We start from the raw sequence: 144,179 nt of genomic DNA on the forward strand, positions 1-144,179 counted from the left end.
ATCTTCCACAAAGTCAACAAAAATACACACTAGGGAAAGAACACCATATTCAGTCAATGGTGATGGGAATATTGGATAGCTATATGTAGAAGAATGAAACTGGACTCCAATCTTTCACCATATACAAAAACTAACTCAAGATGGATTAAAGACTTAAATGTAAGACTGGAAGCTATAAAGCTCCTTGAAGAAAACCTAGGAAAAACTCTTTGGGACATTGGCTTAGGCAAAGAATTTATGACTAAGACCTCAAAAGCACAAGGAACAAAATAAAAAATGGACCAATGGGACTTAATTAAACTAAAAAGTTTCTGCACAGCAAAAGAAATAATCAACAGAGTAAGCACACAACCTATAGAATGGGAGAAAATATTTATAAACTATGCATCCAACAAAGAACTAATATCCAGAATATATAAGGAATACAAAAACTCAACAAGAAAAAAAAAACTAACCCCATCAAAAAGTGGGCAAAAGACATGAAAATTTTTCAAAAGAAGACATATAAGCAGCCAAAAAACATATGAAAAATGTTCAACATCACTAATCATCACAGAAATGCAAATTAAAACCATGAGACACCATCTTACACCAGTCAGAATAGCTATTAATAAAAAGTCAAAGCCGGGCGTGGTGGCTCATGCCTGTAATCCTAGCCCTCTGGGAGGCCAAGGCGGGTGGATCGCTCGAGGTCAGGAGTTCAAGACCAGCCTGAGCGAGACCCCGTCTCTACTAAAAATAGAAATAAAAAAATTAACTGGCCAAATAAAAATATATATAGAAAAAATTAGCCGGGCATGGTGGTGCATGCCTGTAGTCCCAGCTACTCAGGAAGCTGAGGCAGTAGGATTGCTTAAGCCCAGGAGTTTGAGGCTGCTGTGAGCTAGGCTGATGCCACGTCACTCACTCTAGCCGGGGCAACAAAGTGAGATTCTGCCTCAAAAAAAAAAAAAAAGGTCAAAAAACAACAGATGCTGTCAAGGATACGGAGAAAAGGAATGATTATATACTGTTGGTGGGCGTGTAAATTAGTACAATCTCTAAAGAAAATAGTATGGAGATTTCTCAAAGAACTAAAAGTAGATATACCCTTTGATCCAGCAATCCCACTATTGGGTATCTACCCAAAGGAAAACACATCAGTACATTAAAAAGACACCTGCACTTATATGTTTATCACAACACTATTCACAATAGATAAGTCATGGAATCAACCTCTGTGTCCATCAACAGATGACTGGATAAAGAAAATGTGGTGTATATATGTACCATGGAGTACTACTCAGTGATAAGAAAGAATGTAATCATGTCTTTTATAGCAAGACGCATGAATTGGAGGCCATTATCCTAAGCAAAACAACTGAGAAAATCAAATACCACATGTTCTCATTATAAGTGGGAGCTAAACAACGGGTACATATGGATATACAGAGTGGAATAATAAACATTGGAGACTTCAAAAGGTGGGAGGGTGGGAAGGGAGTGAGAGATGAAAAATTACCTATTGAGTACAATGTACATTATTCAGGTAATGAGTATATTAAAATCCCAGACTTCACCACTATGAAATATATCCATGTAATAAATCTGCACTTGTATCCTCTAAATCTATTTTTAAAAAAAAAAAGAAAAGAAAAAAAGAAAGAAAGTAATAATAAAGAGAGATCCCATGTGCTCTTTACTCAGGTTCCCCTAGTGGTAACATCTTGTAAATTATCCTACAATATTACAACCAAGACATTAACATTGATACAGTTAAGGCACAGAGGATCACCACAAGGTTCCCTCCTGTTGCTCTCTCTTACCGTACCCACTTCTCTCACACAGTGCCTTGTTAACATGCTACCTTCTTCATTTCTCTAACATTGTCATTTTAAGAATAGAGAATTTTGATGATCAGTAGCTGCAACACTAGAAAGATGGTGGGGCAAGAGGAAAGAAAACAAAAAAATCCATTTGGTTCCAGAAAATCTCCTGAAAAAGAGGAAGGCTTATTAAGCCCTTAAAACCACCCAGGCAAAGCAGGCACTTTTGGCAAAGAAGGAGCAGAGGAAAGGAAAAGGGCACAGGTTTAAGCAACTAGAATCATTTCTACATAATTGTTGGTGGCAGCAACACAACAGGGTGTACCTCAGACCACTACAAGTAAAACCTCATGCCTTGGAATTGCCAGATAAACATTTCTTGGCCTTTGTTGTATGCATACAAAGGGTTAATGAAGTGAGTTTACTGTTGCAAAAGACCATCTCAAGACTTCTCCTAAAGAAAATTTTCAGTGGTGTCTTTGTCAGAGTCACACCCCAGAGCCTAAAATTGCTGCATGCAGTGGAACCTTATGTGACCTGGGGATTTCCAAATCTGACGTCTGTCCGGGAACTCATCTTGAAATGTGGACGAGCCAAGGTCAAGAATAAGACCATCCCTCTGACAGACAACACAGTTTGGTGTCATTTGCTTGGAAGATCTCATTCATGAAATTGCCTTTCTGGGAAAATATTTCCAGGAGCTCTCATAGTTCTTGTGTCCTTTCCACCTCTCAGTAGCCTGTCACACAATCAAGAATAAAGTGGGCTTCCTCAAGGAGATGGGTTCACCTAGCTATTGGGGCGAACACATCAATCAGCTCATTCTCCAGCTGAACTAGACCCAGAATGCCTGAAAGCACAGTGCACTGGGAGCATGTGTTTTTGGTTTGGAAATTGTTATCAAGTATCTTCAAGAGAAGATTATTTTCTGCTCTATCTTCAAAAACTGGAAGGTAAGGGTCAGGGAAAAGACAGTAGGTTATGCTCATGGCAGGAACCTCTCATCACAGTCCAGTTCCAAGGAATAATTCCAGTGCTTTCCACTTTGGTTGCTGCCACCTCTGAAATCAGCACGTGTCATGGAGAAAGGAGTCCTGCTTTGTCAGATCTTCTATCCTGAGGTTAAACATTAGTGAATGAATGACTCAAGCATGTGTACAGGGATCTCTAAGACTCCTGCAATGTGGTCCAAGCCCAAGTGCATACTTGAATCTTTGTTTTGAAAAGACTTGAAATACAATTAGGAAGGAGAATGCAAAAACAAGTGCTCAGTTGTCTCTTTGAATCCACGTTCCAAGTTTTCAGTGATGGCTTTGAGAGCTCTCAGACTTGGCTAGCTCTAAGTGTATCTGGTGGCTTTTGAATCCTACCCTGCAATTGGTTTAGTCTCTTTCTCAAGTTCAGGATTTGAGAATGAATAACCACTTTGCCAGGTGCATGCATATACTCAAAATTTTGCTTACAATTTTAGGGTGTTCATGTGAGCAAGTCCTGCTTTTCCCAGGATTGATCACCCAAGCCCTGATCCTGCTAGTCTCTGGTTCCATTGTCTTGTGGAAGATCAAAGCTGACCAAGATAGCTTTTCCCCTTCACAGTGGCAGATTGTGTTGCCCCTTGCACCATCAAGTCTGGGAAATGCCCACCCCCCACCCCTGGGGTTCAGGATGGAATTTCCTGGTTTCTCTGATGATCATCTTTCTCCTTAAAACCAAGATCAGGAAGGAATGAACCATTTTCTTGGTTTGGCATGGATGAACTTAGCACTATTTGGCTTTTTAGGCACCTGGTAGGCAGCTTAATTGACCTTTTTCTTGCATACTCTGGACTCCAGAGTTATTGCCCCTTGTCCTGCTGGTAATGTAGTAGACCAGCAATAGGCTTTTTGAGGATGTTAACCTTAAAGAAGTCAGTCTGATACTGCTTGTGTTTTTTCATCAGTGTCCACTTCTAAGTGGGCCTTCACTTGGTTGCCTCAGCTTGCCATCTGAGCAATTGGTGAGGATGTGCCAGGCCTAGGTTAAATTTGGAAGTATGCTTGACCATTGTGTCCCTGGTCCTCTCAGGTCAGCTTTGCTGCAATTTGGGATCATGGGGCCCTCAAATATAGCTGTGAAATTGAGTTAGAGGTATAATAGTACCTTAAAATGTGCCAGGTTATAAGGTAATTAATTAGGTTGGTTGGCTCCAGAGTTTACCTGCCAGCAATAGATGTTACAGATGTTACTCTTATATTTTAAAGCATTGTGAAATCAGATTACTTTAAAATGATGTATCCTAAAGTCATGGGAAAAAAGCAATTGGGGTATGGAAGCCCAGGGCTTAAATCCCAGCTGTCTTATACTAAATGTGGGAACAGTGTTTCCATTGTTGCCTGTGAAATGGAGCTAATACCCTCTAGCATGTCTGCCTCACGTGGTGGTTACAAGTATTGAGCAAAATGATAGTTTGTAATTTATAATTCTATATAAATAAAACAGGTTATTTTTTAAAAGCACAGAGAATTTCAACAAATAGAGAAAAATATTATAGTGGTTTAAAAGAACACAAATTTATTACCTTATAGCTCTAGAGGTCAGATGAAAAGTCCAAAATGTGCTAAAATTGAATTAAAAGTCAAGGTGTCAGAAGGGTGTCTGCATCTCTTCTAGAGGCTCTAGAAGAGAATCTGTTTCCTTGACTTTCCCAGTTTGTAGAGGCCACCTGCGTTCCTTGGCTCATGGCCTCTTCCTCCTTCAAAGTCAGCCACATACCATCTCTAAATCTGATTCTGGACCCTCTTCCATCTTTTAAGGACTCTTATGATTATATTGGGCCCATTTGGATAATATAGCACCCTCTCCCTCTCTTAAAATTCTTAACATAATCACATCCCATGTAATGTAACATATTCATAGATTCCACAGATTAGAACATGGACAACTTTAGGATGCCATTATCCAGCTTACCACATCCATCTTCCTGGAAGAAGTCCCCATTCCCCCCACCCCGACTTTTGTTTTTAGAGACAGGGTCTGACTCTGTTGCCCAGGCTGGAGTGTAGTGACATGATCATAATTCACTGTGGCCTCGAACTCCTGGGCTCAAGAGATCCTCTCATCTCAGCCTCCCTAGTACCTAGGACTACAGGTGTGTGCCACCATGCCCAGCTAATTTTTTTTTAATTTTCTGTAGAGATGGGGTCTTGCTATGTTACCCAGGCTGGTCTCAAACTCCCGATCTCAAGCAATCCCCCTCAACCTCCGAAAGTGTTGAGATTACAGGTGTGATCCACCATGCCCAGCTATTTTCCCCTTTTAAAAAAATATTATTTACACATATACAGCCTAACATACAAAAGTGGACATCCTCTGGTTGAGTTTGGAGTACCCTTTCACTCTCCAAGGCAACAACCACAGTTGGGATAATCATTAGCAGATAATCATAAGGCCCCCTCCTACACTGATGTTCTAGAAACCTAGAATTTTCTCTGCTACCTTAGAATTGAAGCTGTGCAACTGTATGCTCTTCCTATACATGTCTGTCATCCCTCAGGACACACTAGAATCATCAAGTATACTTGTGCCTTTATCCCACTACTAGAGATTATAATTTGATCTGAGAATATGGTCTGGGCTTTGGAATCTTTAAAGATTCTAATGTGCAGACACGTTTGGTAGCCACTGCCTCAAAGAGTTGTTGTGAGGATTTGCTTAACACTCACAAAATATGTGATAACTTACTTTTTTTCCTTGTAAGAGTTGGCTCACCAGGAAGGGAGCTGGTAAGTGAGAGTACGAGGTCCAGGACTACCCAGATTGAAGTTTTATCTGGGCATTAGCTTCCTCATCTGCAAAATGAGGATAACCATATCTAGGCTATAAAATGTTTTATACATGTTTTATAGACTATAAAATACAACCCAATAGCTTTTGTACATACATTCACCCTCCATCTTCACTTCACACACATTCCATTCCCCACTGCCTTCTGCAACAGGGCCCAAGGTTGTTTCCATGAGCTTTACCATCACTGCAATAAGTGAGAGTAGTAGGAGGTGGCACAAGCCTAGAGGACTTCTCGACAAAGAAGGAAGACAGGGCCTGACCACCCCAGGAGAAGTCCAAAGATACAAAGAAGTAGCTCCTAGGTCCCAATGCCAAGCAAGTCCAGGGGTATCACATGGTCAATGTGGGTCCCATATCCACACCAGAAAAGTTGGCCTGGACCTACAGACAGTCCCGTGACCTTAGGCTGTTATTCTACTCTTCTGAGCCCATTCTCTCCTGTATATAATGGGGATAGTCATATCCCGCCTCCACATAGAACTAAAATGAGAACAAGGATGGGAAGGTGGTCCATAGAGTAGAAATTACAGAAAAATATCTTACAGCCACCTATCCATATCACAAAGAAAGACTGAGTCACAGTGAAGTCTTCCTAAATTTTATTGGCACGGAAATAGAACATGGGTTGAGCATAAACCCCTCCAAAAACAATTTTTAAAAAAACCCAAAAAATACACACAAAAAAAAAAAACACCTGAATACAAAATCTAACCTTTCTCCCCAGCCTCCCTGGGGGTGGGTTACTGCCCTTAAGGCAGCTTGATTGCCCCATAATTTCAGGTTTGAATTTAGCCAACATAGGGTATATGACCAAGTGAGTGTCAATATAATTCACAGCAATGCACGCAAGACTACCCAAGGTCAGGCATAGAGGGGTAGGATGGGAAAGGGGATCTAGGGAGGCTCTGGGTGAGGGGCACTGCATGGAGGGACAGGATGGCCCCTTGGGGACTGAACCCTGGGGAGAAGGCAAACAGGAACAATAAAACCAAATACCAAGTACTTTAAGAATGGATTGTATGACCTATAGTGACAAATGACATCACTAATACTGAAAGCCCCCTACATTAATATTTTTGGCAAAATATCCTTTTGTAATATAGTATATGCATCCCAGGTGTGGGGGTAGTAAAAGAATGAGGCCAAAATGATCCTGCCCCAAGACTAATATCTTCTAATGGTGCATTAGCAAGAAAGGCAGAAATCAATATTGAGTTAGATATTACTAGAATATATAATACTGGTAGAAAGAAAAAGAGCACACATGAGTCAGAGAGGAGGAGAGGGCTGCTTCTGGGTTGAGAGTAAGGCATGAGGGTGTGGAAAGGACCAGGCCAGAATCCCTAGCAGCTCTCTGGTTACAGCTCCAAGGGACAGCACAGCTGGCAGCAAGACCTGGGTTAGAGGGTTGTCAAACAGAGGCAGGGCTCAGTCACCTCCTTGGAAGGAGGTGACAGGAAGGGTGTATTGGGCACCTGAGAGGGTTGAGTAAACTGTGGGATTAGGGGAATAGGCTTCTTTCAGCTTCTTTCCCCAACTCCCCAGTTGAGCCTACTGGCATCAAGTTCTAGGGCTCACCATACCAAGGCCCAGATGGCTGTGAAGCAGGAACTGTGGCCCAAGTAGCTCTGATGGAGGAAGTGACCTAAAACCCCTGGCAGGGAAAATACTGAAGCCAGGTGTGAACATTTACTCTTTTTTGGCAAGAGTCCTGATAGGGCTGGTTGGGCTTTTGGGTACTCGTTCCTACTATTCTAGCTGGAGGGGATTTGGAGACTGGAAGGGGAGGGGCAGATCCCAAGAAGGGACCAGGGATCTGGAACAATAAGGAAGGGGTACCTCTGGCCATAGAGCTCACTTGAAACAGGCCTAGGCTCCCATAAGGCATTGGGGCAGGATCTTCTACTCAGCCTTGCTGAAATTAGAAAAGAGCCAATGGCCTTCTAGGATGTTGGTGAAGCCTCTTAAAGGCATTATCTCCCCCTATCCCACCCTGGGGAGAAACTGCATCCCTAAACTCAGGGATAAGGCTTATTGGGACTGAATTTATAACAGGCCCAATCTAGGAGGTAGAAACAAGAATGACTAAACATCTCTTTATCCTCCAATCATTACAAAGCCTAAATAACTCTAAAAGGGATGGGCATTGGGAGGCCAAATCCCAGGTCAGTTGGCATCCTAAAGCAGATTGCCAGGGCCTTGCCTCTTTCTCTAAACCCTGTGATACTCCAACCCTGCAAATCACAGGACCCTGAAGAGGAAGGCAGTGGTGGGGCAGGGGTGGGGGCTAGCTTTCAACCTATTCCACACTTGACTCCCATAGAACAACAGTAAGTGTTGGGGTATTTGCCAAATCAAGTAGGAAGTGCCTCTAAGCTGGGGAAGTGGTATATTCTAGCAAGATAGATTAAATGGGAAAGACAGGGGAAAGGAGGTTCCATTGGCACCATAGTGGGCCACTTATTTGCTCAGGAAAGTAAGAGCAAGGTTTGGTCTCCTAGCTGCACTGAACGCTTGGCATAACTCCAGGGCTGCTCTAGTTAGTGGCTCCAGCACAGTGTGAGTTAGGCGAGGGTGTAGGAGTATGGGGACAAGGAAGAAGGGAACAGGGGTCCCTAGAGGCTGAGCGCTGATTACATGGACTCAAACTCATCAATGCGCTGCTTGGTATTTCCCTGCCGGATTTGGCGCAGGGTCTTGTATTTATCTCGGCCCAGTCGCATGTTCTCAGCATGGATCATGTCATTGGCGGTCTTCTTGGACTCATCTCGAGCATTGGCCAGCTCTGAAGTGAGGGCCTGTGAGGGTGCAAGGGGAAGCAGGAGTCAGTGGTTTCCTCTCATCTTATCTGTCGTCATTTGACCAGATTTCTCCTCTCTTCTGTTTCTCCTCTTTCTCTCTCTTTCTCTCTCTCTCTCTCTCTCTCTCTCTCTCTCTAATGCCCTCCCCCAATATATACGGAAAGAGAGGGAGCCATTTCCAGGCCTTTTAGGACTGTAGTGGGGCGACAATTTTTTAAAAAATCCACAAACTTAGGGGACAAATTGATAATGGGTATCTTCTGAGAGTAGAACAATGTGCCAAAGATTAAGGTAGGAATTTTATCAGCTAGATATTTTCTCAATGTTAAGAGGTGAATAGAGTTGAGGTGGGAGGTGGGGCATAAAGTAAATCAAAAAGGGAATAGGGGCTGGGCGCGGTGGCTCATGCCTGTAATCCTAGCACTCTGGGACACCAAGGCAGGAGGATTGCTCGAGGTCAGGAGTTTGAGACCAGCTTGGGCAAGAGCGAGACCCTGTCTCTACCAAAACTAGAAAGAAATTAGCTGGACAAATAAAAATATATAGAAAATATTAGCCAGGCACGGTGGCGTATGTCTGTAGTCCCAGCTACTCGGGAGGCTGAGGCAGTAGGATCGCTTAAGCCCAGGAGTTTGAGGTTGCTGTGAGCTAGGCTGATGCCACGGCACTCACTCTAGCCCGGGCAACAAAGCGAGACTCTGTCTCAAAAAAAAAAAAAAAAAAAAAAGGAATAGGTGGCCCAGGGTCTGATTAATAAGCGAGAGGTACCTACCCTTAAAGCTGTCACTTGAGAAAGGCTCAGGCTCCCGTATAGCACTGGGACAGGCTCTTATATCTATCTCCCATAATTGTCTAGGGAAGGCCATGGGCAATTAAGTCAACACCCTGCCTGGATACCTTCAGGTGCTTCTGCACACGCTCGTTCTTCTCCGCCTCAGTGGTCCGTTCCTCCTCACTGCGGTCCTTGGCCATAGCATCAGCCCTCAGGTCAGCACTGGCCTCTGCCCCATTCTCATCCTGCTCATCCTGTTCATTCTCAGCAGGCTCTGCCACATGAGGTGTACTCATGGCAGTCTTTAGCTCAGCACGGGTCTTCTCCAAGTCTTCTTGTACCATCTGGGCCTATCCAATGACAGAAGGAGAGAAGGTCCTTCAATCAGACCAGGTAACCTGTGGCATCCAATGCATGCCTAGGATGGTCTGGCATGAGGCAGGTACCAGGTGGGACAACTCACTTCATCTGCCTGATCCTTAGTTTCCTCAGATGTAAAACAGGAGAATTATATCTACTTCCTAGGAGTATTGGGGAATTCTGGGAAGTATCTGAGGAAGCCTTGAATGTCTTCTCCCAAATGCATGCTGTCAAGGAAGGATGGAAAGGGGAGGGAGCCCAAACCTAAAGAATCTAAGGAGCTGGTCCCTACACATATGGCACCCATTCCCTCAGTGCTTTGCTCTGGGCATTGTGGCTTACCTTCTGCTGCCACTCCACAGCCTCACTCTCCTTCTTCTGTCGGGCCATCTCCAGCTGGGAGATCCGAGCTGTCAGCTCTGCCATTTCCAAGGCCTATGGATAAATTGGAAGCCTGTGAGAGTTGAGTTTCTAGTCCTGAGGGCCCAGGTGTCTTCAATCACAGTTCCTCCAAGGAACCATGGAGAACTTGCTGCTCCACATGCTTGCTGCCTTGGAGACTCTTTTTATAGGCCACTCCACTCCAGTCCTATCTTCCCCATCCACTACTTCCTTACAAGTCAGAGCTCCCCACCTAGACTGTAGGGCTCCTGACAACAAGCAACCGTCATCTCTCTCCCTTCCTCCTATCTCCCCCCAACCTCCTCTCAGTATTACCAAGTATGCAGTAGGGGCCTCAGTAAAGTTTTGGAGATTACTGGGTCACTTCCTGAAGTGGTAGATCCTTTCCTACTATCTTAGAACACTTAGGGCTCCACTAAGACACTTCCCAGGACAAATATAGGAAAGACACTTAAGAGCCACAAGGTGATCTCAACAAGGGAAAAAAGCTTATGCACACCTGCACACCTTAGGCAAATCTCCAATGACAGGCTTCCCCTGAGAGATAGGCCTTAGTTCCCTCTACTCCTATCTCAAACAGTATAGGGTAAGAGCATATGCAAAGGAATTTCTTATCTTCTGAGTCACAAAAACCTTGGAAATTGTGATCAGAGTATGGATACCCACCCCACCCCCACCCAAAGGCACACACAGTTTTACATGTGATTTCAGGGAACAAACCCTTCAAATGGAGGCAGAAATGGGTTCTAATCCTTAGTCAGCTACTACTGTGTGACGTTTGGCAAGTCCCTTAACCTCCCTGAGCCCTAATTTCTTTTCTGGGAATATTATCCCATATGAGGTTAATCCCTAGGGTTACTAGGAAGAGGAAATAAAGAAGTAAGGAAAAGGGAGACATTGCTAACATAGCTACAGTAGGAACTCAATTAAGTGTGAATCCCTTCTTTCCCCCTTCCCTTTCCTTTGCCAGGTCATTAGCTCAGATCTCCAAGGGTTAAGAAAGTAAATAAAAACTAAGAGTTAGGGGAGACTGCAAAACTTTCTGGGATACATCAGTGACTTCTCAGCTTGTTTCTGAATGAGCTATCTGCTAAAGGCCTGTGGAGTAGTAGCCTGCTGGAAAGAGCCAGCCCTGTAGGCAGAGGTAGCTATAAATAGGAAGGCAGACAAAGGAGAGAACTTAGGTCCCACAATCCCAGCCCATCCTCAGCTTTACCAGCTGTTCCTGGGTCTTCTTCTGGTCCCGGGAGGCCTGCAGCAGGGCCTCCTTGGCCTCTTCGGCTTCTTGACGCTCCTTGGCCAGCTTTTCAGCCTCGCTCTGGGCACGCTTCCGTTCTTGCTCAAGTTCCAGGGCCCTGCGGGTCTGTTCTTCCAGTTCTGAGCAGAAAAAGAGAGGAAAACGTAGTGAAGAACACAGAGATGAAGATGATACACTAGCCTCTGTCCTGGAAATGCTCCACCCCAGGGCACAGCTGGCAGAAGGATTTGAGCACTCTTCTTGCCCCATCCTTCATCTATTCTGTGGCACACCTCAACTACATTGTCTTAGTCTGCAGCTCAGACAAAAGGGTCTCCAGCTCACAGAGTCAGGCTCTGGGAAAAACCCAATCTCCAAGGTAACTCTAAGCCTCACCTTGTTGAGCCTTCTTAGTCTGTTCCTCGATCTGCTTCAGCCTCTCCATCAGTTCTTCCTTCTCCCGTTCAATCTTCTCCTTCTCCTTTTCTGCCATCTCACGCTTCTTCTTCTCATTTTCCAGCAGAGCACTAGAAAAGGAGAAAAAACATATGGAACAGGATTGTAAGACTGCATGAAAACCTGGGGATTCCCAAGGCTCCCTGGCCCTGGGTCCCTCAGCCCCCATCCTGCCAACACACCCAGGTCTTGTAAGCTTGGGCCACTTTCCCTTATTTCCACATCCTTGTCCTCACATCATAGCCCCAATGTGGGCCAGTTTGCTCAGGGCCTAGTCAACTTGCCCCTGAGTCAGGAGACCCAAACTAGAATCCTAGCTCTGCCACTAACCCACTGGGTGACCTTAGCTGTGTCACTGCTTTGCTCTTGTTTTCAGTTCCCCTATCTGTAAAATAATCTAGTAAGTCCTGCCCTGTCTACCTTGTGGAGTTATAGGGAAACAAGTTTTGGTTCTGTGCTGGGATGCTGCGCTACAAGTCTGTTAATCTCTGTGGCTAGGGCATTGGTCCTCAGGTCTAACTCTGTCTGCCCTAAAGCCAATCTCTAGTCTCCTTATTCCCAAATTTTTTTGCAAACCTGGAATAAGTATTTCCTTTTCTTTGCCCTAGCACCTCTTCTAGGAAGGCTTCTTGTCTCCCTTGGCTGGATGTCTTCTCTCCCTCTGAGCCCTCCGAATACTTGGCCTGCCCTTCTCCTGATCCCTCTTCCCTGTTATTTTTCTCCATAGCACTTCTTACCATCCCACTAGAATGCTAGCTTCATGAGAGCAGGGATTTTTGGTCTGTTTTTTTTTTTCACTGCTCAATAAATATTAATTAAGTGAATGAATGACACAGCCTTTGGTATATATTATTTTTCCTCTTTCCCTTATTAGACTATGAGGGCCTAGAGGGCAGGTTCCTGCCAGATCCAGCTCTGTAAACTGCCCCCCTCAATCTTGGTACATTGTTTCTGAATAAATGTGAACTTTAGTGTCTAACCTCTCATACATGGAGTCTTTTCCAGCCTACTTGATTAGAAGCTTCCCAAGGTTCCAAACTCTTTATGACATAGTACCTACTAGAGTAGTGCTCCTGAAACCTTAACATGCATAGGAATCACCTAGGATAATTTATTGAGGTAAAATTCACATAACATAAAATTAACTATTTTAAAGTGAATAATTCAGTGGCATTTAGTATATTCACAATGTTGTGAAACTACCACCTTTTTCTAGTTCCAAACCATTTTCATCACTCCAAAGTAAAACCCTATACCCATTAAGTGGTTTTTCCCCATATTCCCTTCCCTTAGCCCCTGAAAACCAATAATCGACATTCTGGTTTCTATTATTTTTCTATTCTTGACATTTCATATAAATGGAATCATACAATATGTGACCTTTCATATCTGTCTTCTTTCACTGAGCATAATGTTTTAGAGGTCCATCCACCTTGTAGCATGTATCAGTACTTCATTCCTTTATAGGATTGGCTAATACTCCATTGTATGTATATATAATTTGCTTATTGATTTATCCATTCGTAGACATTTAGGCTGTTTTCACTTTTGGCTATTGTGAATAGTACCGCTATGAACATACATGTGCATGTACCTGTTTGAACACCTATTTTCAATTCTTTGGGTATATACCTAGAAGTGGAATTGTGGAAACATATGGTAATTGTATGTTGAACTCTTTGAGGAACTGCCATACTGTTTTCCACAGTGGCCGAACCATTTTGCATTCCCATCAGGAATGCACATGAGTTCTAATTTCTCCAGAGCCTCAACAACACTTGTTATTTTCTGTTGTTATTTATTATAGGCATATTAGTAGGTGTGAAATGGCACCTCATTGTGATTTTGATTTGCAGTTCCCTAATGATTAAGGATGTTTTCAGGTCTTTTGGCAAATCCTTGCAGAAATGATCACCTGAGATCTTAAGATGCAGATTCTGAATCAGTAAGTCTGGGGTAGGGTCTCAAATCTTGCCTTTCTAACAAGTTGCCAAGTTGATGCTGATGCTGCTGAGCCTCAGATTATGGAGCAAGGACTAGGGGCTTTGTAGGAAAAATTTGGTGGCTCTGTCAAACTCTGCTCAAAAAGCCCTGTGAATCCAAGTTTAAATGTGCATGGAGCCCTCCACTACTGCCACTATACTGATCGGTTAGCCTGGAGCAACCCAAAGTCTGCCTAGCCCATCAATAGCATGAAAGTCATAGATAATGGGGAACTGTGAAATGCCTGTCCCTTCTATAAGCCTCTGAAAGCCTAGGCTTCTTATGCTTGCTTCCCAGGAACAGGGATGCCTGAGACTGAATGGGGAGCAGGGGGAGCACATAGCACTCTCTCCCAGTCCTAGGTTGGCTTCATGTCCTGCCTTATCAGGATATGCACTTTTGAGAAGCTTCCTTGCTCCATCCCTGGCCCCCATTCCAGTTTTGCAGTACCTACCGCTCCATCTGTTTCTGGTGCTTCTCCTCCCGGGCCTGTGCCTTCATCTGCTGCACCTCAATGGTGTCAGGCTTGCGGCGGCGCATGTACAGCTCATGGTTCCCCATGCACAGAGCCAAGATCCGCTTGTTAATCCGCAGCCGGGGAGCATAGAAGACGAAGTCCTGGTGGGAAAACAACAATCAGAAAGGGTTTGGAGGGACCTTCTGCCTTCTGAAAAGCTAAGTCCAAAAGCACTGGAAAGATCATTTTAATCCAATTCTTCACATTACAGATGGGAAGACTAATTACTAGAGTGGTGAAGTGACTTACCCAGGGTCAGACGGCATGTCAGTGGCAGACCCAAGAAGAGAAACCCAGGTTTCTTGACACTGAAACCAGTGCTTTTCCCACTAAACCATAATTTCTTTCAACCTTTGTTTATGAAAAGCATCCTAAATTACCCTTAATCAAGTTGAGGGATCTGAACTGTCTTTCTCTGTTAATTAGGAATCCTCCTGGGTCTCAGGGGACCTCTTTAGAAGCCAAATAATCCCTGCATAATACCCTGGTGGGTGCAATATGGGTGGCTGGACTGTTTCTATAATTTCCTAAAAGCATATCCTAGACCTAGCCCCTTAAGTTCTTTTTGGAACAAGGTAGACTGTAAATACATACATAAATACATAAATCTCCTAAGCATTGATGGTCCTGGTTGTTTCTTAAACAAGGCCTTGATCTCAGCTGGCTTTGTTACTTACCTTTCTTGATGAAAGTTGAGCACAGCAGCAATACAAAAACCACACACACACACACACACACACACACACACACATTCACACACAAGAAAATCCATTGAGTTTATGTTTGTTACTACAAATACCACTGGACTAAAAGTCACCAGCTGACAGGCTAACCACCACCTCCTCTGCCACTGACCCCAAACTTCTACCATCTCACATAGATTGAGGTACAGTAGAAGGAGCACAGGCTTTCAAGGTCAAATGACCTAGGTATAAATCCTAGCTCTACCACTTTTAGCTGTGTGATCTTTGGCAAATCACTCCCCATCTCTCTAAACCCTACTTTCATCAGCTATAAAATGAATATGCTACTACCTACCTGACCATATTATTGAGGGTTTAAGGAGATAACATATGTAACGTCCCTAACAGGAAAGTTCAGATACCTCAGGGCTGGGAAGAATGGTTGAGCCCTCACAAAAAGGGTCAGGCTCAACACAGCCATTGGCCTTGTTGGACATGAGGTACACCAGAAGAGGAGACCCTCAGCTCAGTTTCCTATCCTACTCTCAATCACCAGCTGTCCAGTCTTGTCAGCCACAGGCAACTGAGTAAGTGAGAAATGTGGTGAGTATGTTAGAGGAATGAGTGGACCCAAAGCATTTTACTGGTCTTGGGTTGCTCCAGAGAGAAGTCTGAGAGGCAGCAGTAAAGTTATACCAAAAAGCAAGTTTGGAGGATCATCTTTGGATGTGGACTTCTACTGGCTCTGCCCTTTCTCCACAATTAAAGATAAATACGTGAACAGTGTCCACTTTCTTTCTGAGGCCCTTGGAAAGATGAAAACATACTCTCTGTTTCTACCCCAGAGCCTCAGGGCAGCAGATAACAATAACTAAGAAGCAGCACTTAAGACTGCCTGTGGCTCTCCCTCATCTATTGCAAGGGAGACAGGTAGCAGGGTGGCACCAGGTACAGGATGCCTCCTGGCCATTTCTTGGCATTGACATTTCCTTCCATCCCCAATCTCCATTTGTGCCTCCTGTTCATGCATGTGCACACAACATGCATGCACACACACATGCATGCATCAGAAAAGAAAGAGAAAAATACAATGACATCATTGCTCCTAGTGTTATTGAGGCCTTGGCAAGTACCTGTCTTGGCCAGAGAAAGAAGTCACTCACCGGGGCTTTTTTGTCAATGGGCTTGATGACAAATTTCTTATCATTGAAAGAGATGTTCCTGATTTCACTCCAAGGGAAGCCTATCTTGGGAGTCAGTCTGTAGAAATGAAGACCAATAACATCAGGACAAGGCCAAGACAAGAAGGACATAAAGGGCTAGTACCTTGCCCTCTCCCCCAACCCCAAACTTCTCCCTTGAGGAGGTAGACTCAATGCTAGTTCAGCCAGTGTCATCACAAGCCATCAGGTCAGTTGCCAGCATTGAGGGTGCACAAAGGACCTCCTGATACCACAACCAACACATGATTCCTTGTTCCAATCTCTGAGGTTTGTTTTGTCGTATTTTTGGTTGAGACGTGGATCTTGTAACAATTCCTCAGGAAAATCCCCAACCCCCATTTAACTGAGACTCTTCTAACTGAGGTTGTAAAAGTTAAGGAAAAGGTAAATAATGAGCTCCAAGATTCAGGAGTTATATGGAATAATAATCTATCTCCATCCTCACCAAGACTAAGGGAAAAATATAAGCAAGAAAGATAAGGCTATAGTGAAAGGATTATAGACCAAAAGCCACTTAATCAACACAAAATAGTTTCTAGGCCAGCAATGTCCAACAGAAACATAATGAGAGTCACATATATAATTTTTAGTTTTCTATTAGCCACATGAAAATAAGTAAAAAGAAATAATTGGAATTAATAAGTTTAATTAACCTAATATATCTAAAATACTATCATTTCAACATGTAAATCAACATTTTTAAAAATAGTAATGAGATATTTTACATTCTGTTCTTCACACTAAGTCCTCAAATTCCAGTGTATAATTCACACTTACAGCACATTTCGATTCAAGTTAGCCACATTCAACTGTTCGCTAGCCCCATGTAGCTAGCGGCTACCACAGTGAACTGTGCAAGTCTAGTTAATATAGGATTTAGAGGCCTGAGGGAGGTTGTGAAATTATCTGGGCTAGACTAAATTAGGTAGAAAAAGAACTGAGATTGGACCTAAAAGATATAGTCCTGCTACACAGTAAGGGGTAAGACCTAGATGTCAGAGAGGCCCAGTAAACTAAGAGAGGTCTTCGGTATACCTGTCATTCTGCTCATAGATGTTGAGTCCCAGGGCATCTACCCCCAGCCACAGCTCTGAGCCTTTCTTGTTCTTGATGCTGAAGTAGTTCACACCATACATCTCTAGGTCTTGAGCAATTTTCAGATATTCCAGGACAGCATCCTCCCTAAATGACACAGAGTGAGAGACCACATAGGGGAGCCTGTGAATTAGATCCAGGAAGATAGAAAGCCTGCTTGCTCTGTACTTCTGACAAGTATTTTGCTATCAGGAGTATGGAAGGGGACAAAAGGCAAGCAGACGATGGAGAACAGAGCACAGCATGACTTTTGCCAAGCAAAACAAACCTGCTGACAAAAATCTAGGGTCTGATGCTGCCAAAGGGAATATGGGTGGATTGACACTTGCTAGCCTCTAGCATGTTAGCTGCCACAGAAGCAATTTTCTTCCTCCCATTCATTGTGACAGCCTCTTATATAGGCACACTCTTAGCAGAGCTCAGATAGGGTAGTGATAGCAAAATAATGAAATTTTTCCCTCAACTAGACAATCCCCAAATGCTTTGCCGTATTTAGAGAGCTCCTCCATTTCCTTCTTGGGGAGGAGTCCCTGGTGGCCTAGCAGCTCCCTGGGGATCCTGAGTTCCCTCCATTTCTCTATGGTCAAAACGGATTGGGTTACCAGTTGCCACCATTTGCCAAAACAAACAAAGAAACAAACAGCCTTATAATTGTTCCGGTTTGCCTTCTTTCTTTAAGTGCCAGTATCATTCCTGTCCCTCTTTCTCCAACATCCACCAATGTCCCAGTCATATGCCTCTTCTCCCCAGAACCCACTCTCATTTCCCTCTATAAGGGCAGTGGGGCCCATGGCTGCTTGGGCAGGCTTACCTGAGCATGCCTCGGTGTTCCTCATGCCACACCTGGATCCGCTCCTCCCACTGGTCCTTGTTGAGTTTGTGCTGCTCCAGGACTCTGGAAAGACAACGGGAGATAAGTATTTTAAAGCACAAAGCCCAACTGCAGGAGGAAAAGAAAACCCACTTAGCTTTCTAAGGGGTTGATGGAAAGAGGATGTGGAGTTGGTCCATTGAGGTCACACAGGAAGTAGACTGAAATTACAGCAGGTAGGTATTAAATTAGACATAAGGAACTGTCTGAGAGGTAGAAGAGCTATAAGAATGGATGACCAAAAAAAGACAATAGGAACACCTTCCTTTGTACCTTTATCCAGAAAATCCAATAATGTGCTGTGGTCCCCAAACAGAGCAGTAATGTTTCAGGAGTCTGCACTGACTTAGGGAGCTAAGAGTAGGAATGAGCCTCACAGAGCCAGGCACACTATCTCCTAGATCCTATTGGGATCAACAGTTTGTGTTTATAAGACTACTACCCAGGGATGAGAGGACAGCCTTTGGCTACAGAACAAAGAACTGAACCCAAATGGCTTTGGGAGAAACCAACAGGCCCAACCTCCTAGGCCTACTAGATTGTAAACAAGGCTTGATTAAACATTCCATCTCAGATATCATAGCAATGACTCAGGGGGTACCCCAGGTCACAGCCACTATCCCTAATACCTTCTGGTAGGTTGTACATATGCCATAGCTCTAATGGGATTGGGGCTCCCAGAATGAAGAAAGGCTTTTTCTTCTAATCCAAAAGCCTATGGAAATGGCCAATGGATGCAGCAGAAAAAAAACCCAGGGTTAAAATATTAAGAGACTTGTGTTCCAGGTCTCACTCCGCCTCAAATGAGTTGTAGGAGATGGGGCAAGCTAGTATAAGCATCTGTGCACCTCTATTTCCTTAGCCAAGAAATAAGGATAATGCCTGCCTTATTCATTGTATGTTGTTGTGATTCTAAAACAAAAATAATGAGTGTTTGAGGGCTTTCAACTTTGAAGCAGAAAGCTTCGTACACTGGTTATCAATATTAAAAGACTATTTGAGCTCCCCATATCCCTGACTTGCACATTTCTATCTCTCCCATGTTAACTTCTGATATAAGAGTACTAAATCAGTGAAAAGGATTGAGAAAATAGAACCAGGGAGGAGAAAAACAAATCAATCCATCTCTGGCTATATAAGCACCTGCCTCCAGGGTAATGAAGTTCTGTAATCAGGCAGACAGAGTGGAGGGAAAAGACTTTTTATTTGCAGAGCCAGAGAAACAACAGGGTATGAAGTTATATGCAAATGTGTCTCTCTGAGCAGCATAACACGGTTTTCAGACAGACTGTAGTGGAGAGGAACAGATCTGGCAGCTTCTGTGCAGCAGGGATTGGTCAGCCCTAGGGTGCAGCCCCCTCTGGCCAGGGCTAAGAAGGCCAGGGAACCACCTCACCTCTGTGGCAGCAACTTGTCTCCAGCCAGGTAGCCAGACTTGTGCACCTCCTTATTGAAGTCGCCATACTTGGACTGGACAGCATAGGAGGCAAGCAGCACAGCAGTCTCAGGAGGACAGTAAATGTCATCATTGAGAATGCCTTCTTTCACTTGGAGAAAGAACAGGCGCTGTGTGATGTCTTGGATTAATTCCTCAGATACATCCTCAGGGTAAAACTTGGCCCGGAACTTGAAGAGCAGGGGACTTTCCTTCCGCACATCCTGGGCAGTCACCTGGGAGCAGCAAGGGGTTATAGGTTCTCAAAAAGGCTTTAGGGGTGGGGTAGTGGCTGTAGGGTAGGGAAAAAACACTTAAAGGTCATCAATTTGGGTAATTCCAGAGAGCCAAGTGGCAACCCAGCTAGTAATTCTGACAAGAGACATTACTTTCACTGGGGACTCAATCCCCTATCTATAATCACTTTCTGTTGGGAAACTCTTCCTGAAATTACCTAACAACCACTGACAGTCAGAAGCCTTCAAGCCACTATTATCTGACAATATAACCAACTGCCCCCAAACTCTGAGGGTCGGCATAAGCTCCTATTTTGAGCTCGTCTTTTAAGTGTCCTCCAATTCCATAAATTAGCAAGGTAAAGACTGGGATTATGACTGAGGCCTGAAAATTGCACAAACTTGATCTTCTTTTAAAGCCTAAAACTGATTCCTAATTGCTCCGCATTTGTCCAGAAAAAGTCTCATCTCTTTAGAAAAATAAGACTCTACCAGCAGAAGGTAGGGCACTCACCCCCTAGACATAATCAGAGAAACATGCCACAGGACAGTAGGGAGACCTCTAAGGACAAGGTCAGCCAGGTTGAGGATACCAAGATCAAAGACTGCCATGTTCCTGTATAGATGTTGCTTGGAGCAAAAAGCTTTAATGGACTTAAACCATCCCATTTGGGGTCCAATTGATGTAGAAGATCAAGAAAGAAAGAAGCATCTATATGAAGTTCAGGCATCAGTTGACCAGTGGGGTAGGGGTGTCATAAGACTATGAGATCTTTAAGATTTTTTTTTAGTTCAAGAGTCTGTGGCTCTCTGTTTAATAAATCTCTTAGAGCCCTTCAGTGTGGAAAGAAGAAGGGGATACCAATCCCCTCTTGAAAAGCCACTAATGGTTTTGGTCCAAACAAGTCAAAGTTCAAGACAGAGCTCCCAGTGGGAAGGAAAGGATTCTTCCTTGAGTTCTGGCCACTCTCACTGTTAGAAGTCAAAGTGGAGACAGAACAAGAATTTTGCCTTGGCTAAGTTCTCTGCCCTTATTCTGATTCAGGTGGTCAAAAGACCACCCAATGACAAACACAGCCCTACGTACCCTGAGTTTGCCAACTAGCACTTGGTAACCCCCTGAGCTAGTTCTGGTGGAGAAATGAATTCCATAACCAGCAGAGGGGTAAGCAGTTACCTTCTTATTGAGTTTCAGCCAGGTGGAGAAACCCTTAGTGTCCTGATACTGCAGACCAAAGAACCAAACTTCCCTCAGGCCAATAGTTTTCACCACCTAGAAGAGAAAACACAAAACAACTATTGATTAAAAACCTACCCTGCGCCAGGCACAGAGGACAATACAAAGGTTTAAGCCAACATAGATTCTGCCCTTAAAGGGTTTAATATGCTCAGAGTCTGGCAAGAAAATATACTTGGGCAGCAATCCAGAACTAATGTCAGCATCTCTCTGAACAAAGTATTGCTCAGGTAGGGAAGGTATCTATTACTTATGAGCACTGCTATATACCCACCAAAAACCTTACATCCATTATCTCCTTTAATTTTCACAATAGCCCTATGATACAATTACAATTAGGCCCATTTTACAGATAGCAAAAGTGAGGTTCAGAGAGATGAAATGATTTGGCCCAAGGTTCAAGTAGTGAGTGGCAGAGTCAAAATTCAAACCAGGTCTGTTTGACTCCAAATCCATTCAAATTTCTGAGACCTCCTCCCTCCCTCTACAATGCCATGCAACTTCCCACTGCCAGGATGGATTAAAGACTGAAGGTGGAGACAGTTGGATTAACTCCTGCATCTTGTTCTCCTGGGTTGCTCCCATATATTGTCCTTTATCTTTAGCAACTGGGGGTAATGCCCACACCCTTAAGACTGAGTCCCATTTATAATACCCCAAGAAGGAATGTTTGATAAGTCAAAGCAGAGACTGTGGTATCTATACACCCTGAAGCTGTGCTGTTCCTGGGTGCTAAGATGCTTTTTTCCCAGCTCTGATCAGAGCCCAGTTGTGATTCCTCTTACACTCACACAGGGTAAGGGTGGAAATAAAGGTGGAAACAAGGCAGGTACCTCAGTATAGTAACTGAGGGAACCCCTGTTGTTCTGGGCCTCTTGGCTGAGCAGTGGGCAGGAAAGGGAGGCCTGCCAGGAAAAAATAGATGAGGTCTGTTCTCTAGTCCCTGATATTAGCATGTTAATGGTCTGGCTGTCAGCTCAACCCCAGCATGCCCACCATGGGGACAGCAGCAATGAAGCTGAGCCACATCCCAATGAGGTCAGCCTGGCATCAGGTAGTCTTCTTTATCTCTTCTTATTTTTGGGGGGATGGAAGTGGAGGGTTAGGGTGAGGTGAATAGAGAATCTAAGAAATGTACCTAGAGATAGAAGCAGGGAACACGGACCCAGTGTTATTATCTCTTTCCCTGTGAACAAATTAATATCTCACCTCAAAACACACACACATCTCACACACACACACACACACACACACACACACACACACACACACACACACACACACATATACCCCTCCACTGTATCCGTAAAGTTTCTACTATGCATCCAAAGTCAGGCCCCACAGTCACACCTAGAGTTTACAATCTAGAGATTCAGAGACCCCCAAGGAAAAAGTAGTTCATATTTATTAAGCCACATGCCAGGTACTGAACACTAAACAACCTTGTGAGATAGCAATTATCCCCATTTAATAGATGAGGAAACTAATGCTTAGAGAGGGAACCTATCCAAAATCACAGAACCAGGAGTCTCTCTGAACCTATTCTGGTTCAGGGGGCTTCCTGATTAAAAATAATAATAATACAAAATCACAGAGCTATAGAACCCTAATGTGTCTGACTCCAAAGCCTGTACCCTTTCTTCTCTAGCATGCTATCTCCTAATGCCAAGGGCTCACAGGAGCTTAGGATCCCTGGGGTTCTCAAGTGACTAACTGCCTTGTCTTTCTTCTGGCCCAGATATCCCATCCATATAATGAACTTTGACCACCTCTGCATTTAGATATGTTTCCTGGCTTTCCCACTAGGCCCAGGCAACAACCACTTTGGGGAAAAGCTATGCCCCCAAGTCATCAACCTTCATTGCTCACCAGGTCACCCTTTCCCTTCATAGCTTGAATCAGATATCAGGAAACCTAAGCCAAAGCCTTAGTACTATCTCCAACTAGCTATGTGATCTTAAAGTAGCACATTTCCCTCTCTGGGCCTCAGCTTCCTCATCTATCCATACTGGAGGTATGGCTTAAATGATCTCTTTCTTCTCTTAAGTTTTGTCATTCTACTAATTAGGTTACAAGGTTATTTTGTAAATGGTTAAAAAAATAGTCCAAGCCAGGCATGGTGGCTTACACCGTATGTTGAAATGTGACATTGGCTTTCTGCAAAAGATTCAGGGGGCAGGTGGGTGCGAACATGAAAGAATTTTTAAAGCACCTCTTATTTCATCATAGATCTAAGATAGGCCCAATTAACAGTTCTAATGATTTCCCACAGGGCTGCAGAAAAATAGCGTGTCGAGATGCAATTGGTGGGAAGAAGCAAGTTCCAAGAAACAATCCAGCCCTGAGAGAGAGACAGAGACAAAGAGACTGAGAACCCCACTGAAGACGCTAAAGAAAAGACGGATCATTAGGGCCAGGATACTAGGTCAGGGGGCAAAGGGGCAGACTAGGAACAGAACTAGTACAGTGGTGCTATGGTTTGGATGTGGCTTGTCCCCACCAAAACTCATGTTGAAGTTTAACTGCCAGTGCAGCCATGTTAGAAGGTGGAACCATTAAGAGGTGGAGCCTAATAGGAGGTGTTATGGTCATGGGGGCTTCACCCTTGTGGATGGCTTAACCTTCTGCCACATTATGAAGCAGCATGAAAGCCCTCACCAGAAACCAAGGAGATGTTGGCACCATGCTCTTGGACTTCCTAGTCACCAGAATCATAAGCCAAATAAACCTCTTTTCTTTATAAATTACCCAGTCTCAGGTATTCTATGCCAACACAAAACAGACTAAGACAAGCAGCAACCAGCCTTTGCCTGTACAAATAGGCCAGTTGTAGAGGCTCAGAGTTCCCAGGACTGAAGGGAAGTGAGGCAGGCACAGACTGCACAGACAGTCCTAGAGATCCAGGAGTGAGCTCCTTTGCCTTTTTTTGCACCATGTTGTCTGTTTCACTGGTGGGATGGGTATGGGTATGGGTGTGATGAGAGGAGGAGGATCATGGGGACCAAAGTAGTTCTGAGATCCAGAGTAGCTCAGAAAAGTCAGACAAAACAATAGCTAAAGTGATGTCAAAAGAAAGATTTCAGAATCAGTGAGGGATTTTGATCTCTCTGAGCACTGATGATTCCTTTGTAAACATAAAGAAATCAGAAACATAAATTTTCCACTTCCCTAGCCTCTAGGGCTTGAAGAGATGAGCAATATCTCTCAGCCTGCACTGAAGTCCCAAAGTGAGGAAGTGAGGATGTGGGGGGAAGGAAATATGGTCTGAAGTCAGACTTGAGACTGAAAAAGAACAAAGGACACAAAGGGATGACCCCTGACCCCAAACTATAAGGAAATCTCTAATTAAGGTCCATGGGGTACTGGGAACCATTTAATCATGCAACTCTTGGCCCCTTTTCCAAGTCTCAGGATATGGAAATGAGGCCAAGCTTTGCTTGCTTCCAGCTTTGCTTCCAGCTGAGACCTCCACTCTTAAAAAAAGAGAAACCTCATTTTCAAGTGGGAGAGAAGCATCTAGCTTCCAGTTCCAGGAATAACCTCTGTGGCTCCAGTGACTAGGGTCTTTATCATTCTACTCTGAGAAATGGCTCCATCCCTGAGAAAAAAAATTCTTTCTTAGCTCCCTTTGATTCCAGACTACCAGCTCATCTGATCTGAGCCAGTATTTCTCAAAGCTGCCATGGAAGAAATCCTTAAGTAGAAAATAATTAATGTATATACCCAGGGGATACAGGGGGCAGGGTGAGATGGGGTGGGAGGAGATAATAAGTAAATGGCTATAAGCCAGCCATAATTTCTTTCAAGCCTCAAGTTTAGTCTTAATCATTTATGCGAATTTTACATGCTACTCCTTAAATATTGAATTTTTAAAATTATTACAAGTAAAATTGATGCTCCAAGATAGTAAATCATATTTAGCTCAGTTTTATGTCTCTCCTAGAACCTGGCACATTCACCTAGAGGGACTAGGACTTCAGTTTGTAAGACACTGGCTTAAGAAACTGGAGGATGTGGATTCTACTCAGCCCCACCACAAAAATCCCCAAAACAGACTGTGGAGAGTTATAAGGTTCAAGTAACATAAACTGGAAAACTGAGGTCCAGTGAGCAGAAGAAATTTGCCTCTGAGAAAATCCTCACTAGTTACCAGGAGCTTCTAGATGTAAGAAATAACCCCCTTGAGCTTGATTTTATATATGGAGGCAGCCTACATCTGGGGTCTGTAGAGGGAAGGGGAGGTCAGGTCAGTTCTGAAGCAAAGAGCCTCCTTCCTTATATCTATCCCCATGCATCTATCTGAGTAAACAAACTAATGATGTCACCAGCCACTTCAGAAGCCCAGAGCAGGATCAGGAAGCAAGGCTGAAGCCTAAAGAGGAGAAATACATGAGAAATGATGTGCAAAACTGCGTCAATGCCCAAACACCTGAGGCCCACTGAGATCCCATTACAGGCTTGGCAGCAGCTCCATCAGCCACTCACCTGAAAGCAAATAAATGCACAAATGGAAAGCTCCAAGAAGGGCTACCACCATCACTGCTTCTGTTACTCCACACTACCTGTGCTCAAGTGGCCACCTGCTCTATAACAGAGAACACACTCAGCTGGTGGGGTTCTAATTTTTTGAATCAGGCAAAGGGGTGGGATGTGGTTGCAGAGGACACAGCTGATAAATGCACCAGAAAACCTGAAAATGCTACATTCCCTGGTTCAAGTCCCAGTTATACCACTTCTTAGCTATGTGACCTTAAACAGATATTTTCACCTCTTTAAGCCTCAGTCCCTCATCTGTAAGATGGTGATGCTACTATTATAACAACAGATATTAGTTATTTTATCAAATATAAACAGCACAAAGAAGAGAAAGGTTTGCTGTCCTCAATGCAGAGTCTTTGAGTCTTAAGTACTTTACTGAGTCAGAAAAGCTTCCTGATTTCACAGCTCCCTCATCTGAACTCCCAGGGCAATTTCCACCTACTTATTTAGCCCTTAATAACAACCAACATTACAATGCCTGCTATACAACAGACACTTTACTTATTTGAGGATTAAATCACAAAATCTCTGAGATTAGTGTGATTATCATTTTACTGAGGAAAGGAAAGTTCTGAGAGACTAAATGAGCCATCCAAGGTCACACAGCTAAGTAGCAGGACAGAATTTGAACCTATGGCTGACACCAGATCCTATGCCTTATATGCCACCCCATGCAACCTGAGCCTCAAGGGTGCTTATTTCATTCTTTGTGGGAGGAGAGTGGAATATGCTTTTCTATGCCTCTATAGGTAAGGAATTCCAAGTTCCTTAAGGGCAGAGATGGTGTTTAACAGAATAACCCTTCAGTCGATATTGAATGAGTCCATGAACAAATGAATGAATGTATGCTGAGATTTCGCCTCTGTCCTAGAGCTCAAAGACCTTGAGGGGAGAGGACAGGTAAAGGTAGCCTATAGTTAGAGATAGAGACCCTGGGTGGGGAGCAGCCAGACAGAGGGTTCTCAAAGTGGAACTCATAGTGGCAGCACTGCCCCTTAGCAGCACCTATATAATCTATGATGAAGAGCCTTTTGAAGATGCTCAGGCTTCAGAAGTTGAGGCAAGTGACCGAATCACTCTAGCAAAACATGTTCACTCTCCTCTCTAACTGTAAGCAGACTCACAAAAAGAAACAGATATAAATGGGAGGAACTGTGGGCCCCACTTCCCTTTCCACCAGGCCCTGGGCCTCCTCAAATTATGGCATCCCACTGTTGCCTGTTATTTATCACTGGTGCCAAGGAGAGTGCTTCCTCTCCGGTCTGCTTCCTCTCTGGTCATCAGCCAGATGACTGCTAGGTTCCAGGATGGTCCTCAAGCTTTTGTCAATTCTCCCCAAGGAGGCCAGCTCCTTCCTCCCAGGCCCTGGATCGATAAGAAGGGCCTCCTTGAATGATGGTCTCAAGGGCCAGAGAGAACAGACTTCCTCCCTTATGTCTCATCAAGTTAGAGAGAGACAAGAGCTCACATCCCCCAACTGCCTGTGAATGCATACCTCTGCAGATTCCCGTCCTGATCTGCCTTAGCCTCAAGAGGTCCAAAATGTTCAATGTCTTGAGCTCAAACCTTTTTCCCTGTAGTTTTCACCTATGAGGTCCCAGCTCTGACTCTTCTGACCTCACAGAATGTGACTGTACCCTCCTTTCTAAGACAGTTCATTCTGAAGACAGAGAATACATCTTTCCTGAGTTTTCTCCAAACTAAACACCCTCATTCACCCCAAGCATAGTAGTGCAGTGGAGGAAAGGTATAGTTTTGCAACCAGAGCTATATTCAAAACTCCATGTCACAATTTACTAACTACACGACATACAGTATGCTCTTTAATCCTCACAATAATCCTACCTCTGAGAGGTGAAAGTACCTAGCCAGGGATAGTCCCTAGTAGATAAATAAATGATACTTCTCAAGACAACACTGATATTCTAGATGGGAAGTCACGAACTTCCTGGTTTCCTCTCTCACCTCTCCCCAACCAGTATGAAAAACTCAAGTCTCTCAAGGGTTTTGTATGAGAAGCAGTAGCTTTTAGAACTAGCACACCAATCTGGCTAGGGCTCCCTACCATCTGGGGCTTCCCTTAGAACCACACCCACAATACGCAAACCAAACCAACACTAACAAAAAATTACCAGGCCTTGCGGCTTTTCAAAGTTAATAAACCTCTTTGTTCAAGGATTTTTTCTGCCCCAGGCTCTAAATCGTGCCTTCCTCACCCTCCGCAGACGTCCCCCTCCAATGCAAAGGAACAAAGCCCCCAGTGTTTAGGGCAAGGGATGGCGTCATTTGGTTTGGGAGGGGGAGTGAGCAGAATCAGGGCCCTGGGAAGGAGTCTAGGTAGAAGCCAAAGGAGCCTCTGGCTCCCAGCTGGACCATAAAATCTGCACTGACTGACACCCTCCCCTCTATAGCTGCTGCCCAGAATGATACTGCTGTTTAAAACAAAGGGCCTAAAAGCCTACATATTATATCGACACCTCCTCCCTTTTGTCCCAGAGACAGTAAGAAGCCTGTCTAGAAGAGATATGCCCCCTGGCAGCTAGCCCCACCCCCACATACACCAACAGCTGATCATAGTCAGGGGAGGTATTCCCCTCTTTTTTACAGAAAAGGGTTGACTGAAATCGAAATAGTGAGAATAAAAATGAAAGAGAAAAAAAAATGGAATGCAGAAATAAATGGCAGAGATAAAGTTTTTTAGATAACCAGATTGGAAAGATAATTTAGACACTACAGATGGGAAACTCTCCAATATAAAACCTGCATGCAAAGAGAGAATGTAAAACCTTAATATAATCAGGATGCATTCATTCATTCCAGACTAGCAATGTAATCACTTGTGAGCTTTGTGAATGTCAGCACATTACTTTAATTGTAGTAAATATGTATTTAAATATTTATCAGACTAATTTGTATATTCACAAATTAAATATGAATGATTACACTTCACCATTCTAAACAAAACAAAGACAAAACAAATTCCAGAGAAGAAGAAAGTTTCAGCTAAATCGAAAGTTAGATATTCTGAGGATCATTAAGCCCATCTCCCAACTTTAGCTCATTAATGAGACAAGAAGCATCACGGTATTGGAAAGGGAGCTATCATTTATTACATCTCTACTACATGCTGGATGCTTTACATAACAATCTCTTCTCTATTTGTATTTTCTTATTATCTTTCTCATCTCTTTCTAATTTATCTGTTTGGATTAGGCATCCTTATATGCCACCATAACCAGTTTCTCTGGGTAACAGGCAAGAAATAAAACATAACATACTAACAAAAAGCCTATGAGGTAGGTTATTAGGCTTTTGGGGGTGGGTATAAGGATACCATCCCAGAGAGGTTCAATAATTTCCCCAAGGTCTAGCTAGGAAGATAAGAATGCTGTTTCCTCATATTTAAAATGGGCCAGTACTAATTCCTGTACTCACATGGCTTTATGATAGTCAAATATAGTACCTGGCATACAGTAAACCCTGGACAAATGTTAACTATCATCTGTAATAGCCACAGACAATAATTTTCCCCACTCTGTGTAACATCAGGGACTTAGAGGGCATGTCCAAGCTGCCTTCAGATTTCTAGCCATCCCTTCCTTCCTCTTACATAGAGACCTGAATAGAAAACAGCCCCGTCTCACCCCCATCTCCATTCCACACTTATCTTTCCTCTAACCAGTCAGGAATATTCACAGCAATAGAATTAACCCATTTGAACACAGCCTCCTCCTCCTTTCTTCCTTCCCCTCCTCAACCCCAGGGAAGTTCTCATACAGCAAAGGGACCCAGAGAGCAAGGGAGAAAAGGAAGTAAGAGGGCCAGGAGACTCTATCAAGGTAATATGCAGCTCCAACATCCTGGACAATAAGTCAGACCCTCACCCCACCAGAGGCTGGTGGAAAAATGGGATAATGGCGCATCTTGTGAGGTCCCAGTCTCTGGAAATGGGAGCCTCATTTTTGCTCCTAGAAATCTGGCCACAGATGGCACATTCTCCTGGTCCCTGGGGAGTGTTTGAATGCTAAAAGACTCTGTAGTTCCCACCTGGTTATTATATAGCACATCCTTTCTGACAGAAGTGATTCAGAGTGAGGGGATACCCCTTGGGTTGGAGATGGAAATGACATTACCAAAAGGGAGTAAGCAGTTATCTCCATGGCATGCCTGCAGGAGGTGAAGTACCCTTCCACTGCATCCATCACCCCCAGTGTCATCCTAAGTCCAGCATTCCTTTGACAGAAATGTACATTGAGCTCACCACCTCAGGGAGAATAAGTTGGTTTCCTTCTACTAGGAAGCAAAAAAATTTGACGGAGGCTGTGTGGTACAGTGGCAAGAATGTGGGGTTCAAATCCCAACCAGATACCAGCTGGGTGCAATTAAATTTAACTTCTGATCTTCCTCATTAAAATGGAGAAGCCATAACTTACATCTTTCAGAGCTGAAAGGAAGGCTCCATGTGCTAACATTTGTAATGTATCTAGCACAGAATCATACCCCTTCCTATCAAAGGTAGGATTAATCAGGGCCAGGGGATACAGGTTGCTGAAGTTAAACTTTTTTATTAAGGCCCCCTTTTTTATTAAGGCCATAGTCAGCCTTTGTTTTGACCTATGCTGGAGTGAGTAGGGAAAGAGATTCTCTGACAAGAGGCAGAAGGCATGGATGGTTAACATTATGGTGGAAGCTATTGGGAGAAGAGGGGTAGGCTAAGGAGCAATAAGTCCCTGCCTTACCTGGTCAAACAGCTGCTTGCCAGTGGTGTTAGGCTGGATGGCAAACTCCAGCTCTGCATCCATGGTAGTCACGCGCACGCTGATCTAGGATGAGATTAAAAAAGGCAGGTTAGTTGTCTGGCTCTGTGTTCAATAGAGCCTGGGAAAAATATCTCTGTTCAACCACAGAGGAGAAAACTAGGATGCTTAGAACCTGAGAAATTTAGATATTGGTGGGAATATTGACCTGAACAAGCAATAACCCAGCCCCTGCTCCCAACCACCTTACTGGAAACAAAAAACACAGTCACAGGGCAATACTTACCAGGGGGCAAACAAAAATGCAAAACAGCTTACAACCAAGAGGAAGTAAGTGCTAACTATACTTCTTTCAGGAAGTCTTCCCCACCTACACTAGCCAGCTCCAGCCCACAGCATTCTCTTCTTACCTCTGATATACAGCTTGGATTATCTACAGCACTGGTAGATAATTGCAGAAGCAAGCTAAGAGCAGGATAAAGAACACTGTGTTCCAAGCCGAGCACTATAACCAGCTCAATCCACAACCTTAGATATCTCTTATCTCTTTCCTGGGCCTTAGTTTCCCTCATCTGTGCAAAAGTAGGAATGGGGTGGGGGAAACCAGTTAAACTAGGTGATCTCCAAGGACCATTTCAGTTTTGATATCTGTGGTTCTACAGCCTTGCATCATTAACACTTCTTGTATTTATGTTTCATTGGTCTCCCTAGGCACAAGAAAAGAAGAGGGCCTCAACAGAGGGGGGTGTGAGAAGCACAGAGGTGTTACCAAAGCCAAGTCAACAGAGGGGCAAAGGGACAGAGGGACAAAGGCACAGGCCCAGACCAAAGTAACAGGCAGCCACACACCTGATTTCACAGGCACTAGAAAAAGTATCCACCACCTTTACAAATAGATTCCTTAACCCAGGTTAATGATAGCTGAAATTTCATAATTAGAGATTTGTTCCTTTGGCTGAAAACTTGGTAGTGATGGTAGTAGTAGTAATAACAATAGGCAGTAGCTTTCATGTGTCAAGACTTGCTGCTCACTGGGCACTTCATATGTGCTACTCCATTTAATACCAGCAATCACCCTGTGAAGTGGAGAGTATTATTTCCACATTGTGGATAAAGCAATAGATACTTGTCTAAAGTCACATTGTTATTATTAAGTGGAGGAAACAGGGTTTAAATCTAGGTCTAAATCTAAACCTCACAATTTAAACCAATATGCTAAATTCCTCTTACAAAGTACAAAAGTCTTCCATTAAAAGAAATCAAAGATAAATTTTTTAAATTGTTAGCCATTTTGCTTAAGTAGGTAGTCTATATGACCCAGCCACAAGATGGCTTGTTATATGGTCATATAAAATCTTTATGAAGACTATTTCATGCCCAGGGAAGACATTTTAGTAATAGTAAGTGAGGAAGTCTAAACAACAAGTTTTCATATAGTGCATGAGCTCAACTTTGTAAAAAGTATACATACAGGGATGATTTGAATCACGTCCAAGTGTTAGGCTTGGTTTTGGGGTGGTGATCTTATGAGTGCTTTCTCTCTTCTTTAACCTAAAGAAACCCCTAATCTACATTTTCTAGGATGGTCACATACTACTTATACTATTGGGGGAAAAGACCAGAAATAGAATTGCCAAAGATGCAAATCCCCACGGAGTAGGTAAAACATTAAACCTTATCTGTCTTTGAACCTCTGGGACTTTCCTGAGCACAGGGGTCAGGTAGCAGGGAAGAGGGGGCCAGACAGCCATTTTGCCAGCTAAACAATTCTGATGAGGACCAGGCCCAGGGAACAACTTTGTAAATAAATCTCACTAGGGAGCCAGGGAGGAAATCTATTTCAGGATTGACAATGGGACCGGAAAAACCCTGAAGGCAGGAACAAGTAAGGCAAGTACCCCAGTGGGAGTAAGGCAAGTTTAGCCACCTTGACTCGGTGTTACCCTAGGCTTCCTGCCAATCCAGTGACCGCTATAAAACGGGCCCTCATAAAGTAGGAAGAATGAGGCCCAATGGACTAAAATTGGGGAGGCATCTTGCTATATCCAGCCTTAAATCACCCTTGAGCTGGGTTAGGGGCAACTTCAAAATATCAGTGACTAAGGAGACGAGACAGAGTGGAAAGGGTACAGTGGGCTTTTTAGTACATTAGACTTCATTCTTACCTCAAGATTTATGTCTTACTTAGAATTACCTCTTTAGTACCCAAGATTCAGTGGGTACTCACACAAGAGGTTGGCTAAATGAACAGGTACCAAGCAAAGAGAGCAAAGGGATATAAGAAATAGACAGATATAGTACAGTATATACACACAGAGATGGAGACATTTTACATCTTGGCCTTTTTATGCCAGGGACCTTTCTTGCCTATCTAGTGAATCTTCTTTGAATATTTGTAAACGCATAAAATAGATACACGGAGATCAATTATATTGAAATAGTTATCAAAATTTAATAATATGTGGTTATTTATTATCATTTTAAGTAATTACCTAGCACTAGGTCTTATTTGTTAGTTATTAGAATAATTAGAATTAGAATATTAGAATATTAGAATTAGAATATTAGAAATATTAGAATAATTAGTTATTAGAATATTTAGTTAGAATAATTTCAAATTTATATTGAGCATAAATGATATTTTGAGAAATCTATAATAAAATCATGGCATAAAATACTATTTTATATAGTTTATATATAAACTTTTATTAGTTAAGGAAACTAAGGAAAGGGATGGGACTCCAGGGAAACATTCTACAGCCTAGGAGTTAGTAACAAAGTCACAGATACTGAAGTTGCTACTGCATTGTTTTTGGCCTACATTCATATTTGAAAGAGAGGCTAAACTACAAATGAGAGAGGTTAGTGAAAAAAAAAACACATAATTTTGCTCCATCTAAATTTGCAAATCCTTCCCACTTCAAATTATATCCATGGACCCCATGGAGGTCTGAGGACTCCAGGTTAAGAAACCTCCTATAAATTTGTTTCAATTCACCCAATATTAATGGAACACAATGTTTAAGGATCTATAGTGGGTGGCCTGGCGCGGTGGCTCACGCCTGTAATCCTAGCACTCTGGGAGGCCAAGGCGGGCAGATCGTTTGAGCTCAGGAGTTCGAGTCCAGCCTAAGCAAGAGCGAGACCCCGTCTCTACTAAAAAACAGAAAAGAAATTAGCTGGACAACTAAAAACATATAGAAAAAAATTAGCCAGGCATGGTGGCGCATGCCTGTAGTCCCAGCTACTTGGGAGGCTGAATCAGAAGGATTGCTTGAGCTGAGGTTGTTGTGAGCTAGGCTGATGCCACGTCACTCTAGCCTGGTCAACAGAGTGAGACTCTGTCTCAGAAAAAAAAAAAAAAGGATCTATGGTTGGAATAGAGCTGCAGAACCAGTCTCTGGTCTCAAGTCACTTACTGAATATCAGGAAAACCTTAATGTACAAGAGAGACCCTGAAAAGTACCACAACAGAAGAACAAAGGAAAACTTTTTTGGAAATTAGGAACCATAGTTCAAAGTGATATTTGCACTAGTCCCTAAAGACAAGCTGGATTTTGGAAAAGAGGGACTGTGGGGGTATGGGGAAGAGTACCCAAAAGTCCCAGGTAGAGAAACGAATATGTGTGGTGGCCAAGAGGGAGGTAGGGATGCAGATGGTCCATTTACAAGCAGTATGTAGGCCTACTCCAGGGTGAATGAGGCCTTCAGAGTGAAGAGTGGACAGAGAGGTTGGGAAGGTAGGTAGAGGGCCTTGAAGGCTACACCAGAAAGCTGACCCTTAATCCTCTTGGCAGTGGCCAGCCAGCCTAGAGGTTCTGGGCAGGGTGGGGCAGAATCAGAACTGTGATTTTTGGAAGAAAGCACCCAGGAAGGAAACTAAGGAAAGAGGGACTCCAGGGAAAACATTCCACAACCTAGTAGTTCCTAGAGAACTACTGGAAAGAATTGTCAAAGGAAGCAAGCCCGTGTCTCTCGCAGGTCATGTTGATCTAGCATCTTCAGGGTACTGACCAAGGGTGGGGTCCAGTGCTGGCCCATGGTAGACACTCAAATATTTGTTAAAGAATTTTTTTTAAGTAAATCAGTTAGTAAAGAAGGGCCCATCCTTAGTTAGGAATAAGCATATCAGAGAGGTTAGTGTTGGCCATGCTTTCTCCTTCCTAGAGCGTCACCCCAGAATAAGGGCCCTAAAATCTGAAGGTGTCCAGTGGAAACCCAGCTGGAACCTGTTTCTCCTGAATCCCTGCTCAGAATTTCTACCATTCCACTGTGGCTGCTTCTCCAGGGATAGCAGCCTGAGGTTTCCTGAACTTCATTGTGGAGACAATCTTAGGTTTAAAAAAAAAATTAGAAAGAAAAAAAAAAAAACACAAAGGAACTTCCATCCTTGTCTCCACTTAACTCAGAAGAAAATGTGAGGGCCGGGCGTGGTGGCTCACGCCTGTAATCCTAGCCCTCTGGGAGGCAGAGGCAGGTGGATCGCTCGAAGTCAGGAGTTTGAGACCAGCCTGAGCGAGACCCCGTCTCTACTAAAAATAGAAAGAAATTATCTGGCCAACTAAAAAATATATATAGAAAAAAAAAATTAGCCGGGCATGGTGGCGCATGCCTGTAGTCCCAGCTACTCGGGAGGCTGAGGCAGTAGGATCGCTTAAGCCCAGGAGTTTGAGGTTGCTGTGAGCTAGGCTGACGCCACTGCACTCACTCTAGCCGGGGCAACAAAGTGAGACTCTGTCTCAAAAAAAAAAGAAGAAGAAGAAGAAAATGTAAGTCCTATTGGTAGAAATGTAAACTAGTACTGTCACTATGGAGAACAGTATGGAGGTTCCTCCAAAAACTACAAATAGAACTACTATATGATTCCTTTATCCAAAGGAAAGTAAATCAGTATGTTGAAGAGATATCTGCACCCTCATGTATATTGCAACTCTCTCTATTCACAATAGCCAAGATAGGGAATCAATCCAAATGTCCAACAACATATGAATGGATAAAGAAAATGTGGTACATAAATAAATAAATAAATAAATAATATATATATATATATATATATATATATATATATATATATATATATATATAAAATGGAATTCTACTCTGCCATAAAAATGAATGAAAGCCTGTCATTTGAAGCAACATGGATAAGCCTGGAGGACACTATGTTAACTGAAATAAGCCAGGAACAGCAAGTTAAACACCACATGTTCTCACTCATATGCGGAAGCTAAAAAAGTTGATCTCATAGAAGTTAAGAGGATAACAGAGGTTACTAAAGTCTGGGAAGGGTAGGGGGAAGTGGGGCATAGGAAGAGCATAGCGGGGCATAGAGCATAATTAAAGGGTACAAAATTATAGCCAGATAGGAGGAATAAGTTCTAGTGTTCTACAGTACTATAGGTTGACTACAGTTAACATTGATATATTTTATATTTTCAAATAGCTAGAAGAGAGGATATTGAATGTTCTCAAAACAAAGAAATGATAAATGTTTGAGATAATGAATATACTAATTAACCTGATCTGATCACTATAAATTGTATGTATTGAAACACTGCTATATTCCCCATAAATATGTATAATTATTATGTGTCAACTAAAAAAATAAAAAGTTAAAAAGAAGAATAAAATGTAAGTCATGAGGACAGGGCTATGGGTCTGTGCTCTCCTGTTTTCTAAATGTGTATTGAAGGTCAGAGGGCAGGGGTAAACGGGTAATAACAACTGGGTCCTGAAGGTGATAGGCAGGGTAGGAGTCCTGATAAAAGAAGGTCGCTTTGTTCTCTCTTAGATGAATCTGGGACCCAAGAGTGCAAGATGAGCTGCAGGCCCAGATGACAGGGCCCACTGGATGCTCATCCTTAAGGGGTACCCACTTCCTTCCTTTTGGGCCTGGCCTCTGCTCTCTCACTGAGGATAAGAGAGTGGTCTAGTTTGGGAGGGAAGAATCTGAAAATGAAGCATCCAAAGTCAGCAGAAAGTTCCCAGGCAGCCCTTCAGCTTGGCAGCAATAGAGAAGCTGACCTGGGTCGGGTAGCATTTCAAGATGTAGTCCCCAGCAGAGAACTGTTCATACAGATAAATCTCTGCCTAATCCAGGGCCTGGGGAATTTAGGCACAGCCTGAGGTCAAAGACTGTCTCTGGAGAATATTAAGGCTTTAAGAAACAAACGAATAAAAAAATGTGTGTGTGTGTATATGTGTGTGTGTGTTTGGGGTGGGGAATGTCATCCTCTCACACACACTAGCCCTCCCACCCCTTGCCCAAGAACAATAAACCTACTGTTATTCATTGAACAATTCAACACAGAAACTTCCCACACTAATCCCTTCACTGAGTATGAACAAACTCATCTTGGTGGTCCAGTGTCCAAAGCCTTCAACAAACTGGGATCTCTCCCGTGTCCCCAGTTGGCTAGCCTGAGATATGAAAATAACCAGACCAGATGCTACCTCTGCCTTGGCACCAGAAGCTGGGGTACTTTGGTCTCTGGGCCTGGTAGCTTTAAATAAGGGACCCTCTCTTTGCCTAGAGCCAGGAACACCCAGGTGAACAGTAACCCAGCCACAGAAAAGGGGTTTGGCAATGGTTTTCCCTCATCTGCCTTGTGTCACTGAACTATAAGATGTCTCTTTCCTGGAGAGAAGTTTGGAAGAGAAAGAAGGAAAAGCAAAGGAGGAGTCAAATAATCACAAGTAACTTGCCTGAAGCATGGACCTCCAAGCTGGAGGAGCATTATCAGCCTCACTGCAGAGATTAGAAAACTAAAGTACATAGCGGAAGGTGACAGAAGGATGGAAATGAACACTTACTGAATGTCAACAATGTGCCAGCCCCATCACCCACAGTCTCACTTAACATCATTGAGGCCACATTTACTCAGCCAGCAAGTGGTGGAGGCGGGTCTTCTGGACATTCCTGGAGCTCCTTCCACAACTCCACCCACCTCTCTGGTCATGCTGATTTTGCTGCTGTCTTCAGATACTGCCTTGGCAACTATTTTGGCCAAGGCCCAAACACTCTGGCATAGGGAGCCTGGGCACATCTGGGAAACACTGCTTGGTGTAAGTCAGCCCAGTTGGGTCTGAGCTCAATGACCTCACCTCCCACCTGCTACAGCCCCATTCTCCCAGAGGGCCTACCCATTCTGGGCTTTCAGTGTGGCCACTGGTGTGGAGAAGGAGGCAAGTATATGTGGGGGAGGGGACGCAGAGGAAGGATGAGCCCTACCAGGATAACCCTAGAACTCCAGTTTCTTCCCTGGCCAGAGAATAGTCACCACAGTGTCACCCAAACCACCTTAATCATCTCAGAGGCTATTCCCCGTTATTTAGGCTCTAGCACCCATCATTTCCTGCTGCCAGGACTGGGGCCAGGGCAGGGCAGGGCCTGGTCTATCTTGCCTCTTAGGATGACAACACTGGCTCAAGCAGCTGTTTTCCATAAGGGGAAAAACAAGGGTTGCTTTGACTCTCTAGCCTAAGAACCATTTCCTCCTCCTCCCCCTCCCCCTCCCCTCCCCCTCCCCCCTCCCCCTCCCCCTCACTAACTTCCCACCAAATCAGCCTCTTCCCTACTGACTTGGAAACAGTACCTGGTATCGGCTCTGACCTCCTCCTGCCCATTTCCAGACCCTCAACACAGCCAGTAACACCTACCTGGAGTTAACCTTTCCTGTGCCTTTTCCCAGTGGTTTCTAGAAAGGAGAACCATACCCAATCCCCACACCCACACCTTAATGGGTCATCAGTAGTTCTTCAACCACTCTAACTGCTCCAGAGGACATGGGAGACAAGGGTCCCCTTTTGTTTGCTTTGGCCTAGCTTTGCCGTCCAAAAGCTCTCCAAGAAGCATTTTAACTGGAAGACTGGGTGTTACTCCTGCAATTACCATATGTTTGGGGCACCAACCCCTCTCAGCAATAGGAATATAACCACCTTGTCACTGTGGGAGGAAAGCTCAGGGCAGATGCCAAAGCTGAAAAAAAAAAATCAGAAACAGGCCAAGCACGGTGGCTCACGCCTGTAATCCTAGCACTCTGGGAGGCCGAGGTGGGTGGATCGCTCAAGGTCAGGAGTTCGAGACCAGCCTGAGCGAGACCCCGTCTCTACTAAAAATAGAAAGAAATTATCTGGCCAACTAAAAAATATATATAGAAAAAATTAGCCGGGCATGGTGGCGCATGCCTGTAGTCCCAGCTACTCGGGAGGCTGAGGCAGTAGGATCGCTTAAGCCCAGGAGTTTGAGGTTGCTGTGAGCTAGGCTGATGCCACGTCACTCACTCTAGCCCGGGCAACAAAGTGAGACTCTGTCTCAAAAAAAAAAAAAAAAAATCAGAAACAGTGATGTCACCCTAGCAAGCTGCAGTTTCTTCATTAATCCGGCCTTAACTGAATGGCCTTTTGTTCAATCTCAGGCCTAGGTAGCATCCCCCCTCTTTTTCTCTCCACATGTGAAAGTCAGGAAGAAAACTAGCTCCTTAGTGAATACACCTAATTCAAAGTCTCCCTTTCAAAATCAAGCCATACACCAAGAGCAAACACTCCCCTACCCCAGCACATCTCTCCTTCCTAGGCACATGTAACTGTCCAACCATCTCCTTAGCATGGCCATTCCTCCTCTTTACACTTCCTCATGATTTCAACCCACTCATCCTAGAATCTCATCTGGCTTTCTCCCATCTGAATTTCTCATCCCTGTTCTCTAAGATAATAAACAGTCCAGAATCCCAAACTGTCAGACTTGAAAGGAACCTCAGAGATCATTTGATTCAAATGTTCACATCCACACAATATACATCTAGGGAAACTGAGGTCCAGAAAAGGGGAGGTACTTGCTCAGGGCCACACAGCTGCTAGGCAGTGTGGGAGAAGGAATTAAAAACCTGGCTCTTGATACACTAGTCTATTTAACAAGCCATAGTGTCACCCTGACACTTAGAAAACAGTAGACACTTCACACACTACTGTTGATCTGAAGAGACAATGTAGAGGAGGCTGGACCAACTTTCTTCCATGAAAAACTCCAAGCTTTCAATAAAGGTTAGGCGTAACTTTCAGCCTCTGGGAAGTTCACCACCACCCCATTCTAGGAAGACTAAATCTTTTATAACAACATGGAATGAAATTCAGAGAGCCCTGTTTCCAGGACAGCTTCCTTTGCAAAAACTTGGATAGCAACTGGTTGGGAAGAAACCCAGTAACAGGCATAGCCAAGACTCAAGCTGGGGATTGAGGAGGGTGCAGAGCAGAGAAAGAGGCAGAGAATTTGAGGAATGGGTTTGTATCCAGGCAGTCAAGGACAACAAATTTCTTCAATTCCCATAAAACTTCAAAGCTGCTGAAATAAAAGGGAGCAGGCCCATAGTTAATAAAGTAAGTCTCCAAATGGGCAAAGTCCCTCTCTGAGGCCACACCCGGCTGGGCTTCACTCTCTCACATCAGTTTCCTGCTTGACCCAGCTTCCTGCCAGCAAGTTTCACAGGAAGTATTTGTAGACTAGAAACAGACCATTTTTGGCTACTGAAGATGCCAGCTCTGCCCAGGACACCAGAAGAGGGCTCCACTACCTCTGCTCAGGAACACACCCCAGCAATCTCCAGCATCACATCTCTGAAGTACACTGGAACTCATCCAAGCCCTAGCTTGGGTTCCACCCATTGCTCGTGGGAATTCTGCCCCATCCTGTAACCCTCGGTGTTAAAATTGCTAAAGCCAGTATCAGCCAACTATACAGCAGCAAGGGGAGGCTTCCAAGCCTAGTTAAAAAGCTCTGTTTTCAACCCCAGGGCTAGGCTAAGGTAGACTTTATACCTATCTTGCTGGTAAGTTGACAGCTAAACCTGATATCTGGGGAATCCACAAAATTAGAGCCCTTGTCCTAGATATAATGGTCGCAGCTCTTTGAGGGGCAAAGCGTGGAATGGTAAAAAGAGGCTTTGGAGCCTCTTTGGCCCTCCTCCTTCTAAAACTCAGTCTCCTAATCAATGAATTTAATAATATCAACCTCACTACAGAGTTACTGGGAGATTTAAGTTAAAATAATAGACATGATAGTACCTGATACATTATAAGTAGAATATGATGATTACTGATCCCTCGCCTTTTAGCCATACTATTACAAATATCCTACCTGTCAGGAATGATTTAAAACAAAAACCTGTCTGACTACTGAGGGATAGGGGCTGCCCAAGAAGACCTTCAAAGAGCCTTTCTAGCATAAAGGACTCTTTCTCCTTGGAGGCAAACTCTAAAAATGTGATTAGATTTCTAGTTGGCTAGATAATATGAAGCTATGCACAACAGTTAGAGACATACATACTCCTGCATTATTTTAAATGCTTTCTCTCTTAGGAGAGATGGGGATTTCCTCCAAGAAGCAGAACCCTATGGGGAGGCAGAACACAATAGGAGTACCTATGCTACCTTATTCTTTTCAAAGGCTGCCTGATCTTCCTTCCTCATTCTCAACTCTCCCTTGCCATCTTCTCCAGTTATGTCCCACCAACATACACAAGTTTCCACTCCTCAACATAACCCACCAGGACCTCCAAACTCACTCAGATGGTATCCAGAAGATTACAAGCTGGATCTGAAAACTAGCTCATTAGAATCACCTGGGATAAGTTTTTAAAATACAAATTCCCTGGCCTCACCCAGTAGTGCCCGGCATGAGAAGTTAAGAGTCTCAGATAATTCCAAGGCCCAGCCAGATCTGGAAGCCCCTGGCATAGATTATAGCTCCACAAACCAATCAGCCTTTCATGGCCTGGTGTTCATATGACTACAGGATGCCCGATGGAAGGGAAACACAGCAAGAAAAGAGTAACTGCAGAGACATCTGGGCCACTGGGCCTGGTTGAACAGAGCCCACCTCTACAAAAGATCAAAGATGCAGTCAGTCTTGCTACCGCCCCCAGATCACTCAGCACCCTGGCCTCCCTATTTGCAAAGTAGGGCAGGGATTATGCTGGCTCCTCCCAATCTAGAATCATCCCTACCCACCACCACATACACTATTGTGCACTAAAGTAATGTCTATAGGAGGAAAAACATAGCTTTGTATTCTGAAAACCTGGGTTCAAGATCTAGCTCTACCAATAATAAGCCATGAGCTCTCAAAACTCCCCACTTGTGACATGGGCATAATGATGCCACCCTGGCAGGAGTGCTGTGCAGTGCTTAATGAGGTGTCTCCCAAACTTAACTGATCAAAAGAATCACGTGTGGCACTAGTCAAAAAACCCAGATTCCTGGATGCCACTCCAAGCTTATTGAAACAGACTCTCCAGAGGAGGGGTTGAGGAATTAGTATTTTAGCAAGTGCCCTGGATGATTCTTCCCATATGAAAAGTTGAAATAAGCATCATCTTGTACAGATGTTGCTGAGATGAGAGAATAGGACCAAAGGTCTGGTCCCCCAAAATGTGTTCTAGCCCAGAGATCCCCATGACAGAGACCTTGAAGTTAGGACCCAGCAAAGTAGGCTCTGCAAACAGGAGAAAGAGTGGAAACTTTGGAATTCTAATCAGATAGCTAAGTGTGTCAAGCCATCAGGCCATTGTTCAGAGTCTTCAACCATCCTCCCTTCCAGTTAAGAATCAGACAGTGGGAGGAAACAGCCAGTGCAGATACCTCAGGAGCCAAAACAACACGTTGATAAAAATGCTCTAATTAGAGCCCCAAAGCTCTCTTGAGTTCTCTGCCTCTTAAACACTTCACATTCACTCTTTTTTGGGAGAACTTTTAGGCAAGGAACAGACCATAAATGATGCTCTCCCTTTCCTGGATGTTCTGGAAACTTGGAGAACAGAAGAGGCATGAGGAAAGGGTGCTGCATTTGCATGCAGGTGTAAGCAGGTTGGAAGGATGAGGGCAGGAGTCTAGGATAGGTATGACTAGCAATGGTGCACTGGAACCAGCTCGCACTAGAGCTGATCACGCACATCTCTTCCCAACTCCTCCATCAAGGACTTTGTGTCAGTAGCTTCAAATCAGCCATGGCGTATTTACACCATGGGAGTTGACAAACAGTACAAATCATGGCTTTGTCAAAGAATTGATTGTTAAACATTTACCAGCACATCACTGGACATGAGAAACATACAAGATAAACATCCTTAAACCCATTTTACTAATGAGGAAACTGACTCTCAAAGAAAAGAAGCAAATGCCATCTTCTGGCTGCATGACCTTGACCAAGAACTAGGTCTAGCTAGCTACAAATCCCTGGCTCTCCTACTACCAGCACCCCTGGGTAGTAGGAGGGCCCTATTGTCAGCCAAAAGGTGGCTGACTCATAGGGCTCCCCCATCAGCTAAAGGCCAAAACAAGGGCACCCAATTGTGCCTGGTGTACCACCAAGGAAAGCCGAGGATAAAGGGCTCAGGATTGAGACATTAAGGCAACAAGACACAGTGCCATCCCCACCAGAGGAAGGAGGCTGGAGTAAGACAGGAAGTGGGCTGGTCAGTAGAAACCATAGTACATTCTGAAGGTCTCTTCACAAATACCTGACAGATAGCCTGGACTCTGGAGGGAGTCCCTGAGGCGTTACAAGTACCTAGACCTCTTAAAGCCTCAGATTCCCTACAAGTAAAATGGAAGTAATATTATAATACCTACCTCACAGGATTGTTGTAAGAATGATATTATCTCCTTTACTAATAGAAAAGCACCTGGCTTCGTACCTAGCATGTAGTAGATGTTTGATAAATTTTAGTTCCTTTCTCCTGCAACCCCATATCCAATCCAGATTCTTCCAGGGCCTCTGGCTCACCTGTATACAATAATCATCCTAGCCCCATATACACAGTGCTCTACATTTTAAAAAGATACTTGCCCACATGCTTTCTCTCACCGAATTCAATCCTGCATGAAAGCCAGGGCAGAGACAAGTGCTATTTTACAGAAGGGAGAAATGGAGGCTCGTGATGTGAAAAACAACATGCTCAAGTTGAAGGAGAGAGAACTAGAACCCCAGTCTCCTCAACTACTAGTACACTATTCTTTGCCCTTCTAAGTTTCCCTTATTTAAGGTTACAATAAGATCCTTCCAAACGCTTGCCTATTGTCATTTATTTCACCCAAGAAATCGAGTGGCCTCTGCCTCCTAGCTCTGTTGTAGGGTACTACAAAAGGGGTTCTCCTTGGGATGGGAGAAGAGCAAGGCAGTACAGGGTAGGGGCAGTCCTTCTTGTAGTAGAGGGAGCTACATCATTAGCTGGGAGCAACCAGCCAAGAACAGTGGTCCAGAAATTGGGTCTGGTCCCAGTGAACTTGGGACACTCCCTTCCCCTTCTAGGTCTCAGTGTTCCCAACTATAATAGGTAGGTATTGCTCAGTGGTTTTCAACTTTGTTACTATTTTAGCAGCTTCCTGCCTCCTCACTTTCCCAAAAAGAAAATCACACAAAACTTCAAGATATGAAGGAAGGCTGGGTGCAGTGGCTCACACCTGTAATCTCAGCACATTGGAAGGCTGAGGCAGGAGGATCACTTGAGCCCAGGAGTTTGAGACCAGCCTGGGAAACATAGTAAGACCCTACAAACAAATAAAAAAATAGCTGGGCATGGTGGCACACACCTGTAGTCCCAGCTACTTGGGAAGCTGAGGCAGGAGGATCTCTTGAGCCCCGGAGTTTAAGGTTGCAGTGAGCTGTGATTGCGCTACCACACTCCAGCCTAGGTGACAGAGGGAGATCCTGTCTCACAAAGAAAGAAGGAAGGACATAAAAGTAAAGCTGTTCTGATCAAAGGGAGGTTACAGCTCACCAGGCAGCTCAGCCAAATAGTTTACAACCCTCTGGACCAGCAGTATGGGGGGAGGGAGAGAGCTCCAGGTATTACCTTCTAGAATTCTACTCATCTTAGCTCTGCCACTGATTCCTTATAGGACTTTAAGGACTCTCTGGGCCTCCATTTCCCCATCTGTGAGGTGGTTGTACTAGTTGGCCTCTAAAGTCCCTTTCAGCATTGTGATTTCAGGAAAAGAATGCCTAGCTGTCCCCATGGTGGAGAATTATGAAGAGAGACCAGCATGAGCAAAGCTCCATGCCTATGTCCCAGAGAGCCTCTTAGACTCTGGTGACTCGGAACTGAACTCTTCAGGCAGTTCCTCAAGCACTGGGTGAATGGCAGCTGGGCAGACAGGCAGGAAGGCAGGCGCCCCACCCTCCCTTGCACAGGAAGCTAGCTACATCCTCTTTTCCCCACCCCAGGCAGCACATCTCCAAAGGTCCCCAACAGAAGTAATGGGGGCAGGGAAAAGAGGACGATGGGGCCTGAAAGGAAGCTGAACATGCAAATCAACTCAGTGTGCTAAGGAGCCATTTGGCAGGAGGTGAACAACTAGGGCCCTGGAAAAGAGCAGTAAAGCAGTCCCATTCTCTACTGGGGCCTAGCTCCCCAGTAGAACCTTGCCAAAATGGCCCATAGCTACAGGCCGTCACAGGGAGTCACAAGGCATGGGCTGGTACAGTGAGCACCCTACGTTGGCCTACTCCACCCCACTGAGTTTCTGCAAGCCAAAAAGCTGTCCTTCTTACACACAAGTATACTTAAGAAAGGTACAGTCTTTCTTAGGATAAGAATATGGATGTGCCATGGGTAGCAGTGAGGTGAACACATGAGTGAACACTCAAGAATACAGAGGCTCTTCATGCCTCTCAAAGCCAAGGAGGCAAGCACCAATCCTCATGGCCACACCGTCAACCCATTTTCCCGTGCCCACCCCCATACCCTGTGACTGGGGCCCAGCCCTCCCCACATCCTGTTCTCGGAGAACACGTGGCTGCCTGGGGAAAGATAATGTCATTACCACACTTCCCCTCCCTAGAGGAGGCTTTGGTTGACTGGGGAGGGAGGTGGAGTTCTCTACCTGACCAGGCTGAATAATCTGCAGTAAATCCCCCATTTTCACAGACAGGGACAGGAAAGGTGACTAGCTAACAACAATACTAGGAGCACCTTCCACATTTGGAGGATTCATGCCCAGAGATAGATGATGATTGTCCAAAGACTCTGACAACATGGATTTTCTGGAAAAACACAAATGAGCAGCTTCTCCTACAGTTGGAGACTAGAAGACTACATGCCAATGGTCTTCCTTGGTTAACGAACCAGGAGATGTAAAAATAAAATAAAATTATATTTTATAAAGGCTTCCAAATGTCACTCAGTCTCATTACACATGGGTTTTAGATGCCAGCATCAACATTTCTGCTAAGCAGCATGATTTAATTATGCCTAGAGTGGCTTTGACCACTTCAGAAAATAAAATGATTTCAGACCCATAGGAAGAGCTCTCCTGACAAACTTCAAAGAGGAAGAGGCAGTGAGGGGGTACCACAGCCTGAACCCACTCATTTGTAGAATCTCACTTCACTCCTCTTTAACCAGATGACTCCCTGGTTCCCCCTTGTCTTCCTTTCCCAGCCTGTAAATATAGCAAATAATATAAGTGAACATTCCATCTGAATATTCGGGGAGGGCCTCCTTACTCTTCCAGGATGAGAAGTTGGAAGGTAGATGTCAATCCACAGCACTGCCTCACTAAATGCAGACCTTCAGTGTGGCAGGGCTTTTATGGGGGACTTTGGCCAGCCACTCCTAAGCAGGATATCCCCAGTCCCACCCAGCCTGTTGCTCCTCAACACCAAATCCTACAGCCTAATCCAGCTCTTGCCCCCAACAAGGAACAAGGTTTATCACATTGGTGTTAAGAAAATACTGACTCTTGAAAATACCTACCTCCAGTGGATGTGCTGATGGCTAAAGGGTAGCCTCATAACCTTCCCCAGGTGTCTGTGTTTATAGCCACTATCTCATAGCCTTCAGTTTTGTTACGGCCACCTTCCTGGAAGCAAAGGCATAGAGGGCCCAAATTATGCTCTCAGGCTCTGTAGATCTATGATTGTTTTGGAAAAGTCCTTTGTTGGGGGCAGGGGGAGGACTGATAAGAGAACACATGGCATCTAGCTTATTACTTTTGGTCCCTACACAACTTGAGATAACTTTTCTAAAAGGTGGCTTTGTTTTTTTGAGTCAATAAAGCCACATCTTGCCCTCTAAACCACAAGCTCAGCTACCAATTTACTGAGACCAGTAGAAACTGTTTAACCTATCCAGCAACAATACCAGGGTTTTTAACACCCCTACCGCCACAAACATATAATCTTCACATCCCCTAATGCTGAGGTGAGCATGCATGAACCCACTCAGCCCCCCACACACATACACATATCAATTCTTTGGGGGTGAATAAGTACCCTCTCCCAATTCCCCCAACTTTGGTCTAGTTTCTTCACACAGCAACAGTAAAGATGCCCACCAGAATCTCTCTACAGAAATTACTCAGCAGCCTCCCTAATGGCCCAGGCAATATACCTTGTTCCATAATTCAAAGCAAACCCTAAAAATCTACCTACAATTCTAGCAAGACCTGGAAAAGCAAATAAGGCTACCTCTCACCTACCTCAGTGTTTCAGGAAGGGCCTACAACCCTGACACAGACATATATACACATATACTAGACATACTGGTTTCATATACCACCAAGTTTTCAGACATCCATTATGGACCAGACTTTGCGATAATTCTAATGTCTGTGTGCTGTGTTTGTAAGAGAGTGAATGGGCATTTGAGAGTATTAATATTTTTTGTCAGATGGAGGCAACATGCAGACAACTGAATGGGGAATTACCATTCTGTACAGCAAGGTCAGTGATAGAGATAAGCAGAGGGGATTGTGGAAATGCAAAGAAAGGGTATCCTGGCCATAATGGGGAAGGTGGGGAGACAAGGGGATGTGAAAAGGCAGGTGTCTTGAGAAAGAGCTGACCTTTCCCAAAAGATAAATGAGGATTTCACAGGAAAAAAAGGAAAAGGAGAGGTCATGTAGTTCTGGGTAGAGACAGCATGTACAAGACACAGAGGCAAGAAACACTATGTATGCCTTCCAAATGCCACAAAGAAACATATGCCAAGTGAAAACCCTCCCAAAGCCATGAGTTTAAAGATCTTCCTTTCTCAGCTCCCTGACCCTCTTCCCAGAGTCTCTCAAAAGAGAATGAATGAGAGACCTTCCTGCCCCCTTTATATTCAGCATCAGCTCAACAGATTTGGGGGAGAGGTGTGCCATAGGCAGAGACAGAAATCCCTGAAGATAAAGCCAGACAAGGAGGCCTAATGTTCAAGATACAGGTAGGAAGCTGACTCTGTTTGCATAGCCCCAGTGAGACACTAGCTTAGCTTAATGAGCACTCCCCACTCTAGCTCCCACAGACCACAGGGGACTCACTCTTCAGACTGGAGGGAGCCCACTACCGCACACTTTCAATCCCACGTGGAAAAACCTGTCCACCTACAGATAGACCTGGAAGGGCAACCAGACTAAGATCCCCCTGCACCCACACTACACACACACACACACACACACACACACACACACACACACACAAAGAAGAAGAAGAAGTGAAAGCTATCAGCATAGCAAAGGCCTGGGTGGGCCCCAGCCAAGGCCTCCTGGCTTCTGCAAAAGGGAGGGGCCCCACTGATTTCACAAACTGCTTTGCCCTCTTGAGTAAGGGTTCCTCTAGTCATTTTCTACTCTGCACATCCTCCATTCTCCCCACCCCATAACCATCCTTTCTACCCCAGGTCTCGTATACCTCCTCTCCTTTTCCCCTACTAACTCATCCTGGGACTTTCAAGGTTCCCCAAAGCTGGGGTTCATCTTTATAAAGCAACAGAAACACCCACCATCCACCCAGATTCTCAGACTGTTCCCTGAAAATGAACTGCAGCAGATGGCATGGCGGGGTTCATCACAAACTAGGCCAGTCATCAGCATCACTGTTTCAAGTATCAGTTTCCTCATCTATTAAAAAAAAATACAGATATAGCACAGCCCAGGGGGCACACTTACAAATTAAAGGCAGAACTTGAGTCCTAAAATTCTTTGATCTCAAATATTTAAAAAGGTCAAAATATGATGAAAAAGATTTAGAGAAACAGGACATTTATCAAGCACCTTCAATATTGCGAGTACCCCACCAAATATACTCTCACACTCTTGAGCTCTTTTAATTCTCATAAATCCCATTGAAGTGGGTATCATTACTATCCTCCATTTTAAAAACAGGGAAACCAAGGTTTAGAGAAGTTAAATGCCTTACCCAAGGTAATGCAGCTATACATAATGGTTGAAAACAATTCTAATATTGGCCTACAACCTTTATCTTATGGCTACCGCTCTCCCTGCTCTTGAATCACCTTGAGCAATCCTGACCAGACCCTGATCCCAAAAAACTCACAGGAAGACCTGAGGCAACTCCACTTGGGAAGTTCACCATTAATTGTCACCTAAAAACCATTTAAATCAACCTTACTCACTGACTACCCACAAATATCGTTCAGTCCTTAACAAGGCAGAAGCATCTTTGCACATTCCTCACACACCGATTATGCTACTAGGGATAGAGGTGCAGGACACTGGGGAAGGGGAGAGGACAATCAGCCCAGGTGAGTGTTGCTCACCTCTTTGGGCCCTGAGTGCTACCGCTGGTCAGGAAGCCCAGTGGTTGAGTCTCCCAGGCTTAGTAGCCTGGAGCTTGGTGGGCATCAACAATCCTACGTATGTTTGAGGAAGGCAGGCACAGCAACAGGGAAAAAAGAAGGCATTTCAGAGAAGACCTGGGACAACTCCTCTTAGAATCCTGACCTTTCCAGGAGAATGACTTAGCACTGGCACCATATTCCCTCCACTCCAGGATTCCCAAAGATCTGGCATGAATGGGTAGGGGTACCCAAACAGGCATATACCCACATAACACACAATAGCCAACATAGTGCAAAGCGTGTAAGGGCTACAGATGGAGCTGAGAATGCCTCCTTGTCTGGGGTTAGTCTATCACAAGAGCTACACTGTAGCATCACTCCCAGAACTCCAAACGGTCTCAGTGTCTTGCTCCAAAAGTACCCGGGATTCCCTCTGTCCAGGTGTGGTCCCACAACAACACAAAGGAGGCACCTTCTCAAAAAGCCAGTTTTAATTTAGGAGGCTCAACAAAGCCACAGATGAAGTGTAAGGGAAGGAACAGGAAGAGCTGGCCCCAGCTCTGGAATCTCCTGTTGAATACAGATTTGGACTTTTGTGTTTGTGTTTTCAAATCTCTTTAATTACTATCAACAGCAGCTGCCTACTTACTAGATTTGGCACCATCTGAGATGAAAAGCAAAGTTTTACAAAGGAACAGTGAGCGGGAGGAAAGCATCATCTCACAGGTTCTTTCCACTCCAAGAAGGATATAATTTTATTGTTAACCACAGGTGGCTAGAACCCCAAGTGTACACCAGAAGGATACAGAGTGGTTTGGTTAGTTAGTAACCAACATGGAAGGGATTTATGATTTGCTACAAGCAGCCCAATCATAAACTAGGATTCAAAGGATTCAAATGAGTCTGGCTCAGCAAAGAGATGACTATAAAGGAGCAATGAATATATACAAAATGAGTATATAGTAAATTGGTAGGCTAAAACATAGACTACCAGGGGTTGACAAACTGTATCTATGGGCAACATATGGTCTCTGTTACATATTCTTTTTACTTTTTAAAATGATGTTTTTTAAAAATGTAAAACCTATTTTTACAGTACACACAAAAATAGGCTCCACAGGCAAGTTTGCCAATTCATAGACTAGACCAAATATTGGTAGGCTGATAACTCTACTGACTATCTGCAAGGCCTCAAACCTGAAGCTCTCTTTACAGTCTACTTTCCGTAGAAGATGAGCAGTAAAGGTCTTATCTGAAAGTTAGCCAGAGACCCGGCCCACATGCCAAATAATCATACAGAGTAGTCTACTTCCTTCCTATACAAAGGCATTGGGGGGAAAATAGATAATAAGTTTAGACTACTGACCATCTTCCCCAAAAGCTCATTCACATACCAGGAAGGCCCTGGGCCAAGCTGATCCCCCCAAATAGCAGGCCCCAGGCCAAGGGCTGAGCCATGGAGTGCCTGGTCCTCAGGCCTCTGGCTCAAACTCTTGACCTCAGAGAGCAAGAGGCATGCGTGAAGAAGGAAGAAAGAAGCAAGAAGGGGTCCCCTCCTAGTAGCTGGTTTATTACGGGCTCAAGAAACAAAGGGACATACATGGCTTGCTTCTCTCCCTATACCCTCAAAACAGGTTTGGAGAATAAAAGGAAATCAAGTTGGAGATGCCAAACTCAGTGAGAGGGACAGGCTAAAAATGAAACTAATGTCAACTACAAAGCTCCAAGGGTAAATACCTCCATTAGTGGCCAACACTGCACTCAGGCCTTTCTTTTCTGGAGTAGATCTATGATGCTCATGATATGGATGGCCCTTCTCTCAAAAGTGGTGAGAGAAACAACTATTCAGAAGCCAGGCATGGTGGCTCACGCCTGTAATCCTAGCACTCTTGGAGGCCAAGGCGGGCAGATCATTTGAGCTCAGGAGTTCGAGACCAGCTTGAGCTAGAGCGAGACTCCGTCTCTACTAAAAAAATAAAAAGAAATTGGCTGGACAACTAAAAATATATAGAAAAAAATTAGCTGGGCATGGTGGCACATGCCTGTAGTCCCAGCTACTCTGGAGGCTGAGGCAGAAGGATCGCTTGAGCCCAGGATGAGGTTGCTGTGAGCTAGGCTGATGTCAAGGCACTCTAGCCTGGGCACAGAGCGAGACTCTGTCTCAAAGAAAAAAAAGGAACTATTCAGGAGTCTACCATCTAACCTCCCACTCTGGATCTTTATACTTGTCCCTCCTATAGAAAAAAAGAAAAGAAAGAAAAATATGTATATGTGAAAGCATGTGTACCCAAAATGTCAACTACTGCTAAGAACTGTAGTTACAAACTTCTGGATACAAGGGGTGCCATAGGCAGGAACCCTAAGATGCAGCCCTTTCCTCTTTCCTTAGCTTCCACAGTCTTCAGCCAGGAGATAGAGGGTTTCTAGGGAATCTAACCTGACTCAAGGGAAAGGATAGGAGTAGAAATAGCCTTAAACCAATTCAGCAGCTATTGAACTCCTGCAAAGTGTGGGGACATTTTGCTGTGTACTGGGAATACAGAGATTATGACAAGCCCTTACTTCAAGGTGTTCCCCATCTAGTAGGGAAAAGATATAATTCTTGGATGTCACAGAATGAAGTTTGTACTACATCTACCCTAAAGTTCCCGGTCACCTTTCTCCCCAAATAAAAAGTTCCTTTTGAGACTGGTGAGAGAAAAGAAACCCAAAGCGTGTTCCTGGTGATGCTTGGTTCTCTACAGTAACCACCTTCCCATGCCCCTGGGAGGACTTGGAACAAGGCCCCCTTTTCTACCATAGGAGAAGCTTATTCTCTAATTGGGGTGCCACACATAAAACAGTGGGGACATAATCAAAGACCACACTGTGACACGGTATACCAGGACATGTGGGAGAGCTTGATGTACTTTGAAAGGATAAGAGCAGCAGGGGCCAGGGCATAGAAGAGGCTGCTCTATATGGCTGGGCTCACTCCCTAGGCAGGTGTAAAGGCCATCCAGCTGAAGCAGGAAACAGAGAACAAGTAGTCCTCAGTTCTCAGACACCCTGCTTTGGACATAGGACAGGGTTCCAGCTTAGCACTTCCACATGGGGAGTGAAGTCACCAGGTCCTTGGGCTCTTACTCACCAACTCCCTGTAATGTTCCCACTAACTGAATGCCTTGGTTCCCACAGCATTACTCACCTCCCATCCTGTCCTATCCTTCCCTCCTCCCCCTGACCGCTGGTCTGCACATGCCCAGACAGTGAACTCACTCTCTTAAAAGGGCTGCTCACTATCCTTGGGTCCAGTTAGTTACTTCAAACCCCACCCCTTCCTCTAGCACTTGTGGGTTGAGGGGCATAATTCCTATCTCCTCCAGGCCCTCTGGCCAAATTTAGAGGATATCCAACTGATCTGTCAGGGCCACCTTTACTCCAAGCTACTAGAGTAGAGTGGAAAGAGCACTGGACCAAGTCTCAGCTCAGATCAGCTGTATCTATGCCATGTGGGCATGGGCACGTCTCCCTCCTCTTTCTCAGGTTCAGTCTTCTTGCACATAACAAGGAGAGGCTTCCACTAGAGATGTAGTTATCAACCTTTGTCCAATGTTAGAATCCCCTAGGGGAGCTCTTTAAAAATACTGATGCCCAAAGCCCTAACCCAGACCAATTGATCAAGAGTCTACATGTTTTTACAAACTGGACAAGACCAATTGTACAGGCAAGCTAGACTTCCCTGGGCACACCCTGGCCAAAGTGGATCAGAAGGCAGGGAGCCTAGCTGGCTCCATGCAAAACGCAGCCCCCTACTATAAGAAAGGCAGCTCTAAAAATTAACATTCAGCTTCATTTTAGCCCCTAGGGTCCTGAGTTCAAATTCTCCTTTTCTAAACCTTGCTTCAAGTCTTCAAGAAAAAATTAAAATGTATCAGCCCTAGCAAATCCATCCCTACATGCTTTGACATCAAGCAATCATTACAACTTTTCCTTCCTCTAAAGGACCGGGCCTATCTGCCATTATGAACTTGGTTTATTCACTTGCCACATATAGTCTCTATGGCCCAACTTTAAGAACCTCCCACCCTACACATAGAGGGAATAGTGACAAGGGGAAAAGGCTCTCCTTGCCTGCACAGCTTTTGGCTGCTCTAGTGACACATTCCCATGTGACAGTGTCACATTCCTGAGGGCTTATCAACTGCTTGTGACCAGAAACTGCCTACCCAGAGACTATGCTAAACCATCTACCCCATGATGTCGGTCCATCGTCTGTTTCTGGTGGGTTCCCTAAGAACTATCCCTCCGGAGCACCTCTTCCCTTCTCACCCATATCAGGCCTAGACTGATGCCTGCCACCCTTGCCTGCCCACCCCTCCATCCAGTTGTTCTCCCTAACATGCCCAAGGCCTTTTTATAAAGGTCTCCCCTCTAAAATCCAGGCAAAGCTGGCCACTTTAAACTTTTCAGAGCTGGTAGATTTGCCCACTTGGCTCAGTTCCCACAGAACACAACCATTTCTGAAATGTGTGCCACCATCCTTCTACCCAGGTTGGGACAGACCAGCCTCCACTGTTAGGGGAATGTAACATTTCTGAATAAATCATAGAACTTCAGAGTAGGAATAGCCCTCAGAGATTAGCCAAATCAACCCCTTGCAGAACAGATTATGGCCCAGAAAGAGACAAGGGTTTGGTCAAGATTGCCCTGGGAAGCCAGCAGCAGGGCCCAGACTAAACCACAGCTCTTTGAACTCCAAAAGAGTACCCTATCCACGATTCCTCAATACTCCCTCCTCTCAACAAGAATTTGGATCAATGTTCTTGCTCCTCCCAAGATACAAACAAGATCCTACATTAGCTAGGTCTAAGCAAACCCCAAACAATTCTCACTTGCTAACAAGTAACTCCTATGTGTTCGGGAGCATGGCAAATCCAAGTAAGGTATTGGCTCAACTAGGTGGAAAGCACAACTAGCCTTTAAGGCAATAGTCTGAAACTAGCAAGAATGGTAACACAGGAAGCCAACTGCAAAACAAGAGTCAGGCAAAGCCCTGAGCAGGCAGAACACAAACAACATAACAGGTAGCCATCCCCACGCAGTCCCCAACTGCTAGAATTCTCTCTAAACTTTATTCTTGACTCATGATCTTTTAGAAGAGAGACTGAAGAGATGTTAGGCAGCTACTAGAATAAGGGAAGGGCCAAACATTCAAAGCTGAAACTTCCTTTCTACCCTCAGAACTCTGGCCTAACCATGACAGGAGCTTAAGTCCAGGCCTTTATGAAACACTTGTCTTCTCTTTTCACACCCCACCTTGCACATAGTCTAAAACCAGTCTTCTATCTCCCACTCAAGTCCTGTGCAGAGTCACTTAATATCTTTGAGCCTCAGTTTCCCCATATAAAAGTAGCCATAATAATTCCTAACTTGCCAACTGGAGAGAGTTGATGAATATCAAATGACATAATAACAGCAATAAAAAGGGGCTTTCCATCCAACTAGGAAGCATATTACAAACGTAAACAATTATCACTATTTCGACACTAGAAGAAAATTACAGGGCAATGCCAGCCAACCTGTAAAGGGATTCCTTCAATTCACATCTGACTGAGCTGTTTCAAATATGGAACTACTTGGAAAGCAGGCAGCTGTCCCCTAAACTTAGAACTTCTTCCTAGCTTCCTAACTCTAGAATTTCCTTTTCTAGGCTGCTAAAACAGTGAGAGTTTCCAGAGGAACTTTCCCAGAGAGGTCCCTGATGGCTCTATCAAGATTTTCCTTAGCCTTGGCTCTTCCTGCCAAAGGTTGAATCCCAGTAGAGTGTGAAGACAGAGAACTACTCAAACTCTCCCCAGAATAACAGTCCATTCAGAACACTTTCACATGTGGTCTTCTCTACCTCAAATCTTTGAAGGGTTGCCTCCTTCCACATCCCAGTGTCATAAATTTGCTATCCCTACCTGAGTTCACAGCCGGGAGGGATGGTCAGTGATGATGCAAATGACCTGAGAAGTAGATGCCTATCACTTTCCTAGCTCCAGAGGGCAAAGTTCACCATTTTCCTTGTAGCTAAGGTCAGTTAACCACATCAACATAAGAGTAACACTCTATGGATAACCTGGCAACAGCAATCTAACCACTTCACTTGGGAATTTTGGGAGCATGTTTACCTAACTAATTAGGTGTTATTTGGACTATCAGAAGAGTTTGCATTCCCTGAGCTCACTGTGGCTTACAAAAGGCCATCCACAGGTAGCAGGGAGAAGAAAGTTTTGTCATGGATAGTTGAGAGCTGATTATATGGCAATGCCTCATTTATCCTAAATGCTCTATAAATGAGCCATTCCACAGAAGTGAACTTTTCCTGATAACCAAGTCTTACCCTTTTAGGGATCATAACCATTCTTAATGGTGAGCTGAAAGTCTTTTATCTACTGACATACTTCTACTGCCTTTATCAACAGAGGATATTAAAGCATGATTTAAACTTCTCTGAGCACTTGAAACCTGTACACTTGATTTTCTACAGAACATTTGAGGGCTTTCCAATGTTACCTTATCTAGGTTTCCCATCAACTCTTGAGACTAGCATTACCAGTGGGAGAAGGGGAGGCTCAGGGAGGTTAAGGGACTTCCCCAGAGTCACACAGTAAGTAAATATTGAAACACAGATCTTCCTACAAGCCTGGCCTAAACTAAATGCCTAGAGATGCTTTGGATCCATGCCTTCTCAAGTAGCCAAAAAAATTCTTTAAAATGTCATTACCTTTCCCTTTTTAGAGACTGAGCTGAGAACTTTGCTCTGACTGCCCCACAAAGATTCGGAAAGCTCCAATCACTCAAGAGTCCGCAGGCAGCTCCCTGTTTGTCTGAAGGGAAAGACAAAAATGCCTGAAAGTAGCCTGTAGGCCTGGCCCAGTCAGGATCAACCTCTGGTGGCAGAGGCTCCAGGATTAAAGGTTGGGCAAGTAGGAGCTGTGCTCCACCCACTGTAAAAGTCTAAGAACAAAAAAGACAAGAGAAGGGTAGGGCCTGCCATGAGTAGGCAGATGAGAGCCAGCATTTCTGGTAATTCTGCTTCTGTTTCTCCTCTCCTGGCCTGGCTCCTACAACATGATAAATGCCCTCAAGCTAGCAAGCTTCTAAGACCAGGACCAGCAGATACAAGCCTCGAATTTTTTTCCCAAAATATATCATGTGTGTGTTTGTATTTCACAAATCACTATCTTCCTGAACTCTTCAACTGGGTAGCTCAGCTATAGCTGAGCACTCTGTAAAATTCCATTTTTCCATCACCTGGACGAGATTCCTGGTATGTATAATTGGGGGGATTCTAATCCAGCTTCACTGATGACTGACAGGCATTCCCACTGCTCTTCTTTGGGGAAGATTGGAAAGGCATGTGCTCCCCACCAACACACATATACACACACAGAGCTTCTTTCCTTCACCTCAGACAACTCCAGCAGAGGTCTTCTGAGGAGCAGGGTTCTCAGTCAGGTACTGTCCAGAATCAGACTACCCCAAACTGGCAAAACCACAGAACAGAGAGGGGACTGTGTTAAGTACAGGAAAGTGGTTTATCCTACCACCAATCACTCCACTAAGATCATTTAGATACAGATGAAATCACAGTAATCTCCATAGGTGCGGCCTACTGAGCTTGGAAAGGGGAGCAGCTCTTATCAACCTTCATCCCGACAGAAGAGTCCACAAATCCCACCTTCTTCAGAAAGCCTCAGGTAGGAAAACCCTCACAATGTTCTCTTTATTTTCCACTTGATAAAGAGGATGGGCCCTTTATTTGTGTTGATTTTAAGTGTTCCACCCATTTGTTAATTTGCTTATCAATGAGCTCATACATAAAAATCTGATTTGACATAAAAAGATGGCCACCACATACTAAGTTAAAAAAGCCAGTCACAGAACAACATGGATTTGCACTATGTGTGTGTGTGTTTAAAGGTTTACATATATGAATGCATCCAGAGTCTATGTTCACATAACTAACTGGTTAATGGTGTTTCTCTCTGGAGAGTAGAGGCAGAAGATAGGGACTTTATATTTTTCAGTGCTGTCTTATTTCTTACAGCAAATATGTAGTGGTTTCATAATGAAAAATTTAATCCAAAATTGTAAAATAAATAAAGTCCATCTTTAAGTGTGCCATACCAAACGGCAGAGACTATCTGTTATTCCTTGTATGGTGTCTAGCTCAACACTGAAAAAACAGATGGAAAAGTCCTTTGAAGACAAGGTGACCTTCATTTTAACCTTTTTTTTTTTTTTGAGACAGAGTCTTGCTCTTTTGCCCTGGCTAGAGTGCCATGGCGTCAGCTTAGCTCACAGCAACCTCAAACTCCTGGGCTCAAGCGATCCTCCTGCCTCAGCCTCCCGAGTAGCTGGGACTACAGGTATGCGCCACCATGCCCTGCTAACTTTTTTCTATATATTTTTAGCTGTCCATATAATTTCTTTCTATTTTTAGTAGAGACGAGGTCTTGCTCTTGCTGAGGCTGGTCTCGAACTCCTGACCTCGAGCAACCCTCCCGCCTCAGCCTCCCAGAATGCTGGGATTACAGGCGTGAGCTACCACACCCGGCCTATTTTAGGGCAGCCAATCTTACCTAGTAAGCCTAAACCTATACTTCTTAAATGCTGGCCACACCCCTCTCTCAGGAGTGGATGGGAGGAAAAGTCTTCCTATTGCCCCTGAAATTAGCCTACCTTAACCAAAACATGCTCAAATCTGCAAAGATATGCAGATCTGGGCCCTATGGAAGCCTCGGTGGGCAACAGCAGTAACAGCAGAAGTGCATAGTCACTGGGTACCCACTCCAACATAATGATCTCCAGGACTTCCCTGTTATCCTCCCTGATCTGTGCCTGGCTCTGCCCATCCCTGAGCACAGGGGCCAACCCAATTCCCAAACTTTAGGGGCACACTCCTCTCAGGATTAGATTACACAATGCAGCCCTTCCTGCTGGCTATGCCATAATGAGCAGCACACACACAAAAAAATTTAAAACTGAGTAATGCCTCAAATATGTACTCTACAGCCAAACTCTGGGGTGCTTCACAAAGCAGAGAGAAATGCTTGCATGGCTGCCTGTTAGAATCCACTGAAAGCTTTGATTCAAATATTACCCGTTGCCATGAACACTACTGTATTGTGTGAAGACATGGGAAAAAGGAGTGGAAATTGGCTGTGAACAAGCTGGCCACTTACAGATAAACAGACTCTCCAAGGTACACAAGAGGGACAATGCCTTCCCATTCCCTGGTACTAGTCTGCTTCACTCTGCCAGCTAGGTACACATTAGGCAGTTCTAACAACTGGAATTGTTGTTTGGCTTTCTGGTAGGTGTAGCTAAAGAAGTCTGAAGATGATAATTACAACTTGACAATAGTAGCTAATAACATACCTATTCAACAAATATTTGTTGAGCACCTACTCTATACCAGGTACTGTGTTAGGTACTGGGGATACAATGGGTAGTGGGAAACCATCTGTCCTCATGAAGTTTACACTCTAGTGGGCTAGGCTGATATAATGGAAAGAATATACTCCTGAGAGTCTTGGCTTCAAGACCAGCTTCTGCTTCTGACTCACTATGTGACGTTAAGCAAGTCCCTCCCCCTTGTTGATTTACAGTTGACCAATAGATCTTTCACAGGCTTAGATTATTTACTTGCTTACAAAAACATACAATCATGAGATTGACTGGGGATTTGAAGATGACCAAGACAGCAGCAAGAAGCCATGGGTAGTATATGGTGAAAATAGAAATATACTAGGATCAAAAATCTCCACCCAAAGACCTTGAATCTGGCTTGGATGGTTCCTCATGAGCTATTTGCCCAAGACAGGTGGGATGGGCAGGCCTATGAAGAATGTATAGTCAGTGACAGACAAGAAGATCTGTTCTCCTAACAGTGAATGACAGGATTAGGGCCAGGAGACCTGAAAAATGCCCAGTTTCACAGCAACTTCTATAAATACTTCTACCTCCAGCTAAAGAGACATTAGGAAACCTCCTACTCTAGTAGCACTTATTTGAGGCTAAAGAGCTAAGGAGAAGGTGGTACCTCCCTCCCCAGCCTCTTGTAGCCATTCTTGAGTAGGGCAGTGCTGGGACCAGTCAGAGCCATACTGCTCAGGTGAGTGGAGAGACGGTTCTTCCCTGCATACCACTTACTAAAAAGAACCAGGCTGTGGAGTACCTATGTGGGGCTCAGAGAAACTACCATCTGGAATTCTGGGCTCAGAGGACTGATGGGAATCACACACAGGACAGAACTTTAAGAGGATAACTGGAAAAAATTCTGAAGTGTCATGGTCTATCCTCTCTCCTCTGTGCCTCACACCTCACAGAGCACTTTCAGATACATTAGTGCACTGAATGAATCCTTACCATAATCCTAAGAAGCAGGGTGCTATTAATCTTTCCATTCTAAATATGAGAAACTGTGATCTGGAATGGTTTAAGAAGTTTGCACTAATGAGTCAAGGCCAGCTAGGCTTTCTCTACACTTACATTCAGGCCTCTCCTCCCTATAGGTGCTAATGTACTCTCCCCTTCTCCAAGGTATATTTTCTCTATTACTAGTGCCTAATATGCCCTACTAGGTGCTCACCTGACACTGTTGGATCTCTTGAATACATTTCTACTGCTTCTCTGTCACCATGTCTCTCACTGACTAAATGTTCTTCAAAGGTTTTTCCATTCTTAACACCTCTACTTGGAGAATGGCCCCTTATTGAGGCAGGGAGAGCTAGAAGGTTTCAAATCCACAAGTTTACTGAAAGAGAAAGGCTGGGAGCCCAGATGCCTGCAATATCACGTAGTAAGTATCATAACTGAAGTTCTTAGAAAGTACAGTGGGCACACAGAAGATGGTACAATTAATACTACCTGGGAATATTAAAAAAGGGCTTTCAGTGGAGGTGACATGGAGTTGGGGGAGGTGAAGAAGAGGCACCTGACATTTCAAGCTGAAAGAAAAAGGAGAGGATAAAATAGAAAGACAGAAGAGGTATGGCTTTACAACAATTCTTTTAAAAAGAGGTATGGCTTACTTGGGGAACCTTGATTCCACAAAGCTACAGCATGGTATACATGTGGGAATAAGTGGGAGCTGAGTGTGGAGAGGAAGCTAGAATGAGGCCAGGTACCAAAGGATCCTCCCTACATGACAAGCTAAGGGGTTTATATTTTCTCTTGTTCACATTCACTGCAGTGTTCTAAATACTGGAAAATGCTGAGAGTAATCTTATTGCCTCCCAAAAGGGGAATGGTTAAATAAATTATGGCATAGCCACTGGATAGAATTTTATAAAGCCATTAAAGTATTCATTTTTAAAATGAAATAGCATTTATCTAAGTTTTTAGTGATATGTTAAAAAGGGGGAAAGTAGGATTTTTTAATGTACACTATGATTGCACCATGGAAAACTAAGGTACATATATGAGACATGACAAGAAATACAAACAACTATTGCTATATTAAAATGATGGGGTTTGGGACGATTTCTCCCTCTATTTGCTAAACTTTGTCATATGCCATGCTGGGTTTTAAAAAAGAGGGAAAATATAAAAATAAAGAACCACTCTTCTTCAATTTGACTCCACATTCCATCTCCTCCCTCTACTTGCTTGCCTACCCTCCCTCATCAACAGGCATTTTGATGAACCACCTGCGGTTGGCATCCCTAACAACCCACATGAGTCCGCTAAGAAGAATGAGGAGCTGTGAGCAAGGCAGCTGCTTCCAGCAGCAAGCTCCTGTATACCCTAGAGGCCATTCTAGCTCAATGCTAGGAAAAAAATCTTCCTCCCAACAGCACTGCCCAGCTCTATCCGACTAAGCCTTATCTGGTTAAACGACCCTAGGAACTTGTTTCTAAAGGAAGGATAACAGATGTCAAGACTTCTATCTTGCCCTCCTTCCAGGGTGCTCGGAGCAGGTGAGGTTCATGTTCACGGTCAACTCCTATGTGGCTGAGATCTGGCCTGGGATCCTTGATTCACAAGCAATAACTGGACAAAATGTCAGTGAAAAGGAGAGAAAGAAGAGGAGGAGGAAGGGTAAAAACAGATCCAGCCAAGGGTATACCATTCCCAGGAACTTGCTTATGCCCTATCAGCCTAGCAGGCCCTCACAGAAAATTTAGAAATCCCTCTCCTTTGATCTACAGGTCGAACACCAAAGGAAGGCACATTCACAAAACGCAAGATCAGTTCAAAGCCCAACACTTACTTTGTGCCAATCTCCTTGGCTAGAAAATCCTCCCTTTTGCTCCACCCAAGCCCACATCACCTAGCTCTCCCCATCCAAGGGCAACATAGATGCCAGTGACTCAGAGGAAGAGGAAGGGGAGCTTAGCAATTTGAGACTCAGTCAAAAGCAATTTCATAGCTCTATGGAGAGGGATGTTGTGAGGAAAAGGGTAGAGGAAGTCAAATCTCATTTACATTCAGTTTGGGTTTGTTTCTTGGTCTTCCCCTTCCTTGATGGAAAAATGACCAATGCAAGTGTCTTCTATTCTTCCTTGAGTCACCAATGACCAAAAATAGCCAGCAACTGTAGTCTTCAGGCTAGACTCCAAGGCCCCACCCAAGGCACTCAGTCAACAGCTGTTTCTCCAAGCCAGGATCTCCACAGCGAGCTCTGTGGTAGGTAGACCCAATACCTCCAGAGCAGAGCTCACTGAAATAGAGGGGGCTGTTTACATATTGTTGCTGGGGTAGAAAACACCCTCAATGCCATTCTAAATGGGAGAGGGCAACCTCTTCAAATAGTTACTGCTCTCTGCTCTGTTCTAACTCTTTCCAAGAACCCCTTACTATTCTCTTAAAGACTAGACACAAATAATCAGAATGTCCTAAAAAGTCAATGTCTCTATTTCACAGATAAGAAAACTAAGGCTCATAAAAGTGACCTGCCCAAGGTCACACAGGCAGAGACTAAAAACCAGATATCCTGATTCAGTCTACTATTCTTTCGATTGTACCATTTCTACTAAAAGGCATTTACAAAAAAAAAAAAAAAAAAAAGATATCCAGACAGGAGCCCCAAGATGTAAGTGTCAAAAGCTCAGCTTTTCCAACCTAAGACTTGATGGTTTAGGACTGGGGAAGAGAAGCAGAGGGACCTTGGACCCAGCCCACTCAGGAAAGCCAAGTAAGAAGGCTAGGCATACTACAGACACCCACACAAAGAACTGGGTTTACCAACTGGAAGGCTTTACCTACTCCAAAGGAATAGTTTCAAATGCTGAGAGCCCTAGCCCCACCCCACCCCCACACTTTGAGCCTTTTCAGGCTAAGCAATACCACTCCTAGGCTGTCAGAGATCTAGGTAAGAAGCTGGAGAGAGGTGACCAGGCAGGGTCAAGAAAGCAAGGAGAGATAAGAAAGCAGGGTGGAGAAATCACAGTCATTCCAGAGGTCTCCCATCTTCCTCCCTCCTTCCCCACTGCTCTCTGCTTAAGGCTAAACAAGGAGAAAAGAAAAGTTTGCAGGTGGTATTGTATAAATTTGAAGAAGGCGTTCCCTCTACCAAAGGAGAACAGGAGACTAGTTGGGGGGGGAATTTGAGGGGGGAGAAAATAGCCAAATAAGGCCTACTTGACTGGTAGGGAATCATCAGGAAAGGTTCCAGAAGCTGACGTTGCAGGGAGGAAGCCTTTAGTCATCGGTTTCCTTTGGCAACTGGCCTAAGGCCAGGAGGCAAACTCCCAACCGTAGGAAAATGCCCAGACTATGGCAGAGAGAAAGGCAACTAGGTTAAATTTTCCCCAGTCCCACCTCAGGCCCTGCTGGAGCAGCTCTCCAAATATGCAAATCATAGAAGTGTAGTGTAACTCTGAAGCAAAATGGAAGATGTTTCCACCAAGCATATGCTAGATCTACCAGGCACCAAAAAGAATAAGGAACCTGAGGGAAGGGGGCTTTGTTCTACTCCCTTTATGCATTTCTGATATTTTCATGTTGGGGAAAGGGAAGATTCATAGGCAAAGAGGTTATGTGACTTTTGTTCTCAGTAAGGGAATTAGTCAGTCTCCCACAAGTTACCTACAAGGATGTTTGGAGAGGAGTTTAGCTCAGTAAAACCCTTGAAGATAGCAAAGATTTGTACAACTTAAGTAATGACACCCAAATTGGCTGTTACCTTGACCCCCACCCTCCAACTCCATACCACAGAATAGTAAACCTCAGTTAAAGATTACAACAGGTAAGAAAGAGCCTCTTGGCGTACTTCATCAAACGTCCAGGCTGAGATTTCTGAAAAAAGGACTGGACCAGGGGCGGGGTGAGGGTGTAGGGCAGACTAGACCAAGAGAGTAAGATCAGGAACCTTATCTAAACACACTTAAGAAACATAAGACTCGATCCTTCCTAGGTATTTAAGGGAGGCTAGGACTAAAGAAAAAGAAGGAAATGTTAACCAAGCCTATCAGGTATGCCTTGTTCTCCCTCCTAGGCCTTGGCCCCTGTCACCTCCCAAATATATACCCAGGAAAAGATTTTTCAGACAATATTTTATGTCATATAACCAGATTATCACATCTCAATTCTTCCTTAAATAGGCTTTGACCAGTACCCTGGCCACACAAAGTATCTATCAAATTCCCACAAGGTAGAAGAAGATTGTCAGGGATAGGAAGAAGTATCAATCTTCAAAGTCACTAATCACAGGAACTAACTGGCAAAATAATACTGTTAAGCAGGTGCAGAGCCCTTCACTATACCAGTGGCCTGGGAGCTATGTCAATATTCACATTATGCCTCAACAAGCCCATTGAAAAGAGCATCAGATCTAATGTCTCTGTCATCAGACACAGCCAAAGGCTATGCTTTGAACGTGGCCCAAAAGGTTCTTTCTCCAAATTCAAGGTCCAGATATTGCAGCTAGGCCAGGCCAGAAAATGCCATACTCCACCACCTATCACAACCACACACTGAGAACTCTTCCCTCCATCTCCACCCTTTCCCAAATATCTAACTTCATATCAAAGCCATTGGGAGAACTGAAAGCTGTTTCTAGGCTGCTGACTTAAAGAGTCATCACCAAACTCTATGCATGAAGGAAGGGCCCTCTCACATACCTCCTTGGGCAAAAAAGACAACAAATTATTTTAGATTAATTCACCCAATTCTGTAAAACCCAAGGTACAGTCTCCCTCAAAGACCCTTGTAGAAGGTTTGCAAATTAAGAAAGGACTGTTGGCTTCAACTGACTCTAGAAAGAGCAACTTGGTCTATGCTTACATGTACCTCTCTGTGGCTCCCCTTGAAACAATCAATCTGTTCCTCAAACCTTCCTTTATTTCAGACAAATTCATTTTAAAGAGGGCATTGGCCTAGGGTCACCTGGTTTATGCTCATGTACCAAAACCACATCACCCTCCCACTCAAAATGGCCACTGCCCCCAAGAGTACACATACTTCAAGGCCCTGTACATTTACCAGCAAACCCCTTTGTCTCAAAATCTATAGAAAATATCATGCAAAGTCTATAGTTTTCTCAAACTGTTTTAAAGTGAGTTAGCCCTAAACCCCAAATTAAATAGGAGATCTTTGAAGGCAGCAATTATGTCCTCCATTCCTTTATTTATATGCCTAACAGTAAATAGTATATAATAGCCACTCAATAAATGGTGAGAATGCAACTTCCTGCCTTTTTTCTTACCCATCTCACCTAGCACAGGGTTGGCCATATAGTAAGTAGTTCAATAAATAATTATAGCAACTAACATTTGTTTCTTATTAGATGCTCGGCACAGTTCTAAGCACCGTACATGATGAATTGCCTCACATAATCCTTACAACCTTATAAGATAGGTACTATTATTATCTTCACTTTATAGCTGAGAAAAATGAGTTAAAGAAATTAAGTCACTTGCCCAAGGCTACACAACTAGTTGGTCACAAAGGTGGGATTTGAGTCCATGCAGTCTGGTTCCACAGTCTGTGCTTTTCAACACCATTCTATGCTCCCTTTCTATGAAGGCTTGAAATGTCCTTTTTGTCCTCCCTACCTGCCTCCAATTTGGCCTACAAGCACCTAGAGGTAAGTGGTAAGGGTTGAGGCCAGGAGACTCTAGTTGGTATTCAAATGGTTGCTACAGCAACAAATATTGTCACCAAATTGGAAAGGAAAGTACCATAATATTCTCCTAACTCAAGGGACAGGTCAAGCTGGAGCAATGAGTCAGAATTCAAAGAGGTCAGAGCTCAAAGTTTAAAAGTGCAAAGAGAAAGCAGGGAATTTGGGTGAGGTGAAGGCAGGAAGAGAAGAAAGTCATCTGAGGCCCCAGAAGAACTAAGTCACCCACTCACTGAGACCTACTACAGCAGAAGCTATTTAGGGGAACTCCACTGTAGCCAACATGTTAATATAACCACAGAGCCAATTCTCTGGAAGTCTGTGCTCCCTGGGTGAAAAGAGTCATCCTTCCAAGGCAGGCAAGTCCAGTGACAGACCACCATCTTTGGAATTTAGGAAATCCAAGTTCTCTTGCAATACTATTATCAACTTTATGTGACCCCGAACAAGCTGCCTAATCTCTCTGGCTATGAATATGGAGAAGAAATAACTCTAATCCCTAAAGCCTCTTAGGAGAGCAAGTGGCTAGCGGCTAGAGGCTGGTTTCCTCTCCCCACTTCCCTTCAGCCCACACATCTGTCATCCACCACCCTTCACAGCCAAAGCAGAATGCTTACCTTCCTAGGAATTGCTATAAGGAGTTCCTAAAATAAGGTCAGGGCCTGAACCATCTCCATACGGAGAAGCCCTTAAGTAACTCTACATACTCAAAAGGAATTGTTCTTTCCATGACCATAACACCATGGTCAAGTCACCTGCAAGCACAGAGCATACTGCAGTGAGTGTCATTTAGAAGACAAGCATTCAAAGTTCCTACCCTATACTGGGGGCGAGCCAAGTTGAATTTCAGTCCTGGCTGTATAACCAGTTCACTGAAATCCTGTTCCTTTTCTGGTGCTCCCATCTAAAACATAAAGACTAAACTAGAAGGTTTAAAGCCAGCTCAGTTGTTGTGTGGTTCAAACACTCCTGTGAGAAATGTAGAACATCCAGAACAATCAGCTAAAGGGAAGCTTAAGGCTAGGAAAGCTCTGGGTTACCCTAATACAGATGCCTTTGAAATGCTGTACCCCACAATAGCCAGTCCTCAGCTCACTGGTGATAGATACTTTATGAGGTTTTTTTTTTTTTTTTTATACCCATGAGCTTCTCATTATCTACCAATATATCTAACTACCACATTTACCATGTTAGAAGAAAATTTGAAACATACCCTAGTAGCTTCCTGGCCTTTCAACAGAACTATAGGGGATCTTTGCTACTGTCAGGCAGGCAGGCAGGCATTGGGAAATGTGAGACAAAAGGCAGGGAAACCTATGAAGCTTTTGGTGTTTGTCCAGGCCTCTTCAGTCAACCCACAGCCTTCATAAGATAATCTCACTTGGGTTCTTTCTTTCTTCAGTAAGGAAAGATACAGCCCTTTCCCTTCCGTAGGCTCAAGAAGAAATGGCCACGAGTACCTATGCCAGTATTCTTGTCAGATCTACTAATGAAACAAACCAACCCCCAAACTGGAAACACTCAATTCTGAACTCAACAATCAGGAAGAAACAGCACTCCAGAAGAGTAGGGGGATAAGAAGATACATTTTAACAAGCACTATTCAACTTTGTATTCCCGGCACTGCCTGGTACATAGAAGGTGCTCAAATGTTGAAGAATGTCTGAAGGAATGAACATACAAATAGGAGGCTGAAGGATGTACCATCAAGGCTCTCCAGAACATGAGTACTGGAAGTTCCCAGGTAAACTCATGACAAGGTTGAGAGACTGAGGGCCTGAAGAAAGGACTCACCTAAAGGCCCATTTCATTTGGATCACTTTACTGAGGACAGGAAAGAGGTTCTTACATGGAAATAGAAGAAAAATTCTCAGTTCATGTTATTTTCCATTTCCCAACACCCATCTTCCAAATTTACGGAATTCTGAGCTAACCCTCCAAAGTGACAGCTCCTGTACCACAAACTAGAACCCACAAAAATCAACTCACAGTAGATAACACACTTAAACCTAAGGCATGAAACTATAAGAATTCTAGAAGAAAATGTTGGAAAAAGTCTTATATCCATTAGCCTAGGCAAAGAATTTATGAAGAAGATCCCAAAGGCAATCACATCAACAATAAAAATAAATGGGACCTGATCAAATTAAAAAGCTTCTGCATAGCCAAGAAACTGTCACAAGAGCAAACAGACAACCTACAGAATGGGAGACAATATTCACATGTTACACATCTGATAAAGGGCTGAATAACTAGAATCTACATAGAACTCATGAAAATCAACAAGAAAAAATCAAACAACCCCATTAAAAAGTGGGCAAAAGACATGAACAGAAATTTTTCAAAACATAGACTAATGGCCAATGAACATACTAAAAAATGCTCAACATCTCTAATCATCAGGGAAATGCAAATCAAAACCACAATGAGATAATCACTTGTCTCCCGTGAGAATGGCCTTTATCAAAGAGTCCCAAAACAATAAATGCTGGCTTGGATGAGGAGAGATAGGAACACTCATAAACTGCTGGTGGGACTGCAAATTAGTACAACCTCTGTGGAAAGTAATATGGAGATACCTCAAAGAGCTACAAGTAGAACTACCATTTGATCCAGTGATCCCATCATTGGGCACCTACCCAAAGGAAAAAAAGACATTCTGTAAAAAAGACATCTGCACTTGAATGTTGATAGCAGCACAATTCACAACTGCAAAGACGTGAAAACAACCCAAGTGCCCATCAATACATGAGTGGATTAATAAATTGTGGTATATGTATACCATGGAGTACTACTCAGCCACAAAAAGCGATGGTGATCTAGCACCTCTTGTATTATCCTCAATAGAGCTGGAGCCCATTTTACTAAATGAAGTATCCCAAGAATGGAAAAACAAGCACCACATGTACTCACCATCAAACTGGTATTAACTGATCAACACTTATGTGCACATATAGTAGTAACATTCATCGGGTGTTAGGAGGTTGGGGTGGAAGAGGTGATGGGTATATTCACACCTAAGGGGTGCAGTGTGCACTATCTGGGGGATGCACGCTTGAAGTTCTGACTTGGGTGGGGCAAAGGCAACATATGTAACCTAAACATTTGTACCCCTATAATAAGCTGCAACTAAAACAAAGAGAAAAATAAATAAATAAATAGATAAGTTACTGACCATATTCGTTTTTTATTGCATTTTATTTTTTGTCTTTCTGGATACATAAAACGATAACATTAAACAAGTTTTATAATACAATTCTAAAAAAAAAAAAGAACCTGGAATTGAAAAGTTTTTCAGCTCTATCAAGCATGAAATGGGAAGAGGGAAAAACAGCAAAGCCAGTCAATTATGAAAAGACCACCCCTTTCACTTGACCAATAGACTGCCCCAAAGGAGACCACCTTTGTACTCTGCTTTTTTGTTTGGGGCAAAGAATAATGGGATGGATAAGAGCAAGAAAAGATTGTGAGTTAGGAAAGAGACACAAGATAAAACTCAATTCTATCTTTGAAAGATCAGAAACAAACTGTTCCCAACCTATAGCAATGCCAATTTTCAGCAGGTCTGGCTATGAAAGGCCCAACCCTGCTAGTGGTTGTAGCCAGATCTCCCCTTTGGGGACCCTGAATCTAGAATTTCCAGTGTAGGGGACTTCCATGAAGATACAAAGGGACCTAAGACAGGCTGTTGCCAAGCAACACTATTAGAACAGAGTTCAAAATAATTGTAGCTGTCATCTCATTTCATTCAGAGAGAATTAGATTTGGAGGCAGGGGGATAGACCAGATGACCTCTAAATGTCCCTTCCAGCTCCACCATTCAGTAAAGCAGTCAGATGAGAGGAGGAGGCAAGAGAAAAGTAATAACACCACCCTTAAAACAAGTTACTGTTACAGGCAGCTAGAAAATAATGGAAAGTTGGTCTGATGTGGTGGCTCACCCATGTAATCCTAGCACTCTGGGAGGCTGAGGCTGGAGGATTGCTTGAGGTCGGGACTTCAAGACCAGCCTAACCAAGAGTTAGACCCCCACCTCTTTTATAAATATAAAAAATTAGTCAAGTGTGGTGGTATGTGCCTGTAGTTCCAGCTACTCAGGAGACTGAGGCAGAGGCAGGACGATGGCTTAGGGCCCAGGAGTTTGAGGTTGCTGTAAGCTAGGCTGACACTACTGCACTCTAGCCTGGGTGACAGGGTGAGACTGTCTCAAAAATAAAAATAAAAAGAAGAATGGAAACTTAGCAGATTAATGGTCAATATTACCTCTATGAGTGACTCATAGAGCAACCTTTCCCTCTCCAAGCCTAACACAAAAGAGTGTAATTAGTTGGTGCCTTAGAGCTGCAGTCCTCAACCCCCAGGCCATGGCCCAGTACAGGTTTGTGGCCTGTTAGGAAATTGATGTGCATCACCGCTGAGCTCTACACCACCACCCACACATACACCCACAACACCCTACCCCCACCCACCCCTTCCGTAGAAAAATTGTCTTCCATGAAACCAGTCCCTAGCACCAAAAAGGTTTGAGGACCACTGTCTTAGAGGATCCCACAAAGGCCTCTCTGCCCCACCAGCAACCCCTCCCCGCCCAGAAGGCTGTTCAAAGACAAGCCTAAAGTAAAGCCCCAAGATGGTTCCTGCTCTGTCTCTATCATCCACACTTTCACAAAAGGCAGGGTGAACTAGAGAACCAAAAGAAGTGGAGAGATGCAAGATCTTCTCTCACATATCCTCCATTCCTGATCCCTGGCCCCACCCTGCAGGCAAGGCTGGTTTAAGGGTTAAAAGACTGAGATTCTGTCTCCTATTTACCAAGTACCCCTTTAGTGCCACTTGAGTGGCTCAAACAATGCTAAGAATGGCAGGAGAACCAACAGTCCACGCAGGCCCTGTTAAAATTTAGCTGAATGCAGAAGCCTTCAAATACTTTAAGGAACTGGGCTCACATTGATGGCCCAATCAAATGGCCACTTGATCACATTTCCCCTGACCTACTGATAGAAGGCTAAAACCCCAGAAAATCAAAGAGATTTTACCAAGAGTAACCCTCTAACTAAGATCTAGATTCAAGTCCTAACTTTGCCACTGGCATGCTGTATCAGTCTAGGTTAGTGTCTCCCTTTTGTGGGTCTTAGTTTCCTCATCTATACAATGAGAAGAGTTGGACTTTACAGTTGTGGAGAGCCTTTTCAACTCTAACACTTAATAAATTCTAAGGAGGGAAACCAAAAACTCAAGGACATCTTGAAAATTCAAAACAATCTTTTTTTAGGGAATCTAAGAGAGCCCCAAAGACTTTGTGATCTTAAAAAAGTTAAAGAAGGTAGGGAAAGAGAAAGACTCTCTCTGTCTACACACACACACACACACACACACACACACACACACACACACACACACACTGTCACCATCACCAGAAAGTATAGATGGCAGTTAATAAGCTTCTCTATCCTGGCTAGTAAAGCAGACTCAGGAAACTGGCAACCAGAAGCAGAGTCCAAGAATGGCAAGAAGTGGGGGAGGGCAATGAGGCATGTTTTAACGGCTTTAAGGGAGGTTGGGCTGACTAGGAGAGACAACTGGCTAAAAAAGTGAAACCAACCCTGGATAGACCGCAGGCATGGTTCATATGAATAAATGGGTTCTTCTACCGTTCTCTTGTCTGCCGTACTCCAGAAATAACCTAAAGCACACCAGTGAAGAAGAGGAGAAAGGAAAAATGTCTCCTCTTCATTAAAGTTACTGGCTGGTATTCAGTGAACCCCAGGGTGTGTCCCTGGATACCTCGGCCTTGAGATGAGAAATGAGAAAAGTAACAGGAGGTACCTTTTGACATTCCCAAATCTTACCAGAAGACCACACAAAGTGGGTCATTCTGCCCAAATTACCCACTTCCTTTTATGTAAGGACCATGAAGGCCTGAGAACAGGGAGCAACTTGCTTTAGGCAAGAGAGAGAACTCAAACTTCAATAACCCAATCACTGGGTCAGATTAGGGGGGTCAATAGGATGGGCATCAGAAAGCCTGAACCCAATTCTGGCTCAGTTACCATGTGCCCTTAGGTAGGTCTTTTCCTGTAGGGTTAAATAGCCTCATTGCTTAAAAAAGAAAAAGGGTTTACTAGATAAGATAATCTCCAAAGTCCCTTTCAGGTTAAGATTCTATCGTCTTAACAGGCATGATAGTTGTTTTTCCTAAAAGTTGACCATTCCTTGAGTCAAACAGCATAAAAAATTCTCTAATGCTTCCAGTCTATCAAAACTCAGCTGGCTCCTTCCAATTTGATTCAAGTTTCAATCCATCTGCATAAAAATATCTTCAGTCTTCAGGTACTTTCAGTACCCCAGGAGTATGAGCCTGACACCAAACAGCTCATACATACTCCAATCTCTATCCATACCCAGGAAAAGGATCACCACTGTCTTCTTTGCCAATTTTGACTGAGATGAGATGGTTAATACAACTGTGAGGCAACATCCAGGACCCTCAAGTTGTATTTAAAGGTGGGATATCTCAGAATTAAGGATGAGATATGCCCCTAAGGGAAGAGAGGCCATGGAGCAAAGCCTATTCCCAGAGATCCACCCAACTATTCAGGCAAAGCCACACCTTAAGAGGAGTCAGGAGTCAACCACAGAGAGACAGACCCAAAGAGAAGCTCCTGGAAGTATCTTTATAAATCGCTGTGTTGGCAGAGACAGTGGATTTTTTTCCCCTCTCTTTGCAAAACCATTCTCACTTGGGGGGGGTGGTTTGGGAAGAAAGTGCGGAAAATCCTCACGTCATAAAAACACCAGCAATTTAACAGAGAGAGATGGTGAAAGCACATACTTGTTGAAACCTTGATGTTTCTGAAGGACAGGGCTCTGGAAAGGCAAGAATGACTTGGTGGTGAGGCAGGAATACAGCAACGTGGCAAGTAAAGCTCAGCAGGAACCCAAAGAACTGGGTCCCCCCACTCTCCTCCTCTCATCCCAGGGGCCTTCAGCTCTTTTCAAGGCTACTAGTCACTATCTCAGCTCTACAAGGCTCAGGCAGTCCTAGGGAGACGGGTCTTGGAGCACTGCATAGCCCACGTCAGCCCAACAAGCTGCTTCGCCTAAAGGACTCAAGCCAGAGTGGTCACTAGGCCTTCTTGAGCAAGGGAAGGGCCCCAGCAGCCATTTGGCATGACTTGCACAAACGCAAGCAGAGCTCATTAGTCAGGCACACCCCTCCCCCACTCCTCCCTCATGGGCATCCGGCCCCCCTAGGCCCAACTCCCTGGAGGCTTCTGCTCTTCTCATAACAACCAGTGTGGTGGAGACCAGATCTCAGAATCAACCACCACTCTAGAAAGGTGTGGCCTCACAGGAGAGAACCCACATTTCACAGAACAGTCTGGAGGGGACAGAGCGGCATTAAGTAACGGGAAGGGCAGGGATCTGGTGGGTGGAGATGAGGAAGAAACCAGTCCTCTCTCCTAGGAGATGGGGTAGGCCTCCCCTGAGACTAGTGCCTAGTAAAGTGTAGGCGCTCTCCAGTAAAAGCAAGCAGCCTTGCTGATGAGTCCCTCCACAACTCTCTCCTCACCTAACGGGAAACAGCTGGAGCCACCAGGGGAGGCTGTGGGAAAGGTGAGTGGGGGTGTGGGATCCACCCTGAGCAACTCCCACCCTCCTCCCGGCTTCTCTGTTCCCATGGCCCCTCTTGGACAGTGGCACCCTTGTCCCAGAAAAATGCCAATTCCTGGGCTGGGGAAAGTGTTCTCCTCTGGAGCAGAATTCTCTTTCCTGCACCCACGGCCCATCAGGGGAAAGGGGAGACCCCAAGCTCACAACGGAGCCTTCCCCACCGTCGCATCCCTAGGCAGGGAACTGAAACCTGAAAAAGAGGCTGGCCCCGTCCTGTCCACACAGTGGACACCCCTCACTCCTGAGGGCGCGCCACCCCAGGACCCCACTCCCGTCCCTCCTCACCCCAGGCCTTGGCGGAGGGCGCGGCATCCCCGGCGGGCTAGTGGCCGGCCAAGCCTTCTGCCATCAGCAAAGGGCTAAGAGGGTCTGCTAGAGCCCCCGGGGTCAACAGTGCCCACCCGCGGCACTTACCGTTTTGGGCATGGTGGCGGCAAAGGCAGTGGAGTTGGTGAAGTTTGGCTAGAACTGTCAGGCAGCTCTGAGACCGCGCTGTACACACGGGTCGGACTCGGGGGCCAGGGGCTCGGATTGGGTCCCTCTCTAGCGTCCGGGCGAGTGCTCGGCTGCCTGCTAACGGGCCACGACTTCACAAACCCCACCCAGGAAAGAGCCACCCCCGTCGCGCCGCCCGCTCCTTTATGTGGCCCGGCTTCCGCACCGCTCCCCGCCCTCGCGCCCGCCTCCCCGCCGGCCGCTGGCCTCGCCCCGCCCAACCCAGCCCAGCCCAGCCCGGCCCAGCCCAGCCCAGCCCAGCCCCTGGCCACGTGGGGGGCCAGGCGGGGCCTGAGCGGCCCAAGGAGAGCTTCCACCCCCATCTCAGACCCACCCTGATCCTATCCCCCCCACCTAACAGCCCCTAGGCCTCCACGTCCCAGGCATCCAGCCCCACCCCCACATACGACCGGCCCCTGGGCTGCACCCTAGCAGATGCTTACGCAGCCCCTGACTCCAACTTTCCACTGATGGGGAGCTCACTACTTATCAAAGCTGCCCATTCCCTCTCAAGACAGCCCTAATTCTTAGAAAGCTTTTCCTGTGTGTATCTGAACTCCTTTTCTCTGTGGCTTCCACTCGTGGATCTAGGCCCTGCTCCTTAGGGCCAAACAGATCCGCTGCTGTCCCCAGTAGCTCTTCAGAGGCCTGAAGATCTCATATCCCCAGGAAACTTATCTTCTCTGGGCTAAACTGCCTCAGCTTCTCCAACACTTCATCCATTCTCTTCTGCAGGACCCTTTTCCCACCATATTTCCTCCCCATCCTTGCTCAGCTCTCATTTTCATCAGAATTGAGATCCTTTTCCACATATCTGTCCTCTATTCACTTCCCTTCCTCCAAACCCCAGTCTTCACCTTCCTCAAATCAGCGCACTGGTTTTGGCCTGTCTCCCAACACATTCACTTTCGGATGGCGCTATAATTCCCTCAGATTAGATGCCCCCTCAGTCCACTCCCTTGGGGTTTATCTGCCAGCTCCCTTTCTACTTCTTGTCAAGGTCACAGAATCCCAGGATGGCAGTGTTCTAGACTGTTGCAGTCATCTGGTTAAGTCTGAGTTTTAGTTTGAAAGTGGCTAACCATGGTCATTTTTTCTCCTCTCCACTAGCAGCCATGTGGAAGCATGGTCTGAATATCCTTTGGAAAAAAAAAAAAAGGCACCACATACCTCAGGGATGATGAACCAGCTTGGAACAGTGGAAAGGATATTTGAGAGAGGTGGTCAGGACACCTGGCTTTTACTCATAGCTCTGCCATTAACTCACCCTGTGACCACTGTGTGGCCTTGGGTAAGTCCCTTCCCCTCTCTGGGATTGAGTTTCCTCTTCTGTAGCCAGAATGGACTCCTAGGCTTCCAAGGTCCTTTGCCCATCTGAAATTATAAAAGGATGAGAAAGGAAGTAAACTTCCTAGGACAATAGATGAGCCTAAGAAGGTTGCATAAGGGCTAGTCTTGTATTTGCACTCAGGAACCAGTAGTCCTATTCCCTTCTCCTATGCTTTCCCAATTCAACTCTGTCCATGATCGAATATGCCTCAGTTTCTCTCACTGCTGCCAAGACTCATTGATGGATGGTAGGGCAAACAAACTTCCCTGCCAAGACCATTTCCTTTAGCTGAGCATTTGTCCAGCGAGAGAACAGCACTCCCTGAAAAGCCCAGTCTCTGTGAGCAGTTGTCCCCAAGGAAGAGCAGCATTCACCAGAAAGCTTCAGCAGCAGGGGTAGCAATGGCAGCCAATCACACTCTTTATTACTTCCATGGTCCTTTTCCACCAGAAGTTCAAGGAACTCACTGACTCCTTCATTCATGTCCACCTAGAGCTCACAGGGGACTAGCACCACGCTAAATGCCTAAAGGAGGAGGGGAACTTGGTTGGAGACTCCAACTTTCTTGAAAGTGGAAACCCCCTGAGTTTCCACACCTCCCATGCCAACCCTCTCCCCACTCCCACACACAGGAGAGCTGAGTAGAGAGTGTCAAGCAACTGAACACATTACTAAGACGGAAAGAGGGCACAGGAGTCCAAGCAGGGCTGGGGGGTGTTAGAGGGTGGGAGAGCTAAGGAAGTGGGGGAAAGAGGAGCCAAGGGAGAATGGTAGAGTTGGACCCCTGGGGAGGAGAGGGTGGAAAATGGAGGGAGAACATAAACTATCAGAGACTATTTAGTCTAGGACTGTTTAGTCCAGTTCAGGAGAATGGAGGATCAGAAAGAGGAAAGTATCATATTTGCCCAAGGCCAGACAAGTAGTGTGGAGAATGGATTCAGCCAAAAAAAGAAATTTTGAGGGCTAGAACCAGGGAAGTACTGTCCCCCTTCCCACTCACCTGAAAGAAGCTGGTTATTATAGTCAAGCAGCTGGACATTGCTTGGAGGTTAGACTCGAAACCCTCTAGCCAGGAAGGACTCATCTCAGTTATCCTCCTGTCTCCAGAGTAGAGCAGAGGCAGCCAGGGTGCCCTCTTGTTCTTCAAGATGGCAAAGGAAACACAATTTTGTTTCCTACGTCTTGTAAACTACTTTATGCCTATATGGCCCTAATTTCTGATCTCCCCACCCTACCCGTTCTATGATCCTATGGGAATTGAATGCTAGATCAAAATTCCTGGAAACAGAGTAATTCCCACAATTGAGTTTAGATGTGATGAGGTTTATGCCAGTGTTTGTAGAGAGAAGACATGGAAATAAAGGCTAAACATCCACACGTAGGTTGCCTACCGTGGGAAAGGGAAGTAAAAGGTATGAAGAGACTTAGGTTTTTAGATAAGCTGAATTCAGAAAGTTCCAGAAGGCACAGGCAAATCTTCTTCAAGCAGTATATATAAGTGAGGGCCAGTATGAGCACAGGGTGGTACAGGGACGTTTTGGAGCTGGAAACCAAAGAAGCTGGGCTCATCTAAATCAGGAGGCAGGACATGCAAAAGGAAAAGATTTGACTTGGGATCTAGGGCCAGACTTGGGGTTGAGTTGGAAAGGCTCAGGATTCCTTAGGGACTGGGGTTGTTCTGGAGCTGCAGCAAGTCTTACCACCAAAGTCAAGGGAATGGTAAGCAAGAACTGCATAAGGGTCAGGGGCAGCAGCTCACACGTGTAATCCCAGCACTTTGGGAGGCTGCAACAGGAGGATTGCTTCAGTCTAGGAGTTTGAGACCAACCTGGGTAACATGGCAAGACCCCAACTCTACAAAAAATTTAAAAATCAGCCAGGGATGGTGGTGCATGCCTGTAGTCCCAGCTGCTTGGGAGGCTGAGGCAGGAGGATCTTTTGAGTCCAGCAGTAAGAGGCTACAGCGAACTGTGATTGACCCACTGCAGCACCCCAGCCTGGGTGACAGACCAAGAAGCTGTCTTAAAACCAAAACAAAACCTGCATGAGGCTGATTAATGTGAAAGCCTATGCCAAGCTGAAGAGAGAAATGAAATTGGACACTGATCACCTCCCCATATATCGTTCCCATCCTAGATCTAAACTCACTGAAATAAAGAAGCTTCTGCATTCTCAGTGACATTCCTTTTTCAGGGTACACGGTGCAGTGCAGGAAAGGCAATACCAAAGAGGAACTGAGTGGGGGGGGTCCTGAATCCCAGGGATACTTTGGATAAAGAACCACCACCACTTCCCACCCCCCCCACCCCCCGCCAATTAATCCATTGGATGGTAGCAGCTGAAAGTTCTTTGTCACTCAGAATTTTCTGAGGGATGCTTTTCATTTTCATTATTATTGAGAAGTCCTTCTTTATATCTAAATAAGATCTCTTCTGCTTCACTCAGCACATTTGCTTTTGGCTTATCCTTGGGGGAGGAATTAACTAAGCCTTGAGACTGTTCTTCTCCTCCATTCATAGAAGGGAAATGTATCAGAGATGAAGACAAACATCAGCTTAAGGCCACACACTCTGAGGCCTTCTCTCTTTTTTCCTTCCTGTGGGTCAGCAGCCCAAATACTTGACTAATTCTGCCCCTTGCACAAATAATAGAATAGGCTAAAGAATATGCTATTATCTCCCCAAAAGAAAGAGATCCCCGTCATGGCACAATATGGCTGAGAGTACAAACTGCAGCAGTAGGAAAATCTTGCTTTTAACCATACTCAGTCTTCTACCCACTTCTTGGGCACAAAAGCTAGAATTTGGGTAAAAGGCTAGAAGATAATATTAATGAGGCACCTACCATGTGCTGAGCATTGGAAAGGCCATTTCAACATCTAACCTCATATAACCCTCATAAGAACTTTCAGAGTAGAAATAAAGACATTGAGGCTCTGAAGAGTGACATGACTTATCCAAAAGTCACACAATTTGTTGATGGTGAGACAGGGATCTGGGCCCAGGTGGTGAGTCCAAAGTCATTCCATCAGGCTGAAACTGTGACCTTCTCAGTCCTGAGCTGTGACCAGGCATACCTAAGGAAGGGGATATATTTTAAGATTCATGTCACCCCTGCACCTTAGTGGTCAGACCAGACAGCTTGAGATAGTGAGTAGGTAATAATAAACAATGGTTATAAGGCATCTTGCCAGTATCGAGTGTCTGGGAATATTTATTATTAATCACACTAATGGACCCCTGTGAGAGGGCAGAGAGTTTCTCTCTGGCTTTTCCTCTGATAGAGCTGGAAGTTTTTCAAGAGCTTCCCCCAGCCAGCCAATATCAATTTAATTTGAGCCAGTGTCCTTTCGGAATATGAAATTAGCCCCACAGAAAGGCTCTCCCAGTCTCCCACTGGAGCCACTAGCCCCCAGCTCCAACCCATCTGACCAGTGACCGGTCTGCGTGTGCCCAGAGAGAAAGCAGCCCACTGAGCTGACAGCCCCTTGGGAACTGCCTGCAATTCCAACTCGATACATCTAGAAGGAAACTCTCCATGCCTCCACCCCACCCGTGTGTCCCGCAGAGACTGGGTGCCTGTTTGGTGCCAGGTTCTACGTGAGGCTCTGTGAGGGGCCATCACCCTTTTCCTCCCCTTGAGCTCTCCTTCCCAGCATCTCTGTATCTGTTGGTGGTTTGGCTGTTAGCACTGTCTTTTGTGTGCATGGTGTCATCATCTTTAACTCTCTGCCTGACCTTGCCATGGGTCACCAAGCCCTGCTCTCTGTATGTCCTTCACAGCTTCTCTCCCTCCATCTCCACTGCCCGTGTCCTAGTGAGCCCTCCCCGACTCTGCCCTGGACCATGGGAACAAGCTCCTCCCTGGTCTCCCTGCCTCCAGGCCCCCCTGTCCAGGCCACCCTCCACATGGCCAGTCTCCACATGGCTGTCACCATGGTGATCTTCACCTGTGCTCAGAGTCGGCAGGTGACTCCCCTCATCCCCCAACGCACTCACACACACACACACACACACACACACACACACACATACAGACACACACACACACACACACACACACACTCACTCACCCGCCTTCCTAGCTTTCTCTTCCTCCCACGGCTCCTCAGCACTGGCCATGTCTTCCAGCTGGGTTACTGTCACCGCACGCAGGAGCACCCGGTGCTCGCTCTTGTCTGTGGGCCTTCTGGGCCCCACCTGCATGAAGCCCCCCTTGGTATCTCCTGCCCTCCTCGTGCTCTCTGCCTCCCCTAACCGCGCAGTACCCGCAGTAGGTCTGCAGTGCTCATCTGGCCTCCCTCCCATATCCTGCTTCGTCTTGTCAACTGCAGCTTTTTTTTTCTTTTTTTCCATTCCAGGCTGGGCTGTAGCTACTGCCGTATAGGGATCACACTTTGTGCTCCACGCAGAAGGAGCCCAGCACACTTCCAGGCATATCCTTGGAGCTCAGGACAGATTACTCAGCTAGGCCAGAGGAGAGAGGGATCTGCCATTCTCATTTCCAGCCCTGTAGACCTACTAACTTGTATTATGTCCGTATTCTCAAAGGGCCCAAGTTCCCCTTCACATTGCCTCAAGTTCTTCTCTTAGGAGATAAGACCAATGGAACAGAATCTCCTACCTCATTACTCCCTCTCTCACAACTCACAACAACAGCAACACACACACACACACACACACACACGCACACACCCACACGCACACACACTGTGCCAGCTCTGCTACCAGTCTACCTTAGAAAAACACTGCACTGTGTACAAAGAGGCATTTACAAGGACATTTACTACAATACTGTTATAATTAAGGGAAACAACCTAAATGACAATCACTAGGGCACTGATTAAATATTAATACATCATGGTACAGCCATACAGCAGGATGCTTTTCAACCTTTTGCAAACATGAGCTACCATGAAAAGAAGTTTTTGATCCACCAGTAAGTCACAGAACAACATGAATAGTATGATTACATTTATGAATTAAAATATCCATACTTTTACACATATATTTATAAGTCCCCAGAAAAGGAGAAAGATGTATGGCAAACTGATAGCAGTGGTCATCTCTGGAGAGAAGACTGGAATTAGAGAGGAGAGTAAAGGGAGACTTTTTACTTCTTAATTAATATATATATATTTGTATATACTTTGACTTTTTAATGAGCATGAATTACTTTTTATATAAAACAGTAAAAAGGAAAGAGAAGGAGGAAGAGGGAGAGGAAGGAGAAAAGAAAGAAGAGAAGAAAGGAGAAAATAAGAGGAATATGGAAGAGAATGTTGATAGGATGGGCAAAAGAATCAGAATCCAAATTTATGACAAGCCCAAATAATAGTAAACCTTAAAAGTAGAACAAATGTAAGGATTGTGCTTGAGTCCAAACAGCCAACCTCATGAGGAAAAGATGGGACAGATATGGCTTAGTAGTAGCATAGCTAAAAAGACCTCTGAGGCCTTACCCCATAAATGTTAGCAGTGAGTTCTGGCTGCAAGGAGAGTTAATTTAAACCTGGAAGTCTAGCATCTAGGAGGAAGGGGACAGTGCGGCTTTTTTCTTCCCTAGTCAGACCTCCTTTGAAGAACTGTATCCTGCTGTGGCCCCCCACTTTAAGGGGGGCACACATACACTGGGGTCTTTCCATAGGGGAGTGAGCTGGCTGAAGAAGGGGCTGGGACCCAGGATACATGAGGAATAGTTGAAGGATCTGAGGATGTTTGACTCTGAGAAGAGAAGATTCAGGAGGATGTTGTCTATGTCTTTGGACTTCTGAAGGCTAAGGGGCAGAGCCGGGACCAATGGAAAAAATCTATAGTGGTACACAAGGAAGTGTTGAGGTGTGGGGATCAAAGGCTTCGTCTTAGTAGGGCCAATCAAAATCATTGGCCCAGGATAGAAAGCTCCTACCTACAATGCTCTGAAAAGAGGATGGCTCAGGGCTTCGAGCAGACCCCTCCCTCATACTGAGATCATTATGAGAGCATAGCCCAACAACCCCAGCTGGCCACTCTAGATCTATATGCATTATTTATATGCATATGCTTTTATGTATATGCAGCAAGATGGCTGCATGATCTTTTCTTATATAGGATTGAGAGAGAGAAAGAGAGAGAAAGTGCCACCTGGAAAACAGCGTGAGATAGTATAAAGAGCACTGAATTTGGAACCAGAAGACCTGGTTTTAGTCTCAGTTTTGCCATTTACTAGTTCGATAACTTTAGGTAAATCCATTGATTAACCCAAGCCTCAGTTTCCTCATCTGTAAAAACTGCAGTAATAATAATAGCTACCTCCCAAGATTGTTGTCAGGAGGATATATAAGGTTGGATATGAGAAGTGTTTCTGCAAACCATAAAGTGCTCGCACATGGAAAAAGGATGATCATAGCTACGTGTGTTTGGGGTACAAATGTAGGTGCCAGAGTCTTCCTGGGTCCACATGTGCCTCTCTGGCCATATGTGTGTTGTCCATATGCTTCCATGCTTGCCTGTTTGTTTGTCAATTTGCTTGTGTGTGTATGGTTGAGCCTAATATGTATTCCCAAGTCAGCCTGATATGTAGTAGCCCCTTTCTGCCACGATTCACCTTCCTGAAACACTTTTTCTCATTCCTTACCCCCTTCTGGTCTGGTCTCAGACCAGAAGACATTCTAACGTTCTTTTACCTGAGAAATGCAGGTCTCAAACATCCCTAAATATATTTTAAGAGACTTCCCCCTACGTCACACTGCACCAAAGACACTGGTTTATATTCAATCTGACCATGTGTGTACATGCAGATGTGAGTCCATATGTAGCTGTGTCTCAGTGGAGAAAATGCAGGGCCCTCCCACAGGTTTGAAGTGCCCCTCCGAGCCAGCCACATCATGTATTCCTGGGCTTCCCTAATGACTCCAGAGGATGTGGTGCTGGCAGAGGAGATGCTGTTCTCGTTTCCCCTCAAATACTAACCATGCCCAAACTCCTCAGCCTCTGCTTCTCCAAGCTTTGGGATTGAAGAACAAGAGGTCTGGTTCTATATTTCTCAGGCCAACAAATCCCTAAATGTACTGCCTGATGACTTGGTCTGGACATTTATTCTAAATATCAGAATATTTGGGAGAAGAGAGAGAGCTCTGCGTTTAACTCATGGAACCACTGATTCTTAGAACGTGGTCTTTCATCACTGCCTAAACCCACCTCTCTCATACCTCATGAAAGGATAAAAACAGAAATCAGAACCTGAAAATATTATTTTAGGATTAACACTATCTAGGTTATATGTCCCTATCCTATATGTGAGGAAACTAAGGCCAAAAGAAGCCAATGGACTTGCTCAGGGAGAAACCTAGTTCTCCTGACTCCCAGGCCAGGGTTCTTTCCACAGGGTCTCCAGACTCAAGAGCCATAAGGATCAAGCAAGTTAGTAAAAAATAAAATAAAAAAGATGAATGATCCTATAGTTTTGATGCTTTGGGAACATCTCCTAAAAATAGAAGCAGAGAAATTTTTAGGGAGGGGAAAAAGGGTACAGAGACTGGCTGGTGGGTCTCTCTGCTGAGAGCAAACCTGGAATGAGTACCTACCATGGTTCAGGGCAGCATCTGAGACCCAGGAGAAATGCAGACTTCTCTTGTCCAGTGGCTGACCTGGAAACTGGGGAGGTCTTATTCCTCCTGCAATATGGGTTCCATATCTGCAACAAAAGCTTCTGAAGGCAATGGTTGTGGTTTGTATTCTCTTTTGATCTCTCAGAAACCTGCCCAGTTCCAGGTCTCCTGATTGATGATGCTTCCCATAGAAAAAGAGATCATCTTGGGTCCCTGGGCAAAAGTCTCCGTCAGCATCCACCCACTGGCTGGCTGCATCCCCGAGCTGAGAGTGCACCAGCAATGGTGCTTTACATTCTAGTTGTTCCCATCTTCCAGGGGTCTGGATCAGTACAGCACACCCCAGGGGCCATGGGCTTGCCTGCCAGGCTAGGGGGGCTGCTTCCTATCCCCAGGACTCTGAACTCATAGACTGCATGGGAATTGGAGATGGAAGTAATGAAACTGCTTCACCTCATCACATTTACCCATTTATCATCTCAGTCACTTTTGCAAAGTTTTCTGTTGCCTGAGCTCTCCCACTTCCTAGGCAAGGCTAGACTTGGGCTGCTTCCACTTCCTGTTCAGTGCCACACCTTTTCCCACCTTAGAGTCCTTGGGGATGCTGTTCCTTCTGCCTGGTACATTTTTCCAGGAATATTCTTCCTCTGGCTGTTTGCGTGACTGGCTCCTTCCCTTCCTTCAGGTCTCAGTTTAAATATCACTTCTTTCCTTGCCCATTCTTTCTAAAATAGAATGCCCCCAACGAAAACAACAGCACCAACAATACCTTATTATCAATCAAAGAGATTTATTTCCTTCACAGCACTTACTATAGTTTGCAATAGTGTATTTTATCTATGTATTTACTTATTTAATATCTATCTCCCTGTAGTAGGCAGAATAATGGTCCCCAAACATGTCCACTTCCTAATTTCCAGAACCTTTGACTATGTTATATTATATTACAAAGAGATATTAAGATTGCAGATGGAATTAAGGTGGCTAATCAGCTGACCTCAAGATGAAGAGATTATCCTAGATTACCCAGGTGGGCCCAATGTAATCAGAAGGGTCTTTATATGTGGAAGAGTGGAAGAGAGAGGCATGAGAGGAGATCAGGGTGATGTGATGTGGGGATTTGACCTGCCATTGCTGGTTTTGAAGATAGAAGAAGAGGCCACAAGCTAAGAGATGCAGGCAGTCTCAAGAAGCTGGAAAAGGAAAAGAAATGGCTTCTCTCTTAGAGTCTTCAGAAGGAACTCAGCCCTGCTGATCCATTTTAGACTTCTGACTTCCTGAACTGTAAGAAAATTGACTGGTGTTGTTTCAAGCCACTAAGTTTATAGTAATTTGTTACAGTAGCTATAGAAAACTATTATACTCCCCTACTAGACCATGATTTTAATAAGGGCAGAAACTATGTCTGTTCTTCTCACCATCTTAGCCCCAGCATACATTATAGTACCTGTCACAGAGTAGGACCTTGGTTAATATTGGTTGGGTTAAATAAATGAATGAAGTCTGGGCATGCCTTACATATTCTCTCTCCATAATGCCCCTCAATGTGGGGTGACATTTCATCCAAAGGCTGAGCCCAAAGGAGGCCAACCCCTTCCCAGATAGTACCTGGTAGGAGAGAGAAGCTGAAAGCCTTGAAATACCACCTACAACTTTTTATTTCTCAGAAAAGGAGGCCTGTGGACTCTATATTAGTCACCTGTCTATCCACACAAGAATGTACACAGGTTCTTCTTTTTCACACATACAAACACACACACATATTTTATACATACACACACACACAGATGCTGAGTCTTATCAAAGAACCTTTTCTGGAGCACCTGGTATGTGCCATGTGCGATGCCAGGAGCTTGTGCATATGTTATTTATGGGCAGTGGTGGTAATGGCCTGTTTTCCCACATGCTATTTCTTAGTATCTCATCATTTGTTCCTTGCCTTGGTGGGGTAGGGATTCCTTGCCCTACTATAAAAAAGCTAAGAGAAGGTATGTTCCCTGCCTAAGGCCATACATCCAATAAATATAGGAGCTGAACTAGAACCTAGCTCTTCAGACACCAAACCCAATAATATATATTTTTAACTACCACCTATATCCACAAACTCACATACATTTGACCTATCTTACCTCTTCCCTTTGATAATGTCTTGAACATTTCCACCTTCTCCCTGCTGAAGTGATACACCCCGCCTTTTAACAACCACTTGTTCTGAATTTTCTTTCTGGTAAAAAGAAGCAGTAAGTTGAGTAGAAAGGTCACAGGATTTGGCATTCCAGAATAAGCTTCAGTGCTTACTTGGCGACTTATGGACAGTGTGATCTTTGGCATTCTTTCCCCATCCACAACCAGGCCCCACCTCTCATTTGCAGCCACATCTCTCCTTTTAGATGCAAGCGGATTTCTCTAGTCAGACTGGTATCTTCATTGCCCATGCCCACCTACCCCCTGCACACACACAAATGCTCAACAATAATAACAGTGGTCAATATCTGTTGAGTGCTTTTTATGCATCAGGCACTTTGCTGAATACTCGATGTGCATTATTATTTCATTTAATCCTCACTACAACCTCAAACACTAGATATTATTGTTATCCTCTTGTTATAGATGAGGAAACTGAAGCTGAAAGAGAGTAAATAACTTGCCTAAGGTCACTGGCACCTGAAGACAGAAGAATATGAGCCCAGATGCTCTTATACAGGGTCCACACTTTTAACCACTATACTTCCTCAGCTCTTTTATATTCACACACACACACACACACACACACACACACACACACACACACACACAACACCCTGCCCATTCACATCTTGGAGACTGTCCTCTAGCTACTCCTTCTACTGTGGTTTGAATGTTTGTGTCCCCTCTAAAATTCATGTAGAAACTTAATCCTCAATACAACAGTATTAAGAGGTGGAGCTTTTAGGAGATGATTAAGCCATGAGGTCTCTGCCTTCATAAATTAGGGCTGGAGGGAATTAGCTAGGCCCCTTTTTGCCCCTCTGTCCCTTCTGCCAAGTGAAGACAGAGTGTTCAAGGTACCATCTTGGAAGCAGAGAACAGGCCCTCACCAGGCACTGAACTTGCCAGTACCTTGATCTTGAACTTCCCAGCCTCCAAAACTGTGGGGGATAAATTTCTACCATTTGTAAATTACTCAGCATCAGGTATTAATATTTTGTTATAGCAGCACAAACAGACTAAGACAACTTCCTCCTAGAAAGTGGGGATGGGGTTTGAGGGGAAAGGGAGTAATGAAGATGACATATCAGGGAGAAGGAACAGGATCTACAAAGTCAAGAAAGCAAGAGACATCATGGAAATTTAGAGATCTGCAAGCAGATTGGTGAGGCTTGAGCACTAGATCTATGTGACAAATGGGCACCAATTTACAGATGCCTCCACATCAACATTTCCAAAAACCCTTCTCATCTTCCTTCTCAAGCCTGTTCCCTCTGGGAACCTAAGAGTCATCCTTAACAACTCCTTCTTCCTCATCCCTCTCCCATTTGAACCCATTGCCAAGTCCTATCAATGAGCCTTCCTAAATAGTTCTCATATCCGCCGGCTTCTCTCCATAACTGCAGCAGGTTTGTAACTGATCTCCCCACATTCTTTTTGGTTCTCCTCCAATCCATTCTCCACAAAGTAACCAGAGGAATCTTTTAAATATGTAAAATCATGTCACACCCCAGCTTAAAAGCCTTAAATGACTTCTCCCCTTTGCTCTTATGATGAAGAACAGAATCTTTGTCATGGCCTTTGAATGCCCTTTTTGGTCTAGCTCCTGCCTGCTTCTCTAGGCTATCTCTCAACCAACTCTCCTTGTCACTGCTTGCATTCCAGCCCTACTGGCCTTCTTTCTGCCTCTAAAATTTGTCATGCTTCCTCCAACCCATCCTCCATGAAAGCCTTTGCATACCATTTATTCTGCAGGAAGGTACATGCTAACCCACCCTCACCATTTACCTAGCTAACCCTAATCCAATCCTTCCTTCAGATAAAATATCACTTCTTGTGGAACTTTCTAAAACCTACCATATGTCAGCACCCCTGTCATGTGTCCTTAGAGAACTCACCACCCTTCTCCAGAGAACTTACCACAGTTTTTAAGTATACATTTATTTGAGTCTTGAGTTGATTAATGTCTGTATCCCCAAGTATACCATAAGTTTCATGAGGGTGGGAATAGTGTCTGTTTTTTATTACTATTGAATGCCAGTGCCTAGAACAGTGCTTGGCACACAGTATAGTTGGTACTGAATCAGTACAAATGAATAAGAGGTGGTAAATTCACAAAGGACCATGCACCTCATACTAGGCATCTTGAATGTTATCCTCAGGGTAATGAGAAACTGATGATGGTTTTAAAACAAGGGAGTGACCTGGCCAGGTTTTGTTTTTAGAAAGGATAATTTTGTAGGCCAGAGGAAGACAGAATGGAGGGGACTAGGTAGGATAGGGGATATGGAACTCAGTTTAGAAGCCATGATAATAGATCAGGCAAAAAATAATGATGATCTGAGCTATTTTATCTCCTGTGGGCCAGCCACCTCTCAAATCAACCATCTCTCAACTCATTCCACAAATGATTTGAGGTAACACACCACAGGAAAGCAATAAAAGTATAAAAAATAAATAAAGTTTTAAAATCAGAATGAGAGAAGTCAGGATCAGGAAGTCAAAACTGAGGAACTCTGTTGATGGAGTAAGGAAGGAGGATAAATTAGTAAGAATAGAGTGCAGACATGGAAGCCACTAGGGTTCATGCAGGTGAGCTGTGAATTTGACACTAAGGATCCTGGAGTCCATGTAAAAAGAGAAACTTGGTTTTTATTGTAGAAAAGGAAAAGGCATACTCATTCTTCAGTTCTGGACTTGGATAGTAGTACAGGTTGAATATCCCTTATCTGGAATACTTGGGGCATGCAGTGTTTTGGTTTTTGGATTTTTCTGTATTTTGGAATGTTTACATTATACCAGTTGAGCATCGCTAATCCAAAAATCTGAAATTCAAAATGTTACAATAAACATTTCCTTTGAGCATCAAGTTGGTACTCAAAAAGTTTTGGATTTTGGAGCATTTCAGATTAGGGATGCTTGATCAGTTTTAGAAATGGAAAGAACAGGATAAATTAAAGCAAGATTAAAGACTTAGAATAGATAGGACTCAGTCATTAGAAGCCCTAGAAAAGGACCAGTTTGTGGAGCAGAGGGAAGAGGATGAAGTTTTCAGACATGATGAATTTGAGGTACCCATGAACCATAGAAATGGAGAGGCCCAGGAGGTAGTTGGGAATCTAAATATTCCCTCCCCCATCCCTCACCATGCATTTTCTCTATGCTGGATCCAAACCTAAGCATCCCCATGTAGGTTCAAAGTTCTGTGCCTTCAAGCCTTCTGCTCCCTCAATTTTATAATCCTTTTCCACCTGACCAACTCCTACTCACCCTTCACAACCCAAGTTAAATGTCATTTTTTCTGTGGAGCCACCCCCCTCACCCCCACCCTCCATAGAAACTCCCTTTCTTCTCTGTGTTCCCATAATGATTTGGACATCCAACTTCCAAAAAAAACATGCTTCAGGGAAAACCCATGGGGCAGAAAGAAAGAGAACTCTGTGCTATGGGAGCTGGGAGTTGGAGGGATCATTACGTGAAGTCCAGAAGAGAGATGGGAAAATTCCACTGATACCAATGGAAACAACCAAAGCAGAGATCTTGGGAGATACATTGTCAGGGGCCAGTACCTGTCTGGCCCAGAACAGAAGGGTCCTGGGCTCCTGGCCTAGAGCAGCCTAGGAAGCATACTTGGGGAGGGACAGCCTGAAGGCCTGCCAGCCTAGGCCCAGAGTCTACATGACTTAGCCTAGACTCAGCCTAGACAGGCAAGGGTGGGGCTGGGCCTCCTCCCAGCCCAGTGTCCTAGGGATGAGTCAGGGCTGGGCTAGGCATCAGTTCCAGTACTCAGTTTGGGCCAGGAGAGTGAGTATTAATCTTGTTCTGAGATTGAGGGTAATTCTGTAACTTTCCCATTGTTTTATTAATCTCTCTCTGTTTGTCCTGGAGTTATAAGTGGTTAAAGAGCATTAAATATCTGACCCTAGCTTAAAACCCTTCAATGATGTTCTGACAACTACAGACTAAAGTCCAAACTCCTTAGCAGGGGATATATGATAAGCCTTATCTCCTGTCCAGCTACCCATCACCTTGCTGTCCAGTCATACCACCCCTGGAATGGACCAAAAAGCCATGTTTTCTGCTTCCTCTGGGCCACTGGACATGTTATTCTCACTGCCTAGAATGTTCTTTCCCTGCTGGCTTCCCCTGTTTACCTGGAGAACTATTACTTTTTCTTCTAGTCTCAGGTGACCTCATCTGAGAAGTTCATAGCTACTTCCCCAGGCTGAATTCCGTTCCCCTGCCCTGAGCTCCCACAGTCCCTTGAGCTTCTTTTTCTCCTTGTACTCAGAGAGTGTTTGTGTGAGAAGTAAAAATACAGTGCCCCAAAAAGGACATATGGGCTTACGGGGGCTAAAGAGGTGGTTGGGCAGTAATATGCAACTCTGAGATGAAGGAGCTAGGCATCATGGTGTGCTGAGTTTGAACACCAGCTCTGCTGCTAATGAGCTGTATGATCTTGGATCAGTCATTTTATCTCTCTAGGCCTCCATCTCTCCATCTGTTTGATGGTGGGATGGGACTGAGAGGTGTCTGTGGTCCATTCCAGCTCTGATATCCCAGGATTTGGGGGATGAGGTAAAGAAACCCATGGGAAAGAAGGAAAGGATAAATGACAGCCAGGCTGCCACCTCAATAGACATTACAGATTTAACTGGCAGGCATCCTATGACCTTTTCAGCCTGGCAGGTACCGCATATTATTTATAACATTCCATCCAGGTGTGCTTTACAGATCAATGAGCCCTTTTACTAATGTTATTCTATTTTACAGCAGCGAATGAGAGAGGCAGAACAAGCATTTAAAGGCTAGCCCTGTTTCACAGCAGAGAAAACCAACAGAGAGAAAGTAGTTGTCCTAATCAGTGCTCAGATGACTTAAGGTTTAAATACTTTCAGTCACCCTGTGTAGGATGACCAACCTTTCCAGTTTGCCGAGGATGTGGAACTTTCAATTTTAAAACCGGAAAGTCCCAGGCAAACCAGAAAGTTTGGTCACCCTACACAAGTAACTTGCCCTCCAGCCCTCAATTACCTTTGAGGCAAGGGGCTGTAGCTGGGGAGCAGTGCAGTAGTACCATTCCTTCCCCGTGGGTCCTTCCCTACAGGGGACCAAGAGGCTAACCCAGCCCCTGTATCTTCTCCCTCAAGCTAGATTACATCTGGCTAGGTTTCTCTATGTTTAGTGGCTCATAGCCCTGGCTGCACATTAGAATCACTTGGGAAGTTGTACAAAAATAACTATCAGACCCCACCCTCCGGCAATTAAATCAGAACCTTCTAGCTTGAGTGAAGTCTGGGCATCAGTATTTTTAAAAACTCTCTGGGCAGTTCGAATGTGTGGTGGAGCCTAGGAACTACTGAGTCTAGCTGTTATAAGCTTTAACCACAGAGTACTTGGGCCCCTGGATAGAAAAACTCCTCCCTAAAGGCTTCCTCCCCCTCTTGCCTTGCCCAGCCTCCTGGCATACAAAACTTCCTCTAGATACTCAGAAGTGGCCCTGTGCAGAATGCAGAAACCCTCCCCCACCCCTCCCCTTTCCTGGCAGCTTAAGGTGATCCCCTTCCCGGAATTATTGGCATTTTTGTAAAGGAATTTTGGAAAGCATTCAAGATTCAAAGGACAAAGCACTAATGAAAAATCAGACATTTGGGAGGTATCTTGAAATGGGGGATAGGTCTAGTGCCCTTGGGATCACATCATCTAGGTAACTGCCTACCTATTCAGCCTAATAACAGGCCAATTTAAACTCTCTGACCCAGAAAGAGGGAAGAGGAGGAGGGAATTCCAATCTCAGTGGCAGAAGCCCTGCAGTTTCTACAGGTCAAATGCTATGGGAGAAGGGAAGGGCTGGTGGGGCAGGGAGCCCGGGTTGGGTCAGGGAGGGGAGGGGAGAGGAGATCTCTCTCAGGGGAAAGGGGGGGAAAGTCAGGCTGACTGTGGCCTTTGCTCTGACTCACTGCAGGTCCCACTGGGCTTTAATCCCTGGAGCCCCTGCCCTTGCCTTTCCCATCAGCCCCAGGCAGGCAAGTCTGCAACATTTATCAAGTCTGAGACTCTCAAAAACTAGAAGGGAATGGACTCAGAAGTTATCTAACTGATTGGCCATCTCCTTGCATACCTCCAGTAATGAGAAGCTCACTCCCTATTCCTAGCTAGATAGCCTACTCAATTACAGGAGAGCTGGAGCATTCAAAGAGATTCTTTTATTTAAGTCAAAATCCATTTCCTTAGGATTTCTGTCCTCTCTGTCCCCAGATCCTTCAACGATTTCCCTGACTTGTTTTCTCTCTCTCTGAGCCTACTTACTTCCCTCTGGGCAGACTCCAATTTGTCACCTGCCTTTTAACATGCCATGCCCAAACCTGGACCCTGGAGGATTCCTCCCAATGTAGAAACAAACTGTTACCTCCCTTCTTCTAGAAATATTTTAATTAATATAATCCAGGATAACACACACACACACACACACACACACACACACACACTCACACACTCACACACACATACACACACACCATTTACACTCTGGACTGGTTTATAACCTGCATTTTTTTACTCAACAGCATTCTTGGGCATCTTTGCATGTCAACTAATATAACTATATTTCACTTTTTTAAGTGGGGTCATAGTGTTTCAGTGTTTCTTTTTTTTTTTTTTTTGAGACAGATTCTCACTCTGTTGCCTGGGCTAGAGTGCCGTGGCATCAGCCTAGCTCACAGCAACCTCAAACTCCTGGGCTTAAGCGATCCTCCTGCCTCAGCCTCCCAAGTAGCTGGGACTACAGGCATGCGCCACCATGCCTGGCTAATTTTTTCTATATATATTTTTAGTTAGCTGGATAATTTCTTTCTATTTTTAGTAGAGATGGGGGTCTCACTCTTGCTCAGGCTGGTCTCGAACTCCTGACCTGGAGCAATACTCCTGCCTTGGCCTCCCAGAGTGCTAGGATTACAGGCGTGAGCCACCACGCCCGGCCAGCTTCATAGTGTTTCATTGCATGAATGTACCATAGTTTATTTAACCATTCTGCTATAAAAGGATGCTTGGGTTGTTTTCAGTTTTGCACTGTCAAACATTACTATGAATAACCTTATGCATATATCTCTACATACTCATCCACATTTTTCCTCAAGGGTCAAAGGGCCAACAAATTTTAAATTTTGATACGTATTGTCAGTCTTCAGAGAGAGTTTTCTAACTCTATTTCCATGAGCAATACATACAAGTGCTTTTGTCCCCACATGCCCATCAACATTGAGTATCTTCAGTCATTGTAATCTCTGTCAATATGCTAAATTGAAAAAAAAACCCTTCATCTTTATTTTCTTTATTTAATTACTAGTGAGGAATTACTAATGAGGATGAGCATCTTTTCGTGTTAAGTTAATCATATATATTTTATATATATAATATATATATTATATTATATATGTGTGTGTGTGTATATATATATTTAGGGAGAGAGAAAGAGAGAGAGAGGATCTTGCTGTCTTGCCCAGGCTGTAGTGCAGTGGTCGATCATAGCTCACTGTAACCTCAAACTCCTGGGCTCAAGCAATCCCCTCACCTCAACATCCTGGGTAGCTGGGAGTATAGGTATGCACTGCCACATTCAGCTAATTTTTTTCATTTTTTATAGAGATAGGGTTTCACTATGTTGCCCAGGCTGGTCTTGAACTCCTGGCCTCAACTGATTCTCCTGCTTTAGACTCCCAAAGCACTTGGATTATAGGCGTGAGCACCACACCTGATCATATATTTCTTCTTTTATGAATTGTTCACTCATATCCTTTGCTTGATTTTTTTCTGAAGTATTCCCATTTTATTATTGATTTATAAGATTTCTTTTAAGGATATGTTTTAAGGATACCAGCCCCTTGTATGTCAAATATCTTGCAAACATTTTTCACAGTTTGTCTTTTGACTTTGCTTTAATTTAATTTTTGTAATACAAAATATTTTCTTTATTTGTATGTAGTCAACACTATCAGTATTTCTTTTATTTCTCTTGTCCTGCCAATATTATAAAAATATTAATCCCTATGTCCTTCTAGTACATTTAGGCTCTCATTCCAACTACTATTTCTTTCCGCCTCCCTTCTCTGCCCTCCATCAGAACTCACCATCTGGTGCCCACTCCCCTGTATTTCTTGCTAGGTGACTAATAGATTAAAGTTGATAAACTAAGATATGCTAATATTGGGCCATCAAGGATACTGTCCTGACATTTTAATAAGGAATTTTTTGAGAAGCAAGTGTTATCCCACAGGAATACATCTCTAATGTTTTAAGCACTGAGACAGGTAGGTAAGGAAAATGATTTGGAGGAAGCAGATTCAGGGAGGTGGGATGGTGTAGAAGAAAAGTATCAGGTGTTTTGTTTTGTTTTGTTTTGAGACGGAGTCTTTCTTTGTTGCCCTGGGTAAAGTGCTGTGGCATCAGCCTAGCTCACAGCAACCTCAAACTCCTGGGCTCAAGCGATCCTCCTGTCTCAGCCTCCTGAGTAGCTGGTACTACAGGCATGTGCCACCACACCAGCTAATTTTTTCTATTTTTAGTAGAGGTGGGTTCTCCCTCTTGCTCAGGCTGGTCTTGGACTCCTGACCTCAAGCAATCCTCCCTTCTCAGCCTCCCAGAGTGCTAGGATTATAGGCGTGAGCCACCGCGCCCAGCCAGTATCAGGTTTAAAGTTGAACAAATCTGTGTTTTGGATTCCAGCACTAGCTGTTTGATGTGGACAATGGACAATGTATTTGTCCTCTGTGAGACTCAGTTTCCTCATCCATAAAGTGTGAAGACTGCCATGTGTTCTTTATGGTTATCACCTATTTACCATCTGTATCCTCTCCCTCGGGTCCCATTCACTACTGCACCCCCAGCATTCAGTGTTCACCTCACAGATAATAGGTGTTCAGTAAATATTTGTTATCTGAATTAATGGACACATGATAAAGTGGCTGACAAACAGTAGGTACTGTGTATAGTGGTTCCTGTGCCCACCTTCCCTCTCAGAATCTCTCCACAGGCAGGCCAAGCCTTCAGTTGCTCCTCATTGAATAAAGCTCTTACATTTCTCCTTCCAACCTCAAACAGTGAGACACTGCCTCCTGCTATCTGACTGAGAAGCTGAGGTAACCAAGAACCCCTGGGTTAAGGAGGACTGGAGGGAAAGGGAAACTGCTCTCTGTTTCCTTCAGTGGGGCAAACCATGTTGTCCAGGGGGTGCCAGTCTTCTCTGAGGGCACTACACAATACCCACATATTGGCTTAGGAGCCAGGAGATCTGGAGCCATGTCCTTTCCAATTCGCAGGCAAAGAGCAAGCTTCCAATCTGGGAGATTCAAATTTGGATTCTGGCTCTGCCACTCATTTACCCTGCAACACTGGAAAGTTCACTTTCACTTCTCTGGACCTCTGTTGGTTCTTCTAGAAAATAGAGTTCATAATTTGCCCTACATCCCTCATGAGGAGCAAGTGAGATAACTAAAGGTCTTCACATTTGTTATAGCACTTTATACATGTAGAATTGTTTCATTGCATCCTCACCACAGCACCATGTGGTGAGTATCATGATGCATGTATGACAGGGCATGAAACTGAGGTTCAGGAGGTGAAGTAATTTGCCCAAGGTCACAGAGCCAGGAAGTGACAGAGCTGGATTCAAATGCAGGTCTGTCTGATTACATCTGTTCCTACTGAATGCCAGACACTATGCTAGGTACCAGGGATGCCACTATCAATAATTCTTAGTCCCTCAGGGTACGTATAGTTTAGTAGAGGAAGCAGATATGTTAAATAGATGATCAAGGCACAGGGTAATTATACAATAGCAGAAAGGCTATGGAGGAATGGAGGAAAGGCATCTAATTCAGGCTTACAGAAGCAGAAGAGATTCCACAAAAAAATGGAGCTTAAGCTGAGACTTGAAGAGTGAGCAAGAGTTCTCCACATAGAACAGGGAGGGGGAAATTTATGCTAGGCAGAGGTACTAGTATGTACAGAAGCCAGAAGTATGAGAGCATACATCAAATACAAAAAACTGTTCTACCAAAGAAAGAACAAACAATTGATCAGAATAGAATCTAGAAGTAGTCTAAAATACATAAGAGAAGTTATGGTTATCTTCTGTTGAGCTTTAGTCAATGAATATTTTATTGAAAACCCATTTAATAGGCCAAAGCATAGTGAGAACAGAAAAAGAAAACTCACGATGTGGCAGGTGCTCTATCAGGTACTGGGGAGAGAGACATGGTGAAAAATCACTGCCCTCATGGGATTTACATTCTAGTAGGGGAGACAGATAATAAACAATTAAATAAGTCAAATACATAGTTTGTTAGATGGTGACAAGTGCTAAATAATAAAGCAGGGAAGGAAATAAAAGATGTGGGGTAAGTTGCAAATTTAGATAAAGGAGGTCAGAGAAAGCCTCACTGAGAAGGTGACAAGTAGAAACAAGAAGGAACTGAGGGAAGAAGAGAGATATCTGGGGAAAGAGCAATCTAGACAGAGGAATTAACAAGGGCAAAGGTCCTAAGGTGGGAGCTCACATGTTCTAGGAACATCAAGGAGACCCTTTATAGCTGGATCACTGTGAGGGGCGGGGAGTGGAGAATAGTAAGGGGTTAGGTCAGAGAGTTGGGAGGTGGCTATCTTTGGACAGGAGTAGGGCACGGAAAGCTTGAGGAGTTTTACTTTTCGTTTTACTATGCTGTCTGAATTTCTACCTGTGGGCATGTGTTAACTTTTTTTGAGAGAGAGAGAGACAGAGACAGAGAGAGGGAAGAATGTCAGGTTAGGATGGTGGCAGAGAGTTTGGAAAGTTCCAAAGCGAAACACAGCAAGTAACAGTTTGGAAAGGTGAATGGGGGCTAAATCACAAACAGGCTTGTGTGTCAGGCTAAGAGGTTTTGGATTTTATCCAATAGATACTGGGGGCTAGTGAAGGCTTGAAGTGGGAGTGACGCGGTCAGGGCTGCTTTTCCACCCCTACCCTACCCCAAAATACAATAGGTTTCTCTGGCCACTGTGGAAGCTAGACTGCCCAGGAAGAGACTAAAGGCAAAGAAACCAAGCTGTTGCAACAATCCATGCCAAAAATGAGTAAACTGAGCAGAGGTGAAGGGAATGAATGGACTTAAGAGATTCTTTTTTCTTCCTTCCTTCTTGAGAGATATTAATAGTGCCGTTTCCAGTCTTCACGTATAAATATTGAAGGGGTGAGACTAGCTAACCCCTAGGATTCCTTCCAGCGGGGATATTTTGGGATTTGGGGATATTGGGATTTGAGGCATGTTATTCACCTCTTCCCAGTCTCTGACTGGCTTGTGATCTGCCGCTACTACTGCCCTCTCTTCCATGACCCTCCAATCTGGGGCAGTGTTACTATTGTTTTCTCAGTAGGTGGTGGGAGCTGAGAAAGAATGCAAGGCTAGCCTCAGTTATTCTATCCTTCATGAATCCTCTGGCATCCCAGGCTGAATGGAGAGGGTAGACACGCCTTCTGGGATATTTTGAAACCTTCCAGAAATAGCCTCAAGGCCTCAGTCAAAGTGTAGGGCCAGGACACTGACTGAACGTTGGAACTCACAGTCTTTGCCAAGTTCCCACCCCAGGCTCCATCCCCTGACTGAATAAGCCAGTTTTCCCTCCTTCTTCCTTAACTGCCTTCTGGAGGGCCCCACCCAAGCCAAAAAGTTCAAATTTAGCCCTAAGTCTCCATCCCTAACTCCTCTGGAGACAGAGCCCAGGATGTAGCAGTTTATCCTCTCTGAAGGTCCCTGTGGGCTCTGGGATGGGAAAGAAAATAAGACAAAGACAGGGAGAAGTTGAGACTGAGACACACACCCACAGAGGTCAAGAAACAAAGAGACACTGGGGTATGAGGAACAGAGAGAAGGAAGGACAGAGTGGCAGGGAAAAAAACAAAGGATAAGACAGAAGGAGAAACAGAGCCTAAGAGACTGGGGCAAAGAAGGAGAAAGACTCAGAGATAGAAAGAAATATAGAGGACAAGAAAAATTCAGAGAGAAAGAGGGGAATAGATATATAGAGTCAAAAATAGGCAGAAAAAAAGGGAGAGTGGGAGCCAGAAAGAGTCAGAGAAAAGAAAGGGAGCCTCAGTTCCTTGTCCCATCTTAAATTTCTGCATCAAGCCAACGGTCTGTGGCTGGAAGCCTGGGCTGAGCCCTGGGGGTGGTATCTGTGGAGTCCAATGCCCGAGGGGTGCTGACAGGGCCCCCAGAGGCCATGACAGACAGAGGACTCAAGGTAAGAAGGCAGTGAGCCCAAGCAGCCCTCATATTTGCATGGTACTATCATCAGGCACTCACACCTGGCATATACTGCAGATGTGTACATAGTCACCCTCAAAGCAAGTGCACAAAAATCCAGCCCCCCAAATAAAATATATTCCTACTTGATATTTAAAAACACTTTAAATTAATCATAATGAGAAAGATCAAAACATTCATGAACTTCTTTACACTGATTTCAATGGATTATTGTTGTTTTTATTTTGAATTACATGTGGGCAGGGGCATCACAATCTGTTCATTATCTAGGGCCTCTGAAGTCTTCAACTGGCCCTGCCACCATGGCTCTAGGTGGCAGTGTAGGGTGATGAAAAGGACATGCTCCCCCCCTCATGGACCTATTTCAATGTCTCTCTGACTATTCCTTCTCAGTCACCTTTGCCAGGACAAGGATTCTTGGGTCTCTGGACAGAAGTAGAAACTGTTCAGCAAAAAAACTCTCCTCTGGGAGGTGGTGGTTGTAGGGACCCATCAGGAGAAGCAGGGAGGTGAGTGAAACAGATTGGTCAAGAACAGGAGAGAGGGATGTGTGTTCTGGGGGTAAGGCTTTGGAGCATGTAGATTTAAGGCCCAACTCTATCCCTGAATAACTGTGTAACCTTAGGCACATGACTTCATCCTTCTGAAATTTAGTCTCCTTCTTAATAAAACAGGACTAATGCCCATCATTTTAGAGTTCTCATGAAGTTTACATGAGAGTGAGCTATTGGAAACTACAAGTGTGAGAAGAGTTTCTTCCTATTATTGCAAATAACTTTAGAGAATATTATACCCCTAAAGCTAACATACCACCTTATAGAGATGAGGCAACTAAGTCTCAGAGGAGGAAGAGACTGGCCCAAGGCAACACAGCCAGTCAGTGGCAGACCATGCCTGGAATGTAGGTCTCCTGTTCAGTCCAGGGCTTTCTGGATTTCACTAGAGCAAGAACAGAAGGCGAGAGCAAGAAAGCCTATGGGAGGCCTGGGGAAATATAGGGAAAACTGAGGCAGGGAGTTAAAGACTGAAAATCTGAGTTTATTGTCTTTTTTTTTTTTTTTTTTTTGAGACAGAGTGTCACTTTGTTGCCCTGGCTAGAGTGAGTGCTGTGGCATCAGCCTCACAGCCACCTCAAACTCCTGGGCTCAAGCAATCCTCCTGCCTCAGCCTCCCGAGTAGCTGGGACTACAGGCATGCGCCACCATGTCCGGCTAATTTTTTTTTCTATATATATTTTAGTTGGCCAGATAATTTCTTTCTATTTTTAGTAGTGACTGGGTCTCGCTCTTGCTCAGGCTGTTCTCGAACTCCTGACCTTGAGCAATCCACCCGCCTCGGCCTCCCAGAGTGCTAGGATTACAGGCGTGAGCCACCGCACCCGGCCTTAGTTTATTGTCTTAATAAGAACCGAGATGTGAATAATTGTTTATGGTCATGTTTGGGCTTTGTTTGGTGATGGGTTAGAAAAGAATTGTAAATATGCCTAATATGTAAAGAGCTTTTTGTAACAGAAACCCTTGAAAAGGGAGCATGGCCAGCCTATCAGGGGCTCAGGGAAGAGTTAGCTCCTTGCCAGCAGGCATCTGGTCTGGAAGCTCTAGAAGGTGAGAGGTGCCAAAAAAGTCTCTATCATGGCCAAATGTCATTCTTGGGGATTCTATGGCTACCCAGTGCCTGTGGGGTGAAGTATAAACTCCTTTTTATAACATATAAGTCCTTGCTTAGTCCTTTACCACATCCTCCCCAGCTTCATCTCTGGTTTTTCCCCAACTTCTACCTCCCTGACCTATTGCCATATTGAACTTCTGGCTACTGTACTATACTCTATCTGTGCTCTCTGCCTGAAATGCATTCATGCCAGCCCCTCCTTTGTTTAGTTAAGCTAACTTATCCTTCAAGGCTTAGCCAAGGATCACCTCTCCTGGGAAATCTTCCCTGACTATCCTCCATCCTCAGTTTTGGGTCCCATAATTTTTGGATCATGACTCCTACAGTTATCAATCTTGATTGACATTATTTGTTTCCATTTCTTTATCCTCCATGAGGTAGTGACTGTTTTGAGGGCAGGGACCATGTCATCCCCATCTATGTAATAATAATTATAGCTAACATTTATCTAACTATACCAGACACTTTACACATATGAACCTTCATATGAATTCCATTGAGTTAGGTACTATGAAGTAACTCAGGTCACACAATGAGACATCAGTACACACCTATCAGAATAACTAAAAAAGAAAAAAGAAAAAAAAAAAAACAGTGACAACACCCAAGGATGGGAAGAAACATAAAAACTGAAGCCATGAAGGTTGTGAAGAAATGGAATCACTCATACAGTCATTGGTGAGAATATAAAATGATACAGTCACTCCAAAAAACAGTTTGACAGTTTCTTACAAAACTAATAATGCAACTACAGTATGACCCAGCATGTCTCAGTCACAGACCAGATAATTTATAATGAACAAAAATTTATTGACTCATAGTTCTGGAGGTTGAGAAGTCCAAGACTGGGGGGTCAGCATCTGGCAAGGACCTTCTTTCTGCATCATCCTATGGGGGAAGAACAAAGAGAGGGCAAGATAGAGACAGTAAATGGGGGCCAAAGTTTCCCTTTTATAACAAACCCACTCCAGTAACGAACTCACTCCTGAGACAACAGCATTAATCCACTCACTCCACCATCATATCCTAAGCATCTCTTATCAGGCCCACATCCCAACACTATTACACTGGGGATCAAGTTTCCAACATATGGTTTTTGGGGGAACACATTCAAACCACAGCTCAACAATTATACTCTTGGGCATTTATCCCAGAGAAATGAAAATTTCTATTCACTTGAAAACTTGTACATGAATTTTCATAGAAGTTTTATTTAGAATAGCACCACACTAGAAACTACCCAAATGTCCTTCAGTAGGTGAATGGTTAAACAAGTGGTAGTGCATCAAGAACATGGAGTACTGCTTAGCAATAAAAAGGAATGAACTATTCATACACACAACAACTTGGATAGACCTCAAAAGAATTATACTGAGTGAAAAAGGAGTCAATCCCAAAAGTTATGTATTGTAAGACTCCATTTATATAACATTCTTAAAATGACAAAATTATATATACAGAAAACAAAAAAGCCATTGTCGGGGGTTAGGAAACAGGTAGAAGGCCAGGCACGGTGGGTCACGCCTGTAATCCTAGCATTCTGGGAGGCTGAGGCAGGTGGATCGTTTGAGCTCAGGAGTTTGAGACCAGTCTGAGCAAGAGCGAGACCCTATCTCTACTAAAAATAGAAGGAAATTAGCCAAACAACTAAAATATATACAAAAAATAGCCAGGCATGGTGGCACATGCCTGTAGTCCCAGCTACTCGGGAGGCTGAGGCAGAAGGATCACTTGAGCCCAGGAGTTTGAGGTTGCTGTGAGCTAGGCTGATGCCACAGCACTCTAGCCCGGGCAACAGAGCGAGACTCTGTCTCAGAAAACAAACAAACAAACAAACAAAAAACAGGTAGGGGCAGATGTGAAGTGGGTGTGACTGTAATAGGACAATGTTAGGGATCCTTGTGGTGATTGAAATGTTCTATATCTTGACTGTATCAATGTCAATATTCTGGTTGCTATTGTACTATAGTTGGACAAGATATTATGATTGCAGGTAACTGGGGAAAAATTGCAGAGGATCTCTGTAGTGTTTCGTACAACTGCATGTGAATCTACCATTATCTTCAACTTTTTTCAAAAAGGGATGAAGTACTGATACATACTATGACACAGATGAACCATGCAAAAATTACACCAAGTGAAAGATGTCAGTAACAAAAGACCACATAATGTATGAATCCATTTATATGAAATATTCAGAAAAAGCAAATCTATGCAGACAGAAAGCAGGCTAGTGGTTGCCTAGGGCTGTGGTAGGGGGAGTGATGGGAATGGGAGTGACTGGTAAAAGATACAGAGTGTCTTTTTAGGGTGATGAAAATGTTCTAAGTTTATACAGTGGTGATGGTTGTATAACTCTGTGAGTATCCTAAAAACCACTGAATTGTACATTTTAAAAGGGTGAATTTGATAGTATATCAATCAAATCTCAATAAAGCTGTTACTTAAAAATGACAGATCATGTAGCAACATGGCACAGTAGGCAGCTCCAAGCTCTCATCTTTCCACAAGAACACCAAAAAACAAGCAGAAACTGTCAGAACCAACATGTTCAGAAATCTGGAAAACAGTCACATGTTTATAGCAACCAAATAAATCAAGAAAAAAGGCAACTTAAAATGGTAGGAGAGCTGTGTAGTGTATTTACGTGCCCTTGTCTCACCCCATCCTGGGTACAGTGGTAGTCTTAAAGCAGTGGCAACCCACATTCCTAGTGTGGGACCCTGGTCCCTAGTTCCAGAGGGAACATAGCAGACATTATCCAAAAATTATGGTGTAGGTCTGTTCTAACCTCTCTGGGGGCTACCTGAAGGACTGACATAATTATTTGCCTTTGTTTTGCCTAACTCAGAACTCAGGCCACACTAAGCGTTCACCTCAGGCTCAGTGCAAGCCTGGCTATGTGTTAGATTTGCCCAGCACAGAGCCAATCTACAAAAACTGGGAAAGGTGTTTGGTTTTCATTTTGGGGGGTTTTCTCTTGTGGAGGAGGGGCTTTTCTGTTGTTATTTATTGTTTTTTGTTTTACTTTTAGCTCCTGGCATTCAAGGACATCTCTGTGAAAACGCTAGCTGAACATGAGCTAAACCCAGAAACTTCGTGACCATACATGACAAGGAATAAAATTTTTGCAAAAATAGTATGGACAGTCACTCAACATACAGAAAACAACAGCTGTCAGCAACCAACAAAACAGCAAACCCTGGAGAAGGGGAAGAATTTTATTTCCAGATTTACCACATTATAATATTCAAGTGTACAGTTTTCATCAAAAAAAAATCACAAGGTATACAAAGAAATGGGAGAGTATTGCTCAAAGGAGCAAAATAAATGAATGGAAATCATTCCTGAGGAAGTCCAGATATTGAACTTACTAGACAAAGACTTTAAAATAATTATACTAATATGTTCAAAGAGCTAAAGGAAAACATGGACAAATAACTAAAAATATCAGAAAAGAATATATATTTTAAAATTTTAACATCAATAAAGATAACACTTATTTAAAAGGGACAAAAAAGAATACAAAAAACAAATAGCAAAAAGGTAGAAGTATTACCTCTGTAAAGACCCTATAAAAAAGGAAGAAGTAAGTTCTTCCATATCAGTAATTACTTTAAATGTAAATTGATTAAATTATCCAATCAAAAGGAAAGATTGGCAGAATGGTTAAAAAACATGATCCAACTAAATGCTGTGTACAAGAGACTCACTTTATATCCAAAGACACAAATAGGTTGAACGTGAAAGGATGGAAAAACATATTCCATGCAAATAGTAAATAAAAGATAGCCGGGTGGCAATACAAATATCTGAAAAAATACACTTTAATTCAAAACTTGTTATAAGAAACAAAGAATGGAAATGATATATTGCTGAAAGGGTGATTCATCAGGAATATATAATCATTATAAAGTGTGCAACAAAGAGTTCAAACCTCAAAATATAAAATGAACATTAATGGAATTGAAAGGAGAAATATACAGTTCTAAAATAATAGTGTAAGTCTCAATACCCTACTTTCAATAATGGATAGAACATCTAAACAGAAGATAAATGAGGAAATAGAGGATTTGACCAGCAGTATACACCTGATAGATCCAACAGACATATAGAACACTCCACTCAACAACAACAAAATGCACATTATTCTTAAGTGCACATGGAACATTGTCCAGAATAGCCCATATGTAAGGCCATAAAACAAGTCCCAATAAATTTTTAAAATATTGAAATCAGGCCAGGCGCAGTGGCTCATGCCTGTAATCCTAGCACTCTGAGAGGCCAAGGCGGGCAGATTGTTTGCGCTCAGGAGTTCGAGACCAGACTGAGCAAGAGCGAGACCAATCTCTACTAAAAATAGAAAGAAATTATATGGACAATTAAAAATATATATAGAAAAATTATCTGAGCATGGTGGCACATGCTTGTAGTCCCAGCTACTCAGGAGGCTGAGGCAGGAGGATTGCTTGAGCCCAGGAGTTTGAGGTTGCTGTGAGCGAGGCTGACGCCATGGCACTCTAGCCTGGGCAACAGAGTGAGACTCTGTCTTAAAAAAATATATTGAAATCATACAAAGTTTCTTATTCAACCACAATGGAATAAAGCTAGAATCAATAACTAAAGGAAAACTGGAAATTTTTCAAATATGTGGAAATTAAACAACATAAACTACCAAAAGGTCAAAGAAGAAATGATGAGGGAAATTAGAATATACTTAAAGATAAATTAAAATGAAAATACAACATACCAAGATATATGCAATGAATTAAAGAGAGTGTTCAGAGGGAAATTTATATTTCTAAATGTCTACATGATAAAAGAAGACAGACGTCAAGTCAATAAACTAACTTTACCCATTGAGGAATAAAAAAAAGAAGAGCACACTAAACTCAAAGCTAGCAGAAGGAAGGAAATAATAAAGATTAGTGTGGAGGCCGGGCGTGGTGGCTCACGCCTGTAATCCTAGCACTCTGGGAGGCCGAGGTGGGTGGATCGCTCGAGGTCAGGAGTTCGAGAACAGCCTGAGCAAGAGCGAGACCCCGTCTCTACTAAAAATAGAAACAAATTAGCTGGCCAACTAAAATATATATAGAAAAAATTAGCCGGGCATGGTGGCGCATGCCTGTAGTCCCAGCTACTCGGGAGGCTGAGGCAGTAGGATTGCTTAAGCCCAGGAGTTTGAGGTTGCTGTGAGCTAGGCTGACGCCATGGCACTCACTCTAGCCAGGGCAACAAAGTGACGCTCTGTCTCAAAAAAAAAAAAAAAAAAAAAAGATTAGTGTGGAGATAAATAAAATAGAGAATAGAAAAACAGTAAAATCAATGAAACGCAAAGATGGTTCATTAAAAAAATCAACAAAATTTACAAGCCTTTAGCTAGAATGACCAAGAAAAAAAAGAGGGAATATACACGTAAGTAAGTAAAATCAGAAATGAAAGTGGAGATATTCCTACCAACCTTGCAAAAATAAAAAGAGAATTGCAAGAGGATACAATGAACAATTGTACACCAACAAATTATATGAAATGGACAAATTTCTAATAACAAGCAAATTACCTAAAGTGACTTAAAAAATAAATAAATAAGCTTAGTATACCTATAACAAGTAAAAAGATTGAATCAGTGCTCTAAAACCTCCCAACAAAGAAAAACCCAGAACCAGATGGCTTCACTGACAAATTCTACCAAAGATTTAAAGAAGAATTAATGTCAATTCTTTTCAAACTCTTCCAAAAAATATAAGAGGTGAAAACATTTCCTAACTCATTCTATGAAGCCAGAATTACCCTGATACTAAAGCCAGATGAAAACATTCAAAGTAAAATATATATATATATACACACACACACATATGCACAAACCAATACTATGAATTTAGATGCCAAAATCCTCAACCAAATACTAGCAAACAAAATCCAGTAGCATATTAAGAGGATTATACATGATGATCAAGTGGAATTTATCTTGTGAATTCAAGGATCATTTAACATAAGAAGACTAAATCAATATAATACATTACATTAACAGAACAAAGGGGAACAACATGGTTATCTCAATTGAGACAGAAAAACATTTGACAAAATCTACACCCTTTCATGATAAAAAATTCAGAAAACTGGGAATAGAAGGGAAGTTTCTCAACATGACAAACGACATTTGTGAAAAACTCACAGCTAACATTACACTCAATTGTGAAGAACTGAAAGCTTTCCCCCTTAAGATCAAGAACAAGACAAAGATACCTGCCTTTATCATTGCTATTCAACATTGTACTAGAAGTTCTAACTAGAGCCACAAGATAAGAAAAAGAAACAAAAAACATCAAAATTGGAAAGAAGTAAAACTACCTTTATTTACAGATGACATGATCCCATATATAGAAAATCCCAAAGAATACACAAAAATGCTTAGAGCTAATAAACAAATTCAGCCAAATTGCTGGGTACAATGTCAATGTACATAATCATTTGTATTTCTATTTACTATCAATGAACACTCCAAAAAGGATATCAAGAAAGCAATTCCATTTAAAATAGCATATAAAAGAATAAAATACCTAAGAATAAATTTAACCAAGGAGGTGAAAATCTTGTACACTGAAACTAGAAAACCTTGCAGAAAAATTTAAGAAAACCTAAATAAATGGAAAGCAGCTCTTGTGAATTGACATGAAGACTTGAAGACTTTTAAAAACACTAGTACTATCTCAAATGATCTACAGATTCAGTTCAATCCCCATTAAATTCCAACAGCCTTTTTCTTACAGAAATGGGAAGGTCAATTCTCAAATTTATGAGGAATTACAAGGGTTTCTGAATAGCCAAAGCAATCTTTAAAAAGATGTAGAAAGTTGGAGTACACTTTTCTCAATTTCAAAACTTACTATAAAGGTACAGTAATCAAGAGAGTGTGTGGTACTGGCATATGTGTGAACATATATATAGACCAGTGAAATAAAACTGAGAAGACCAGAAATGAATACCAACATCTGTGGGTAATCAATTTTTGACAAGGTTGCTAAAACTGTTTAATAGGGAACGAATAGTCTTTTCAACAGATGGTGCTAGGACAGTGGGATTTCTACATGCAAAAGAATGAAGCTGGACCCTTATCTGATACCATATACAAACATCAAGTCAAAATGTATCAAAAACCTAAATTTAAGAGCTAAAACTATAAATCTTTGAGAAGAAAAAATAAGTGTAAATTTTCATGGGCTTGGATTTGGCAATGGATTCTTACATATGACACCAAAAGCAATAAAAAAATAGGTAAATTGGACTTTATCAACATTTAAAACATTTATGTACCAAAGTACATTATCAAGAAACTGAAAAGACAGCCTACATAATGGGAGAAAATATCTGCAAATCATATATGTGATATTTATATGTAATATATATCTGGTTTAATATCCAGAATATACAAAGAATGCCTACAGCTCAACAACAAAAAGATTAACAACCTGTTTTAGTTCATTTTGTGCTGGTATAACAGAATATCTGAGACTAAGTAATTTATAAAGAACATAAATTTATTGGCTTACAGTTGTGGCTGGGAAGTCCAACATGAAGGAGCTGGCATCTAGCAAGGGCCTTCTTGCTGTGTCATCACATAGTGGAAGGCAAGAGGACAAGAGAGAGAGAAAAGGGGACCAAACTTGTTCTTATATGATGAACCCTGTCCTATCATAATAAACCCACTCCCCTGATAATACCACTAATTCATTCATGAGGGCACAGTAATCACCTCCCATTAGGGCCCATCTCCCAACTGTTGCATTGAGGATTAAGTTTCCAACTTGTGCTTTCCATAGCACAATTCAATTTAAAAACTGGACAAAGAACTTGAATAGACATTTCTCCAAAGAAGACATAAAGTCTCAAATAAATACATGAAAATATACTCAACATCATTAGTCATTAGGGAAATGCAAACCCAAACCACAATGAGATACTATTAATACTTCACAACCACTAGGATGGCTATAACCCAAAAAGAATGGACTGTTGGTGACGATGTAGACAAATAGGAACTTTTGTGCACTGTTGGTGGGAATGTTAAATGGTATAGCTGCTTTGGAAAACAGCATGACAGTTCCTCAAAAAAATTTTTTTTTTTTTTTTTTTTTTGAGACAGAGTCTCGCTCTGTTGCCCGGGCTAGAGTGAGTGCCGTGGCATCAGCCTGGCTCACAGCAACCTCAGACTCCTGGGCTTAAGCGATCCTACTGCCTCAGCCTCCCGAGTAGCTGGGACTACAGGCATGAGCCACCATGCCCGGCTAATTTTTTGTATATATATTTTTAGTTGGCCAGATAATTTCTTTCTATCTTTAGTAGAGACGGGGTCTCACTCTTGCTCAGGCTGGTCTCGAACTCCTGACCTTGAGCAATCCACCCGCCTCGGCCTCCCAGAGCTAGGATTACAGGCGTGAGCCACCGCGCCCGGCAGTTCCTCAAAAAATTAAAAATCAAATTACCATGTGATCTGGCAATTTCACTCCTGGGTATATACTCAAAATAATTGAAAGTAGGGTCTCAAAGATATATTTGTATATGCATTTTTTTTTGAGACAGTGTCTTGCTTTGTTGCCCAGGCTAGAGTGAGTGCCATGGTGTCAGCCTAGCTCACAGCAACCTCAAACTCCTGGGCTCAAGCAATCCTCCTGCCTGAGCCTCCTGGGCAACTGGGACTACAGGCATGCACCACCATGCCCGGCTAATTTTCCATATATATATATATATATATATATATTTAGTTGTCCAGCTACTTTCTTTCTATTTTTTAGTAGAGACGGGGTCTCGCTTTTGCTCAGGCTGGTCTCGAACTCCTGACCTCGAGCAATCCTCCTGCCTCGGCCTCCCAGAGTGCTAGGATTACAGGCATGAGCCACCACACCTGGCCTGTATACACATGTTGATAGCAGCATATTTTTACAATATCCAAAGATAAAAGCAACCCAAGCGTTCATCAAGAGATGAATGGATAAACAAAATGTAGTATACATATAAACAATAGAATGTTATCCAGCCTTAAAAGGGAAAGAAATTTTGACACAAGCTACAACATGGATGTACCTTGAGGACATTTTGTTGAGTGAAATAAACCAGTCACATAAAGACTAACACTAAATGTGGTGTATACACACAATAGTATACTTACTATTCATCCATAAAGAAGAATGAAATCATATCATTTGCAGCAACATGGATGGAACTGGAGGCCATTATCTTACGTGAAATAAGCCAGGTACAGAACGTCAAATATCACATGTTCTCACTCATAAGGGGATGCTAAAACTGTACACACGGATGTAGAGAGTGGGATGAAAGACAATGGAGACTCAGAAGGGTGTGGGGGTGGGAGGGGGTGAATGATTAGAAATTAGTTAATGAGTACAATGTACATTATTCAGGTGCTGGACAACCTAAAAGCCCTGGCTTGACCACTACACAATCTATGCATGTAACAAAATTGTACATGTACCCCATAAATTTGTACAAATAAAATTTTTTTAAAAAATTTAGGCTGGGCATGGTGGCTCATGCCTGTAATCCCAGTACTTTGGGAGGCTGAGGCGGGAGGAGTGCTTGAATCCAGGAGTTCAAGACCAGCCTGAGCAAGAGCGAGATCCCATCTCTACAAAAAAAAAAAAAAATACAAAAATTAGCCTGGCATGGTAGCTTACTCCTGTAGTCCCAGTTACTTGGGAGGCTGAGGCAGGAGGACTGCTTAAACCTAGGAGTTTGAGGTTGCAGTGAGCCCTATTGGACCACTGCACTCTAGCCCAGACAGCAGAGTGAGACCCCGTATCCAAAAAAAAAAAAAAAAAAAAAATTAAAGACTAATGCTGTATGATTCCACTTGTATGAGATACCTGGAGTAGTCAAATTCATTGGGACAGAAAGAAGAACGGTGGTTTTCAGGGGCTGGGGGAAGGACAAAATGGGGAGTTTTTTTAATGGGTATAGAGTTTCAGTTTTGCAAGATGAAAAGAGTTCTGGAGATTATTTGCACAGCAATATGAATGTTCTTAACACTACTGAACTGTATACTTAAAAAATGTTAAGATAGTAAATTTTATGGTATGTGTATTTTACTATAATTAAAAATAGAATAAATATTAAAAACTTAAAAAGGAATAGAAAGTAAGTGTTGGCAAGGTTGTGGGAAAATTCTAACCCTTGTACATTGTTGGTGAGAATGTAAATGGTGCAGCTGCTGTGAAAAGCAGTTTAGCAGTTCCTCAAAAAGCTAAACATAGAATTACCATATGACCCAGCAATTCCACTCCTAAGTATATACCCAAAGGAATTGAAAACAGGGACTCAAACAGATACTTGTACACAAATGTTCATTGCAATTTTATTCACAATAGCCAAAAATGTGTAAACAACTCAAGTGTCCATCAACAGATGAATAGATACATAAAACACAGCATATACATACAATGGAATATTAGCCATTAAAAGACATGAAGTTTTGGCTGGGAATGGTGGCTCATACCTGTAACCCCAGCACTTCAAGAAGCTGAGGCAGGAGGATCACTTGAGGCCAGGAGTTCGAGACCAGCCTGGGCAACACAGCAAAACCTTATCTCTGCAAAAAGTTTAAAAATTAGCTGGGCATGGTGGCATGCAGTTGTAGTCTTAACTACTTGGGAGGCTGAGGCAGGAGGATTGCTTGAGCCCAGGAGTTCAAGGCTTACAGTGAGCTATGATCACGGCACTGCACTCTAGATTGGGCAACAGAGCAAGGCCCTAAATCTTAAAAAAAAAAGAATGAAGTTCTGATACATACCATAATGTGGATAAGCCTTGAAAACATTATGTTAATAAAATAAGCCAGAAACAAAAGGACAAATGTTATATGATTCATTTATATGAAATATCCAGAATAGGCAAATTCATAGAGACAGGAAGTGGATTAGGTATTACTAGGGGCAGGAGGAAGGCAGGGAGTGGAGTTATTGCTTAATGGTTACAGACTTTCCTTTTGAGATGAAGAAAAAGTTTCAGAAATAGATAAGTGTGATGCTTGTACAACACTGTGAATGTAATTAATGAACACTTGACATGGTTAAATGGGCAAATTTTATGTTATATATATTTTACCACAATAAAAAATACCAAAAAAGAGAGAGAAATGGTAATAACAGCTACAACAAGTACTACTGTTACTGCTGTGATCTACTATAGCCATTTATGAAGAACCATGCTAGGTAGTATTCTAGGTACAAGCTGAGAAGTTGAGGTTCAGAGAGATATGGTTAAGGTCACTGAAGGTGCCTAGTGCACCTAGACCATTCCACAACTCCTGAACACCCCACATAGCCAGTGTTCCGTGCACTTTGCCAACACCTCACCTCAATGTACCCTTCCACAAGCCTCAGCACACACTGCATGCTTCACCCCATGTTTCTCTTGCATATCTCACATATAACGTCTCCCTCGCACACACTACCTATATCTCGTGTTCCTTGAACACCATGCAGAAACTATCAGGTACATCCAGACAGACTTTACAACGACACTGAAACCCACAACTTCCCCTCATCCAGCACTTCACACACACACACACACACACACACATATACACACGCCCACATGGGATATGCATATGACACGCCATGCCTTCCACCCACCCACTCAAGTATAAATTCACCTCTTAGTAATACATAGTCACAACTATGTTCTAGCAACAAAACCAGGCACAGAGATTCTTCACTCACTCTGCTTCACCTGCCTCCCAATCTCCTCTCCGAAGTCCTGCCCTGTCTCCATGCCAGGCTGTCTTCATTTCACTCACATACAGACCTCACACACAGTCTCATACCCACTGAGAGGCCCAAATCAGGCCATACCCAGAAATTGCCAATTCCCACAGCCCCTTCCTTTGCCTGTCTCTGCCACGCTGTGGCATTTGTAATCACTTAGTAGAGGTGACCATCAGAGCTCTGCCCTGCATCTCAGGGAAGGTCAGTTTGGTAGAGCTATGCCCCTTTCTACCTGCCCTTGCATGGTGCCCCTTTTTCAGTGTTAGAGACTTCTCCTTATATCTGCCTTTACGATGGGATAGGTTGAACCCCAGAACCATCTCTTCTGCCTCCTGTCTTCCAGACATTCGGCCCAGGGTAGGGAGGAATTGGAGGTGAGAGCAGGGAATGGTCTGGCATAGCAAGGACCTCCTGGAGGCAGGACCTTCCCCAGGAACCCAGGCTTAAGATTGACAATGGATACTTGTTCTATAGCCACCACCATTTCCCTCCTCCTTCCTGGGGTTAACACTCAGTGCCTTATTCCATGATCCCTTGAATACAAGGGTGTCAGGGTCTTTCTTCACTGCCAATGTGCCTTTGGGTGACTCCCTCACTGACTGTGTGTCTTTATCTTCACCATCTGCCAAAAAGAAGCCAGTTATGAGGTTTACATTATCACCATAGGGGATAAAGAGGGCAAGGGGGCGGTATCAGGCCTGGTTTAGGCTGGATCTTTCTGTGGGGTTGCATCTTCTCAACATCTCCCTCTGGGTCAGGGGCCATGCAGGGGTTCCTCTGTATTATTTTAGGCCCAGAACTGATGTGTCAAAAACAGTGTGCTGTAGTGTGATGAGTAAGCTGTCAGGCTTTGTGGTCAAACTACCTGCACTTGACTCCTTGCTAGGTGTATGACCTAAGACAAGTTGCTAAATCTCTCTGACCTCAGTTACTCTGTCCTAGAAATAGGGTTAATGATGATATCTCTCTCCTAGTGTTGTTTCACAGATTAAATGAAATGATGCAAAGTACCTGATCCACTGAAAATACTCAGCAGATATTTGTTAAATAAACTAAGTAATACAGTTCTACTCAGGCTTAGGATCACAGATCCAATAAATATCAAATATAATACCTGCCATTCACTGTGTGGCCCCCCAGAATGTTAAGCTCCATAAGGGCATGTAATTTATGCCTATTTTGTACCTCAAGGTCCTGGAACCGTGTCTAGCAATTAATAAGTGCTTGATAAACATTTTTGAATGAATAAATGAGCAAATGAATTAATACTATATTCCAGGCACCATACTAGGCATATGGGATAGAGTTCTACAATAGACAGTCCCTGTCCTCATGAAGCTTACAATCTAGTCATTAAATTGACAATCACACCAATAATTGAACCTGGGGTTGGTGCTGCAAGGGAAGAGGTCAGGGTGCTGTGAGAGTGACACTCAGAAGGAACTTCCTAGTCTTGAATGTGGGAGGCAGTCTCCCAGAACCAGTGACTATCTGAGCCAAGGCCTGAGGAAGGAATGAATTAGGTGATAAGTAAGGAGAGAAGATGATGAAGAGCTTGAGCTTTTCAAAGACCATAAAAACTATTAGAGTGGCTAGATTCTGTTTAGAAAAGGAATGAGTAGTGGGAGATGGATATTGGCAGAGGCCAGATCATGTAGGCCCTTGTGGGCCATGATAAAGAGTTTGGCTTGTGATCCTCATGTGATAAGAAGGCACTGGAAGGTTTTGAGCAGGCGAATGACAGGATCTATGTTTTACAAAGATTCTTCCGGCTTCCTTGTAGAGAATGAGTTGTAGGGCAGAAGGAGGGAAGCAGGAAGGCCTGTCAGAAGGCTAGGCCAAGTCATCCAGGTGATACATGATAGGGACTTGGACCTGATGGGTGGGAAGTGAATGGGGAGCAAGGTGGCTATGTTAGGGATATATTCTAAGTGTAACATAACTTGCTGAGAGACTGGATGGTGAAGGGTTAATGAAGAAAAATGAGACAAAGATAACTCTAGGATTTCTGACTTCTTACCTGGGTGGATGGTGGTGTCACTTTTCCCTGGTAGGGAAGATTGTGGAGGGACAGGCTTTGGGGTGGAGACATTCTGTTTTGGCTACCTTTTGTTTACCAATGAGACATCCAAATGGAGAAGTCAAACACAAATCTGGAGCCCAGGAGAAAGGGTGAGGCATCTTTAATAGGATTATAAAGTCCCGAGTGTGCTGGTGAAGCCATAGGCTAGTTGTGATTAGAGGAGTGACATGAACTGACTTTTGTTTTAACATGATCACTCTGGATGCTGGGTTGAAAATTTATCTTGGAGAGATAAGGATGAAAGTAGGGAGACCTGGAAGGAGGCCACTTCAATCATACAGGCTAAGTGTGATGGTGGCTTGGACCAGGGTAGTGGTGATTGTGGGAAGAAGAGGTCAGGTTCAGCATAAATTTTGAAAGAAGACCCAGCAGATCTTGATAATAGATTGAATAACAGATTGAATATGAAGGGTCATAGATGACCCCTAGGTTCTGATTTTGCCCAATTTTGCTGATGATGGAGCCATTCACTGAGCCAGAGACTACTGATAAAGAGCAGATTTCGTGGAAAGATGTTTAGTTCAGTCCCTTTCTCTTCCCTCCTTGCTCCCTACTTGGTCCCTTTATTTCTTGCCAATCTGCTGCCACCTTCAAAAGGAGCCTATTCATTCTACCTCAAGTTCCACTATCAGAGAACTCCTCCTTTTTGTTAGTGCATAGTGTTTCCTGACCTCTATTAACACCACACACTTCCCCTGTGGGATCACATCTACTCCTGTGGCTTCAAATACTTCCTTTATGCAGACAATTTCCAGTATTCTATCTCTAACCCTGCACTCTTCTCTGAGCTCCAGACCCATATGGCCAACCATCTGCTGGCTGTATGTCCCACATGCACCACAACCCTACCATGAATCAAACCAAAGTTTTCATGTTGTTCCCTGTACATCTGTCCTCTGCTCCAATGTTCCCTAGTTGCATGAATGTCCTACTATATACCCAGAGTTCCCTGACCAAGGAACACATAAGTCATCTTTGACGGGTCTTAGTCCCCACATCTAACTCAACACTGAGTCCCACAGATGCTGCCTTCTGCACAATATAGAGCAGTGGTTAAGACATTGGGTTCTAAAGCCAGCTTGCCTTGGTTTATGTCCTGGCTCTGCAATTGCAACTTTCTAGCCACTTAAATTTTCTGTGCCTCAGTGGCCTCATCTGCAAAATGGGGATGATGATAATAGTACCTATGCCTAATTCATAAAACTCTTGTAAGGGTCAAATGAATTAATCCAGGTAAAGCACTTAGAATAGTTGCCCAGCACATAGTAAGCACTTAATTAATTAATTACCTATTAATTTTACTATAATGAGAGTGACTATGATGATAATGATCTCTCAAATATATCCCCTTATGTCTATCTTGACTGTGACTACCACAGTGTAATCTCCCTTCTTGCCTGTATCACAAAAGCCTCCTAACTTAGCCAAATTTGAGCATAATAGTAGATGTGCCATGCACAGTGCTGGGCATTGTCATGACATAAATGTGTATTAGATATGGTTCTTGTCCTTTCGGAATCTGGAGAAGCAGTATAGACTAGAACTGCACTCTCCAACATGGACAGTGTCCAACATGTCCACCAGCTTCAAGTGGCTATTAAATTTTAACTTTAGATTCATTAAAATAAAATCATATTAGAAATTAAGTTCCTTAATTTCAAGAAACTTGACTAACCACATTTCAAGTGTTCAGTAGCTTGGGGTTAGGCTAGTTTGATTCATATCCTGGATCTGTCATTTCCAGCTGTGTGACCATGGGCAAGTTATATAACCTATCTGAGCCTGTCCCCTCATATATTAAATGGACCTAATATTAGTACCTACCTTGGCCAGGTGCAATGGCTCATGCCTGTAATCCTGGCACTCTGGTAGGCCTAGGCTGGAGGATCACTTGAGGTCAGGAGTTTGAGACCAGCCTGAGCAAGAGTGAGACCCTGTCTCTACTAAAAATAGAAAAAATTAGCCAGGCATGGTGGTGAGCACCTGTAGTCCCAGCTACTTGGGAGGCTGAGGCAGGAGGATCGGTTGAGTCCAGGAGTTGGAGGTTGCTGTGAGCTAAGCTGACGCCACGGCACTCTAGCCTGGGCAACAGTGTGAGACTCTGTCTCAAATAAATAAATAAAGAATAAATAACAAATAGTAACTACCTTAAAAGGTTGTTGTAAGAATGAAATGGGTGAATATTTGTAAAGTGTTCTAGTTGTGGTGCTGGAATTCATTTTCTGTGTAATCTTAAACACATGCTTCCCTCTCTGTGGCCTCAGTGGGGTGATTAGACTCTTCTATGTGGTCTCTAAGGTCCCCACTGGTTACAGCAATCTTTAAGAGAAAAGAGCTTGTCTCAGATGACGTAACATAGTTGAGATAGCCAAGTGCAGTGGCTCTCCCCTGTAATCTCAGCACCTTGGGAGGCCAAGGCAGGAGGATCACATGAGACCAGAAGTTTGAGACCAGCCTGGGCAACATAATGAGACCCTGTCTGTATAAAATAAAATAAAATAAATAAAATTAGCCAGGCATGGTAACATGCACCTGTAGCCCCAGCTATGGGAGGCTGAGACAGGAGGATAACTTGAGCACAGGAATTGGAGGCTGCCGTGAGCTATGATCACACCATTGCACTCCAGCTTAAGTGAAAGAATGAAACCTCATCTCAAAAAAAAAAGTTGAGATAGAAATGACACAACACATCCAAGGGACAGCTACCATTTATCAAGTGTTAACTAGGGCTGAGCACCATACATAAATTATTTCATTTAATTCTCATAACAGCCTTGTGGGGCAGACAGGCTTTATCTGCTGATGAAGAAGCTAAGATTAGAGAAATAGGTGTTTGGGAAGGTAAACCCACTGCCTACTGTCACACAGGCAATAATGAGTGGTAAGGTAGGCATTCAAGCCAAGGTCTGCCTGGCACCAAGTCCACACTCTAAGCCACCCTGCCAAATGCCCATGTGGCTTGATGGGAAATAATGGGGCTAGAGAAGTGTGTCAGAGTCACTCTAGTGTTATTATGGAGGAGGCATGGAATGGGAAAAGACTGGAAACAGGGAGACCCATTAAGAGACTGCTGCATGCAGATGGGAAGTGATGGGTGTTCCTGAACTGGGGCAGCAGCCTTGGGGATGAAGAGAATGAAACAGATGGGGGACATCCCACTGCCATTCCATCACTCTATTGTCAATTCCTTGAGGGCAATAACTGTCTTTTTTATCTTTGTATCCCACCACTACCTATGTTGTCTCCCACACAGATACACACACACAGCACAACACAGGACTTTGCACACAAACCCACTGTTGGTTAAAATGGATTTGATTAGATGTAATTCACAAGACTCAGTGACTGGATCTGAGGAGACCAAGATGGCTTCCAGGTTTAGAACCTGGTTCTCAGGAAGAATTCTGAAGTTGCTTTCTGTGAAGCTGTAGAGCATTCAGAGCAGGCCCTAACTGCCTTGCTTCCCCTACCCTAAGGTCTGTCCTTGGCAGGGCCCCAGCTGGGGTAAAGCTGGCCTTCCCTCTCAATCATCTGGCCTTCTGGGCTGGGAAGGAGGCTCTTTCTTCTTGGGCCTCCCTTCCGCTTTCCCTAGCCTGAGCAGTGAGTCCCTCTTCATAGTATTTGAATCAGAGGAAACAGATAGACTGAGGAAGTGAAGAAAAAAACAGGCCGCCTGAGCTCTGTGAGCCAATGTAAACACTCAGTGGTTTCCTGTTGTTGCAGCCCAAAGCGTCCCATGACATCATTCCTGGCCTTTCCAGAACACAACAGCTCAGCCCAGCCTGCCAACCTGCCCTGGGCTGAGTGGTAGTCACCTCCCTTCCCCACCAAGGTTAGATCCTTTGGAAATGGGGATCTTCTCCAGGCCAACCATTCCCCACCTGCCCAGCCAGCCACTTAGGCCTTTCTAGCCCTATAAGGCATAGGAGGCTGTAGGCTGGACATGCTGTCTCACTTCCCAGAGGCCCAGTGGCTTATGGGTCAGAACAAGATTTCCCAAACCGGAAAAGTTATTTTGCTTCTTTTAATGGAGATTTGGAGTCAAGGGAGAGGGAGGAGGGTGTGACACACGGTTTCTGAGACAGGCCCTAACTGCTTCCTCCCCTCTTCACCCCACCCAAGAGCCCACAGGTTTATGTTCTCGGTGTTGATCACAAATTCCTAGAAACAGAGCTGTGAAGGCCCTTTCAAGACCTTGTAGCCTAAGGAGGATTACTCGAGCCCAGGAATTTGAGGTTGCTGTGAGCTAGGCTGATGCCATGGCACTCTAGCCCAGACAAGAGAGCAAGACTCTGTCCAAAAAAGAAAAAGAAAAAGAAAACAAGAAAAGATCTTGTAGCCTAATCTTTTCATGGTGCAGATGAAAGCACTGAGGCCCAAAGAGAGAAAAAGACTGAACCCAGTCACACATTTGTCAGAGCAGTATAACTCATCCGCTGCCAGAGATCTGAACCTGAGCTATCACAAGGCAGGATGATACAGTTGCAAGAGTTCTTTTTTTTTTTATTTCAGCATATTATGGGGGTACAAAAGTTTAGATGATGTATATTTCCCTTGTCCCGTCTCCCCACCCCCGAGTCAGAGCTTCAAGCATGAATATACCACCAACGGTGCACATTGTACTCATTATGTATTGCAGGAGTTCTTGACAGGAACTACAGAAACCAGGGTTCAAGTTCAAATTCCTCTGTGAGAGCTTGTATAAATTCCTCCTTCTCTCTGGGCCTTGGCTGAGACAACTACAATTCAATTCAAGACAGCAAATATTGAGTGCCTACTGTGCTTGGTAGAGCTGGTGGCTCTTGGGGATGAAAAGAAAGCATGATGCAAACACTCCCCATTTCACAGGTTGGAATGGAAGGAAAATGAAAGGAATGGTATAAATTCTATAAGAGACCTGAAGCCTGTGTGGACTCCATACCTCTGTCACTAGGCAGAATCAAACAATAATCAGGGGTGTGGGGTCCTTCAGGGCTGCAGTCCCCTCCCCACTCCCTTTACAAGGCAGCAGAGAGTTCTCATTGGGCCAGAGTTTTGTTTGCAAAAAAGTTTCCCAGTTCTGGTTCTCATTTAGCTGGGTAGATTTGCATAGAGAGGTGGCAAGGTCCTAAATTATTGTCTGGAAAATCAAGCCAAACACATTATGGTAATTCCTGCAGCCAGCAGTAATTGGATTTCAAGCCATAGCTGTGTCATGGAGCACAGGCAACTCCAAATAGCTCTTTTAACCAATCAAATTCACTATAGCCTAGATTAGCAAAAAGAATTCAGGTGCACGTTTGGGGGAAAGGAGGCTTATTCCTATACCCAAAGATGCACAAGGCAATGCAAAGTCATTCCTTTAGCCGATCAATTTAACCACAGCATGGATTAGGTGAAACACACACAGAGCAAGGTACAGATACATTTAGACTCCTGGAGATGCACATCCATACACAGATGCACACACAGGAGGCTGCACATGCAAGAGGTTGCACACACACATTGGGAAACACACAAAGTAATGTGCAGACACACACTCCCAGAGCAGCTGACATATAGAAAAAAAAAGACACACACACACTCTACAACTAGAAGCTAGGAAAAGACATCTAGCTGTCTGGGAGTTCTAGGGGGGCTGCTTTCTGACATCCTGCTCATCTCTCTTCTTCTTTCCCCAGCAATGGTCCTAATTCAAATCCTATAGAGTATTTTCTCTAAGAAAGACTTAGAAAGCCACCCCTAACCCACTGCATCCATACCCACCCTCACCACACCACATCAGATTTTTATCATCTGTCTGTCTCCTGGACTACAGCAAAGATCTTTTATTAGAGCTACCTGATGTCAATATCTTTCCTCCAATCCATCTTCCATGGTGCTGCCTGCCAGAAGGAATCTTTCTAGAGCTCAGTCCTGTTCTTGCCTCATCCCTGCTCAAAATCTTCCCTTTCCTCGCCACTGCCAGCACAAGCCAACCTAGACACCTGTCATTCATGGGGAGTGAAAAAACCTGGGGCTCCAATGCCCTTTTCCATGACCTCTGTCCTCCAGAAGGCCAATTGCACCTTGCTCAGCTCCCTATCCATGCCTGCCCTGAACACTCCTGCCCCCTGTGCTATTCCCTTAGGCTGGGACTACCCCCTTCTGCACCTATCAAAATCCTACTCACTTTAGATTTTCTTGGGTTGTTTGAATTTTTTAAAGGATAACTACACCTTTGCCATTAAAATTTCAGTTGATGTTTTCATCACTCAAGGCCCAACCCCAATGTAACCCTCTCCATAAAGTCTGCCTCTAATTTCCCAAAAGCACTGAACTTACCCCAGTCAGCCTTGACAGGCATGTGTGTCTCAGTCCTCAGAGGAGAGCTGATTCAGGAAGAGGTCAGAACTCCCTGATGCCAGCCAGTACCTCCTCTGGGGCAGACAATGTGCTGGCACTCTTCCTGTGTTACTGCATTGCCCACAGTCCTGAAAAGACAGACTGACAAACCCCAGGCCTCTGGACTTTCAGGTTGATCTGTTTTGAGGTACCCTATTCTAGGCATGGGTTTGAGTCCTGGCACTGCCACCAGCTTGTTGTGTGACTATGAGCAATTCTCAACCCCTCTCCGTCCTTGATTATTTTCAAGGGTCTTTTCAGTTCTGGATTCTATTATTTCAAGATGCAGGATTTTATGCAGCTCCTCTCATGAGGCCATCTGGGACTAGGTATGTCTACTATCATATCTATTCTCTCTCTTTCTCTCCCCCCCATTTCTCTCTTCTCCCTATCCTCTTCTCTTCTCATCTCTTTGTATGTTTCCTTTTCTCTTCTATTTCTCCCTCTCTCTGTCTCTGTTTTCCTGGCTCTGTTTCTGTCTGTCTCTAACTCTCGCTCTTCTTTCTCTCATTTTGTCTCTCTTAGTCATTCCCTCTTTTCCCCCACCTGTCTCCCCCCCTCTGTCTCTCTGCCTTTATGCCTCTCTCCCTTCTCTGTCTCTCTGTCTCTGATTCTACCTCTCTGCTCCACCCCCAACCCCAGAATATGGCTGAATAGCTTCCAATCCAAAGTAGTTCTGGTGCTTCCTCTGTGGTTCTCCTGGAGATAGTTAAAACGCATTATATTAAGTGAAGTATCCAAAGAATGGAAAAACAAGCATCACATGTACTCACCAGAAAATTGGTTTCCCTGATCATCACCTAAATGCACATCGGGGAAGGATACCAATTGGATATCAGATTGAGATGGGGGTGGGGGGAGGGGATGGGTGTATGCCTACATGATGAGTGTGTTGCGCACCGTCTGGGGAATGGTCATGCTTCAAGGTGCTGACTCGGAGAGGTGGGGGGTGGGGGGTGGGGGGAGGGGATGGAGGTATGACTACATGGTGAGTGCCAGGCGCACTGTCTGGAGAATGGACATGCTTGAGGCTCTGACTCAGGGGGATGGGCGGGACATGGACAATGTATATAACCTGAGCTTTTGTACCCCCATGAAGAGCTGAAATTACAAAAAATAAAATAAAAAATAAAAAATAAAAATCCTACTAATAAACTGGTGACAAAGAAAATAAATAGAGGTAGAAATAGGGTTCCTCTGAGGTCCTCAAGAAGCTCAAGTTCCCCACCATTTGAGAGGGGCTCACAAAGCTAGGAAGGAAGGCAGCAGGGTGAAGGGTCTCATAGCAGGGCCAGCTGGCTCCTACCCTCCAGCCATTCACCCAAAGAAAGGATACTGTTCACAGATCATAAAAGGTCTTCACTTCCTAGATGATATGAGCCAGAGGTTCTTAGCAACCACTTTCCTACTCCCCCTCCCATCATTTTGCAGATGTGAAAACTGAGGCCTACAGACAGAAGAGGACTGACTCATTGTTAGTAAACTAATGAAAGAACTGTAACTAGAATGCTGGTTTCCTTAGTCCTAATCAAGTGCTCTGAAAAGATGATAAAATTGGCTCAATGCCACCAGTTGAAAGGCACTGTTGAGGTTATTTTGCCAATAGAAGAAGAGAAGCCTGAGGAGTATTATGGGCAGGGTGATGACCTAATCAATATACAGATTGTGAACATTTAAGAACAGGGTCTGTCACACCAAGGGGTTCAGTGCACACTGTCTGGGGGATGGGCATGCTTGTAGCTCTGACTCAGGTGGTGCAAAGGCAATTTATGTAACCAAAGCAGTTGTACCCCCATAATATTCTGAAAAAAAAGAACAGAGTCTGGGTCTCCTTTGTCTCCAATGAAAGCCCAATACAGTTCAGTGATTAATAAATGAGGGTGCTAATTATCATCAGGCACTTGAGGGACACTGGTGCCTCCTCTGGGGCTCTGGGTAATTTATGCAGAGCATTACAGAAACTTGGAAATCAAAGGATCAAGAGATTTAGTCTCAGTCTGTTTTAACTTGTTCAGTTCCTCACTCACCCACATGCCTCCATAAATCAGTTTTTTTCTTTATAAAAGAAGGGGAATGATATCTGGCTCCCTGGGGCTTGAGGAAGTTGAAATGAAAAAAAAAAAAGGAAAAAAAGGAATAGGAAAGAGCTTTGACAAAAACAAGACAGCACTCTGCAAATGTGATGGCTGGGTGCTATGGTGATGTCCCAGCTAGCAATTATGTTCTCTGCAGCGGCGACTGTGGGCGCCGAGTGAGTCATCCTCTCTCTCTCTCTCACAGCCAGAGGCCTTGGAAGAGGAGAAATGAGGTGAGCCTTTTGTTGAGAGTTTTTTCTGTAGGGATGGGGGGATAGAATGTGGGTGGACAGGACCCCCCCCCACACACATACATATACATACTGTGCCCTAGATTCCAGCCTCTTGGAGACTAAACAGTCAGCTTAAGCAAGGACTGCATCCCTACATCTGCTATTTAATTCTGAGATGCTGGGGTCCCTAAGTCATTAGGGTTTCTGGGAGACTAGAAGTTAAAGTCCGCAATTTCCATTCAGTCCCAGTTCTACAGCCAGACTTGAGTTCTAGTTTTGACGGTCACTAATTTACTCTGTGGCTTTAGGCAAATGGCATTCCCTCTCTGAGCCTTGTAAAAAAAATAAAACAGGACATACTAGATGCCCAGTATTATGTTTCAGGAGTCCTGAACTGGGATTCAGAAGACCTAGGTTTGAGTCCTAACTCTGTCACGATGACTGTATGACCTTAGACAAATTCTTTTCTGGGCTTCAGTTTTCACAACTATAAAATGAAGCATTTGGACTAGATGCTTAACAGTGTGTTTCAAAAGTTCTGAACTAGAATTCAGGAAATCTGGGTTTTAGCTCTCACTGCCACAGAGTGAATCATTGTCTGAGTTTAGACTGGTCTCACCCCTTCTCTGGGCCTCAATTTCTCTATCTTTATCATAAAGAATCTGAACATAAGTTATCTAAACTTATCATAAGTTATCTAAACTCTAATTCTGACAGCCTGTGGCTCTAGAATTTTACAAACCCTGAAAAGGAAGTGAAGGGAGGGAGAGGCCACACCCAGAATAATTCCTCATAAACTAGCAGTGGTTGCCCTCTATGTATCTGACCTGGAAGTGCAGGCCCGGCTAGACTTGACCTGCTAAGGCAATTGCTAAAGACCTGAGGCTGGGCTGGCAGAGTGGCTCACGCCTGTAATCCTAGCACTCTGGGAGGCCGAGGCAGGTGGATCGTTAGAGGTCAGGAGTCCGAGACCAATTCTGAGCAAGAGCGAGACCCCATCTCTACTAAAAATAGAAAGAAATTATCTGGCCAACTAAAAATATATGTAGAAAAAATTAGCCGGGCATGGTGATACATGCCTGTAATCCCAGCTACTCGGGAGGCTGAGGCAGTAGAATCGCTTAAGCCTAGGAGTTTGAGGTTGCTGTGAGCTGGGCTGACACCACGGCACTGTAGCCCAGGCAACAGAGCAAGACTCTGTTCTCAAAAAGAAAAAAAAAGACCTGAGGTTGGAGGGAGACACAGAAGACAGGTGGGTGCTTCACCAGATAGGGCCTGACACAGGCTCAGGTTGGCTTACTGACTTCCCAGCCCCTCCTAACGACAGGGATCTAGATAGGAAGTGTGCACTAAGAACCTGGATCTTCCCTCCCAGCCACCAGAAACAAAAGGCTTTCCAAGGCTGTGCAGAAACCGTGGCCCAGTGGGGTTTCTGCCATGGGCAGAGTGGGTAGATTTGGAGGAATGTGGATGAATGTTTAGGGGTGGAATATGACTGTGTTGTGAGAGTCAGTATAGGAATAAGTTAGTTCCATGGCTGAGAAGTTTTCCCCTGTGAGGCAAAGAACTCTTCTTAACATATGGCAGGAGATGATCAAATTAACATGCTTTTCAGCATCTCCATCTACCTCCTGCCCTCCTCATAGGATAGAAAATTCATGCCTGGGCAGAAGAAAGGAATGACTTTAGTATGGAAGTGAGAACCCAATCATGAGAAAGAAACTAAATACTGGGGAGTTCTCAGTATTCAGGGAAGGCCCTAAGGTCTAGGGGATTTTGTGGGCTCAGTCTTGGGCTATCACTAAGTTTGAGGGACTCTTTGGACTCAGTCTTGCAGGGTATTATGTGCTGGAGACTTAGGATGGATTCAGATATAGGGTTTTGTTACAGAAATAAGTGCATACTAAGCCTTTCATCTTTGTCATTCTGTAATATTTCATCAGAGAAGTACTAAGCAGGCCATGAAACCCTGGACTTTCCTCCCCCTTCTCTCTTCCTTGGTTAAAAAGTCTGATTTTAAACCCAGATACAAGAGGGAAAACGATAAGCCAGTGTTTCTTCCTGTGTGACAGGGTTGGTTGTAGCCCTAGTTCTGTTCCTGACTCACTATAAACCAGGTTAAGCCCAGCCTCTCTCTGGGCCCCCATTTCCCTACCTGAAACAGGAGAGAATTGGACTTGATGAACTTCTAGGTTTCTCCCAGCCCTGATATTTTACCTGATTCTTTTTATAATGTTCTCTGCCATTCTGTGTTTTTCTCACCCTACCCAAGTAGGGCCCAGCTATTCCCAAAGGTCCTTTCAGCCCCAACATCTCAGCCTACTCAGTCAAGCTTCCAAGCCTTTCCAGAACATCCTAGCCCCACTCCCATTCCCTCATCCCACTGCCACCATTGCTGCTGCCTGCAACAAGGGTACAGTCTTCTCTACTTTTGGTTGTAAATTCAAATCACTCATTTCTGACGTTGGTGAGTTGACAAAGATTGATACAGTATTGCTCTGAGGTGACAGAACTCCCAGCTCTGCCACTATTTCCTTTTGTGCCCTTGGGGAGATCCCCTCCATTCTCTAGACCTCATTTTTCCCATCTTTAACTTAAAGTCAGTGGACTAGAATGGTCTCTGAAAGCAGCAAATTACTTCAACATCTTCCACTTGTAAGCGACAAGAAGGTAGAGATTGTCTTTGATGTTTTGCCATAATCCCGATCCCCTCTCAGTACTCTTTAAACGGAAATCTCTCCACCTACAACCTCCCACCTCCAATAAGTACCCAGGGTTTCCACCAGCAGAACAGTCTCCTATTCCTCATCTCCTGGACCTTTTTCCTTCCCTTCCTCACTCTGTTCTCAGTACAAACAAAAGGTTTTTTTCTCCCAAAGTGTCTGTGAGTGATAATAGTTTTTTGTGAGGAACATACACAATTAAGATTTAAAAGACTGCTTTTTACCCTATCAGATGATTTTCCCACACAATCTTGTCATTAGTTTATTTATTATTGCCCTTATCCTTGCTGATGCCACAAGCCTCTCCCAGAAAAATTACAGACCCTTGAATGGAGACTTCAAAGGATATTTTATTTAAACACTTGGTAAACAGAATTACGCTTACAGCTTCAGCAACAGTGATGGCTCAATTCAACCTCCCAGCTCAGCCCAAGTGCTTGGGGTACTTCTTCAGATAACCCAGTGGCTTGATTTGAAGTCAGACCTGTGGATGTCCTTTCTCTCCCTCCTGGAAGCCAGTTCCAAGAGAGATACATGGTGGGAGGCACCACAGGGAAAAGCCAGAAGGGAAGAGCACACAGGTAGTAAAAAAAAAAAAAAAGTAGAAGAAGAGGTGGGAAGGTGGCACTATTCTATAGCAGCAAGGATTGGAGGTAGACCCGTTGTGGGTACTAAAAAGTGTTTGGAAAAATAAAAAAGAATTATAAATGAGTAAAATCTAAAAATATGTATTAAAAATCTGGAAAAGGAAATTGCTTACTATTCTTGCCGACAATCCCAGTTTCCTGGTTCCTGTCCATGTAATGTGCTACGATAACTTTTCATGTCTATTAGTGACTATACACTGTTATTGTGGCTGAGATACTATGGCTAATATTGACTAATATATTGTGATTAATGATGGCTAATACTATTTGTAAAATATTATGAAAAAACAGAGAAGGGGAGGAGACAGGAGGAATGGGCAAGAATAAAATGGGATGAGGAGGAGGTCATGCAGTTAGAGTGCTTTGGATTCAGACCTGGCTGACCCGCATCTGCTTGAAGTCTCTGAGAATCTTCAAAAGCCTCCTTATGACTCTAAGGGGCATTTGTACCAGGAGCAGTATGGGGAGCAATGCTACAATCTGGCTATGCCTGGGCACTAAATTTACCAGTCATCATCAATACCCATAACCAGTTGCTGACACAGACAATTGCTATTGATACCCACAGCCAACCACTGATACCCATAGGCAACCGATGTTGATATCCTACAACTATCATCATTCAAAAGTCCCCCATCTGGATTAGGGTCTAGTTGAGGCAGGGCAAGGATGAGGGCACGGGAGGAGAGAGCTGGTTGAGAGGGGGATATAGCACCAATCCAGGAAGAACTACCCTCTATCCTTCTTGGTCACTCTAGGATCAAGAGAAAGGCCTTGGGTGGGGCAGAAGAAAGCTGAGGCCTAGCTAGCCTTGCCCCTAAACCCTTTCCTCCAGGGTGCCCCCTGGATCATGGGGAAGAGTTTGGCCATGGTTAGTTGATTCTAACAAGAATTGCCATGACCTGGGGCTCCTCCTGAATGATTCTTTGCCAAATCTAAAGCCAGAAATTCTTATCTGTAACTACAACTGGTAAGAGGAAGGAAGGGAAGGTGGGATCCACCCCTCTTGACCAATGGGCCCATTATAGGACCCCACTGGGCCTTAGTTTCTGGCAAGCCAGGGCTACAGCATAATAGTGCTGGAAGTGGACCAGGAGCACAAGCACCAGCAAGACACCAGTGCACATGCCCACGGTAGCTGTAACAGCAGCAGTGAGCTGGTCCAGAGGCAGAAAGAGGGCAGATATCTCCATAGCCAACAGTGGTGAGAGTTATAACAGTCCACTAGAGACATGTATAGATGTCTCCAAAGTGAGGTTCACCCTGACCTGAGGGTGGACAAGCCCAAGAGCTCCCCATAGAGGGAGAGCAAGCCAAAGAATAAGATTTCATCCACCCAAATCAGGAGAAAGGCACACACCTCGTTCCAGGAAAAATGGAGAGTATGAACCAGGACCCTTGGGCCCAAGGACTTTTCAAGGAAGCCCAGGAGACGAACCAGTTTGAGGACATAGAACAAATGGCCCCAAGGGTTAGGCTAAGACGAGGTTGCCATTCAGCCTTGTCACCCACCAACATAGGGAACAAGCACAAGATATCAGCCAGATTGAGAGGGCTGCACAGGAAGCGCACCATATCAGGGCAGGAAATGGCCCAGGCAAAGAGCTTAGTTCCAAACCTAAAGACACAGAGCAGTTCCAGGTAGAGCAGGTGTGGGGCACGGCAGCAAACAAAACCGTTGTTTTGCTGTGGCAGCAGTAGCTGCTGCTGCTGCTGTTGGTGCCCCCACACCCCCACCCCCTGTCCCATAGGAGTGAAGTTGGCAGACAAGTAATCCAGCTGGACCTTTGTCTCCCAGAAGATAATGACCAGGGCACACACGGCAAAGAGTGTAGAGATCAGGGAAAGGTACTGAGGGAAAAGAGGCATGTCAGAAGCCCCTTCATTTACCAACCATCTCTATACTCCCACCCTTCTTTGCCTCCCTTTTTGGGGGATGCCCTCAAATTGTCCTGGGAGTCTATAGATTCAGGTCCCAAGCACCATGCCCCGTGTTTTGCCATTGTGGCAACTTGGCAGGGCCCTTTGGGAGTAAAAGTGTCTAGCATGGTGCCACACACTATTAATGAGTTACCTTGGCCCCTAGGGAAGATCAGAGTTGGTCAAGAATTACCCAGAGTCATGGTTTCCAAGCATTCCGCAGGCCTTGGCCTTCGATGGGGTTCAGCAGAAGGCATTCATCTGTGTGGGCATTCTCACAGGCCTCCCAAGACAGGAAGTCTTGGGTACGAGTCTCCCTGCCACTTAGCCAGCAGTAAGGTACCAGTGGCACTTCCACCAGGCCCCAGTAAGCCAACTCCTCCTCTAGGACATCCTGATAAACATCAGTAGGGCAGTGCAACTGCCAAGCATGGTAGTAGCCCAGCACATAGCTAAAGAGCTCAGGATTGCAGTCAAAGAAAAACTCTCGGACCAGTGGATCCTGAGCAGCTGGCGTGCCAGGTGGGGACGTCTCGGTCAGCTTGTAGAGGTGGGTGCCTGGAAAGGCCCGCAAGGTGCTGATGTAGGTCTTGTGGCGTATGCCCCCCACATTCAGGTTCAGTTTATCATCCAAGCCCTCCATGGCAAACTGTGAGCCTGCTTCTCAGCTGGCTCAGATCCGCTGGCAAGAGGAGGGATGACAGCAGTTAGGATGCGGTCCTCTTGCCTTCCTCTCCCTTCCCAGGCTTGGCCAGGGCAAGGAGGGGGCTGAGGGCAGCCCAGGTACCCAAGGGAGGCTACCCTAGGCAGTGAGCTGAGGGGGCTGCCTCTTCCGCCTGGGTCTTCAGAAATCAGGAGGACAGCAAGTTCTCAGGTGTGATCACAGTGACTGGCCAGAGTCTCTCCTTGGCCCAGCAGTTCCAGGAGAAAAAACAGCCTAGCCTGGAAACAGATGTCTTTCTGGGGCTCTTGGTAGATACCTGGTGGCTCTGAGAGAACAGTTGTGCCACAGTATACAGCAGGGGAAGTCACAGACAGGCAACTGCAGACTAAATGACCAAGATGGGAACAGGGATGTCTCTTAATCCCCTGTTGTCACTTGGAAAACTTGGGATGGGTGTGGGATGGGATGGGGAAGGGGATACAAAGAGGAGCCACCAAGGGAGGCTAAGTGCAGGGGATGACGAGTGAAGACGGGGGTGACAAGGGAAGCTGGAGGGCCTCAGAAATCCCTAGGCCTCCACAGGGAGTAGGAGGTGCCTGACTTGAGAAACTGGCTGGGGGGTCGGCAGACCTGACAGTGATGGTTCTTGACTCCAACTCCCCTGGCGCCCGGTCCCGGGCACTCATCAGCAGCACCAGCAGCATCAGCAGCAGCAGCCTCTGTGGGTCTCTCTACTGGGCGTCCTAAAATTGCTTTGGGCTTAATGAGTTCCTTGCCTGGGAACAGAGGGATAAGAACAGATTCGGTAGCAGAGAAGACAGAATGAGAAGAGCACAGAAAGGCAAAACAAGAAGGGTCAAAACACCTACCCAGACCAACATTTCAGTGTCCCCTACCCCCAACAAGCAGTCTGCATGGGCCTTTCATTTTTGTCCCTGAGGGCAAAAAAAGAGGGCACAGGCAGGCACCCCCAGCCCTTCCCCAGGAACTTCCCCACACCCCTGGCCAGCCCCTGCTCACTCACTTGGCTGTTTTGCGTGGTCCACAAACACTGGCAGTGACGGGACCAGCAGCTGGCTGGGTGGCAGGGCTGGAGGCAGTGGAGCGGGTGGTGTGGCTGGCTTTGCCACCACCTCTGGAGTTTGTGGCTGTTCCTGCATGGAGAGATCTTAGGCACCAGGACCAGGGTGTGCTCATGGAAGAGCTGGCAAGGAGCTGGGGTTTTCCGGGAGCCTCTTGTTCCTGCTGTGACCAGAAGAGCAAGTGCAGAGAGGCAACAACCCCACCCAGGGCTATATGTGACTCCCCCCCCCGCCACCGCCTGCTTGTTTAGGGAGGACGTCTTGGCCCTCAGCCTACAGGGATTCAGACAAGCGACCCCAGCCAAATTTGCTGCTCCTCCTTCCTTCCTCAGCTTAGTTCCAGCCTAGAGCAGAGGGAGGGGAGGAGGCAGCTGGAGGAAAAACAGGAAGTTAGGTGGTCAGGCTTCAGCCAAGAGGCCACCTTACAAGGCCAGTTAATATTTGGAACAACTTTCTCCCCCCATTCAACTCCCACTCAGCCCCACTCTATTTCCCCAGCTTCCCCCAAGCTCCACTACAGTCCTCCTATCAGAAGCCTGAGAAGTAGGAAGGGGTGTAGGGGGAGGGGAAAGCCAGGACCAGGAGACAGCCTGGGAGGTCAGATGTGCTCCTGGCTGCATCCAGCTGTTTCTGCCCATTTATTTTTCTTCCCTTTTCTCCAGAGGCCCTGGTGTCAAGGTTTGCGGTAGGGATGGGAGAAGGGGAGGGGCAGGGGAACAAGAGAGATGCCTGCTTGCCTGTGGCCTGTGCCAGGACTGGCAGAGACCCCAGCTCCTTAGAGACAAGCCACATCCCCTCCTCCCACTATTCCCCTACCCCCACCTCCAGGACCCCATCCCTGGGGATTGGGCTAGTCTCCTGTTTTGCTACGGATAAAAGTTTGACAATGGAGCACAAAGATGATTCAAAAATTTCAAGGCAGCCCTCACCCCCACCCTATCCCATGGCCCAGACCCCATGCCTCTTTCCCATTACCAGACCAGAAATTTCTATGAGGAATGCATATTCCTACTACAATCCAACACCCTTTTAGCCTATCCCTCAGGGCCAGAGCTGAGCTGGATTGAGAGTTTCATGACATGCAAGTAGGTTCCTGGCTCCTCCTCCCTCTGCATCACTGCCTTGCTGTGGTGCTGGTGAAGGGGGGTGGTCCCCTCAGTGGATTTCATAACTAGAATGAGGGAGGAGGGGACTGGTAACAAACACAAAGGTGTATTGGGACTTTTGAATTCAGCTATGGCAGATCTCAGTTCTACAGAGCCAGATTCTTAACTCAGCAGAGAAAGGCAGACAATAACTTGAGCACTTGGTATGAACTAAAATAAAATTTTAAGCCCCCTAGGTGACTGAATGGACCCCCTCTTGGCCAAGGGGACTGAAGAAATATCCTAAAGATGAATTGTTGACCATGAGAAAGGAGGTCAGACATGCCTCATCATGTCCCCTTTCCTTATTGGAGCTATCCTTTGTAACTCATTAACAGGCTGAGGGCTATACATGGCAGGACTTGAACTTCACCTGCAGGTCTTCAATTTATCCAACAGATTTTGTGAGTCTGAGTATATGTCTGGTGATTTGTCTCTGATTAGTAGACTTCCTTACCTTAAAACATTCCAAGCCTTTAGACAAAGCTTCATTTCTTTTACCAATTATAAATCAAAGAATCTTTAAATCTACCTATAAACTATAATCCCTCCATTTCAAGATGCCCCACCTTCTCAGGCCAAACCAATGTACACCTTCCATGTATTTATTTATGACTTTACATGTAATTCCTGTCTCTCTGAAATGTATACAATCAGACCGTAACACAACCATGGCAAGTCCACTTGCCCAAGGCTTCTTGAATGTGGCACTGGGCCATGATCACTCATACTTGGCTCAGAATAAACTCTTTAAATTATTTTACAAGGCTTGAGTTCTTTTCCATTGACATTGGGGACTTTCAGAGTGGGAAGGGTAGAGGCAGCAACTTCCTCTCTCTCCCCCGCCCCTGCCCCCTTCCTCTCACATATCCTGCCTCTCAGCCACTCCGGCCCATTTGCTCTTGCTTCCCTAAACCTGCCAATCTCGTTCATGCCTGGTGCTTTTGCACACAGTGTCCTTCTCTCTTCAGGACACTGTCCCATCCCCTCCAGCTGTGTATCATCTACTTTTTCTTCCATATCTATCTCCAATATCTCACTGCTTTGAGGGAGACTTCTTTGACTCCTTCCCCACAAGACAGGATCCTGTTCTCTGCATTCTCACAACCTGCTTTGGGTTTTTTTTCTAGAGCTCTTTTTTTTTTTTTTTGAGAAAGAGTCTCACTCTGTTGCCCAGGCTAGAGTGCAATGGCATCAGCCTAGCTCACAGCAACCTCAAACTCCTGGGCTCAAGCGATCCTACTGCCTCAGCCTCCCGAGTAGCTGGGACTACAGGCATGCACCACCATGCCCAGCTAAGTTTTTCTATATATATTTTTAGTTGTCCATATAATTTCTTTCTATTTTTAGTAGAGACAGGGTCTCGCTCTTGCTCAGGCTGGTCTCAAACTCCTGAGCTCAAACTATCCACCTGCCTCGGCCTCCCAGAGTGCTAGGATTACAGGCATGAGCCACCTCGCCAAGCCCTAGAGCTCTTTTCATACTAGAACATTATTATGTATGTGTCCATTGCCCCCATTATATTAGTTTTCTAACTGCTGCTATAATGAATTGCCACACACTTAGTGGCTTAAAACAAAATAAATTTATTCTTTCAGTTTGGTAAGTCAGAAGTTGGACACACATCTCACTGGGCTAAAATCAAGGTGTTGGCAGGGTTCCATTCCTTTCTGGAGGCTCTAGGAGAGTATCTATTGCCTTGCATTTCCCAGCTTCTACAGGTTTCTTGCATCCTTTGGCTTATGGCCCCTTCCTCCATCTTCAAAGCCAACAACAGCAGATTGAATCTTTCTCACACCTCCTCATTCTGACCTCCTCTCCTTCCTCCCTCTCCCACTTACAATAAATACTCTTATGATAACATTAGGCCTACTTGAATAATTCAAGGAAATCTTTCTGTTTTAGGGTCATCTAATTAGCAATGTTGATTCCATCTGAAACCTTAATTTCCCTTTTCCATATAATAACATATTCATAAATTCTGGGGATTAGGACGTGGACATCTATAGGGGAGGCTTTATTCTGCCTACCATAGCCATCTCAACTGTGAGTTCTCCAAGGGCTGAGCCATATCTGATTTATCTTTCCAACCCCCCCACCTTACATTCCTCCCTGCAGCCATGTGCCTGACATTGAGTAGACACTCATCAGCAATTGAATAAGCACATTTTATAACTTCTTTTTTTATTTTTTATTTTATATATTTATTTTGAGACAGAGTCTCATTCTGTTGCCTGGGGTAGAGTGCTGTGGCGTCTGCCTAGCTCACAGCAACCTCAAACTCCTGGGCTTAAGTGATCCTATTGCCTCAGTCTCCCAAGTAGCTGGAACTATAGGCATGCACCACCATGTCCGGCTAATTTTTTTTATCTATTTTTAGTTGTCCAGATAATTTCTTTCTATTTTTTGGTAGAGATGGGGTCTCGCTCTTGCTCAGGCTGGTCTCGAACTCCTGAGCTCAAACAATCCGCCCGCCTTGGCCTCCCAGAGTGCTAGGATTACAGGCATGAGCCACCACGCCGGCCTATAACTTCTTATGGTTACCAGATCTCTCACTTCTCAGAACACAGACTTTTGCCTTCCGTAAATCTGATCTAAATCCCCCCTGCTTTGTTATCCTAATCAAACTCATGACAGCTCCTGCAAAGCCTCAGCCCTTTTGCTATTTGCCCCTGGCTGGTGAGGTTTAACTGGAAACAAACTGGTAACTAGTTCTGCCCAGGCAGCTATAGCAGAGGCAGTTTTCCAGGCCTCCTAGGATGGCTCTCCCATCCTTGAAGCAGGGCCTCTTCCTGTTCCTCATAGGTCAGGACTTTAAAGTTTCTACCATCTGGGTTTCAGGAGAGAGTAGGAGAGTGGACTATCCTCTCCAGTAGGACCAGTCTCCCTCAGGTGCCATCCCAGGCTCCCTGCTCCTTTGAGCTACCATGCTTCCAGTCAGGTCTGCCCAGCCCATTCACCATAACTGTTCCTTGGTAGCCTTGTATATGTGTAAAGGAGTGGGTCTTGCTATCCCCAAGCTGGGGGACTAAAATTCTGTCCACATCTTGGGATCCTGTCGCCTATACTCTATACAGCTGGGCATGTGAAAAGTGAACTCTTCTCTCACTCCATTCTTCCTGCCACTTAGAGTACTTCTTATTCCCCCAAAACAGTATAAATGTACCCATCACCCTCTTTCCTTAAGCCATTCCTTCTGTCTAGAATGCCTACCTTTCCCTCCCCCTCTTGCCCCTCCTTTCTCTAACTTTCCCCCCACCCATGCATACACATACATTTGTTCATCTTTCAAAGCTAAAATGGTTCCTCCTCTGTGAGACCTTCTTTATCATCTGGTCAGCATTTATCCCTCCTTCCTCCTATTAGCTCCAGCAGTTTGTAATTCTATTTAGCACAGACTCCATTTTTCCCTTGTGTACTGGTTGTTTGTTTACTCATCTACTTCCTTACTGGCTGGTAAACCTTTGGGGTTTATTCACCTTTGTGTCCCACCCATCATTCACTCCACTCCCACCCACCACTGCAGCTTTGCCTCCATCACACAGTGTCTGGCATCCAGTTCATGGTCAGCCAGTGTTAACTCAGCAAATGAATGGCTCCTTTATCTTTTCCCTGGCACCATGTGTTGCAGAGCACTCCAGCTTCCATGACCCCCTCCACCTCACCCTTAGCCCCACACACATACCTTGGCCCTTTTTCTTTTTTCTGTACTCACCCTCTGTGTGGCCTGAAGGCCCAAAATTGCATCACTCAGATGACTGTCAAGAGTACACTCACATACTTGTAGAATTATGAAGCTGGAAGGGACTTCAGTGACCCGCCCCACCATCTGCCTCCCATTTCACAAAATGAGGAACTGAGGCTCATAGAGGGCAAAGAATTTGAAAAGTACCATCATCATATTAGTAACCTAGTCAGAACTAGATTCCTGAAAAGGTTTTAGGTTTTTAAGGTTGGTTTGCTTTGCTCTCAGCCACCTCCCGTTAGCCTGCACAGAAAAGTGGGTAAATGGTGCCACACAGTGGCTGAGAGGCTTAGCTTCACCTAATGGTCCTGTTCCTCGAAAGTGGAATTCCCAGCCACACTCTGAAGGATGAGGGGATAGGGAGATCACCTTCAAGAAATAACCCACAGGATATCCACATAGTTCCAGTTTCTGCAGGCAGGAAGTAGGACCCAACCATGTTGTCCAGCGTCTTCACCAGGAAGGGTGGAGAATAGAGACAGCAGGCAGTTTGGGAGCTAGAGTCAGACTTCTTAAAGGAGCTTGGAAGAGGGGACTCAGACCTTCCTTCACTGAAGCAGCTCTGAAATCTGTTCCTTAGGCCTGTGATGCTGGGCTGAATGCTTTACTGAGTGTTTCTTTGCCATATCTGGCCTACTAAGAATTGGTTTTACAGCCTGGCACAGGGCCTCTCTACCCAGAATATGAAGATACAAAGAGAGCTCAGAGCTAGAGAGGTGGACACCTCCAGATTCTTTCAATAGGAGTTTTAACAAGGTAGTTAGGAGGTTCAGAAGCTGAAATTTTCCCTCTTTGCATATAGAACTGCACTCTAATTCACTCCTCCTCCAAGCCTTCCTGGTCCAGCTCCTAGCAGGAATCTTCTACATTATAGGTCAGAGGAAAATGAAGTTTAGCCTCAGGCAAAAGAAGGAAAGAGGGGGAAGGTTTGCTGTCATCTGCCAAGATCTGACAGAATGCCTCATCTGGGAATGGAGATTCTTGGAAATTTAGGAGAAAACATGAAGCTCCCTAGGGCTGAATCTAGGCCAGGGCCACCTGCTTGGCCCCTCCAATGAGCCATCATTCTTGACCCCATTTGGCCTATGGCTGGATGCCTGGATGGAAGGAAAGCAGGGGAGGAGTTGGGCTGCCAAGAAAGTGAGGCCTGGCCCTAGCCAGTTCTGGAATGAAATTGGGGGCAGATGACTGAAAATCAGGCAGTGGCCCAACAACAAATCTGGCAAAAGTCCTTGTTAAATGAATCCTGATTCGTTCCTCTTCCATCTGGGTTGTGAGTCAGGAATCTGTCCAAAGGAGGGGGACCTGAGTGAGCTGGCTGCTGGCAGGCCAGGGAGCGAGGGGTGCTTAGAAACCTCGGTGAGGGGAGGAAAGGATGATAATGAGATAGAAAATGGAGAGCACTGGGGGAGCATGACAGGGGCTCAGGCAGGGGCCAAAGCATATTTGAGGGGCTGGGGTGGAATTTATGCTGTCAAATGATGTTTAAATGAAATGATCTTGAAAATCAATTTCCTGGTTGACTTAGAATTCCTAGGAATAGAGCAAGACACCCTTTCCCACACCATGGGCTCAGACTTCACATTCCTTTTCCATCTATTTTGCTCCTCAGGCCCAGAGCATATGATGCCATTGTCCTCTGGAGTTGTCCCCTCACCCCACAGGGGTGCTGTTTCTGGAGCTGGGATGATTCTACCACTCATTGTCTAAGCTCTTTACATCCACAGATATAAAATTGAAGTATAGCCATCCATATACTTCAACCACCTTTCAATATTTAATACTCAATTAGTACACAGGGGCAATCTGGCTATGACAGGTTACTACCCGGATGGCCATCCAGTTAGCACCCCATAGCTCTGTGAGATTGGCAGGACATGGAGAGTTATCTCCACTTTCCAGATGAGACAATTGAGGCTCAGAGAGATGAAATTAGACTTGAAATCTCAGTTCTGGAGGGATCTCAGATTACTCTAGTCAAAATTACCTTTTGATATTCAAGTCTCAACACCTTCCACCACATAATGTCCATTTCCAGTGACTGAGTAGCAGTACTCAAACATCTGCAGCAACTCGGAAATCACTATGATCTAAGACAGGCTTTGTCCAAAGCCCACAGCCTATTAGATATGGGGCCTGAACCAGAAACCCAGGGTTTAGGCTGAGTTTAGAGAAGAGCTGGCATCTGACTTTGGGGTGCCTACTGTTACCCAAGTTGGGGGCTGTAGCTGGTTTTAGCTGGTTTGCATCAGATACCCTCTTACATTGTAGCAAAATCAAGACTCAAGGGCAGAGGGGACAAAATCACCTTAGCAAAGGGAAGAGAGAATAAACCACGGAGTGCTAAAAATAAGCTTTTATCTTAGAAAAGCATCTGGGCCAGGATAAGGATGTAAAGGGTGGGTAGGGCTGGGGTGGGAGGGAAAGCCATCTCCATAGGACCCAGAAGCCTTGAAGGATACCCAGCCAGTCTGAGATTAGGAGTTTGACTGCTGCTAAGAGGTGGCAGCATTGAGATCTGATCCCAATTTGGGGTGCAGGCCATCCAGGTTAGCAGCTACCATGTTGTGGATAAACTCCTCATCCTTCTGCAGAATGTCAAAGACTGAAATTTTTTAGAAAAAGAGGAATCCAACTTGCTTCCAGCACTGAGAAACTTTTGGAGTTGGGGATTGGGGAAGGGGTAACCGGAACCAAAGAAGCTAACCCTAAAAATAATTCCATCAGTGTTGTTGTTTTATATAAGCAATAGTCATCATACATAAGACTACTATTAGGAAAACTGGTACCCAGGGAAAAGTTATTGTCTATATGGCATTAAAACTAAGCAGACCATTTGGTCAGTTTTGGTCAACTTGATTCACCTGATTGATTCACTGTAAAACAATCAGCTGAGCTTGGCATGAAGGCGACCAAATAAACAGTTCCTCCAACTAAAGGTTTTGCTTTCCACCCCTTATTTTTGAGTCATGGAGATACTAAGTCTGGGCCTGACTTGGTTTTCTGCTGTTTTCACCTCATCTGGATGCTCAGATGGAAGACAGAAGCATTCACTCCTGTGCCCATCCCATGTGCACAGCTGTTCCCTCTGTCCATCCTGCCCTTGCCAGGCCTGGACTCCACCTCTAAGCAAGAACAGGATCCTGTGGGAAACAGCTTGGAGCCTAGTATTTCATTCCCTCACCTTCTCTCCCTTCCTCCCTCTCTCCTTCTTCATCTATCTCCCATGGAAATATGAAGGGCTCTGGACTCCTAATCCAGGGCCCAGCCCCACTACACTGCTACTCCTCGGCTAACAGGGCTTCTTCTCATCCAGCCTACCCACTCACCACCTACTCACTAGCTTTGGCAGTAACCATCTGTCCCTGGAGATACCCAAGGAAGAAGTAAGAATTGAAATGATTTTCTTTCCCTCTCTTGACTTAGAGAAACATTGAGGGGAGGAGAGAGCCATTTCCTTGCTGAGGAAAGCAGTCCTCTTATTGCTTGCTCTGCTCCCCTCTTGGAAGCTACCCCTGGTGAGGGAGCCTCTGTCAATTTTAAAGAAAAGGAAAGTAAGGGATTTTTCTACGGAGCAAGGATAGGGAAAAGAAAGGAAAAGGAAAGGAAAAGCAGGGCAGGGCAGGGCGGGGCACGGGGTCTTTCTCAACTGAGGTTTTCAACTTAATTCTCACTGGAACCTCAACTGAGTTATGAAGACCCTGGGAACAACGAATTGCTCTACAACATCTGTATCTTCTCCACTTTGCTTGGTTCTCCCCCAGGAGTTAGAGAGCCATCTTTTGTGCAGCAGATGTCATTGAATGCACTTGTGAGTATTTGTTTTGGATGCTCGTGGCCAGGGAATGATAGGCAGGAAACAAAACAATATAAGAATGGTGGGGAGGGCTGTTGGGAAGGAGAGGAGTAAGTAACAATAAAGGGACAAAAGAAGTTAAGGAAAAAGGAAAAAGAGAAGGTTGTGCATAGGGAGCTAAAAAAAATAGACATGGAGCTGAACCCTCAGCACAGGACCACCCTGTACAGCCCCTGCACTCATGCGGGGCTGTCATCTAGTCTAACTAGAGGATAGCACCTCTACATCTGGATAGATAGGGCCTGCCTCCTCAGTGATCAGGGAGCCAGAATGTGAAGACCCCTTCCCAACTTCCATGAAAACACTCCACCAACAGGATACCTAATGAATATGGCTCTGCTAAATTATGCATTATCGAGGGAGACTCTTATACCTGCAAGAGGGATCTCAGGGCCCATCTAGGCCACTGCTCCTCTCTCCTCTCTACCACCACTGCCTTGGAGGTGAAGAAACCTAAAGGGAAGTTGCTCCAGCAAGTCATCCACAGCTAATTTCCCTGACTTGGGGAAGACAAGAAAGAAAGGCTACCAGGAGCCTTCTGTAACCATAAATCAAATCCTTAACACAAAGGAACTTTCCAAGGGTGGATTTTCAGCTTCCTGGTAGGTGAGTAGGGGATAGTTTTGGGATAAAGGGGACCCCAATGTTCCCTTAGCCATGTCAGAGGAAGCTGGAATAGGCAGCTTTAGAATACAGAACCCCAATTCTGAGCCCTGAAAAAGCAAGCGAATACCCTGAATACCCTCTGTCCCCTTGGCCCCATCCAAGCAATCCAGATCACTCACTGCTCAGGCCTTACTTTCAAACAGGAAGGACACAACCCTTTTTATCCACAACCCTGGAAGCAGCACAAGACAGCAAGTTTGCCATGTGTCCTGAAAGGAACAAAAACCAGGGAAGAAAAGGGTTAAGGGAGGATCTTGGCTAGTCATTTCTCTCCAATCCAGAGGTTCCCAGATGTTCCTTGAGCAACCAGAGCCAGCCTCAAAACCCCAAAAGAATGCAGTAATAATTTGAGACGGGATTTAGGATTAGAACTAGGGATTTCCCAAAAGAGGCAATATGCTGTGAGTGGGGCTGTATAGAAGATTTCAAAAATCAACTATGCTGTCAGCTGAAGACCAGAGAAGTCATTTCCATATTATTCTACAAGTATTTCTACCTCTATGATGCCTACACTCTAATTTCTACAGGAAATCAGTTCTATATGTCATCTAGCTTATTTTATACGTAAACACACTTATATGCAGCATTCAAAGACCACCTCCTTCCAACTGCCCTGGGAAGTGGGAAGGGCAAATTATAATAAATCCATTTTATAACTGGAGGAAACTGGGGCCAGAGAGGCAAAGAGATTTGCCCAAGATTATAGAATTAGGAAGGACCAAATCTACATTTTTCAAACTCCCAAGCCAGTGTTCTATCCCTATATTTTCACTGCTAGGGTAGAGACTGAGGAGAATGAGACCATTCAGGGCTTGAACCTGACCCAAAGAATAAGGAAAGGAGGACTGTGGGTGTCAGGGCCTGAATGGTGGAGATGGTGTGGAAGAGGAATCCCTCAAGCCTGTGTACCAATATACGGGACTGCCTGTAGCTCTGTGTAAATCAGCTGCTTGCAATGGATACAGCTGATAGTCTGGGAGAGAAAGACATGTACTTTGCAGAACATGTTTTCCACCTACACAAAGGATACAAAGATAGGCTTGCTTGGATCCAGGATTAGAGCTTAGTTATCTTTGGGCCAAGCCAGGGTCCCAGCTGCCATGCCATGAAATCCTGGCATGGGCCCCAGGGAGCCCAGAGAGGCATAAGAGAATCTGAAGCCCAGGCCTTTGGCCAAAACCTTGTCTGGCCTCAACCATTAAATCCTTAAATCCATTTTTACACAAAACTTCCAGACACTTTGCAGAGTCCACAGGCCCCCATCCCAGACCATCTAGCAAAAGAACTTCTGGAGCTCTGACAACTGGAGAAAATTGGCACAGTGGAAGAAGGTGAATTTGGCAGTCTGTGGAGCAAGAAAAGGAGGCTAACGTGAGGGAGCTGGGCAGCTGCTCTGACCCCAGGCTCTAGGAGTCTTCCAACAGTTGCTTTCCCCCAGTCACACACTGACATCCTCTTCCATTTTCTGGGAGGAGCAGGTAAGGTGGGCCTCTGGCCCAGGCCTAACCATGGTAAGTGGGAAGGGGAGAGAGGAAAAGGGATAAGACAGGACAAGAGACCTTTGGGTCCTGGAGGAGAGAAGTGACAAGGCAGTTGGGTGGGTCTCAACCAACTTACATTTTCACTGAGGAATTTATCTAACAAGCTAGGCCCCAGGAACAAGGGTGGGCTCTACGTAGGCCTCCCTGCTTGGAGGAATAGTCCTTAGTCTACCATAGGGAACAGAGCATCCAGTGACTCTAGAGACCAACTTGGAGCTTGCTGCCAATAGACACTGGGGTGGTAGGGGAACTGTGAGGAGGAGAAGGGAACAGGGAGAGAGGAACATAGGGGAAATTAGTTGAGTGCTGTGAGCTCACCTTCACCACTTCTTTATTCTTGTCAGTGAGGAAAAAGAAAGAGCAGAGGAATAAGCATGTGGCAAGCCTGATTGTGAAGGAAGGTCTCATTCCTCTTGTCCTCCAGACTACCAGGTTTCCAAACACAGGGACAGCCTTGCACAGACACAGCCTCCCTCTTGTGGGGGATGAGGACTATGCATCGAGGACTCTCATGCGTCTCCGCCCAAGCACAGCCATGCCAACTCATTTCCATAGCACTCCAACATCTGCCCCCTAATCGAGAAGTACAGGACATAGTACTCTCAGACTCATAGCCCTAGGCACCATTACTCCCTTGGCATGCATACACATTGAGTGCATGATAGTTTCACCATTATTTTAAGAATCATTTGATTCATCAGCTCAGAATCGAAAATGGTTCTTGTAGATTAATCTGTGTTTAGGCCCAGGTAATTGGATATTTCCAAGAATTATGTAGCAGAACTTTTGACATAACCGTCATGATAAGAATTATTTCCCATTTTTTAAAACACTATAGCACTTTTCACCATAATTGTAATATGATTTGTTTCATCAGCCCAGAGCCAAAGATAGTTTTGGCAGACGAATCTATGCTGAGGCCCAGCTAACTGGGTATTTCCAATACTTGATACTAGAACCTTTGAAATTACCATTATTTTAAGTGTTATTCCACCGTCGTTTCACCATTATTTTAAGAACAGTAACACTTTTCACCATTATTTTAAGCATCCTTTGTTGAAGTTGATTTTTGTGAGAGGTGGAATGTGCAGGTCCTCTGTCAGTCCTGTGTTTGAGTTGATTATCGCCAGAGATGAGAAGTGCGCATTTTTGTGAGAGATGAAAAGTGCAGATCCTTTTTCAGTCTTAAGACACTTCTCGCACTATTTTATACATTCAACTTGCTCCTGGATCAGAAACACATTCACCCCCCTCGCAGATGTATGTGCATGTGTGATACAGAATCATAAAATATCCACAAGTACACACCCCTGAACATACAGACTCTCACACACTATACACACACACACACACACACACACACACACACACACATGCTCTCTCTCAGCCAAACCTGTACATATAACCAGCCACACTCAAAAACATTCACACCCATCCCCTTTGTGCATAAATATGTCCACAGTCTGTCACATCCATACCTCTTTTGCATACACACACAACCGTATTCCTTTATACACCCACACAATGATATATAGGCACAGAGACAAACAACCACACTCATTCCCACACACTCTCACCCTCTGTGCTTATCTACACACATCCAGTACTCCCTTCACACACCCAGCATATTGGTTTACAGGTACTAATACTTTATATTACTTTGTAAGTACTCCTAGGTCTCTTGTGTAACTTCCTTGCTTCCTACTCTTTTTTGCTACCCTTTTTCTTTTTTTTTCTTAAACTTTTCTATATGGAAATTTTCAAAAGTATACAAAACTAGTGAGAATAGTAACATGAACCACTATGAACCATCACCCAGCTCCAACAATTATTTATACATGTTTAAGTTCAACAATTCAACAGACATTTGCCATGTGCCACTACTTAGCACGTGTATGCTCTTGGGACACAGTGGGGGGCTGAGGACCTAATAGGTGTTTAATAATTATTAGTCAAATTGAAAATTTCCACTCCCTTGGCTGACATTGGACTTTAAAGAAATGATGACTAAGTCCCTGTCCTTGCCCTTGGCGTGGTAGAAGAGAAAAATATGAACAGAAAATGCCCATAATTCATTTGGCTCAGTGTCACGCTAGACAGGGATTGGCAAATTACAAGCCAGAGGCCAAGTCTAGCTGGTCGCCTGTTTGGGGAAATAAAGTTTTGTTGGCACACAGCCATGCCCATTTATTTACATGTTGTCTGTGGCTGCTTTTGTGCTACAACAGCAGAGTTGAGCAGTTGCAGTAGAGACCATATAGCCCACAAAGTCTAAAATATTTACTATCTGGCCTTTTATAGAAAAAGTGTCATGACCCCTGCACTGGAGGGCTGGAGAAAAGATTCTGGGAGCTAATTTGATTCTGCCTTAGAGGAGAGGTGGTAGTGGAGAGGGTAGTCAAGAGGCTCTCAGAGTGGTACATGTACCTGGGGCTCAGAGGCAGAGTGTGAGTCTCCATCTCTCCACTGTACCCATGCACTGCACACTTGGCTCACCCACCTACAACCTCCACAGAACACACTCACATAGCTCCATGCATTCCCAAATACACATGCAGTCATTCCCTTCTCACATTTTATGTCATCAAAGAAGCAGAGAGTGATGTCAAGGCCCAGGTGCACATGTGGTACTTGCCCAACTGGTAGAACATGTCTGACAGGGCACTCATGCTGGCCAAAATCACCTTCTCATTGTTATCAAAGAGTGCATTCAGGAGGGCTGGCAGCTAGGCCCAAAGGAGACTACTCTGGGTCATTAAGCACAGACACATGGAACATTAGATCAGGAAGGCCCCTCAGAGATCCCTGGATCCAAATGCATCCCTCCCCACTTACATATGGGAAAACTTACAAGAGGCCAAAAGACAGGGAGAGATTTGCCCAAAGTCATACAACAAATCAATGGTTGACCTGAGACCAGAAACTAGGTGTCCTGACTCTTAAAGCAAAGTGATAAAGCATCTAATACAAACCCTTTACAGATGGGGAAAATAAATTTCAGGGAGGTAAAGAGACTTGCCAGGGTCACACTGTATGTTAGGGACAGATCTGGGACAAGAATGTAGGGTAGCTGAATCTAAGACTAGGCTTTTCTCAAAAGTGTTAAGCATCTAACCTAAGTGCCCAGAGATAGGCCTAAGATCCCCCAGGTCTTAACAGAAAGGCCAGGGGTCTTTCCACTAAGCCACACTGCCTATGATGGGACACACTAGTGCCTTCCCAGCAAGGGGAGGGAGATGATGAGAAAACCTGCTTGCCCCAGCCTCCCCATTCCCTGAAGATGGCCTTTGCCAAATGGAGTCTGAAGTAGTAATGCCAAAGCATTCTTCCCTTCCTCCCTCTGTTCAGGTCCCCACCCCACATTTGGGCCCTGTGTACTCAATGTCTCCAGGGTGTAGAAGCAGATGTTGTTGAAGCCATACAGACTCATTAGCCTCACCATCATGCTCCTGTCAGAGATGCCCTTTACGCAGGTAGCTCAGAACCGAGTCTCAAGGCAACAGCTTGGATAGCAGAGAGCTTCAAAAAGCTGAAAAAGTCAGTCCCTGAGGTCTTGGGACCCAGAAAGGCCTCCCAGATCACATTTTGCCAGCTGAGCTGAGTCTTCCCCAGAGCAGGAGACACCTTTGCTCTCAGTGGCCCTGCCACCACCCCACCACCTGATCTCAGAGGAGAAATGGCCACCGGAACCACATGCCAGAGAGTGAACTGAAGGGACTAGAAAAGACTCGCATCTGTACCAAACCAAGCTTGCCTGGATCATCCCAAGTCTGCTCCTACAAGAGTGGGAACAGAGGCTTGGTATCTGCTCTCTTTATGGAGCCAAAAGGTTTCGAGAGGACAAGAGTACTTCTATGGGATCTCCCCAGGAGCTTTCTTGCCCTAAATACTATGGGTTTCATATTCCCTAGTCTGAACCCCTCATTTTGCAGATGATCATACCAAGGCCCAGAGTTATGTCTGGTTAGAGTCACACAATATGATGCTGAGCAAAGTGCTGCAGAAAAGCAAGTTAGACTTAGAGGCAGATACACATTACTTGTCCTAGGCCAGCTCCTGGCTGCTGTGTGTGAGATAGTGGTAGTTCTTACCATAGTGAAGAAGACTATGGCCACAATTGTGTGCCTCTTCTTCTCAGTATGGTACATGTTGATGGAATGCAAGAGGATTCCTGGAATATGGGGACAGCATAACTCCACCATGGCCCCAGAACAGAGAATCTAAATCCTCTTGAGCCACAAAACTGAGGAAAATCAGTGCTGCAGGAATGTCAAGGTACCACAACCAGCACTTAGGAAGGTGGGTACACTGGCTCCATAGCTGAAGCTGGCCAGAGGAAAGGGGAAGCCTGAGGACTTTTTGCAGGGACTTTTGTGGAGGGACCTGGGGGCCTTCTAGGGAGAGGCTCAGAGTTCTCAGGTTTAACCCCAAACTCCTGGACTGGGGCTCCTGCTGGCTCCCACTCTGAGCCAAACAGAGCTCTAGAGTGGCTGATAATGGCCAGGGCCTTGTCTAGGGGGTGGAATTCTAAGGGTTTCAACTTTAGCCAAGATGGTTCCAGGAGCTCAAGAGATGTAGTGGCCCAACCTTTAGATCTGCCTTACAGTTTCAAGGGTCCATTTGAACTGGATTTTGAATGATGAGTAGTTTTCCAGACAGAAATGATGAAGGTGGAGGAAATGCCATGTACAGAAGCAGGCACAGAGGCATGAAAATGCATGGTGGTTTCCAGAATAATGAAGAGTTCCATGAGCTAAAACATGAGGCAGAGTAGAAAGGCAGAAAGTAGGGGCTAAGTCTGAAAAGATGGATAGAGGCTTGATTTTGAAGGGCCTTGAATGCTTTACTAAATTGGATTTTTTTCTGATGATAGCAGGTACCAATAGAAAATTTGCAGTTTAGTTTGGTTTTTCAAGCAAAGAATTAATTGTTAGGCAAATGGATTTCAGGGTCTTTAAGCAAGACTGAATTCTTAGGCCCTCCTTAGAGTGATGTTTCTCAAATTATAGTGAGTTTTGAAATAGACTTTTAAAAGGTCAGATTTTTATTAATGAAATAAGAATGAAAAAGTTCAGAATATACCACACATAGTGAGAGTAGGTATTATTTCATGAAACTTTTGTTCAAGGGGTGTGTGTGTATGTGTGCGTGTGACACAGAGAGAGAGAGAGAGAGACAGAGAGAGATGTAAAATGTATTTTTTGTATTGTGAGTCTCTGTCAAAAATTATGAAAACCATAGCCCTAGAAGCCTAGACTCTGAGATATGAGGAATTCTAGCCTCAATCCTGAGAGGATTTTCACTAACACCTTCAGCCATATTTGACCTAATTCTTTCCAGGAAGACTGTCCCCACAGGTTGTGACCAGTCAGGACTGAAGCCCAGTACTTGGTCATGGTGGCAGAAAACTCCAGAAAGATGGGGGAAAGTTCTTGTATATGGTACCAAGCCAGGTGGGAATTGGCCCTCAGCATAGTCGCTTTCACTTTGGCAACGTGGATGAGGAACAGCTGTTGGTAAGCCTGACT

The 144,179-nt window shown here is 44.4% G+C and overlaps 1 protein-coding gene and 1 pseudogene across 1 annotated transcript; one reads left to right on the plus strand and one right to left on the minus strand.

Moving 5' to 3' along the window:
- Window positions 1–1,892: 1,892 nt before the first annotated feature.
- On the plus strand, window positions 1,893–2,644 carry LOC123628598 (annotated as a pseudogene).
- A 3,568-nt stretch (window positions 2,645–6,212) lies between these two features.
- Window positions 6,213–73,241, minus strand: MSN (moesin). The gene is made up of 13 exons (XM_045538421.1): window positions 72,979–73,241; window positions 30,217–30,300; window positions 20,879–20,974; window positions 19,427–19,701; window positions 17,971–18,054; window positions 17,100–17,246; window positions 16,005–16,101; window positions 14,096–14,259; window positions 11,599–11,729; window positions 11,182–11,342; window positions 9,906–9,998; window positions 9,329–9,553; window positions 6,213–8,428 (listed from the first exon to the last, which is right to left on the minus strand). Exons 1-13 carry the CDS (start codon window positions 72,988–72,990, stop codon window positions 8,264–8,266), a joined length of 1,734 nt encoding a protein of 577 aa, XP_045394377.1. The 5' UTR covers window positions 72,991–73,241; the 3' UTR covers window positions 6,213–8,263.
- Between the last annotated feature and the right edge of the window lie 70,938 nt (window positions 73,242–144,179).

The sequence above is a fragment of the Lemur catta genome, chromosome X, assembly GCF_020740605.2.
Source record: "Lemur catta isolate mLemCat1 chromosome X, mLemCat1.pri, whole genome shotgun sequence".
NCBI lineage: Eukaryota > Metazoa > Chordata > Mammalia > Primates > Lemuridae > Lemur > Lemur catta.

What these genes read in the sequence shown, in the direction of transcription:
- MSN (XM_045538421.1), bottom strand. An exon ending in GCAAGCAGCTGTTTGACCAG is followed by an intron (nt 20,975 to 30,216) that starts GTAAGGCAGGGA and finishes TTTCTCTTCTAG; the next exon opens with GTGGTGAAAACTATTGGCCT. An exon ending in ATCTATGAGCAGAATGACAG is followed by an intron (nt 16,102 to 17,099) that starts GTATACCGAAGA and finishes TCATTTCTACAG; the next exon opens with ACTGACTCCCAAGATAGGCT.